Source organism: Poeciliopsis prolifica, unplaced genomic scaffold (assembly GCF_027474105.1).
Source record: "Poeciliopsis prolifica strain line A6 unplaced genomic scaffold, Auburn_PproV2 SCAFFOLD029, whole genome shotgun sequence".
In the NCBI taxonomy this organism is placed as follows: domain Eukaryota; kingdom Metazoa; phylum Chordata; class Actinopteri; order Cyprinodontiformes; family Poeciliidae; genus Poeciliopsis; species Poeciliopsis prolifica.
This window is the reverse complement of record NW_026562404.1, coordinates 4,468,537-4,583,806: the sequence shown is the minus strand read 5'-3', so window position 1 is coordinate 4,583,806 and position 115,270 is coordinate 4,468,537. Positions and strand designations below refer to the sequence as shown.

Here is a 115,270-nt window from a genome sequence, read left to right as displayed (position 1 = left end):
ATTACCCACAGTGAGACGGGTTCCTTACCTGGGCTGAGAGGCCACGCAGAGAAGAAGAAGCCAATTCAAAAAGCAACATAAAATCCAAATTAAAGTTTGCAAGGAAATTTTTTTTGTTTTGTTTTGTAATCCGCTGTTATATTTGTGGAGAAAAGTAGGGAGAACACCTTCTCATCTGTGAATCATCGTGGCGGCGTCATGTTGTTTGGTTGCAGGAGCGAATGAATCACTTTACAAAACATCTGGAATCACAACAAAAGGACAACGTGTTGAAATACCGAAGCAGCTTCTCAACAGACGTTGGTCAGGATGTTAACGCTTTAGAAAAAATATCTATATATAGCCTTCATTAAATCCCCAAATTAATGACAAAGTGGTTAAAGATTACAAGCTGTGCTGGTTGCTCATTAAATCTGCCGTGTCATCAACCTATAGATAAAAACTGATGATCCTTAGTTTCGACTGCCATGTTAATGGGATGATAAAATCTTCCTTTTATCATCTCAGACATCTGTCTGTGGTTCTCGAGGTGTGTCTTGGTTTACAGGAATCCATGCGTAAATGTTTGAAATGTTGATGAATACTTGTAACTCTGCGTCATGATGGATTTGAAAGAAAAAAAAATCCAAGAGTAGTAAAAAACACATTAAAAAGCATTACGTTTAGCTTTAGGATCGCCGTAGATACCCAGTGAAAAGACAATTCTCGAAAAAAGTAAAGAGCTCAGAATGCAAGGAAACCAAAAATTAAATGATTAATATCAGAGAATTAAAAGCAAAACCTCAAGTGTCCTTTCTATACAGTGTATGTAAATAAACGGTTTTAGTTGTTTGTACTGTTTCCTCGCTTGGATTTTATGTTTATAGCTTGAAAAGCAAACACTGGGAAAAAAAAAAAAAAACTTTAGCAGCAATCAGAAGTCACGTGTCTATTATGTTTAATCCGTAAACCTGTAAAGCAGCTTCTGCACTGACACGAACTATTAACTCTGTTGCTTTGAAAACCACAGAACACCCTGAGAGATCCCTGCAAGGACGTCACAAAGTAAGTAAGTGAAGCGTATATATTATATTAAGTTTTACAAATTACAACCAACAACAACAACAAAAAAAAAACATATTTTGTTATGGGAAGTTAAAACACTGAAAATAAAATGAAGATGAATACATTTAAAAAGTAAAAACACAATTCAGCCCTCTGTGTAGAGAGCTAGACATTAGGGTGATTGTTTTTATTTTTATTTATTTATTATTTTTAGAGTTGCCTGCATCATTTCCTTTGAGAAAATAGTTGCTGGTTGACTGAAAATTGTTTGATACCTTTGCACTAAAAGCCTGTTAATAAAAGAACATAAAAAGAAAACTTTATTCACATTTAAAAAGATTCAGCAAAGTCAATGCAAGTAATCAGGCACTTTTCTAAATCCGGGGTTTTAAAAGATCCTCCTTCAGTCTTAAAAATGAATCTGTGGCACTGACAACCTCTGACCGGATGATATGAGATTACAGGAGGAGATATGAAGCTCTAAAAAGGTCAGAGACGTACAAAGAAACCAAAAACACACAGCGGCTTTAAAGTAAGGACAGAAAATTTACAGTGGATTGTAAAATGTAATGGCAGCCGGTTGATGAGAAAGATTAAAGCTTTTTTTTTTTTTCAGTATGTCTCCAGGAAGGGAATGTGTAAAACTATCATATGAGGTCTAGTACAGAATCTTATTGTACCCTGACGGCCTTCTAGACTTAGACATGACAAAAACACTAGTCACCACCAAAAGGTGTGAGCCAAACTATTTTAATGTCTAGTTGTAAACACTGGACATATCACAATAAACGATGATACGATCTATAGTTTCAGTTGCAGACATTGGATCGCCCCTGTTTCACATTGTCCTGTCAAAATGTTTTGCAATTGCTGCTGTGTGATAGGATTCATTATATTTTTTAAACATCCTCAAATTTGACGTAAGAGTTTCCAGTCTATTCATAAACTGCAGCTTACGGTTCACATCATTAGTATTAATTACTTAAAAAGCTTAAGCTGAACAGTTCATACCATTATTTTTCAAGTGATTGTTTCTGGCTGATACAATGTTAAAACGATAAACTTGTTTTCCTGGGATGCAGTAAGTTTGATTTTAATATTGGTCTATTGTATCATGTAGCATTTTGGTGGTGTTGGTGCGCTCTGTGGATGAAGCTGGTATGGTCTGTGTTGCTCGGTGGAAGAGCGGATGTACTGTGCATGGAAGCTATAGTGCTGCGTTTGATTCCTCACCCAGGGGCTTTTAGTGCTTGTCATCTCCTTCCCAAGCTAAAGGATATAGCATGGGAAAAGCTACATTCACAGAATATATGTCCTGTGAATTGTTTTATAACCATGCAAATAGGACATTTCATTTTAATCTGCAGGTTGCATGATAATTCTGTGCTATCACTCAGAAATGTCCACTGTAACAAACAAATGGGTAAAGCTGACCATTCGGTCACCTTACGCTCTTTTCTTTTCACAGAGCACAGTACATCTCAGTGGTTTAGTTATCACGCTGAATAAATGAAATAACTCTTATGTATGCAACTGTATTCAGACCTCATGCCAACAAAGAGACGTAAACGGTCGAACAGAGTAGACAAGTTTCAACTTGTGCCATTAGCGTGAGGTGGCAGGTTGAATCACACTGGATTAAAAACGAATACATAGAAAAGTCATCAAACAAGTACACTGAAAACATATTTTCTCTGACTTTATTCTTGTAGTGTGAAAACTTTACTCACAGCTTGTCCAGAAGTGGGCAGTATTGTTTGATGAATGATCCAAGCTGCTCTTTGCCAGAAGGCATCTGACTTTAAGTCAGGACTCTGCAGTGAAAGCCAAGGGCTTGAGGGGCTTTGTGAGGAGAGGCTTTAAATACCTTTGAGACAGGTCTTTACATTTTCACCTTTCCTCTGTAACACAAAACTAGGTGTTTCCATTTTATTTATCCAGGTTTTCAGGGCTTTTCTCAAGAGGAGAGGAATGCATGTGTGCAGAGAGACCATGTAAAAACCACAAGGAAAAGTCTAAGCTGGGATTTGAAACTAAGATTTTCGCTTGAGGTAACACTGCCACAGAGGACATATTTTCCTCCATGAACACCTTCCATGAAAGTTAATATTTTCTAGTCTCTCTCTGAACAGATCCCGCTGCAGGTCAGGTGAACTTACCTGCTTGTCAGACTTTTCTATACCTTGAAGTAGCTGAGATCAAACTGGTTTGACCAACAAGACTCTTCCCAGACACTTAAAATGCAACAGTTTTCTTTTTGAAGGCCTTAGACAACTCTTTATACTCTCACCCTGGTGTTTAGTATCACTCCAACAGTCAGCAACACATCAAACTAAATTTGTGAAGCTAAAAGAGGGAAAGATCTCCTTATGGGATCTGTGTATCATCATTTTAAATGAGAATGAATGTGACGTCCTAATTTATTCCTAACGGTGTGGTGCCCTGAAACTTTTGTATCAGCCCTGCACTCAGTTTTTCTGGCTCAAATCTACTCAGCAGCCCCAGAGTCCAACACGGAGAAGCAGCATTCAGTTTTTGTGATCCACTAATCTGGAACAAACTTCCACCTGCAAAACAGGAGAAACACTGAGCTCCTTCAAATCAAGGCTAAAAACTCACCTGTTTAGAGCTGCGTTTGATTCATTATAAACAGATCATTGATTAATTCATAATCGGTTACTGTATTGTGGTTTTCATGCTTTAAAACCCTTTGAACTGCCTTGTTCCTGAAATATGCTACACAAATAAACTTGGCTTGCCGTCATAATAACATGCCTGATCCAGTGTATCTCATTTGCTGTGTTTCAAAATCCAAGCGTGGTCATAATTTGAAATGCCCTGCCACAATAAAGGAAGTGACACATAAGTGGGAGGAGGGGGGATAAATGAGATGGGTTTGTTTCTTTTTAAGGTGAAAAGGCAAAGAGGAAAGCAGACAAACCTGTAACACAAAGACTCTTCACTTCCCTCTGTGACCCTGCAGCCTGCTCATTGTGTGACTTTGTCCTGCTGTTTCTGGCATTGACAGCATCAAGGCGTATAAAGTACAGACAGCTGTGGTCGATTGGTCCTGTGTAAGTGAGGGACACTTTACAGGATGTTGGAGGATAAAGTGCTGGATAAGGGAAAATCGAGAACACCTTCCTCTTGTTCCTGCCTGTCTGGATGTCAGCCTACGAGTACAAGACACGGCAAACAAAACAAAAAGCTTTATGGAATAATAAAGTAAAAAAAAAAAAAAAACATCAGGGAAATTAATAATTTTTTGATGCGTGTGGTTGAGCTTTCCATTCGGTTATAAAAGGTCCGTAATGTGAACAACAAATACATAATGTCAAATAAGAAATAAAAACATCAGTATGCAGTTGAAATAAACTGCTACACATATGCTCCTGAAGCGATGTCCCACGTTAACTGTCAGAAAAACCCGAAATGTCAAAAATAACTACAAAAATAACTGTCAGTCATTTAACTAAGAAATGGAAAATAATTTAGATTTTGGACTACTTATTTTGAAATATTGGGCATCATACAGAACGAAAACGTGTTTGCTTTTAGAGTTTTCAGTGTTTGTTCTTTGCTACTTTTTAAGACAATCACATTTGATTAATTTATTTCCCAAATGCCAGTCCCCTTTGGATCTCTATAAATATGTGAAGGGTCACATTTGCTCTTTTGAAGTTGATCTCCAATACTGAAAGAGGGATGGGGGGGACAACTCTGGCTTGGATTAAACGAGTTGGGCAGACATAAGACTCCACAGAAATCAGAGATTCAAAAATAAAAATCTGACACGAGATTACAAAAATCTCCCCGAGCCCCAGAGAGAAGGAGAGAAAAGTGCAGGATTTTTGCACAATTCATTGGGAAAGCTGTAATCTATCCACCCGTGTGACCGTGTGGGGAGATATGATCTTGTGTGAAATCCATTGATCATTCTTCCTGCTGAAGGAGGTGGGACGTTTTCCTCATTTCTCGATGCTTACAAACAACTAAGCAAAAACAATCCGTGCAGTCCCGTAGCGTCCAGCAGTCGGTCTGGACATGAATGCGCGGTGGGAGCGTCCCTGCGTGGGCGGCGATGAGGAAACGAGGCAACGTGTCTGCACCGGGAGTCTGACACCTTCCTAATCTCGACTCCCACCAACTGTGCCGCAAAAAGTAGGTATGCACTGTATGCAACGCTGCACTAGAGGGGGCGCAAAAACGATGTGGGTAATTTTATTTTCTAGTCAGCATTTTATGTACTTAACCGCTGCTTGTGTATGAAATGACCAGCGGCCCTTCGAGAACTCGCTGAGGCGTTTCTTTTCTTTTTTTTCTTTTAAGTTTGAATTGTAGTAATGAACTCGACAACAGGGAGCTAAAGATGGACGACAGAAAAAACTCCGGCGCACAAAACAGAAAAGGAGGAGGGATAAAAGATGTTGGAGTCGAAGAAAAGCTTTTCAGCGTGGTTGAAAGACAGAAAGTAAGAAATGTCAGTGTCTCAACAAGAGTGGTAAATCTTCCGGTTAGCTTAAGCTAGCCCAAAATGGCCGTTGGTTATTGTTGTCTCCGCTCCGTGTTGAACCAATACGGGACGCGATTTATTCCTGTACAAATAAATACGGAATAAAACATATTTATTCGATTGTGATTGGTGTGTCTGATAGAGAGACATCTCTATTTTTATAGTGAAAACACAGTCTCTGTAACTTGCTCCCCCACTTGTTGATCCACCATGGTCTTGCTGTATCCCTTCTTTAATTAACGCATGTGGTCCGGTGTTGTGACGTCAGGTGTTGTGACGTTTACCTCGCAGTGACCCAGATTCAGCACTGGAACCCAGTCTGGATGGAGCTCATCCATTTCATACGTTGGTTTGCCTTGAGGAGGACACATCAGAACACACATCAGTATTCATACTGTACATTTGATAATACTATTAAAATAGTTTACTTCACAATAATGGAAAGACCTCGATGTCCACTGAAAACTCAAGACTATGCAAAATAAATATATAAGCCCAACCTAAACAAGGTTGACCCACTTAAATGAACTCAACATAACTTAATATGAGTACACCCGGACAAAATCATAGCAAAACATTATGACACAACAACAAAGCTAATTTAGATACTCACCATGTTTGGAGCAAACTTGAAGATATCTTGGGATGTTGGAGAACATAATATCAGGATATCTCACCGCTGATACCCAGGACATTTGTCTCCTTTTCGTTAGCTCCGACAGCTTAGCTCCGTTAGCTTAGCCCCCTCGCGTTGTTTACAGGCAGAAACAAACGGACTTTAGTAAAACTAAAGTCCGTTTTCCATCTTTTTACCGTTTCGGTCATGTGATCAGACATTACATCCAATGACGCAGCACGTTTGAACCATTGCTCGACAGCTGGAGACTCGACAGCTGGAGTCTCAACAGCTGGAGTCTCAACAGCTGGAGTCTCAGCAGCTGGAGTCTCAACAGCTGGAGACTAAACAGCTGAAATCTCGACAACTGGAGACTCATCAGCTGGAGGCTCACTAGTTGGAGACTCAACAGCTGTTGACTCAAGTTGGATATGAGTCTTACCATCTCTGTCCACTCCAACAGTCTGAGTGTTCACTAGTTCGGCCTACTCCATCACAAATTTGTCGATAAAAGCCAGGTATCGGCCAGCTCCAAACAGCAACACCTGATGGCTCAACAGCTGGAGACTCAACAGATGGAGACTCAACAGCTGGAGGCTCAACATCTGATGGTTCAACAGCTGGAGACGCCACAGCTGGAGACTCGCTAGCTGGAAACTAAACAGCTGAAGGCTCGAAAGCTGGAGACTCAACCGCTGGAGACTCAATAGCGGAAGGCTCAACAGCTGGAGACTCAACAGCTGGAGACTAATCAGCTGGAGACTGAACAGCTGAAATCTCGACAGGTGGAGACTCATCAGCTGGAGGCTCACTAGCTGGAGACTCAACAGCTGATGACTCAACACCTGTAGACTAATAAGCAGTGCATCTGAAGGTTTTAGTGACATCACTAAAACCCTTTTTTATCAGTTTCTGGACGAACCTGATGACAGATGGAATTTTGTGTACTGAATTCCAACCTCACCTTGAGCCACTCTGTAGTCTCCTCATCATCTGAGGGAGGGGTTACCATCAATATCATGTGCTTTACAAAAAGCATGCTTAATACCTCCATGCACTCCTCTTCGATTGTCTCGTCAATGCCCATAGCCCAGACAAAGTTCCTGTGAAACATTATTCTGAAATCTGGCTTTCAAGTCACTGTACGTGAACTTCTGGTTCTCTATCCAGTCGAAAACCACATTCGAGAAAACATTTGTAAGATATTTCAAGAGATATTTGGTCTTCTCATAGTCCACTGTCAAATCGTCCCAGTCTTCATCCGGGATTTGATGGTAATATTCCTCAATTGCAGTAAGTACAAAATCGTCCGCAAAGACTTGGAGATTTCCTCTTGTTGAATCGATTGGAGACATTTTGCTGAACGCAGATCCTCTTCTTGAACTGATTTGGAATGAGGTAGAATTTTACCGACAGAAGTTATATAGTGTTATACAATAAAGCCCTGGTGACATCACAAACTATGACGCATCAGCACAAGAATACATGCAGAGCTATGACATCGGCCTGCAAGTGTCCTGACGATCTGTCTTATCTGACCACTTATTTTTCAGTAACGAGTAATCTAATGCCTTACTATTCCAAATCCAGGTGTAGTGGCGCAAAAACTGGGTATGCACTGTAATCAACGCATAGGGGCGCTGCACTCGAGGGGGCGCAAAAACAGTGTGGGGAATGTTTTTCCTAGTCACCATTTTGTGTACGTAACACAACTTTCACACACATCTCAAAACAAGTGCAATAATAATGACCAAAACAAAACGCCGGAAATATTAAGGTCAGCTAAATTGTCATTGCAGGACCTAAATAGGACTCACCCCCAATTCCCTAAACTCCACTAACTATGGTCACCCAATAGATACTACACCGTCCTTAGAAGCAAAACCTCTGGCAAAAAATACAGATGGCTAAACAATCACAGTCACTTTTAATAGGGGCATTAAAAAACGTGTCAGTGATATTCAGTGGTGCACAGTGGGATCTGGTGACATGTTTGCATCCACCTCAAAAATATGTAGTTGCGCCCCTGCCCATCAGCAATGCCAGTTAAAATCAGGGCCAGATGAGAATATGTGTTCACTTAGTGAGGACTTGTGCTCTACCTTCCCTGCCTCCGGAAGGATAATTAAAATGGTTGTGGCAAAAATATTTTGAACACCAAATCTTTATATTATAACTTTTCAGTGCAGAGTTAAAGTACAGATCAGAAATGTTCACGATCATGAAACTTTTTGCAACACTGAGGCATTACAAAGAACTAGAGTAGCGACTTTATTGTACCCGAGAGGCAATGTGGTTTTACAGACAGCAAAGAACAATTTGCAGGTAAACTTTCACTGCTCAATAAGAAGAAACACATTGACAATGAAAATTAGTCCGCAACTTTTTATTTAGAGCCTTAAGAGATGAGATCTGTGACGCTCAACCAAACTCATATCTAAGCAACATTTGAATCTTAGTTTGACTTCTATGGGTCTCAACAGGTTGTTTACTGAGAAAAACAGTTATTCATTGCTATTTACTAGTCATTTTTGATAGTGCAGCTTAAACACACACACACACACACACACACACGAAAAAAAACAAAATTGCTCTTAAAACATTTCCGTTTTTATGTTTATGGTTCCCCCCAGTATTAAGATGGGATTTACGCCCTTGCATCTGCATAACAATATGATGAAACAACAATGCAATAATTCGTTCATCAAAACTCCTTTCATCTTATTTTTAGTAGGCTGCATCTTTTAGTGTTTCCTTTGAAACTCTGAGGTTAGTCACTTGCTTCAGATATAATTTCCATAAATTTTTTTACAAAACATCTCTACTATTATTTTATGGATTCTTGGTGTTCTGCTGTGTCATGTCCAAAGTCAAAGGGCTGAGATAATCCACCATTGTAGACACCATCAGGGCATCCAACTGCATCTCTGTGAGCTTGTTCCCCCCCACCCCCCAGAGGGCCTGGACTGTGTTAAAGGTGACAAAAAAAATTACCAACGATGACCTTACCCTGCTGCCAACTTGGAAAAGGTCCATCCTTTGCTTCGTCGTCTTTGTGTTAGGCAAACTGCAGTCTCTGCGCTATGCTCTGTGTGACCTTCTCGCAGAGGTGGGATTTATTTAAAAAAATAAAAGGTACTCATAGGACTGCTTAGCATGTGGAACTGCTTAGCATGTGGAAATGCTAAACTATTTCACTTGAGTTTGTACTTTGATGAGATCATCCAAGGAGGTGCTGAAAACAATCCCGTTTTCTTTGGGGTTTTTTTTCTCTATTTTGTTCTGTCCAACTGGACAAAAAACATTTATATGGTAGCGAACATGTGATCACATCACATCATTTGAAGCAAAAAATCACAGGAAAAAATAGTCATGGCAATACGCTTAAGATGCGAAAGACTCTTTTCTTCACCTGTCATCACATGTTTCTTGCATGTTTCCTTGTCCATTTCAACCTAATTACTTTAATATAAGAACCTGAATAATACAGTGGAGAATTGTTTCTGTATTTTCTGAAAATATTTGTCCTCATCACCCAGATCTTCTGATGTAAATTTGAAACATTTTAACTACATAACTTCATAAAATATGCTGCGTTTGAAGTGCTGCTCAGAGACACTTGCAGTCACTTCAGTGGTTTCCAGGTCTGTTTACCTCCTCCCGCCGCCGCTTGTTCTCTCTGCTTCAAGCAGAGATCACATTCTGTACCTGCATGTCTGAGCCTATCAAGGGCTGAACACACTCCACGAAAGGGCTTGGCAGCAGTCAGGTGTCATCTCCTTCTGCTCAAAAATCAAAAGGCAGCTTCCCCAGTGTCTTAAAATATCCCCTCATCCATAATGCACCAGCAGCATCTCTGCCCACAGAGGCGCTTCATTTGGGACAGCCTGACAGACATCTGCACTCAATGCTTGGTTGCAGCTCCTAAAGCTCCTGTCTCTCTCTTTCTCTCCTTCTCTGTCTCCCTCTTTCTCTCGCTCTGCTTTTCTCCTGCTCAGTGCAAAGCAGAGTGAAGTTTAACTTTCCAAACTTCCTTCGTTCATTCATATTTTATTCGCCTCTTCTGCTCACGCTGAATTTGAGGGGGTGCCTTATCTGTCTTGCTCTCCTTTATTTTTCTTTCTCTACTCTGCATCTCTGTTTCCCGCAACATCTCAAATGAATTATGGATCTCGGTCTTGCTGGAGAGTTTCTCATCTCACAAAAAGTATTGGTTTTTGTGAAGTCACAACAGATGTTGGTTATCGGCATTTTAAATTTAACTTCGCCACGCATTACCTAAACCTCACATTGACAGTCTGTGGAATTAGAAGAAAAAAAATCAGTGCACACAAATTGCTAAATTTCTTACCATGTCATCATGCTGGAAGGCGAAAGGAAAAGTTCAAATGAGTCAAAAAGAACCACCATAATTAACGGAGTGGATTCACATTTGAACGTCTCATGATTGTAATGCACTGTGCTGTTGTCAATCAGGACAGAGTCGTGAATGAACTCATGACACATCGTCACTGGACATCCCCATTGGATGGAAAATGGAGTTTACAGCAAGTAGGGGAGTGGAGGAGAAGGGTGGGGAGGATGATGCACTGAGCAGAGAGCGCCTCAATGACGTAGCAAGAGACTCAGAGCTGAGAGTGGTGGAGGAAAGGAAAGGGGGGGGATGTAAAGACAGAGAGAGGGATAGAATGCTCACCAGCACGCTACAGTACACTTCATTGTTACCCAAGAGAGAGCGCACACCATGACTGACTAGCGGAGGGAGCAGAGAGACGGGGAGAGTGCTCTCCTACCTCCATCTGAGTAAGTACTTCTATCTCCTCAGAATCTGATCCGGTAACTGCTGAGACACCTACCAAAGCCGGAGAATACACCCACACTTGCTTTCTTGAAGGATGCCTGATTAGACGTTTGTGAATTAGAAATCTGTCACACCTTAAACTCTACTTTTAAAAATCCAGCCTCAAAGTTTGAGAGATTTCAAAGAAAGCGATGCATGGCATAATTGTGATGTAATTCGACCAAATGTGATGCACATCCAAATCCCTTGCCCTCGGCACTGACATTTCCATAGAAAGTGTGAGTTGCACTAAAGCAGAAAAGGGCATTTGGAGAGCAGTTGTGTGGCACGGGAGCAGCAGTGGGAAGCTGTGGGGGCACTGGCTCGTGTTTTCTCCGGCAGTGGAGGGAAGGAGTGCATTTGGAAACGTTAGGCTTCCTGTGCGAGGTCAATTAAATACTGCATGAGACAGAGCACTAAAAGCCTGTCCCGTGAGGAGCAAAGTGCTCTGTGTATGTGTGTGTGTTGGTACATAAGTGTGCAAGCTTTGATTAAATTTGATGAACCAGCAATGTTGAGATGACCAAACAGCTCAATTCCAGCAAAGAAAAAAAAAAGGGTTTTATACATATGTATAAAACATATGTGTTATAAAATAAGATAAATAACTCTTGTACCTCTGCAATCAAGCTGCAGTTTTACCCATTTCCAGTAACATCATTACTCAGAAAATGTGAGTGCACAGAAAATGTTTAAGGTCCACCGATAAGAGCTGGAATGGTTGAATATGTAGGGCGTTCATTGCATATTAATAAGGCTGACATTCCCACAGTCAGCTCAGCCCACGAGTCAAGACGCAGCAATTAGGCCTGACTCAAACCCAGAGCCCAAATCAGGTCAGCTCCGAACAAACATGTGTGATTTAATTAAGCGTTTGACTGCAATCCTGCGCTGCAGGTAGACAGACTCTATGTGGGTTAGCTTCAAGCTCTGCTTTGAAGCAGCGTGGTGGAGTCAGGTTGAGGGATCCCCCGAGGAGTAGAAGAGGCTACGAATGTGCAGTGTAGCCAACAAGGCGGCGTTTGACAGTGCATTGAAGAAGAAAGATTCCTGACCAGATTTTCTTCATCCTGCTCTACTTCCTCCATCACATCCAAGCTTCTCTGCCCCAGCCTGTCTGAGATGAGAAACATCTCTCTACTGTCATACCCTTCTATAGTAGTGCTTTGGTGACCAGCTACCTATTTAACAGGTTCAAAGTATGTACTTATACACATTTATAAATTAGTCACAACTCGGAAGTAAAATGGCTGCAGGGAGAGTGTATTGTGAAGTTACATTACAGCAGGAGGAGGGTGGAGCTGCTGAGGACAGTGTGGAGTATCAATCTGGGTGGCTCTGGTATTGATCCGCTCTGCCCTACTCTGGTTGCACTCTTCCCTGTGAGGCTCTGAAACATGCACCTCTGTCAGAGATGCTGCCTCAGCTCCTGCTGCTGCATGCAAGCTAGATTTTTTTCTTGTGTTTTTTTCGCAAGTTCACATGTGTGAGAAGCAGTCCTCTGATGTAGAGAAAGAAGGAACTAAAAGTATTTTGTTTTTTGGCAGGGACGTGTCATTTGAAATGTTCTTTTTCACTGTATCCTATGTTCTGTATTTTTTGTTTGTGGTAATGGTTTTCGGTGGAAGAGGAAAGCAAACGATTACTCTCATATGTCCATCAAATCATGTAATGTTTTTTTGTTTGTTTTTTACAAAATTCTCGGTTCGTCAGTGCTTTTTTGATTTAAAATGCTAAGTTTTTTTTTAATGTGTGTTTAGGCGTTTTATATTGGAGAAAGTTTTTAGCTGTCAGTGTTTTGATCTGACAATGCACAACCAGAAATGATTGAGGGGAAATTAACTCTCAAGTGTTTGTTGTTACTGCCTTGCTGTAAATCCAAGGATCTGAAATTGCTTCCAGACAACACATTTTCTTGGCTCTGAATTGATTGTGAAAGGAGGAGTCGAATGCTTGGAGAAATATGTACTCATGGAGATTTACACGCCTCTCTGCTATGTCATTTTGTTACATCGACACATAGCAGAAAATGATCTCTAGATTTCTACATTTTTTTCTGATCTTCTGACTTGAAGACCGGTTTAGTGAAGAAGAACCTGAGTTTAAATATGAAAACACATGTTTTCTCTGGTTCAATAGTTTATTTGTTTATGCATTAGTTTTCCCATTCTATGTTTCACCTTTGTGACAAAAGTGGTCACTTCTTTACTGTCAATTGGTTCAATTGGTCTCATTCTACTCCAGAATTGTTTCACTTTGTAAAAGTTGGATCATTCTTAGTTTTAGTCTGTAATATGTCAGGTGGTCATTTTAGACCACATTTGCTTAAAATTGAGACCAAAAATGACTGGACGATGTACAGAGTTTAAAAGTTCATAAAATAGCAAAATCCAGTGTACTATTTTGCCTCTCCTGGACTTAATCATTAATTTTGGTTTCTGGGATCCACTGATCTGGATTAATAATAAGTAACAAAACAAAGAGACTTCTAATACAGGTAATATATGACATATTTTACATACTGGCCGCTCACAGTCCTTGGAAGAGGCACTTGCATAGAAGCATAATCAATTCTTACTGTGCAAACAAAAAATTAACATATTTGGGTCTCACATGAGTTTAAAGAAGTTTGAACCTTTGTGCAAACTGTGAAATCATCAGAAGTTGAAGTATGTCACCGTCAAACACATACAAGCAAAAGAAAACACATGTTTTGTAATGATATCCATGAGATACTGTTTTTTCTAAAAAACGTTCGCCTTGCTCACTGTGCCTATTTCAAACGGGGAACCTGAGAGAGTCGGCATAAATGTTTCGGGGTTTGTCTGTTCTCACTGAGTTCACACTCAATCCGGATTCAGAATGAAGCCGGATTGTCTCCAAGTAAGAGAAACTCTGCTTTCTCCTACTTGGAGGCATTCATGAAAACTCAGTGAACTTTGACAATCCTTAGCCATCTTATCCCCACTGCCAGCCCCTAGTCTGTGGTGGTAGGAGGAGTGTAAGTAAAACAGAGGAGAGCTATATTTAGAATCACCGAACAGCAAAGACAAAACACACAAAAAAGGGAAAAAGTCTCCTGCAAATCTGTCATCCTCTGTTCTAATAAATTAGCTGTAGCAATGCCACTATTTTCACTCACTGCAAATAGCTGAAAATACTTGGAATAATTAGCACCAGAAAGGTAGATATATAAATAAAAATAAAAAATCACTAGTGTTTCAAATCTGTGTTGCTCCACTTTCTGTTTTTCCTTTGTATTCATTCTATTTTTGCCTCCGTTGGCCACTGCCTGCTGCCTTGTGCATACTGATACACTAATGATGAAAATATATCCACCATATCATCTCTGATCCAGAGGGATCTGGGAGTCGTTGCAATAATAATGTGCTGCTGCTGCGTGTGTGTGTGTGTGTGTGTGTGTGTGTGTGTGTGTGTGTGTGTGTGTGTGTGTGTGTGTGTGTGTGTGTGTGTGTGTGTGTGTGTGTGTGTGTGAGTGAGTGCTTTCCTCTCGCTTCCCTTTAATTTTGAAAAGCCACGCAGAAATATATCGCCCTGAGATGTTTTCTACTAAAAGCCTTGCTAGAGTGCACTTAATTCATAAGTAGTCAAAGTTGAATGAGGGTTAGGCCCTGTGCAGGAGAGTATTTTTTCCAGCATGGACCCCAAAGCGGAGGGTCTCTCAGTGCCTGAGGCGACCAGACGAGCATGCAGCCTGGGCCAAGCAGCCTGGAACTTTAAGGCAGTTTTCCATAATGGATACCTCTCTGCTGTCTTATTACGACTGCTGATGGACTCAACATGGCTGTCTGCTGACTCACCACCACATTTCTGATTTGTAGACTTACGCATCACCTTGTTGTCAGTAGGATGTTGCATGGCAGGCACAGAGCTTGCTCCCCATGAGTCCCTGTGCGTATCCTCAACCATGTCATTAAACCTAGCTTATTTTATTTTCCATCTTGTAAAAATGAATCACTAACCTTGAACTGGAGCCACAGTTTATTTCTGAAGCATTTTGTAGCTCTGCTTCCTGTCGAACATTGGTAAAGATTTAAAAAGATACTAGAGCTTAACACTGTTGCATGTAAATGATCTTTAGATGGTTTTAGTGGATAACACTGAGTACACATTGATTGATTGGGAATAATTTTGCAAGAATAGCCCAGTTGATCTTGCTGAGAAGGGTTTTGTGTTAGCCAAAGCAGATGAAAGTCAGGTTCCTCAAGAATCCATCTGGGACCAATTTTTATCCAATAACTATATTTGAAAAAAAAAATTCATTTCAACTCATTACATGTGGACGATGCAAAATTTCTCTAAATTAATGAAGACTAAAATCATTGATTGGACTCAATGAGACTAAAAATTACAAATCAGGGAAAACGCCTATAAGTGTCATGTGTACTCATACCAAAACATATGACCTTTAACTTTATTACTGGTTGTCATGTTCTGTGGGTAAGTTATTATGTCACAGATCTCAGTGAAAGATCATTTTGAAAAATCAATCAGGCAGCTGCAGCTCATCCAAAACACGACTGCCTGCATCGTCACCCAAACCTGGAAAATGGATGAAGTTAGTTCAGTCATTCAGCCACTTTTCAGTGGTGAAAAATAAATCTTGCTTTTGGTTTATAAAGCAGTGACTTTCCTCGTCTAAAAACCTTTCAGAGCTCCTCGTCAGGTCTGAACCATGTAGGACCTTTAGGTCTTTAAATACGATTTCACTCAGTGTTCTCAAAACTAAAACTAAACAAGGATATGATTTAGTTTCTATGCACTAAAACTCTGGAACAAACTCCTTGAAAACCTGAGGAATGCAGAAACAGTTGGTTCCATTAAATCAGGCTGGAAAACATGTCTTTCTCATTATATTGAGCTTTACTCTTCTACTTTACTTTTGTGGTATTTTCTATTTTTGAGGTAGTTTCATGGTTTTTCCCACACAAAATATTTTGAAGTACCTCATATTTCAATGGTACAATGCAGACACAAGCCTGCCTTTTCTTCATGCAAGTACTTAGCAGGTCTTGACCTTCTGGTGTAGAAGTGATTCAACTCCATATGGACCTTAAGGGTTATGGCGCGTTTGTAAAATCGAAAAAAAATGACGGAGCAGCTTGTGCAATAGAAATATGAGGAGACTTTATTTTTCTGACATGTCCAGGATGTAGAGATTTCCAACAGTGTGCACGGGTGTACACTAAACAGTGCTGCAGTCAGAGCATCAATTTTCTATGGGAAGTGAGTATTGAGGCAGCGCAGCAATGGCTGTGAAGCACTTATCCTGAGCGCGCCTCCCTCCCTCTGCCTCCCTCCCTCACTGTGCTCCCCTCACTGTAACCACGGCCGGAGGGGAGGAGGTTTCCGCTGTTTTTCTGTGCCATGGGGAGAGGAGAGCACTGGCAGCAGAATCATGTCTGCCTCCGACTCGAGTGCTACAGGACTGATCAACAAGGTACGCTCCTAACGCTGCCTCCGTTTTTGTAGAGGAAAACCTCCCTGCATGCAAACTCAGTTTTTTTCATCCACGAGTCGTCTAAATGGCTGCTCAGAGACATTCAGGGGACTTCACCGTTGTTTCGACAGAAGTGTGCACGGGTCCAGTCACTTTGCCTGCATCTCCCCCCTTGTGTCTCTCTTTCACCTCCCTCCTTATCTTCACCCAATGTTGACATGCTGCACCGAACACGTGAGATTGGTTTAATCATGCTTACTGTGTTCCGCTTGAAATGTGGCATTTCACTGCGATTGCGACTCGCTGGGCGGCCCATCTGTTGAACATCATCAATTTGGATCAATAGTTTGTTTTAAAAGTCCATCGCTCAGCTAGGAATGTGTTTTGAGTCGACAGAGAGCAGTGAGGTTCCTATCCTACTGACGATCATTACATCTGGACTCAAAGAGATTACAGGCACAAAATCGTACATACCATTGTTATACAGCTTGCTGATATCCTGGAACATTTACAACCTCCGTCGGATAGATACGTGTCTGGCTGTCTGTATTTATTTATTTATCTGTTTATTTATTTCATATAATATTTTCAGTTATTTGTTTATTTATACTGTTTTGTTTTTGAACACTCATTGGTTGTCCCAAAGGGCATAAAGCCAAGTTTTACAATGCTTATGTTAAGTTTTAGTAGTTTGTGTGTCCGTAACCTTATTTTTTCTTTTCTACCTTTTTTTTTTCTGTGTGTGTGTGTGTACTATTTTAATGTATTGCCATTATAATTATTCTACATTTACTGTGGTTATTCAAGACCGTACCAGCCATATTGCTTTGCTAATTTTTATCTTCTTTAAATGCCAGTATTGTAATTTTTCAGCTTGTGTTTTAATTTACTATCTGTAGCTTTTTTTTCACTCTTAAAAAAAAAAGCTCCAGTTTCTGTCAGTGTTTCAGCTCAGCCTGTACCTGTGGCTTTTCATGTGTTTCATAAAACTAGGATAGATACTCAAAAACAGCAAAGTGTCATTGCATATATTCTACTTACATGTCTGACCACCATTTCTACTTGTTGCATTACAAAGTCTTTGTAAAACTCGTCAAACACAAACTCAGCCATTGTTGTGAAAATAAACATGCATTTCTGTCTACCTTCCTTGTTAGTGATATGAATGTGCTTCCCTCTGCTGGTGGAGATCTGTAACTGCTGCAGCGTCATCATCTCGTGTTTTAGTTGATGGGGCTTCCAGCATGTGAGGGCTTTCTCATCATGAGTATGTTTTCTCAAAACCTCTAACAGCTCAGGAAGTAACATAGCTGTGGACTGAATAATTAATATATTCCCAAAACCTTTGTACCGAAGCGTCAGAGTATATGTTAAATTTTGTGTAAAACTTTTAATAGTCTATAAATGGTGTTCATTTATGCTGAAGGACTGTATGGACTGTACGCTGAAGCTTTGAATACCTAATGTGATGTGTGATGTTGCTTTTACATGTCATTTTAAAGCCTATTTGCTGCAGAAACAGACTGTATTATGTGTCCCTGCATTTGAATTTCACTTTGTCACTTTGAAGACCAAAAGTGATTAAACCAGCTCACTAGAAAGTTGGATGCATTGTTGACGCATTGTTTGCACATAAACACAACAATGTTAATGAGTTGCTCTTGCTTTGTTTACATGTGAATACTTGATGGGTATTTCTCAGCCACACAACACATGCACAATGTGTTTTTGATACACTTGGCTTTCCATACTCTATGCACATGAAGGCAGGATCATTAGCATAACCAGATTCATTGTGTGCTGTTTGCACATTTCAAGCATAATCAACACAAAACTGTAAACGCTGCCTGTTTTTGGAACCAATGAAATTTTGAAAGTTTTTAAAAAATTTTTATGATATACTCAAAATTTTATCCTGCATTGTTTTAGAAGTACTTCAGTCAAAAATTAAATTATTCTAAAACCTTTAACACATTTTTATCTACGTTTTCAGTAACCATGGGTACAGCAGTCCTAAATGAATAAATAATCATAAACATCAAAGCCAAAGAAAGAAAATAGTAATTAGATTTTGAGGCAAAACTCACCTGAAAGCTATGAGTTTTAACTAAATCAATCATTTCTGATGAAAGTGGTCAAACCTTCAAGGAGAACTATGTTGGAAATCCTTTTATTGGCTACAAACAGAAAGGTCAAGGTGAAGCATTTTAGATTTACTGATGCATAATTTTTAATGCACGGTAAAAACGATGCAGGATGAGGTGACTTCCTTCAGCTCTTCAGGATTAGAAACATGCCAAAAATTACAAGGCAGAACGTTTTTATCTTGAATAAAGTCCATTTTTCCTCTTCTAATGGACTCGGTGCCATCTACAAATGGCTTTCATATATAAATAATTCCCACGTCCTTTGCTTTATATTTTTGCTCAACCTGTTTTGGGTGACTTGGCAATATCAAAGAGCTGCAGCCGAACAGGAGGAGGGAAGAGGCGCAACGTGAGCCAGACATGAGGAAAAGGGTCAAATAAACCTTTTAAGATACTTTATTTGGCTTTTTTTTTATGAGGTCGCTCACTTCTAAATATGATGAGGGTGTGAGAGGATGAGAACGGTGAGGTTTTTGTTTTCATTTTTAATCAATATAAAGGGACAGATCTCAGGATCTCTCCAGGACTTTCCATTGTCTTTTATTTTTTTCTTGCTAAGGTTATTTATTGGCTCACAAAGAATTTATGTACTGAAACCATTTTTATTAAAAACAGTAAAATTATAAAATGCCAAATAGTGTTGTTTACACTCAACCTTTTTGGGCGCAGACTGGATTTCTTCCAACACGTGTTGAAGCAAATAGATAGAGAAGGTTATGCCTGTTGTTAGTGTTGCGGTTCTCATGAACATCATGTTCCCCTGGGAAGGGCTGCTTTGGAAAGCTACCAGAAAGGACAAGCAGAGGCAGGGACAGGTATACGACGGGACAGGCATGGAGGACACGGATTATCTGTGTGAAGCGGTATATTTGTTATTTGTCTTTTATCCCAGTAAAATTCTAAGCAATTCCTGCCAGATGTTATTTTGAAATGGGTCATTTCTTACTTAAGGTCACCTCTGAGAGCTTTTATTTTTGAACATTCTCTTTCTCCCTGTCCTTTCGCCTGTCTGAAGGGTTCAGCCGATTCCTACGCTAGTCGACCCTCTGATTCCGACCTGTCCCTGGAGGAAGACCAGGAGGCGTCTCGGCGTGAAGCCGAGCGCCAGGCTCAGCTGCAGCTGGAAAGAGCCAAGGTAAGAGGCTCAAATTTATGTTAATCTCTTAAAAATCAGTAGCACGAGAACTCTACTTTGATGTAAAGTCTTCTACGTCCTAAAGGATTGCTGGAAACGGCTTTATATATTTTTTCTCAACAGTCCAAGCCGGTAGCATTTGCAGTGAAAACCAATGTGAGTTACTGTGGGGCCCTTGATGAAGATTGTCCAGTCCAAGGTGCTGCTATCAACTTTGAAACCAAAGACTTTCTGCACATAAAAGAGGTAGAATATGTTAAAACTCCACATGACAATAATCCACAGTAAATCAATCTATAGACATAATATTAAGCAACTGTGCAATTTCCTTTCCTGCAGAAATATAACAATGACTGGTGGATTGGTCGGCTAGTGAAAGAAGGGGCAGACATTACATTTATCCCAAGCCCAGTGAAACTGGAGGCCATGAGGATAAAACAAGAACAAAAAGCAGCTGCCAGGTCAAAACACGCACGGCCCTCATGGATTTGTTTGCTGCCACTCTGTATTTCTGAGTTTCTCTGTCCTGATTTTCACCAGCTTCCTCTGCAGTACACACTGAAAACTTTTAAAAGCTATAAATAGCTCTTGCTCACGTGTTGAGCTTTATTTGGAGCTCTCCAAATTGCCTCCTGAGGGGGTTCATCACGCATAATAAAGTTTTGCATTATGTCGCTCTGCAGGAAAGGAGGGAACGCATCATCGGGAGGCTGGAGGTCCACCCCTCCATCTGCAGGTGAGGGGGACTGGAAGAGCTGGGTTTTGTTTCTTGTCTGCTGGAACTTGGTCATCCACACAGGTCAGATTTATATATGCAGTAGTGAAAAGGCATTTTAAAATAGTGCCAAAGAACGGAAACAACATTTGGAAACAAGATGGTTTTATCATTTATTTCAATAATTGTATGTAAAGAGGAGTGAGGGATATGCATGGACCCTAATGTTTCTACCTGGATGTAAAATCCATCCATCCGTCTGTCCATCCAGTCAGTTGAGAATTTGAGTGTTGAAAAATGCATAAAAACCCTTTGACTCAACTCTGTACTGGGTATTTTATTTACTTACAGCTTTGTATCCTTTGCTTTTTTTTCCTCATAAATCATGTTTAATGTTAATTGTATTTGTATATGTGTTAAAGCCAAACAGAAGCAGAAACAGGTATGTTTTTCTTTTTCCTTCCTTGTCTCTTTGTATTTTTTTTTTTTTTACTTTGCACTTCATACTCTGGCAGTGAGTGCACAGCCATCCAATTTTTAACAAATTATTTCCTGCAGTGTGTTTCCATTCACTTCAGCGTTTCTGTGCTCTTCCGTCCTCCACCCCCTGCCTGCGTTTGTGACCTCTGCAGACGGAACATGTTCCTCCCTATGACGTGGTTCCCTCCATGAGGCCCGTGGTGCTGGTGGGCCCTTCACTGAAAGGCTATGAAGTGAGTTGATTGCCCACTGAGTTATCTGCTTTCATTGTGCAGAAGCTGTTACGGAGAAATAGGGCAGACATCTTGAGACTTCAAAACTACGACGTCAATGACTCCCTGTTGGGAGGTTTTTACAACGCCGACTTTACAGTTCACATTATTCCCTTCATTACAAAATACTTTATTCAGCTTAAAACAAAACAAAAATATGCAGACATTTGTAACTTTGCATCTCATAAATGTTCCATTTAGATAGGAGGTGAAGCAGCCTGTAGCATTGTGATAAACACTTATGGGATCAACCTGTAAGGTTTTGCTGTCACAAACCTGGAAACAATTTTTGGAAATAATTGATCTGACTGCAGATATAAGTGAGGTTAAGGACTCCATCTCTCAGAGCTCAAGTTTTTGAGTTCTTGAAGTTGTCAACTACGAAACCACTTATTGCCACTTGCCATAAAAGAACAAATCCCTCAATTAACTTACAGGTCGTTTGAGAGTGACTCTTTTCTTGCACCATTATCGACCTAAAGAATGACACAGACAATCTGCACAATTTGAGTAGCATGTTCTGTTGTCTTTCCTATTTTGTAGAGTAGTTTACAGAAATTGGCCTCTGTAATCATTTTCCCCAGGCAAATAGAAAATTGTGGATTACTATTTAAAAGTTCTCTAGACACTGTGATCAAGCTAGAAAAGATTTATAATTTATGTTAAATTTAAATAAGAGGCATTGTTTGGGGTACTAAAAAATAAATACTCTTCTATGTAAATGAATGCAAAGGTTCATAAATTGTCTGCAGAACACCAATGTAACTGTAACCCTAGAAATGTACCAGACACGTCCAATTGTGATGTCGCTCAGTCTTTTGGAATGTTGCTTCAGTCAAAAATGGACTGGATTTTCAGATCCAGTGGGATTTTTATATATTTTCTTTGGTTATTTTTCCAGGATTATCCCATGAACAGCGGTACTAAACATTGCAGTCACATTCTTCACAGACTGCTGCCTCTTGGATCAGCTAAACCAATATGTCTCCTCATAAATCCTAACTCAGTTCATATTAGAAAATTGCATCACAGTCGCACTGTGTATTAAACCTCCGAAAACACATCGCGGTCTCTCCTCTGAGTCCTTCAGCATGGAATGAGTCTGTGTTTCAGTATGTTGAAATGCAAGGCGAGTGGTGTGTTTCTAAGCCTCTGTGTTTTCTCTCCGCTGTGATCTCGCACACTGCATGCCAAGCCGTCTGCGTTTGTATGCATGTGTGTGAAATATTTATGCGTTGCAGTGGTGCGATGTGCTTCGGAGATGCTCTGGTGGTGAACACCAGCTTGCCTCCCTTTCCCTGTTGTTCTCATTCTCTCTGCTTTGTCTCACTTGTACATATTGCATGCTGCCACTCCTTGACGCTCTTCCACATTAACTCCTCTCTGAACCCCCTCTTGTGGTCACTTCATTTCTCTGCGTCAGAGTGGAAGAGCAATGTCATTTAAAAGCCGTTTTCTCCAACTGCTGGAAATTAGACAGTGCGAACATAATGATGCCGCCTTAGAAAAATTCAGAATGAAGTCACGTTGAAACATTTTTTGTTTTAGAACTAGAGTTTTAGGGTTGTCCCTCCTTTAGTTGAAGTGTTCATTAATTATCTGTGGCATATCAATGCTAAAGCTTTGAGTGAAACTCATTGCTCAAGTGAACTTACTTTCTAGTAAGTACAATCAAATCTGTTCATTTAGGCTATTTGTATCTCATTATGTTTTTCAAACATGTATTGTAGTAACATTATTTAGTTGTATAAAATGCAGATAAATACATTTAGCTCCTGCTTAATTATTTATTGTTAACGTTAGTTTACCATGGTAATTAATTACATAAACTTTCAACTAAAACACATTTTAGTTGGGGAGATGTTTTTGGTTTTGGGTTAATTGTGATTTTTTTTCTTCTTCTAATTGCCATTGAGAACAGCCCCAGAGCCTCAAATGGTCCATTTCTCACAACTTCAGAAAATAATCGCATTAATTGACAATTGTTATTTTTTTCTTGAGCAGGCCTACTAGCCTAAAAATGAAAAGACAAAATCAAGGAATATACTTATGGTCCAGTGAAAACAATATTTGTACCAGGGTCTAATGATTTGGAACTTGACTGTGATGAGAAAGAGAACAAAGCCTTACAAACCAGATGAAGATATGATCAATTGCGTCTCCATTGTGTTATTATAGCAATTGTTTTCTGACTTCTTTGCACTTTGTTTCACTTAGGTGACTGACATGATGCAGAAAGCCTTGTTTGACTTCCTAAAGCACAGATTTGTCGACAGGTGAGCGCGGCTGTCTCTGCTGCACAAACACTGTGTCTGGGTTCATTGTGGTGTTCTGCCTATCACGTTTCATGGTGGGTAGGATACAGCATGATGGGGAATTATTTTTAGCTCCTTCAGAGTACAGTTTCACTCCTTTGAAATGGAACAGTGGTAGATAAGATGTGATAAGACACTCCTTCCTCAGGATCACTATTACACGGGTGACCGCTGATCTGTCCCTGGCAAAGCGCTCGGTGCTGAACAAGAAGGCCATAATGGAGAGATCCAACACTCGCTCTAGCCTGGGTAAATAACGAGAAAAGCTGCCTTCAATCTTTTGGTGGTGAATGAAGATCAATAAGCGCTAAGAATAGATACCTCCACTGACTCTTGAGTTAAAAATAGATTCCAGTAAATGTTGTTGTTTTTTTTGTTGTGTTTTTTTCTGGTTTGCTCTCAGCTGAAGTCCAGAGTGAGATCGAGAGGATCTTTGAGTTGGCAAAGTCTCTTCAGCTGGTCGTCCTGGACGCAGACACCATCAACCATCCAGCCCAGCTCCTCAAGACTTCTCTGGCTCCCATCATCGTCTATGTTAAAGTTTCATCACCCAAAGTACAGTAAAGCCCGTGTTCTGTTTTGAGAAAGGATCAATCAAAACAGGTTTATATTAAAAGGCGAACCAGTCTGTTTTAATATGGAAGCTGCTTTGATTCTATCAGGTCAAATAGTTCAGGCTTTCATTTCCAGTATTACATTAAATGAGTTTTGTTTGTTTCTTTTACCATATCTGTTAATATAGACTTCAGTCGTTCAATATTTTCCATAAAAAAATGTTTTCCTGAAGAAATCTTGTACTGTTTTACTTTTACTCGGTTTTAGACAGCTTATCAATATGTGGGGGTTCGCTCACACCACAGCTCTGCAAGCAAAATATTTCTGGATTTTCAGGCTAAATGTCAAGAGAAGGAGGAAATAAATTAAAGAAATTGTTTTAGTGAGACTAATGTTTCTTTAAAAAAAAACAATCATTGTCTTTGATTCATCCTACAGGTTCTTCAGAGGCTGATAAAGTCTCGAGGGAAGTCCCAAAGCAAGCACCTCAACGTCCAGATGATGGCCGGGGACAAGCTGGCTCAGTGTCCTCCTGTACGTCCCTCTGTTTTAATTTCAATCTAAGTCCATCTGTTTTTATTTAAAAAGGTACAGCACACATTAATAAGCAAACAGCAAAATGTACGTGAGCAATCCGACAGATTAGCTTCCGTCACTAGATCCAGCGTCTGATGAGAGAAAAGACACAGAAAGTTCTGATTGGAAAACAAAAGCTGAAGAGAGTTTTGAAAGTGTTTTTTGTGCTTTTGGTCCTTCAGGAGATGTTTGACGTAATCCTGGATGAGAATCAGCTGGAAGAAGCCTGCGACCACCTCGCAGAGTACCTGGAAATTTACTGGCGAGCCACACATCTCCCTTGTTCTGCCCCAGTTAATCCCTTACAGGACCAAAATATGGTCACCCCACCTTCAGCCAACTCCAGTCAGCAGGTGCAAACAAACACACAGCCAACTAAAATGTTAAACTTATATCAAGGTTCCATTAATTAGCTTCACCTTCTCTCCTTTTTTTCCCAAAACAGTTTTCAGAGACTCAAGAGTTGATAGAATGATCCCAGCCTCGGATGCAGGTGAGCAGAAAATAATGTTTACGTTTGTTTGAATGTTTTTCGTTTTTGTTTTATGAGTTAAAACTTCATTCATACCCCAAAAAATTTTTTTAGACAGGATTGTGTGGAGTTGCAATCAGAAATCTGATAGCTGGTCAAGATGGCAGCTGTGATTAAAAAATAGAAAATAAGATTGTGGAGGATGTCTCCAGGTGTTGCATAAAAGAGCATGTTGTCTCTGACGGCACAGAAAACAGGGGACATATTGGATCCGAGAAAGGCTGCGGTGTTTCAAGAGGAAGGAAGTTGTTGTGTCTTGTTTTTGTAATGGGTACAGGTGTGGAACAGAAAAAGATGCTAGAAATTCATGCTCTGTGTCCAGATTGTTGAACATCTGTCTTCATGGGGGAAAGAAAAGTGATTTCACTATAAATGTCCAAAATTCAGAATAAAGTTTTAAGCTGCACAAAAACTGTCAGGCTACAAATTTATGACAGATGCAAAGTAACAGTTTAATTGAAATAAAACTTTCTGTTATTGTGTTTGTGGGAGACCAAAACGCAAGCCAGGATCCAGGAGACAAATAATGAAATAAGTTTTAATAGTTTCAAAACAACTTACAAAAATGCAGAGGTAAACACACGAGGAGCCAGAGGGACAGAAACTACAAACATTGTCTCACTAAAATAACTAAGAACAGATTGACTTAAAGACAGAATGGGGGTTGATTTGATTAAAACAAAGAATAACTAAAGTCAAACATAGGCAACAAATAATCAAAAATGTAAACCCAGAAAAATCCCAAAAAACCCTGGATCCTGACACTTTAGACAGGACTGGTTTTAAGATGGCAGAAAACTGCTTTGCAACTGGATCCCTATGATTTCTTATCGCAGTCGCGATCTTTATTCGCTGCATGTAAGGTACTAAATATTGATTGGTTCTCCACAAAATCCTACTTCAAAAGATTCGTCAGCAAGTAATTTGTTTTCCTCCTCAGAAATTCCTAAGGACAAATGACAGAAGTCATCCCATCAAAGCTAGAAGAGAAATTCAAGAATTTCTCTAAACACATTGGTGTGTGTTTCCTTCTCTGCAGCAGCAGCCTGTGCTGTCGGCTGGGGTCAGAACAGCCAAGACATGGAGAACAGGGACCACCAGGGGGCAGCAGCGTTCCTCCTCTCATCAAAGCCAGCCATCGCCTTCTCCACATGTGAAGCAGAGAGAAGAGCTGGGTCCATGCAAAGGGTGAAAGAGCAGAAGTGCGGTGAGCTGGGATAGGAGGAGAAATATTCCACATAGGGAGGAAGATGCACCCAACTGCAGCCTCACTGCTGCCCCAGGGGCCAGACATCCCTGCTCCCAACGTCAACTGATAACTCAGGGCCGCTTTCTGCCGCTGCAAAAGCACTGGTTTACAGAAACCGGGGAAACAGCGCAGTCACTGTTCAACTCCTTACCACCAAACCCTCCCATGTCGTACATTCTCCAATCCAAACAGTTAAAAAAAAAAAACAAGAAAAAAAGATCCCTATTATCCATGAAAGATGAGCCAGCTTGTGAGTGTCTGTAGCTGTCTGAAGCACATAAAGGCTGATTCATCTCTCACACATCTAAGGGGCTGAGTTATGTTAGTCCATGATACCGGTGGCACAGAAAAGCTGCGAGCACATCACCAGGTTTCCAGTGCAGGGCTCTTAAGGTTTAATGTCTGATTCACCTTGCTTCCTTTCGGGTGCAAGGAGTGACAAAAAATCTATTATGTATGTCTTCCGTGTCCGCAGCTTTAAGTGAGCTGCCGTTTTAAATGTTTAACTAAAATCCTTCCTTAAAAGTACGTTTGCTCCTGTCAGAGTCATTGCAGTATCACTTTTGCATGGAGACACATGGAAAAAATAGCGATTTTGTCTTCCTTTATCCTCTTACTTTCCACTCCTGGTTTATGCAATATTCTTCTTTCTGTCTGCTCTTGTACTAAGACAGTTTATACAACTATCTGTTACTCATATATTTGCTCTCAGTATACCAAAAGCATATCTCTACATGTAGCTTTTATGCAAATAATGTATAACAAACACTGATAGCACACATTTTCTACGTCTTTGCCGCTGCTGGCGAATGTGAGTTAAATCTGTTGTGTTGGTTGAGGAAAGAGTCCTTACGGTAAAATGTGCAGACAGTTGAAGTCCAACCCGAGGATTGTAACTTTTTTCTGTAACTAATAAAACCAGATAGAAATCAGTCACATTTAGTTTAAAATCCAAAATAAAATTATTCACTCATCTTAGTCACATTGTTCGTCCCCAAAAGTAAAGATGTTTGTGTAACAATGATAGTCACAAAATACTTATAGATATGTTATTTATTAAATGGCGTAACGATGCATGGGAAGCTGTAACCAGTCGTGGTACTGGATGCAATTTGGCTCAACCCCCCCGGAGTAGCGTCTGTCATTTCTGATTTCCACTGGCCGAAGCCCGACATGTTACCAACACATTTATTCATATTTATTAAGTATTTTAGCTCATTTTATTCACAGAATTATATTGTTACATCATTGATTAAGTTTGTATATTTCTTATATTTCAGCAAGAACTAAGCCTAAGCCATAAGTCCAAAAGAGAGATACACAGAATCAAGTTCTTGGAAATGTAACCACTACTGATGAAGTAGCGGAAAGGAATTATCTTATTTTTTTATAAAGCTCATGCAGTTTTGTCTTAATTAAGTAGGAATAAAATCAAATCTGATTGTGACAAGACATTTATAGGATCTAGGAATGAACGGTGAAGATCAATGTTGTCAATGTCGATTCAAAAGTCAATATTTTCAGTCAGGACGGTTTTGTCCCTGATACCAATCTGAGTCTTTGAGGAAGAACCTGCAGCTGATACCTACTGAGCTCCAAACTTTGTTCATGTCTTCATTCTTCAGTTGACGGCAACAGACTCTTTGACGCAACTTGTGTGTTTTTAGTTCAGCTTTGCACTTTTGAAGACTTAAAACACACAGCTACAGTCTTCATCAAACTCATTCTGCTGCTGGCGATATTTTTATTCACACCAACTTCATTGAAGAGCATTGCTGTCGTCCTCACTGCTTTGTCAAATGCTTGCCACATTACCAAGCATTTTGGCTCATGGGTCATCAAAGTCGTTCTGTGGCTCAGACACATGAGGCAAAACTGCTTGCAACGCAGGTGTATTCCTCAAACACAAGATCCATATGACTGAATAAAAATGCATCAGACTCCAAGTCTAGACCAGTTTAGAGTCAGCATGGTGTTTACTAAAGACAAATAATTTGTCTGAAACTTACTTCTTAGTATCAGTTCTGTGAATTACTATTAAGCCAGAAGACTATCTGTCCTTAGAAATCCCCATCAAAGAGAGAAGTTTCAGCTCTGCAGAGCGGACCGCACTGCAGACAAGAAAGTCTTATGTCTTCACCATTAATGACCACAATGTTTGTTTTTACTTAAATTCTGACCCTCCTCTGAAATAATGTGAGAACATTTAACTATGGCTTAAGACATAAAATAAAACAAAATCTCCAAGATTTTATTGTACCTTAATCTTCAATCATTTTAAAATTAAACTCTCAAAGAAATAACACTTTAATACTCACCCACATGGCACTTGTATGTTAACATAAATAAATAATCTTGAAATATTATTGATTATCCTCTTATTCAAGCAAGTCCAATAACTGTGACTGAAAAACGACAAACTCTAAACTCACCCAGTGACGTCTTACTTTTGTACACGTGAGATTTTAAAGTTCCTGAAGGGAGACTTTTGTTCATTTTTCACATGTTTATGTAAAATAAACAGGGTAGATCTCAAACAGTTTGGTGACAACTGAAGATGTTCAGCTGAATCTCAGTCTGAAACTGCAAGCCATGCAGTGGGACAGTCTGTCTCTAATTTGCCTCGTTTGTTTGTTTGACACCTTACGGTTCTTAACTTCCATCTCAATACAACTGCTTCGAAATTATTAGAAAATAACTCATGTAAATAACCTATTGTATGTGCATGGCATATTGTACTCCTGTTGCGTCAGAAGGGCTGTAAGGATCATCCTCACATGGGCAAATCGACATGACCCACATAACCACTTACATATATGCATTATGAAAGATAAGCTGTAAATACTGTAAATGATTAGTATTAAATTCCATGCAAACGTTGCTAACTCTGACTAGCAAAAAGTCTTTTGCTCTTTGTTTTGTTTTGTTTTTCACAGCATACAGCTCAGAAAGCATTCTGTTTTTAACATGATGCACTTTTTATCCAGGACCAGAGATGTCCTCCACTGAGACTGACATACACTTCTAATAGATCGGGTTGGAGCTTACTACCGTCCGCCTGACAAAACACCAAGAGCACAGGACCTTCTTAGAAAAAAAACCTTAGATAAACCAGATCCTCGTTTGTTTGTTTTTGTTTGTCTGTTTTTGGTTTTTTTATTTGAGTTGTATTGCAGAATGATTCTATTGTAACTAAACTATTTTTTTTTCCATATCCAAAGCACAACGTTTTTATTACTATTACTTATTTCACTGACCTAAATTCTGGATGCAATACAAAGTTTAGTATTGATAAGATACAAGCTGAGACTATCAAGATATCTCCTCGGTTGGGGCGGGGTATAATTGCACTAATATTGTTTATATGGTTGCTTTTTGTCTCTTTTTGTTTTGATGCAATAAATGCACTCAACGTATGCCGTATTTACCTCCAGCTGTGACTCCAACAACGCTGCTGGTCTCAGACAACTAGGACTGACATTGTCTGATGATGAAATGTGCTTGGTGTGTATCTGTAAACGCCACGCGAGAACGAGGTGGTAAATAAAAAAAAAAACGTTCTAATGACATTCTTTCTTGCTGTGCATTTATTTAAAGAGATTCACATGTCCACCGGCAGAGGGCGCGCATGTGCAGTGGTAAACCTAGACTCTTGTCCTGATGTAACATGGTTTTAAATGTCGATGGGAGTCTGAGGCCGTGGGTCTCAACAGGAAAAAGATGGCGGCTCCCTCAGGTTGGGGCTTAAGTCTTCGCCTCAAAGTACGTTAACATAAATAAAAACCTTCTTCGGTATTCTGCTCATGAGTGATGTTGAGGTGGAGTGAGATATAAAACAAACATAAAAAAACCATCAAAGCTTTTCATTTTTTAGTCTGTCATGAGACATCAGGACTGAAAGAGATTCTGGATTCAGTCAGCAGAAGTCAATATCCCTAAACGTCTTTATTTCCACTGAAAATGTTTTGAGGCGTATAAATGAGGCAGATTGGAAAGCTCACGGCAAGTTCTGAATTTCAAATCTTGAGTTGTGTTTTTCTGGAGCTTCTGCTTTCTGACTGCACCGGGTTTTCTCATTTATGAAAAAAAAAAAAAAAAAAGCCTGTTAGGTTAATTGGAGATTTCAGAACTGACCTTGCAGTGTTGTGTGTCTCCATGAAGGACCTGCAATCTGGCCAGGTCAATCTGGTAGGTGTCACTTTATACCTGATCATTATTCACAGCCACCTGCCTCTCTGCCCCCATCAGAGGGGATTGGGAGATCCCACATGCATTTATGCCGCAGTAAGTAAACAAGGGTCAGAAAGAGTTCAGTGGTTGCACTTCTTTTCATCTCCAACTTTCTCTAAGCAGTTAATAAAAAATTAAAGAATCAAATGTTTGCTACAATGAATAGACCACCCGTCACGTTTTTTTTGATAAAAATTACTTAAATTACGATTTGATGTACAGTTATTTCAGTGTGTCACAAAATCTGAGAGGCAAACAAGAAACGCTTAAGCTTTTCTTTCTCTTCTTGGTGTGAAGAAGAGAAGTTGTTTAAATAAAACCAGAAAATAAGGAGCTCAGGTGTGGGTACCGATGGCAATGATTTGCTGCATCATCCACAGTGTCCCACAGTCTGAGGATCAACAACAGGAAAGGAAACAGGTTTTAGCACTGGAGGTCTGAAGAAGGGGGGCTGTTTGCAAGCAAAAGCAAATTGCTTCTTCCCACTGGGACAAAACGCCAATAATTATCACCGACATCAGCATGTAAATGATCTGGTGGACCATCAGACATCAGGGGAGGGCAGCAAGTTGATTTTATCTTTAAGTCTATCTCATTGTTTCAACACAATTAAAACCGGGTGTCGAACTACATCTCCGGTGCTCATGTGTGAAAACGTTTGATCACCACTGACTGATATCAAAGGATGGGCCTCACCCCACCCAGTGCTTTTTGACCCAGTGGCTCCCCAGTGATGACAGTCACCATCTCAGTTCATAGGGTGTCAGAGGTCAACAGGACACACCGGAACTACTTCCAACCATTTTTAAAACTACGTGGGATTATTTTAAATCCAATAATCAACTGATTTTCATTGATACTTCCCAAAATACAGAGCTGTTGCAGAGGGAATGTTTTTGCTTTTAATAAGACTATCTTGAGGTGAAGAGGAAATTAAACCAATTTTTCTTGTGCTGATTGGTAATGGATTCAGCCATTAAGACATTTAAACTGATCAATTCGGAAAGGGTCAAGTGACAGATTACGGTTTTGCCTGCATATGATCATTTCCCTAATGTTTCTTAAAATGCATTGTTTTTAAAGGGGACAATTAGTTCATCATAAAGTTTATCGAAACAATTTTTACCTGATATTATTCCCAGGATAGCATTCAATTCAAATTAAATACATATTACAGTATGAAAAGGAAGGTATTTTTGTCAAAACAGTTCAAATTAAAAAAAATATGTCACTTGGTGACGATTAAATTATATGTGAAAGAGAGTGGTGGGTATTTTTGAAATAAAGCTCTGTTGAATCATTACATGCATCTTGGCGCCTTCACTTATAAATCCAGATTAGTTGGTCTGGGAAAGATTTGGGTAAATATTAAAGCACATTTTTGCCTCTTTGTGTTATGATCTATGCGTATTTGAACTTTGGGTACAGTCTTATTTTTTGTTGTTGTTTGTTTTGATAATTTCCTTGTCGTTTATTCCTTTGTGTGTTTAGTTGATTCTCATCTGTTATTTGAGTCTAGTTTCTTTAGATAAGCAGCTTCTGTTGTGTTTCTATTGGTTTCAGGAACTCCCTCGTACCTCAGGGTCCATCATGCATTTCTTCTCTCCCTTCAGCCTGTTTGCTGCGGGTGTTTCGCATTTTCCTGATTGCTCCTTGAGACGGACGGTGAACGTCTGTTTTGGACGATCAAATCATTATTGCGCACTGCGTTCACATTTACAATTATATTTGAGTAGCTTTAAAAATGGGTTTTAATTACTGAAATTCAATACGATCCCAAATTCATTTTTACAGTGTACGAAGAATGGCTAATAGAGCTCTGTGATGAAATTCCAGAAGAAAGAATTTTCCAGAAGAAAATTCTTAATACATAAAAAAACAACAACAACAACAACAAAAAACGAATAAATAAATAGATTGATGATCCCTGACTGAATAATGTGCGTGTTTGTATTCCCCCTCGTGTTACGTCTGAGCGCGGTGAAACTCGAGCTCCTATTGGCTGCTGCTCGCCCGTATAAAGAGCCGCAGTGGCAAATTCAATCAGATCAACTGCGGGCATCCTCCAACAGACACACAGAAACCGGGACTCTTTATCTCACTGGGACTGGTTCTGAGCTGTTCTGTTGCTTTTTTTTTTTTCTACTTCTATTTTTTTAATTATTATTTTATTTTTGTCTGCGGCATTTTTTTTTTATTTCTCCCTCCACTCCCCCTCCACCCCTCCTGGAGAAAACTCTGTAGCGTGTTCGTCATCATGAAGGAAAGGAGAAATACGCAACCGCTGGTGGTGAGATGTAAACTGGTTCTTGTGGGAGACGTTCAATGCGGAAAAACGGCGATGTTGCAAGTACTGGCGAAGGACTGCTACCCTGAGGTATGCAACGTGACCCATAACTGTTTTTTAAAAAACATGACTGGGAGATTCGTCCGCAAGAAGATACTTTATGATTTAGTGAAACATAAAAGTGTTGCGAAATATGAACGAAAAGCAGAAAAACGAGAGGGAGGCAATGAAACCGAGTGCGCGGTTGCATGCGCATTTACTGGGATTTGGCTACTTTGGTTTGTTTGGTGCTCACTGGCTTATTATACACTTTGCACAGGCTTTATATTGTAATCCGAATGGAGATTACAGTGCTTCTTCTTATGAAGCACTGTATACTCATAAAAAGAGTATATATATATATATATATATATATATATATATATATATATATATATATATATATATATATATATATATATAATCTATCCAGTTGGACCTTAGCGACTGATCAAAGCAAAGGAAATGTTTTGTTGTCGTTTTCCTCGATCCCTTCTCATGTTAGTTGCACTAAATGAACTTCCACTGCGTGTGACTGAATGACTGACACCTTCCTGCTAATTGCATCCTGTTGCTCATCACTCCCCCATGCAGACCTACGTGCCCACGGTGTTTGAAAACTACACAGCCTGCCTGGAGCTGGAGGAGCAGCGGGTGGAGCTGAGTCTGTGGGACACCTCAGGTAACTGATCGCCTTCTCCCATGCGCACTGAGACCGTGAGCTCTGCCTGCAGCGCGGAGGGATGCGCAACAGCGCGCCGCGTTCAACGAGCTCCTTTGGCAGACAATACCTGGACAGACGTTTGCAGCGAGGAGGAAGGTTAACAAGTGTCCTTATCAGAGTTGAACGCTGCCAGATGCAGTTCCTCGCTTAATTGAATACGCCTGAATAAAATCTAGTGAAGGCACTTGAAGACATATTTGTCTAATTATTCTGATGACAGAACAGCTGTAAGTTGGACACAACATTTCTGGTCGGCCTTTACGAAATAGTGGCAAGGAGATGCAGCGAGTTGGGAGAGGAAGACAGAGCTCTGGTCTGACACGCGTGCTCAGTGCTGTGTGTGGCAAAATACTGCACATCATCCTGAATACACTATACTCGTACCGAGGTTGCTTTTGTTTCACTATGGTGAGAATGGAAGATGGGGTTAGATTGGGCAATCTGTTTTTATTCCTCTTCTGCTAACAAATAGCCTTTTTTGTTTTTGCAAAACTTGAAATTTTTCTTGTTTTCCTTTCTTTTTTTTGTTCATTAAATCCCACCTTAAACTTGCAGAAGGTTATTGGAGCACTCGTCTCCCCACTTTGCTGTATGTTTTACTTTGTATTTTTGCGGAAGCACCAAAGTACAGGAACTTTTAACCTGGAAGGAAGCATTACTTGAAGCTAGTCAGCCAGAGCTAATGATCATTGCTTAATAAGAGAGCTTTCAGCTGAATATACCCACGAAGACTTGCTGCAGCAACGTGTTAATACTGGAGATGCTGAACATGAGCCAAAATTTTAAGATTTCTATTTAGGAAAAAAAAATCCTGAAAACTATATGAAATCTTTATTCCAAACTGTGACCATTCACTGGTTTGTGTTGCAGTGTCACACAATTCCAAGAAATACATTGAAGCCCTGATGTTTTTGTTTGTATAATGAAGAAATGTAGGGAAAAAAGTGAAGGGGGGCCTGAATACTTTTGCCATGCTTCTTGCGTTGCCTTGGCGTGAAAGGACACCGGATGCCTCATTGACCTCTTATTCTTTGTGGCTTGGTAAAGGAGCGACACATTTGCAAATACTTTTCATGTACAAAATGGAAAAACCACTTATTATTCCGGTTCACTTGCTTTCTATGGAGACTTTGGGCATCATGTGTTTGCTTACACCACAGGCTTGAAAAGAGGGTCAATGTGTCTTTGTAGATATCCCTGGAGTTGTGTTGACCTGAATCCTGCCAGCATGGGTCTGCGGCACCTGTTAGAGTCAGACTCCCCCTTCTGCTCACCGCTCTGCACTTTCTCTGCTCGGTGCTCGTCGCTCACATCGCCAGAGTTACTGGGTCCGCATGACGGAGCAAATCCCGCGGCTGCAAGTGTGTTTACGTGCGTCTTCGCTTGTCATGTGCATCGGCGGAGGACGAATCCTTTACATAACGGACCCACATGCACGAGCTGCTGTTTTCACTCTCTCGCAGAGTAAACAGAAAATAAATGGATAAAAATGTAATTGGTCTGGAGCAATCTAATTCCTGCCCCAGACCAAATGCCATCTTTTAATCCCAGACTGTGGACCTTTGGTCTGGCCAGCGGGAGTGGGCCTGCTGCCCGGGGATGATGTGGCTGCAGAGTGGTTTCCTATTGAGCAGAAAGGTTTTCTAGAGCAGACAGGAGGGAGTGGAGAAAATGTGGTGACCTGCATTTTCCCTCCATATGCTGCTCGGGTCACCCACTCAAACAGCAACATCCAGGGGATTAAGACTCTGAATAGGACCAGTGGACATAACTGACCCAAACATACATAAACACATCCACCGTCCAGAATTGCAAAGCAGGGTTTCATACTCTCAAAGCTTTTATAGTTGTCAGATAGTACTATCTATAGGTTTTTAAAAATCCTGAATCAATTTAAAGCAAAACTTTTTTTCAGTCTCAGACTTGTCAAATTAGGACTAAAGAGGTTCTGTGATGCACTGTTTTCTGTCTTTTAATTTTCTGAATTTTTTTTTTTCTGCAGTACTATTTTTATATGTTTTGGTGGCTATCATCTGAACCTGACTGGTTCAAAAACAAAATGTCTGGTTGTCTTGAACCAGAAAAAGCTGTGAAATTGCTCTTTTTTTAATTTTGGAGATTGTATTGATCTTTGAGTTTCTCGGTCATTAAATCATAAATGTACATATTGAAGTCTAAAATGTTTAACTCGGTTTGCAATAAAATAAACAGACAAATTGCGTAAATAAAATATTAATAAATGTGAAACTTTAGATTTTAGAGAATACGGTCGAGTCTGAAAACTCAAAAAGTTTTCCATAGGGTGCCATCTTTTTTTCCCAATTATCCAAACCTGCACATTCCAGGATAGAATCCCATCAATACCTTTAACAAATGAACACAATGTAACCTTGACAAGACATGTCCATCTCCAGGTCATCTGGTATGATGGATGGATGATAATCTAAAACAAATCCTTTGCCTCTGTACACTGAGATCAGAACGTCAGTCACTTCTGACTCCTGACGATAAATGACAGGCTAAAGCAATATGCGTTAGTTTCTGTGTTGATTTTTTAAATTTTTTATTTTTTACTGTAATATCCTCTGACTGCGTGGAGTTGTGCTGCTGTGGCCCGTCCACAGTGAGAGCGTCTCCTCATTATCCCAGCTCCCCCTCATCGATTAGACCCACCTCATCACCGGCTCCACCCGGCAGGCAGCTCCTTCCCTCAGCTCCGCCATGGATTTACAGGCTAAAATCAATCCTCCGGTTTTAATCAGGCTGATCTGATCGGACGTTCAGGGTGGAGAGAGGAGGAGGGGAAAGCAAACTGTGTCCACTGGCCGTAACTCATGAATACTTAATAATGAATCTCATTATTGTTGGTGTTTGGAACCATTTTATTTCAGGATCAGTGATCTTGCTGATTAGGGCTTTGAGTTTGGGAGAATTTAGTGTAATCTAATTGCTTACTGTATTGTGTACAATTGAGATTGATGCCATCGATTTAGCTACTATTATTTCCAGTTTAACTCAAAATGAGAGCACATATTATTGTCTGAACAGAACATTTCACAGTTCACTGCTCAGCTTGTGGTGTCATATCTTCTTTAGAGGTTCACTCATCTGTTCAGTGTCATCTGATTGTCAGAATCCCAGATGTTCACAATTCCCATCTCTTTTTGGATGATCCTGAGGTGTTCCCAGGCCAGAGGGGATAATATAATCCTTTTGGTTTGTTCTGAGTCTCCTTTAAATGGGATGAGCCTGGGAAATCTCCTAAGGGCGGACACCCAGCAGCATCCTGATCAGAGGCCCGGTCCATCTGCTGCTTCCCAATCCACCTTAAACTCGATGTAAAGATTGTGCCGGCCATTAAAGGTGGGTGTGACCCCCGCCACAGTCCATGTAAAACCTTATTGTGAAAAAAGACCCAGCGTTCCCAATCAAGACATCCCCCTCTCTTTAGAAACATCTCAGTTTATTTAGAGAACATAAAATGGCTGCTTTTTATTTATTTTTTCAAATAACTGAATAAAAATTACTTTGCATTTTAGTAATACTTAATATTGCCATATTGCAGTACGACATTTTGTTTTAGCTTCTGTCTTCAGCCTGATTATTGTGAAGACGATTCCTCTCATTGGTCAGTTTAAATTAGTATGTTAGGAAAAAAGTCAACTCAACAGTTTTCTATTGCTTCATTTGGAAATGCATCAGATGCTGAAAATGGCTACTTTACTACTGTCAGTAACAACCTGCCCTCTTACAAGTTTTGTGATCAGCGCAACCTGGTTTCACTTTGATGTAGTGAATGTGTTCACTCACCTGAAAAAGGGTTTCTTTTTTAAAAATGTTAGAGCTGCCTCATCCCCTAAGAGTGATCTGACTGTTCTCCTGATTTCTCTGTGCTTCTCTTGCTCTTCTCGTCACCTTGAAGCAGCTCATGTAATTCTTCTGTGACTCAGGCTATGTCAAAAAATATCCAGAGTTGTGTAAGTCTCAGAAAGTTTAGATAAAAAAAAAACATAACTGTGTGAATTGCAGCTAAAGGAGATGTAGTACAATTGCAGGTCTGGAGGGGGCTATGATGCATATGTTAAAAATATCAACATTTAAAAGAAGAAAGTCTGCAGTAAAGCTAAACAGTGCTAGACTAAATCATAGACATAACAAAGATATTTATTTTATGTTGTAACCTTGACCTTTGCTCTCAGTTATAACCTCTTTGATAGTTGATTTTCAGTTAAAATCACAGTCAGGACAAAAGAGGTTCTGAGGCTCACGGTGTTGGTTGGGATACAGTGTGATGATTAAGAAACTAAAGTATCAAAAAAAGTGGGACAGTCTTCATTATTTCCCTCATTCCAACAGTAAACCCAGTTTAAGGATTTTTTCATAATCCAGAATGAGTTGAGTTTTGACAGTATTTCAGGAACTAAATAACAGAAATCCTGGCAAATGCAAAACTGTAAAATAACAGTCTGAGGCAGCTTTGCGTGTTTCTTCTTTCGACTGTAAACTGTCTGTATTTATCAGCTGAAGGAGCGCCACAGCTTCAGTCGGCCGACTGTGGGTGATGGAGCTGGGGCCTGGAGCAGCACTTAAACCTTCCCCCACCCAAAAAAACACAAAAAAACCCCCCCAATCTGAGTCATCCCTTCCCTCGATCATTAGTCTGTCTGACCTGTGCATCCTGATAGCGAGGAGTGCTAATGATGGAAATGGACTCCGTCGCTCACTTGATTGAACGCACAAACTCTCTCTCAGTCACTCATGCACACAGAGCAGACGAGGTACTCCCTTCCCCCACCTGTGCGCTCCGACAATCATCTTCGCAGCCCGTAAAGCTCACCATCCCATCTCCGCCTCTCTCTCCTCCGTAGGTTTTGAGCCCTGGGCGCTGCACCATTAAACACATGCGAAGTGGATCTCGGCAACAAGACTTGCAATCTTTTCTTCATCTGCCATCCCCCAGTTAGTCAGCTTCACTCCGCATGTTTCATGCCTCAGAAACTCTCCATCTGTCGTTAAGAAAGGAGTGGAGAGGAAACGTTTGGCCTTGCTTATCGCTGCATGGGCATCGATCCGACGGTCCAAATCATCTCTCGGTTTGTAGCAGCAGAGATCTAAAATGGGGAGGTTGGAACATCCTACTTAATCTTTTATCTCTCTCTCCCTCTATGCTGGCAGGATAACGTATTTGTCAGCTTCAGATGCAAGGGCTCTCTGGGGCCCCTGTGGTGCAGCCCTCTATTGATTGCTGCATTTAGATCAGGGGTTGTTTAATGCAGAATCACATCCTGTTTCCTGGCTGTGAGCTAACCTCTTACTGGAGGAGGAGATCTTTAGAGCACCCTGTCGACTCTCCTGCATGACAGATAAGAAACACTGAAACACATCCCCATCCTCCGTGGCTGATTGTTCTGATTTAAATGTGTGCTGATTTAAAAGACATTGAATGCAAACTTTCTCTCAGACCATTTGTGACTCTTGGTTTAAGTGGATATTGTTGATGCTTGTATTTTTGTTGAAATGCAGTCACAGCAACTTTTTGTCCCAGGCTGAGTGTTTAATCTTTGTTACAGTCATGACTATACGGGTTTAGATTGGCAGCATTTTTTGTATATCCCTACAACAGAAGCAATAATATCCTCTTAGGGTGGATGCTCCCTCCTCTGTGTTGGCTCACATGGGAGCTTCCTGCTGCCTTTCACTCCAGGTGCCTCCAGAAATTTCTACATGAAACTAACATGTTCCTCATGTCGACACAAACAGAATCCATCAAATGGCAAAAAGCCTGATGTCAATTGTGAAGCATGACGGTGGAAGTGTCATGGTTTTAGCATATTTTCCTGCAGCAGAACTTGGTCACCTCATAATCCTATGAAATATGCCATGTATCAAAAAGAGCTTTTTCTTCAACTAGAACGCACTTTTATGTTTTGTGTAATCACTAAAACAAGGCTTTTTACATATAGACAAACTACTTTCTTTACCTGAGGTTGTAAAAAAAAAAAAAAAAAACGCTTTGAGATTTATGTGTAAGCATTTCTTTTGCCTAAACAATGTAAATAGCAAAGCCTCAAATGACAGCAATGAGAGCACGTTAATTTCTTAAAGCACAGAACCAGAATCGGAATGAAACGAGCGTGTCCTTTTGTTCTTTTCAAACCGTGTTCACATTCTTCTTCAGGACAGGGATTTCATCACAGCTTGTCATTATTCCTCTCACAGCACCCAGCAGCTGGCAAATTCACTTCCAACCTTTGATAATGCGAAGGATCATTAAATATTCATGAAAGTGCTTCATTCATGTTTGTATGTGCTTTTGTACGTTTTCTTCCGATGTTCCTCCGCAGAAAACAATCAGGATAGTTGTGTAATATCTAATGAGTGATTACACGGGCTTCTTCCCTTATCTGCGGCTATAAAAGGAGCTCCGAATCCCCGTTGGGATCCGTGCGGAGACTGAAGTAAACATTTTAATCCCCCCTGAGCAGAACTCTTGTTCTGTTTCATCAGATAGCAGATTGGGCTCACCTCTGGATGGAGCCAAAATTAGATAGTGAGTCTGTGTGTAATCAGGTGTCTTTTTTTATTTTTTTTATGTATAAATATACTGGATGTGTGTCTCAGTCTCTATTGCAGAGAAGGAATGTCCCCAACAGTAGGTGGGTGGGTTGGTTTTTCTGGTCTGAAGTGATTGACTGGCAGCAAGGGCAAGCCTTTATGGAGAGGTGGGAGGAGGAGGAAGAGGAGGAGGAAGAGGAAGATGAGGAGGAGGAAGAGGAGGAATGGCTGATGTAGACGGTGGATTCCGAGGTTGTTGCTGTGGAAACAGAGGGACTAGAGGTACTGCTGCCGAGCATAGGATTTTTTATTTTTTATTTATTTTTTTGTGGAGTTGGGGGGTGGATTACTTAAGGATTCTGAGCATGAGTGGGAGCGTCTGCCTGCCCCAGACCCCACCGTTCCACTTGCATAATCTAGAGCAAGGGAAGATCAATGAGGATTTGGTGACCGATTGTCATCTTCTCCTGCGTCTGAAATGCCAGCAGAGGCAAAGAAAACAGCATCTTCAAGAACAGGAAAGAGAGGCTAATCAAGAAGAAGCCATTGTGGTTGCATATAAATCCTCCTGCTGCATGCTTATATTTTTATTTAGTTTTTTTTTTTTTTGCTATAGAAAAATTACTACTGGATGTTGGTCAGATTTTCCTTTTGTTTCATCACGGTTTTAATGTTTCATAACTAATGAAAGTCAAATAGTTACTTAGGGATTCAGGATCTAAAAAATGAAACTAAGGTACAATATGAAATAAAACATCAGGTATTGTCATGTGACTGTTTAATATCTAAATACTTAGGTCATGTGACACTGGACATCTAAAGAGAAGTATGTCTCTTTAGAAATAGCTTATTCTTGCTTTTAACCACATTAATAGTATTTTGCCTCTCTGCCCTCTAAGGTTCTCCGTACTACGACAATGTGAGACCCCTGTGCTACAGTGACTCTGACGCAGTCTTGTTGTGTTTTGACATCAGCCGCCCAGACACAATGGACAGCAGTCTCAAAAAGGTAATGTCTTATTTTAATTATCATCTTCTATTAAATGCTGTCAAAAAGAGAGCTTAACAATTATACCTTTGTGTCCACAGTGGAAAAGTGAAATCCTGGACTTCTGTCCAAGCACTCGGATCTTGCTGATCGGTTGTAAGATAGACCTCCGCACCGACGTGTGCACACTCATGGAGCTGTCCAACCTAAAACAGACTCCAATTACCTACGAGCAGGTGAGAACCCCAAGAAGCTTATTTGTCAGTAAGGCTAAACTAACACTGGCAGGAGCAGGTGAGCTTTTCTTGTGAAAGAAATTAAAATAAGTTTCAGAGATGCACCAAGACTTGTCTGTTGACCAGAACCAAACGATTTTCAACCTGATCAGTCCCGACAGGTCAGGAGCTCGTAATTAAGATCTTGCTTTAGGTCAGAGAAAGCCCCAAATGTAAACACTACCAGTTTATATCAGATCTGTTTGGTATAGGAGCTGCGACTATGGAGGAAAAATGAAAAAGTGAATCTCTGAGGGAAAATGTTGGATTTAAAATCCAAAATTTAAATTGTTTAGAAACCTCAGAGGTGAGGATATATATATATATATATATATATATATATATATATTTAATAGGAAATATACTCAGGTTCTGCCGTTTTAGCAATGCTAGCTGCTTTTAATGTGCTGATCACATTGATCACTAATACAAGATGCAAAAACTAAAATTAAAGTGTCGACTCTGTCATAACTTTGCCCGTTTTAAAATATGAACCCTGCTTTACAGCAGATGCTCTCTTAAACACACAGCTCGTAATTTTAAATCCGAAGAAATATTGACACAAAAGACCAAAGCTTTAGCAAAAAATAGATTGGAAATCCGATTGACGCATCTCTAATCAATACATGCGGTTATTTTATATTTTCTTATTCACACAGTAATTTGTTTCAAGTTAAAATGTTATGGTTGTTTTCGTTTGTTTTGGCAAAGCAACTTAAGTGACCTCATTCAGACGCATGTATCTCAAAAGAGATAAACTAGTTCTATGTTTTAAATGAAACCTTTGCTGCTTGCATTCTCTCGCAAATACAGTATTTCTCCCACCAGATCAATTGTTAACATTTCGTATGTAAAGGGAGCGAGCTCTAAGCTGGCAGCTGACTCATGACTTGTCCTGTCACAAAGTATTTTATAAACACAATCGTAAAGCTCTGGGTATCAGTGACGAGCCGTAACAGTTGTTATCATCCACCTAGTTATACATTTGTTAAAATGATCCCAGTGAGGAGGGATTTGTTTGGAAAAACAAAACAACTTTTTATGTCTTTCATTTTGAAAGCAATTAGTTTTATGTCTGCAGTTTCCAGTAAGAGGTGGAACAATGTTAATTCCATCTCAAGGAAACATAATTATGAGTGGGAAATGGTTTTCAGAATAAACTAACCAGTTTGTTAGAACATGCTTTCATTTTGAGGCCTTTTTTTTAGAGGTTTCTTAAGCTTTTAGGCTGTTGCTTTACTACACAGTGTCGTGAAAAAAGTATTTGTCCTCTCTAATTTAAAATGTGGTACTTAAATTTCAAACACGTTTTAAAATGAAGCCGTTTCATTTTGTCCTCTCTAGAGTAATTGGTCTCTCTAATTTGAAATGTTAACTTGTACTTAAACTTAAATATCAAATATCAAACACATTTTCAAATGAAAGACTCCAAGAGTAAATGCTAAATGCAGTTTTCAAAGCAACCTGATAAACTAGAAAAGTTCTTGTGCTGCCATCAACTTGTAAGTAGATTATTTTGCCTCACTCTTCTTTGAAGAAATGTTTCAGTTTAGTCATATTTGAGGGGTTTTGAGCATGAATGGCCACCCCAGACCATCTCAGTCACATTTAAGTCCCTACTTTGACTAGGCCACTCCTAAACCTCAGTGGTTTTTGTTTGCCTGTTTGTTTTTGTACCCTGTCTGAGGTGGATGTGGCTCATTCTCCTACTGGATAACCTACATGTTCTCAAGCTTAAAGTAACTGATAGTCAGACATTCTGTTGACAAGTCAGACGAGTTTCTGACTCGTTCTATCAATCACAGCAAGTAATCCACACCAACACACTACCACTGCCATATTTGACTGTCAGTTCGATTCCTGAAACGCTGAGTTAGTTTCACAGCAGATGTCGGCCTACACTGTCCAAAACTTGTCACTTTTGTCTTGGGTGTGATGAGACATTCATCAATTGATCTGAACTATGCAAAACAAAAACAAAAAGTTTTGTCACAGTTGATTTGGTTTTTAACGAGAGGGCGATTTACTTTAGACATGAGGTTCGGGTTGTTTTCTTTTCTCTTTGAAAACTGCATGTTGTGTTTATTCACTGGTTAGAAAACACACATTTTTGACATATTAAAGTGTGACAGCAAAGCAAAAAAAAAAAGAATAAACTTTTTAGATGGAAATACTTTTCCACTGCACTGTATGCAGGGAGGTGGGGCGTGGGGAGAATTTTCCATCTTGTATTTTGGTGCAAGTTGCTAATTCAGTATATTTCCTGACATCATTTTCTACAGGGCTCTGCTATGGCCAAACAGCTTGGTGCTGAAGCTTATCTAGAGTGCTCAGCCTTCACCTCGGAGAAAAGCATTCACAGCGTATTTCGTACCGCAGCGATGGCCTGCATCAACAAGCTGCAGCCCCTCCCAAAGTCCAGCCCCACCCGCCGCCTCTCCAAAAGACTCCTCCACCTGCCCAGCAAGTCGGACCTGCTCTCCTCCTCCTTCAAGAAGGAAAAGACCAAGAGCTGCTCTGTGATGTGAAGGAAGGCAGGAGGGGCTCCAGGTCCTCGTAGACGACTCCCAGCCCCAGCCTCTTTGGTCTCGGGGAAGGGGGGTGGGCATGATGGTTTTATCAGGGCTCTCCTGCTGAATCCTTCCCTCACCCCCCCGAAAACCAAACAAACCCTCAGAAGAGGCGGACACTCAGCTGTCCGCTCTCTCCTGAACCTTCGAGCGCACATCCATAATAAAATTTTTTTTTATTATTATTAGTATTATTTCGCTTTTGAGACAAAACTTAAAACGGTAAAGGGTTGGGTCCATTGAACTTTCTTTATTTTCCCACCTAAAAACAAACTCTCCATCTGTCTGATTTTTATGCATCTACAGGCACATCTTGATTTAATCCGATATGGAAGTGTGCGATTTTCAAACTTGTTGCGTAAATGCCTCTCAGAAAAACCGAATAGATATTTTTCTAAGTACTTGAACAAATCTAGCATGAAACTGTTGGGGAATTAGCAAAAATCCCTCCCTAAGTGTGGTGTGTGAGGTGTCCCCTGTTTCACCCTTTTCTGGTGAAAGAACATTATGTAGAGGGAGAACAGAGACAGAATCCACAGACCTGTCATCACTGGTGTCAGTGGCGATATGAGCGGCAGAAGGCAGTGCTGCCGTGCGTTCAGAGTCTAGCTTTCATCCACCTGGATGGGCCGGAGAGCCATGGCTGCGTGGCTACGAACGACTCTGTTCCACCAGCTTCCAGTTGAGCAAGTAGCAAAGGCTGGCGAGGTTCTGTATTTGTAAAAAATAGCAGCGGATGTAAGGCCAGGAAAAAAATTTGTGGAGGCTTGAAATGGGCTCCATTCACTGCAGGAGCCCCTACTTCTACTAATGCATCAGAAATAGAAAGGCAAAGAGGCTTTTGTTGAAATCGGCATCATAAACATGCAAGCTTCAACCCGTGTGGGTCTGATTTACAAGGCTTCACTGCTTCAAGGGTTCAAGGCAGATTTTAAAATGTAAGATCTCTGCCATTGTGGTCAGACTGACAATTAATGCTAAAAATATGCTTTGTTTAATCAAATATTCTTCAGAAAAGAGTTGTAGCATTGCAATGATAGTTTTTTTTTTTTTTTTTACCATTTGCAGTTTGAAAAATAATGCCTTTAATGTTCCTGGAAAGTCAGTGAGATTTACCAATACTGTAAAATGCCTGTGAATTTGCATTGACCTAATGTAGCACTCCACCAAATGCAACTCTATTCTTCCAAGACAAATTATAGCTTACGTTTTGCGGACACTTGAATCTCTTGACCTTCAACAAGCGTTGCTCACTGCTGGCGAGAACGACGACGGAGCAAAAATCAAACGCTTTTCGTCATCGGCTTAAATCTTTGGCTTCATGGTTATGTGTCTGTCCTGCGCTTCTGACCGTAAAGCAATAACGATTGAAGTGCTCATGATACAAGGTGTGGCAATAAAAGATGCAGCTTCGTGATTACCGTTGTGCTCTAAGCGGTCGGTAGACAGACATCATTGATTGGAACCATTTCTGCTGTACAAACCGGCTGCTGAGCTCGTGTCTGTCCGTTCTTCTGTGCAGTCGCTGGTTTTTGGAAGAACCGGTGACGAAAACAAATAAGGGGGGGGAAAAAGGAAGAAGCGAACATGCTTCTGTTAGCTGAAAATGTACCTTAGTTTAAATGGTTCTTTTGATGGAACTGCAGCGACTTGCAAAAGTATTCATATCGCCAAACCTTTTTTCGTATTCAGTGCAAAGTTCTTTGACCAGTTCCAATCTGGCTCTATGTGCAAGGTTACTGTCCTGCTTGAGGATGAACCTGTTCCCTGATCTCAGATCTTTCACCTCTGTGCTGAATGCTGCTGCCTCCTCTCTGTTTCACCATGGAGATGATGTGTTCATGGTGATGTGCAGCGTTGGTTTAGTTAGCCACAGATAATGGTTCAATTAGCATCCTGTTTTACCAGAGTATGTTCCTCTCCACGTTTGCTAAAAGAGTAATTTACATCCAAATCAATATGAATGGAGCAGGTTTCATCTGTAGCTCTGCTGACGTTCATGTCTTGGTTGCAGTTCTTGGTTATTCTGCTCTAAATTCAGATGGTGGGTTAAATAACGCTGGCACAGTTTTAAATCTTGACATGTTTTATAACCAAACTTTACTTTAAATTTTATGTTTGCTAGCAAATCCATGAGGTCTTCACAGAACGGCTGGATTTATTCTGGGATTAAATTGGTTACAATGGGACTTTTTTTTTTTTTTTTTGACAATTAGATTATTTCTGATAGTTGTTGTTTAAACTGGATGTTAGAGTAAATTACATTCAACCCATCTGCAGATGACCTTCTTCAGATTTTAAAATAAAAATGATCCTTTCATCCTTTCCGCTCCACTTCACAATATTGCGCTACTCGGCGTTGGTCTATCATATGAAATACTGTATTTGTCAAAATGGGAAAAAAAAGGATGTATGGCTAAAAAATGCTTTTGCAAGGCTCTATAACTGTTTCTTGGGTAAGTTGGCAATTACACACTTTTCAAATTAGAGATTAACTTCAAAAGTGAACAATTTTTAATTAAGGGCTAGTGTGTCAAAGATAAAAATATATATATATATAACCTAAAGTAGGACTGAGGAGAACAAGTAATCAAACTGCACAGGCTGGCCCTGTCCAAAGAAAGCTATTTTTCCATTCTTCTTTTATGTGTATTTTTCACTATTTAACGCATGATGTGAGTTCTCGTTATCTTGGAAATATCTTCCAGACATGTTGTGTCTTAACGGTGCTGTGGATTTTCCCCTTGGGCTTAGAAGAGCTTGACGCCGTCGTTTCCACAAAGGCTTCCAATATTCAAGGCCTGGCTGCAGTTCAGACTTCAGCTCTCTGTCATGTAGACGGATCATTTCAGTCAATAGGCAGACACATCTACTACTATACCATTATTTAACAGTTAGCTTTCAAATAAAAGAAAAAAGAAATTAAGTATCGGCTGACATTTTGTGCCTGATGCAAAGCCTTTCTATGATGGGTTGTTCAGGCAGCTCGGTGACCATGTCAGTTATTACGCAGCCTTTGTGTCGTAGTCAATGTGTGGTACAAATGGTGCAATCAAACTTCTACGCATGTCCTATTATATGGTTATATATACTGTCTTGTTTTATAGTTATGAAATTATTGTTCCTGATGTTGGTATTTATTTGGTGGCTATTTTTGCTCTTTATTTTCAGTGACATGTACATTTGTTTAAAATCTGTTTTTGAAATCCTTCCTTTTTTGTTATTTTTGTTTGCGTTTATCGCTGTGTTAAATAAAGCTTGTCCTGGAACATGTTTGCTTTTTTTTTTTTTTTTTATATAAATTCAAGTAAATTAAATTCCCTGCAGTGAGGCAACTGCTTGTCTTTATCACTCTTAGGCTTTATAAATAATCAAACATGTGAGAGGACCTTGTCTGATTTTAAAGCAAATTTAAATGAGCATGCATGAGGGGATTAGTGTCACTTTCCATCACATCAACCGTGATATTGGATCATAGCTGCTGTTCAAGGAGCTTTAATCACAGATTCATGATTGACCTTTTTCTTTTTTCATAACACTAGATGGGAGTAAAAAGTACTTTTGACTGTTTAGACAGATCCGTATTTTAAAGGACTGCATCTGCCTTCAAACGCTTCACGTCCGCCATGCTGAAGATGTGTAATAAGACTGGCCGGTTGCCACGTGAATACAGCTGTGGTGCCAGCAGGCCAACCAGCACATGTATATGCTCACTGCAGTGAGATGGTGCAGGGAGGTGACCGTCTCACCTCCCTGCACCATCAGCAAAAGAGATCGGTCTCTTTCGCTGTTTTCAATCCAACCGGTTTTCTGCAAATGCACACATTTCAACATGTCCAAAATGACCTTTTAACCCACCCAAAGGTCTGTTTCTGACTCAAAACATTCACATAGCAGTGATGCATAACAGAATCTTGTTGGCTCGGTAGTTAGTTGCCCAATAACTGAGCATGAATATGTAGATATTCAATTAATAAAGCAAAAAATCTCACTTTTAATTTCCTAAACATTCACGTTTGAGTTTTATTAAGATTTTAGATTAATCCTCAAAAATAAGACTTGCCTATTGTGCAGACTGTTTTTAGTTTTAGTTAAGATTTTTTTTTTTAATTAAAGGGATGAGAATTCATAATTTGTCCATGTGACCAAAATATTTCCTTTGTGAAAGAAAATAAAAACGATATTAGTAATTAGTAAAAATGCAGAAGTGCATCTCGTAGCATCTCCAAAGTAAAGAAAATGTTGACAATCATGACATATTATTTGCAGAATAATATTTCTGAGGTCTCTTCCTCGTTTACAACCAAGCCCTTGGAAAATGTTGGTTTAAAAATAAAATATATTCTATGGACTCATATTCCACATTCAAGTAATCGTAATTTTCAGTACATTTTGAAAACAACCTTTAAGCCATTTTTAAACATACATGAAGCCCACATTTATGTACAAACATGTTTTCTAATCTGACGGTATGTTCTGATCTTAGGTGTTTTTGTTAAATGTGAGCAGAAAATTCCCACACTTATCTAAAATAAAAGCTGGGTAAATAGTTGCCGGATGGACGAAGGTATGTGTTAATCTTCATAAATCAGAGAAATGGCGGTAGAAAAATAATTACACACAGAAACCTGGACATATTTACAGACGGAGCATTAACTAAAACTTTAGAATAGCTGACAAATATTTTCTCTTTCATCTAGACAAAGTGAGCAGGAAGCGAGGTTTAGAAAGGTCTCCAGAGCTTAGCGTTGGGGAAATGTAGAACTATTTCTGTAGATGTTGACATTGTTGACATCCACGCATGCATACGCAAACAGTGGCCACGAGGACACACAATTGGGCCACATACGCTACTTGCCTTTGTAAATTAGGTCAACATCTGGACTGGCGCTGAGAGTGTAGTTACCCACTCAGCTGCAGTTTGTACCTGGAGGGCTCGGCTGAGGAAAAGTGGTGTCAGGACATAGTTCAGTCTTCATGAAGTACCTCTCCTACCGCTGTGTTATCACTTCGCCATCCACAACCACCTTGAAGTCAAAAAGTCAGGATTTGTGGGGATGTGCAGCACACTGGGTTAATCCCAACTCCACTCTGTTTCATTTTATCAGATAACAAATCCACAACTGTAGCGTTCATTCCCAAATCTGGATATTTAAGTAAAGTTTCAAAAAAGTACTATAAAGAAAAAGAAGAAAAGATGCAGAAACAGGCCGACACAATATACATCCAACAGAATCAGCAGCTTCACACTAAGATGGAACAGTTGCGCTGCAGGTTTGGGCTGCAAAAAGGTCGTCAAAAAGGAATAACACAGGACTGACAGCTTGCAGTGCGGCTGTGTGACGATCATGTTCTGGGTCTCCAAATGTTGCTCAGCTGTAACCTGTCACTCTAGATTTTCTGTTTGTACACATAGAAATAAAAAATAAAAAAAAAACTGTTAACGGCACAAAAACACAATCTGCACACATTCTCCACGCACAGCCATCTGCGCAGTTATGTGCTAATCTTTGATTACTGATGAGGTGTGATGAGGTGTCAGATCTTGCAGCAAGCGCCCCGTCTGTGTCTCTCTCTCTGTTGCTTACAGACACACCAACACCAGATCATCTGCCTCTGCCGCAGTGCAGGGAAATGGACAGAATAACCAAACACATCAACTTCCTTCTCAACATGCTTACTTACAATTTAACAGAATATGATCCTTTATAGCATTAAAACAAATTATCTTTATTGTTCACGTAGCAATTTAAAAACTCTATGATGTTTTAACTTTGGTTCTTGTAGAGTTCTGTGTCAAATTGCTCACTGCTTTCACTCAAACTGAAAGATCATCATGAATGTTAAAGTAAAAGTAATCTCTTCCCTATATGCAATAGGGCCGGAAGGGTCTCAGCTTTCCAAGTTCTCCAAAGCAGCCAGGAGGGTCCAGCCTGGCCGAGGGGGGTCTGCCTCATGTTCCAGAGTTATGCGAGGGCGGCCAGAGCCAAGGAGTTGTCCACCTCATCTTCTCAAATACTCTAAAAGAGGCCAGGGAGGTTTGCCTCAGGTTCCAGCCGTGAGCAGCGTATTTAATTATTAGATTAGCTGGATTCCAGCTTTATGCATCTCTTCCATCTACTGTTATACCTGCTTTTTCTGTGCAGGGTCACAAAGGACTGGTCCCTATCTCCAGAGGTCAACTCCATACATCATAGATGAGGGCAGGAACTGTAGACCAACTGCTGAATTAATCAGACAGGTGCAGCGCTAGCAGGCGCCACAGTGATGCTCCTCAGTTTTGGCTCCATTCTCCACCAAATACCGCACTCCTGTTTTCATTTGGGATTTCTTCTTCAACAATCGTCCTCAAATGTATCTCCAAGGTCAAACTGTGCAATGCTCAGAGCATTTCAAACTATGAAGTTCATGACGATGCAATGAGAAAAGCTGAAGGCGCATGACTCACTTGGGTTGTTCTGGTTGTTAGATTAACCCTCTCAGGGTCAAATTATTTGAAAAGACTGTTTAAGTTGTTGCAAATCTGCAACCCCTTCCTGTAGGGGGTTAAAGCACCGAAATGCATTAATTACCTGGGAAAACTAAATCGTATATAAAGAAACACCTGACACTGACTGTCAGGCATAATGGTGGGGGGATGATGATGTGGACTGGGTTCATTTCCATTCAATCAACCGTAAACTGTCGCGTAACACCACAGTGGCATGGGACACAAACAAAATGAAAAAAACAAAACAGAAAATAATTGAAACAAAAAAAATAATTATGAGAATTTCCAAAACTGTTTTAAAGTTAAATTAATGTTTTATATGAGAATTTTCAGTGAGAAGTAGAAATTAATATTCCAATGTCCATTAAGTTCAAATAACATTTCTGAGTAATAAATGTTTTGTTTTTTTGCCATCAACTCATGTCGCGAAACACACACACACACGTACACGCGCACACACACACACACACACACACACGCACGCACGCACGCACACACACACACACACACACACGCACACACACACACACACACACACGCACGCACACACCCCCACACACACACACACACACGCACACACACGCACACACACACACACACACACACACTGTGGATCTGGCTACAGGCCACATCCAGCATGTGTCCGCACAAGCCAAAATAACATGAGAGATCCCATGCAGTGGTTGGAAGCGCCATCCCCTCAGCGGCACCAGAGCTCGGTTCAACTCTGTGTCTTTCATCCTGATTAAAATGCCAGATTAGGTCAGCCGCAGCAGACTGAGTGCACAGCAGTAATAATTACCCTGTAATTGCACCACAATGTGTCTGCCGTGTTTTACCGCCGCATTTCTACTTTGTTTTCCAGGGTCAGCTGCAAAAGTACAACCTTAAGTACAAATTTGGCAGAAAGTTTCATTGCATAACTTAAAGAGAGTAGCCATTAACAGGAATGACCATTCCTCAAAAAAGGGAGCGGGTCCACGAGAGAGTGGTGTGTGTGCATTTTGTGAGAGTCCATGTGTTACCCTAAAGTTCCCTGCAGCTATCAGAGGAATATCAGAGCAAGCGAAGGATGGGAGGCGGACAAAAGAACGCCGAGCCTTTCCTCCAAGCTGCACTATGCACATTTTTATCTCCGCCACTTCTCTTAAGGGAACATCCATGGCTACAGGCAAAACTATGTGCTTTCAGTGGTCCAAGAGAGACTTATGTATATGTGCAGCTTATTCTGGGACTAAAGAGCCCTCCCACTAAGCTTTAATTCCTCTGCTCTTACTTGAAAGGGTGCCATAGAGGCGGGTAGGGCAAAAAGATGGATGAGGAGTTCCTGAGGTCTGGGAGAGACACAGAGCACATAAATCTGAAAACTTCTTCACCGGCTCACTGTCTCCCCTGAATTTTACTAAGATCTGACTAGAAAACATGAAGAGAGAACTGATGTGTTCATTTCCTTCTGCACCTTTAAGGAAACTAAAGTGTTGCAGAAACACGTTGAATCTGAGGGATAATACTGGCCTGAGTAATGAGGCTGACTGTTAATGACCAAGTGAGCTGAAAAATTTCCAAGAATACTAGCTTGAGATAGGACACCCTCACATGTGCAGGCTCTGAGGGGAGAAATGGAGCATGCAAGTGCAGATTGCATAAGTCATGCACTGGAGGAAAGTATTTATTGTCTGGCAGTATCTGCAGGATGTTGGAGGAATCCCAGATGCAGTGAAGAGAAGATGACCAAAGGATTTCTGAGACAAATAGCTGTCCTTTAAGACCTTTCGAAGACGTAAACAACAGCAATTTTATGTCTCAGACCAGAAACACAATTAGGAGGTTAGTCTTATGGACAAATTAGAGCATCATTCTTACATTCTGGAGACATTTTCATAAACAGTAAAGATGAAGGACCCAAGTGCAGAAAAGAGGCAGGCAGCACTAGCGAGTGTGCCTATGATATTTTTAGTTGAAACTAAAAACATGGTTCTCCCAGCTGAGAAGAAGCCATTATTCCAAAAGAAGCAAAAAAAAAAAAAAAAAAGAAATTCAGATTAAAATGTGAAAATGAAGAGAACAATATCCCTTTTAGTATAAAACTCCAAAAAGAAATGATAAATAATGTGATATTTTTGCTTGATTAGCAGTCTCTAAGTCACGCAGCAGTTTGAATTGTCAAGGATACTTTGGTACCTGGTGGCCAGCAACCATACACAGTTTGATGACGGATAGAGCCATTACAGGAGAAAACGTCATAAAACTCATTTCAACTGCTATTTAAGCCAGCTATAAAAGTGATGATCAGTTCAATTAAAATGTAATTCAGTTTATTTATACAGCGCAAGCTGACAGCAAATAACATCTTACAAGACTTTACAAGAGCAACAGACCGAATTTAATAAAGACAGAGCAAGCATGCATTAACAACAACACAGCAGGTGAGTTTGTATGAGATCTCTTGTTGCGAGAGACGGAGGTGGACGGAATATTTCAAACATGCCACAGAACTCATTGTTCTCCGCTGCCTTACTCTGACCTTCCCTCCTCCATTAGTTTCTGTTTTTGATGAGAACGCCTGCCTTGAAAATAAAGGAACGCGGCCTAATGAATGTGTTTTCTGCATGGCGGAAAGCAGTGTGTTACTACGCAACACATCAGCTGCAAAGATATTCCTGTAGCGAATTTTCATCTGCCATCTGCCTGCTTCCCCCCTCTCTCTCTGAAAATCTATGTGCTTCGTCTTCTCCTCTGTCTCTTCTTCTTCCCCCTCCATTTGGCTCACATATTCCTGAGCTTTTGATTCTGAGCAGTTGGGAAATGGTGCTGCTTTTCAGGAAAAGTAAATATGTGTTCTCTCCTAGTTTGCCGTCCTTCCTGCCTTGATATGTTGACTGTAAAAGGCTCAGCGTCGTCTCTGTGGCAGGAATCAGTCTCCCGCTCTTCAAACACCGACTCTATCGCAATCCCTTCTAATTCGTGACATGGTCTGCATTGTCAGAAAGAACAACTAGGAGGTGACAATGTTTTCATCTCGTTTGACTACAGTGCTGTGTTTTCATTTCATTTTGCTATGTTTAGGTTAAATTAAGAGCCTAAGCATCTTCTAAGCACCGGTATTGTCCTTGTGAGAGTTGCACAGTTTCAGAAAAGGCCTCAGTGTGTGTCAGGAGGTGAGAGAGGGGCAGGGTTGTGTGTGTGCTTCGTGTCCTATATCTGCAACAAACTTAATTTTACTCCTTCCCCCTGTGCTCTACTAAATCCAGTATGTATCAATATGCGTGTTATGACTCATCTTGATTTATGCAGCGTACTGTACAGCAGAGCCTACAACAGTCACAACTCTTTCTATATTTATCTGACGTGATTAAGCTTTCTGTTTTGCGGTCATGATTCACCGTCTGCACTGCTGTGTAAGCTGTTTGTTGCTATAAGGTGCAGCTGTTTTCATTTGCTAATCATCAGATCCCCCACTGAGACCCTCTGGAAGTGTGACAAGCACACGTCCTCGAACCACAAGGGAGGTAAAGCGCCTCCCTTTTGCTTACCATAAGGGTTTCTTTTTATTTCATCTCTTCAACCTTAACTTTCAGCGTATTTTAAAATCCCTGCTCACTGCCTGATTGTCTGTGAGGTATTTGCAAAGACCCAGCATGGTGGTGTAAGAGGGTTACAGTATATCCTGTTTTGTTAGATAACCCCACTGCATGGCCCATGGTTATTTGGCCAAGAACTGAGGCGGCAGAAGCAGCCCACACTTTGGCATCTCAACACAAAATAAGCAGTTGTGTGAACACAAAGCATTCCTTGAGCAGGTCTATATTTAGCGTTTCTGTTCAATTTGTGGATCCTGAGCAGCTTGTGCACAGGATTGTGCTTAAGCCTACATCACGATGTTACAATCTGGCGGCTTAATTAAAATAAACAAACAGGTTAACAATAATTCTCTTAATCCCTCAACACCATCCCACAAATGTGATGAAATCCTTGCTCAGATGCTGCTGCCATCCATATTTAGAGTTTGTCTCAATTGGCCGTGCAATTCATTCATTTAAGCAGTGAAAGGCTAAACAGGCATCCGCAATGAATGACTGGCACACACTTCTAAAATCCTGTCCAACATTCATGATGTACAGGAATAGTTTTATGTTAAAATGGATCTTTAAAAAGGACAAACAATTTACAGAGAGTGTAACATTCATAGACCGACAAGTTCATTCACTTCCAGAAACCAATCATGAAAATATTTGTAAAGGAGACAACAAATGAGGTGGTACGTGATGGCTTTCTTCAATGAGTTTCAGAACATAAAGAAAAATTAAAACTCCTCAATATGTGCATCCCACTAAGTGGAAAACCAGAAGCAAAACAGATCAAACGTCCGTCAAAATCTAAACAATAACTTTGTGTATTTTACTAAACCCGTGTTTAGTAAAATACACATTGTTTTATTACCAATGGAGGAAATGTGATGGATGCAGTCTCTTAACAGAGGCACATGTCAGCAAGCTTCTACGAGCTTCTTTCATCAACAAAGCCCATTTATTGTCCCCCGATGTGCTACAGACAGCTGTTGTTGTGGTTGTTGAAAAGAAAGGCCTCGGTGAAGAAGACTCCTGTTTGTAAAACGGCATAAAAGGTCATGCTAGTTGTCATGGCAGCCGAAGCTAATTGCTCTAACGCGACGGTCTCTGACAATGGACGGCCATGGACGAGCTGCAGACAGGAAGGACAACAAAATGTTACCCGGCAAAGCCTGCAGCTGATATCATTAATCTCGTTGCATACTACAGAAGAGCAGGTTTTGCATGATGTTAGAAGAAAAGCACATTTTTACAGAAAATTATTATTGGAGTTGTGGTTTTGATGTCATGCAGGAACTGCGGTTTTTGCTCATGAGCATCAACTTAAGTGCATGACTTCAATCTGCAACAGCCTGGCCCAAAAACCTTGATGCATAGAGTCTCTGCTGCTGCTGGGTGCTGTCAGGAAAGCAAGTCAGTAAATCTGCCAGCGTTACTAAGAAAAGCTGAGGGTCTGTTAGGCTAAATCAGGCAGGCAAAAAAACCACGTAACCCCGGCAGTGAATCAGAGAGCAGAACGCTAGACTCATCCTTGGCCGCCACACACAAACACAGACTTGCACGTTCATGTATTGCGTCTCCGTACACAGTGCGTGCACAGGCGCAGGGAGACAAAAAGTGGCAGAAGCGCAAGCAAGCACCCACACACCCATCTTCACTTTGCTGTTCTTAAGCAAACAGCCTGAGGCTCAGAGGATGAGCATGTCAGTGGTGTGGGCTGACATTCTGTCACACAAAGAGAGCGGATGGAGACACATGCCTCTTCAGCAACCCCCTGTGCGTTTCGGCTTACACGCCAGCACCGCCTCGTGTCTCATCACTTCATCTTTGTGGTGCACACATAGACATTTTTTGGATTCCTCAAACCATTTATATATATTTTTTCTGTCAACTCTGACATTACAGGGGGAGAAAGAAAAGCTGGGTGAAGATATGACACCTTTAAAGCCATGCAGAAGTAGGTTACGTCTGCTGGAGCTGATTCTCATTACAGAAAAGAGGAAATAAAAAGTAAAAAGCGTACGATTCGCAGGTAGTTTGTCTGTAGTTGGGCACCTTTAGCATGATGAGTAGGCAGACGAGAAAAGAGGGAGGGAGGAAAGTGGTGTGCCAGGGCTCTCCCTCCTCACAGCCAAAAACCCTCTAATTAAGGAGCACGGAACAGAGAGTGCGAGAACAACAGCTCTGCATCGTCACATAATGATTTTCTTATCAACCGCAGCACAGAAAACGTGGCGTGCCTCTCATCTGATGGATGTACGCGTGCATCTCTGTGCTTCCAGGGAGCGTCTCAGGAGACGTCTAGTCGCACCAAGAAGCATGCAAGAGTCTCAGTGCTATTTTTTACTGCTCTGCAGCAGCAGGATGCTGCAGAAAAAAACAGCAGAGAGCAACAATCGATGAAAAGCAACTAAAGCATCAGAGGACGAAGCTGCCACCCATATTAACACATATGCCGAGAGCTCATGTGATTATTAACATTTAGAGGGAGGTTTTTCATGGGAAGTTACATTGCTGGATGTTTGAAACCTTACCGCTCTGCAAAATATTAATTATGTGCATATTTATGGAGCTTGTTGTCATTCTTTGCCCTCTCATCCAGATGGACCAGATGGCATGAAGGCGACGGAAAGTACCTGTCCATAGGGGCACAAAATTATTTTAATTTTCTGAGGAATCCTCTGCACTAATTTCCTTCAATATGGCGTCAGGTTATGTTGCTGGGATTTTTCTGTGATGGACCAACACAATGTTTTGCATAACTGCAAAAATGAGTTGTGGTTTTAGATTTTTCAACAAATTACAAATTACCCTCCCCTCTACTGGACCACCCCTAAATCAGTGGTGTCCACACTTTTTACTCACCAGCCACAGAAAAATAAAATATAGTTTTAAAGTTAAACAATTATTTTAACTTTAAAGGTAAAGTTAAAATTGGTACCAACTTATTTCTACCTTCGTGCAAAATCTAACTTTTGCATAAAGTTAGATTCAGTTAAAGTTAGAATCAATTAAAACTTGATTGTTACTCCGAAAACAAAAAGGGATCTTGCCTCATCTTAAAAATCGATACAATTCCTGAATTTTTTTATGACAATTTATTTTTCTTTTCTTAGCCTGAAAAAAGTAATTGTTTAGGCTTATTATAAAGAAGTGCAGTTATTCTTTGTAAACACTTCTTAGATTTAGCCAAACCTGCGTGGGTGGTATGCTTTTGAGTTGTTCTGTTTAATGTCAATATTATGAAAGTAAGCAAAAGTAGTTGATAAAATATCTTGGCGTTGTGACATTTTCCATTCTAAGATTCTAAGGTTGCAAATAAAACCCAGTGAAGTCTCCCAGTTGGTAAATAGAGTCCATTTCAACAGAGTATGAACTCGTTTCTGAAGGCCTTAGATGTTGCTTAGAGAACATTAGTGAACAAACATCATTCTGAAGATCAATGAACACAGCAGAAATGCGAGGGTTTATCGTCATTATGGTCTTTATTTATTCAAGTGTAAGTCACAGAGATTAAAACATTCTCCTTACAAAGAGACTAACTCGCAAACGCTTTAAAGCAGAAAAACAAAATACAATATTAAAAAAACACATAATATGTGTCAATAATATGCAACATAAGCTGCTGTGTGGACCTTTGAAGCAAGGTGTAATTTTATAATACAATCCAATGCTTTGAACATCTGAAAGAGCCTTGTTCCATCCAGTATCTGGTCATGAAAAGATGATTAAGAGGCCCTTGGTAACTCTGGAGGACCTGCAGATCCACCGCTCAGGAGGGAAAATTTGTTTTTAATGTTACATAATGTTACATTTTAATGTTCTCCACATATCTGGTTGTTAAGGCAGCAAAACAGTTGAAAAAACGTCCGAAAAAAATCCCTTCTGCAGTTTTTCACAAACATAGGGGATACAGAATACATTTGGAAGATGTTGCTCTGCAGAAAGGAGCTTACGTGCAGAAGACTATATGGAGGAAAATCCGAGACAAAATTTCACACTAATATAATCATCCGATAAAATAAAAAGCAAAACAAGAAAAATCAACCTTTCTCAATTTGAATTCCTGGCAAAAACAAAATGCATTTTTGCTTTAACCCCAGAGAATATCATGTCAGGGAGACGTCCTCGTATAGTAACAAACCAGACAAATTCACATGAAGTATTTCATGTGTAAATGTAGGTTAGATTCAAAGAAGCGAAAGTAATTTCAGACATGCTTCTACTTTGAGCTACTTTCGCTAGATTCTGCTTTATATCACACACAATCCTGCCTCACTATTCGCGTTTAGGTTTTTGGATTATTATTATTAAGTTGCATCATGAGGCGATCTTTCTACTTTAGAGAACCAAAATGCTGCAGAACTCTTTAAAACGCAAACAATTCAAATCAACCTCTTGTTGTTTTTGTTTTTTATTTGCTGAATGGACGGATGAGGACATGTGGATGAATTTTACTGATGAAAGAGGGGCAACACAGGGTGGGGTGGCAGATGGGTCCTACTCTGATTAGAGGTTAGCAGATGCCCTGAGATCCTACAGGCCACAGAAATGCCCCGCAGACACTGACGTCAGAGTGGAAAACAGGCCACTATCTGACTCTGTTCCATCACGTGTGCACGCTTTCAAACTAAATAAAAGTTAAATGTGCTTCCTGACTATTTTTGGACCAAATCCAAATTTGAACGTTTTTTTTCTTTTTTTTTTTACATTTTGTCACATTACAGACACAAACTAGAGTGAGGGAGGAGAGCATCATGAATGATGGGTTGAAAAAATGCCGAATAAAATCTTCAAAGTGCGGTGTGCATTTTCATTCGGCTGGATTCATTCTGATATCCCTAAATAAAAGCAAACAAAATCCGAAGTCACTTCAGAAAGCATTTACGCAATAGTAAATGTGTAAACTTACAGTTGTGAATAGCAAATTTATGGAACAATAGTTTACACAATAGTTGTGTAAATTAACCTTCTATATCAATCCAGCTGACTTGAAGGCCTCAGAGGTTTCAATACTATTCTATCCAAATTTGTTTTTGTGGGGGGAAAAAATGTTCTAAACTTTCAATCATTGTCCTTCCACTTCAGGATTATGTGCTAGTTTGCACTGGTCTATTCCATATAAACGTGCAAAGTGAAAAATCTTCTCAGTATGCCATGCACTGTAATGCAAGACCAAAACATTCGGAGCGAGTTTTAAATAGGATATATTTGGTCCAGCATTGATTTGGTCGGTCTTCACACAGTTAACAAAGAACAACTTCCCTTTCAGCTTTTCAGCCATCACCACACAGCAGTACACATTCCTCCACAATATGACATCATATTTTAGTGAAAGACAAAGCAACCTCCTCTCTAACTGTTGCAGTGAAAACTGACCCAAACGCATTATGTCGGAAACTTTGAGGGGAGAGAGAAAGCTGGGAACAGAAATTTAACAGTCCTTTAACTAGGGGAGCAGCGCCATCTAGTGTACAAGCAAGGTGATGTCAGGGACTAAAAAACATATTTCACTCATTGTTCTTAAGGCACAAACTTATCTGATATTGCATAAGGCACAAAATCAGTTAAGGTGTATTACTGCAAAAATAAAAAACACAAACTTCTGGTTTTGTGTTTTTTAAGTAGGATTTTTTTAATCCTACTTAAAAAAAAAACAAAAAAAAAAAAACAATGTAATTTACTTTATAGTCATTAGCCAGGCACAGTCATTTTTAGTAATTTTTGGTACACCTCTTTAAAAATAAAATGTAAATTTAAATAAATATATTTTATGGGAAATGTTATGTTCAAATATAATTTCACCAAAAACGTTTTCATGCTTTCACACTTTTTTTGAAGAAGAAAACTGGAAAAGAATAAAAATTACTAAATATTTTAAGCCTTTTCAATAAACAGGTCTGATTGTCAACAAAATAATTTACAGGATAATTTATCTGACTCTGCCATACATCCTAGAAAACAATCACTTTTCATTCATACTCTGTTTCCATCCAGTGCAAATAAATTGCTACAAACATAGCAGTCTCTAATTTTTTTTAGCATCCCCGGTGAAAAAAAAAAGAAATGTGTAAAAGTTCTTTAAATAAACTAATCTTTAATCTCAGCCACAAAAAAAAAATCAACCTTCACCTAAAAATGATGTTCAACACGTAAGAGTATTTTTGCTTTTTTGAATGACAATTTTACTTTTTTGTATTGTTCAAAATCTAACCCACATTTTTCTGTTGGAGTTATAAATAAATAGGTAAATAAACACAGGTCCATTTCTCCTAGTCAATGGATACAGGCCATTCCACCAAGGCGTACGTTCCAGGAAAGCCGCTTTTCCACAACATCCTGAGTGACGCTTGAAACACTTAGAACTCAATGAGGTAAACAGGATGTTTTTCAATGTGTGATCAGAATAAGGTGACAAAAGATTAACTTAGTTTTTCTACTTTCCACACTTTTTTACAAAGACTGCAAAAACTGTGAATGTTGCTGTATACACAAATAAAATCAATACCAAACTCATCTTGCTTATTGGCTTAAAGTCAATCAGCTACATAACAGGAATAAAGCAGAAAGTCTTTGGAAAAGCTAAACGTCTCCCTCGATTTAGCCCAGGTCATACGCAAAAAAAAAAAAAAAAACACATCTTCAAGTATCTGTGGCGAACATTACTGTTGAAAAGTGCAGATTTGCAACTGGGAACTTTATTGAGAGCAGGACTAAGTCTGTCTAAAAATTGTTTTTGAACAATCAGTCATCCTCTGTTACACCTTTAAGACGAAGCTCCTCTTGAACCCTGAACAGGTACGCTGGATCCGGATAACCAAAACTGTAAAAGAAAGAGATGAGCAAAGGAAGAGATCTCATTGGTTTTGTGAGTTCCAGGGCTGCTGCAAAACCATCCAACAGTTAATGCAACATAAATAATCTGAACTTTATTGTTTTATTCTTTAGCAGCCAGTGTTGCCCATAAAACAGCCCAAATAACTATGACCTGATGTATCTGGAAAACCCGGCTTTCTTGTTGAGGAGGACAAGCATTGGGATTAATAAAGTATTTTTTCACAAACTTAACTGCTTTACTTTTTATCATGGAAGTTAATCTGGTCTTAAACGATTTTATTGAAAAATACATCATGTTCATGCAAAGCATCGAGAGTTGGTTTTCATAAGAATGAAGATGTAAAGAGCTTCTTAACTACGTAAACAAAGTACGAACATTTTGATCCCTGATGCACTTGAGGCTCTTTGAGATAAATCACTCTGCCATGGTGGGAAAAGCGTTGAACAGCTGCTGGACTGGTTGGGCAAAGTTCCTCTTACAGGACGTTTTGTTGCTTTTTATTATTCATAGAAGTTCAAAAGTAAGTCCACCACTTCGCACAAGAAGCAGGCCTACATATATTAGCATAACGCAGGTCTCATGGAAGAGTTTGCTATTTTTCCTGTAAAATGTCAAGTTGCTTTTAATGTTTTCCTTGAATAATTAGAAATACACGTGCCAAAACCTCACACCTGCTTGCTGCCGTCCCTGAGCTAGCTCTGCAGTGGTGAAAACCCGATTCCTTAGCTGCTCACTCTTTCTGAAACGAACTGGCTGGACTTTCACGGCGCTTCATCACAACAGCTGAATGTCTGACCTTGAAGTTGTTGTGGTTTATTTATTTCCAAAAGGACATTGCATGTCACATAATAAATATATAGAGGCTAGTTTTAGTCCCTCCAAGTACAATCGACATGAATACAACATATTACCGTGGAACGCAGACATGTTTCTTCCAAAAAATATGTACTATTATTATTATTGTCATAAATAAAAAACACTTTTTAATCTAAAAGTTACACAGCTAAAAAGAATAAAAAGCAATATAGCACAAAGGCTTACTACAATGCAAATAATACAATAATCACATAATCAGTGCCTGCATATTTGATTATCTAAGAGCCATACTTTTAAGTTAGTTTAACTTTAAAAGTCTCATACATTCGTACGCTCTCGGGAATTTTATTCCGGCCATAAGAAGCTTTCACTGAAAATGTCAGAACTATGTCTAATGCACCAAATGCAGAAAATAACTGTTCAAGGCCTCTGCTATTCCATCATCAGGCCTTGTGCCTGGTGATTCTAGAAATCGTGTAAATCTAACTAGCAGCAGTATCCTTAATTATGAAGCAGTTTTGATGAAAAGCCATAATGACAGCAAGCGTTTCAGTTCAGGTAATAATGTCACGTCAAGCAATCTGGTGCCAATGTGATAAACATCAACTGGAACTAAGATTGGGGTGGTGCGCAAACAGACCGTGCAAAGCTTGATACACAACTATAGAAATACGTTTGAAAAAATAGGCAGCAACATAAATAAATAAGCAGTTAGATAAAAATAGACCTTGAAGTGGGACCAAGCTTGCTAAGCAAAGCAGAACATGAGGGTTTATGAGAGTTGGAGGCCCAAGAGATCTATAATTTAAGACTCAAGTTGATTTGAGTGTTTTTAACCTTCTGTCGACAGAAAATAACAGCACAGCAAGATAGGTATTTTCAGGCCTTCATCTATGTTTTAGAAACAAGTCTTGTCTTTTTTAAGAAGCTCTTTGCCACTACTTTGTTGTTGTTTATTGACTCTGTTAAATGCTGGATTATCAATTGTCCATTGGCCAAAAAGACTCTTATGAAGAGTCTAAGAACAGTCTTTATGACACTTCTGCAAAAAGGAAGCTTTCAGACTTTGGAAATAGATTTTCATATCAAGAGACAGTTCTATTTATACAGATTTGCAGATTTTTTTTTCTTTCTTTTTTTAAATTTAATGCAATTCTCATATGATCATTTCATAATGGGATTGTTTCAGATGTCATTCACAAAATGGATCACCTACCTCTCTGGACCGCCATTTATGCTGGTCTTGTGGTGAATGTCGTTCCAGGTAATGACATTGTTGAGGCCTGTGGTGGCCGACCGTCCGACGGTAAAAGTAAGTCTTCGGTCGAATGCTTTCCTGAGCAGCTTCAAGACCTTCTGACCCTCTGCACAATCTGGCAGGTAGGCAGTACGAGAGGTGCTGCTGTACCTCACGCCAGGATTTGGGTGCTCAGCCTGGAATAAAGACAAAAAATCTTTTTAGCAGAGCACCAAAACGTTTCATCATAAAAATACAAAAAAAAATAAACATTTATTTTGCATATCTATAAGTTTCTGAGCCCTGATTGTCTTGATGTTCTCTCCAATTAAATTAATTAGTGACTAGCATTATTGGGGCCTGTCAAAGCAGAGCATTGAAATGCCTTGCAATTGTGAACAATAACAATAATTGTTGTTCATTTGTTGCTAAGAGATGAGTGCGTTTTCTTGTAACTACAAGCCACGAAGTAAACATCTGATTTTTACTTTTGCAAAATTTACCAACTATAAATTTCCTCTGTCTAAGCAGATAAGTAGTATTTCAGAAGAGATTATATTTTATAAACAATATTACTTGTCATTAATTTGGTGTTAAGAGATTAGCGGGGGGGTTTTCTAGTAACAAACTGCCACGAAGTATAAATCAGATTTAAACTTTTGTGTTGAATTTTTGTTTCATAATCTATTTACCAACAATGACAAAAACAATTATCACATTTCTGAAAAATTCATCAACTGCACAATTCTTGCTAAGTGCAGTTACTATTTATAATAAATAGTATTTCAAAAGATCAGAAGGAATCTTATGTTTTTTGAACAATAACAATATTTGTTGTTAATCACTGCCTTGCATCTTGGTGCAGAGTTGATGTGCTGGTACCTTTCACATTGTCCAGTTTCAGGTTCCATGTCTGGTGCAGTCGACTGAGTCATCTGCCTAAATAGTCCTGAGCAAATGTAGCCACATTGATCCCAGTTTCTCCTGGTGTGCTGCCAGAGTGCTTGAAGTTCATCTATGTTTCACAGTGTACAGCACTGGCCTTTACATGAGGAATACTTGAATCGTTCCTCTTGCTAACAGCTTTAATATGCAGAAAGTTGAGCAATTCGGCTCCAGAGTTTCCTGTTTTGCATTGATTAATATTACCTGGCTGGAAAATGCTTGAAACAAGCTCAAGAGCTCAAAACATGACCTGGTAAAGGTAAATGCTCAGTCTGCATGAATACAGGTACTTTGAGAAAAAACTGCTTTTTCCACAGTCTTGTTATCATGTTGACGTCCTCTGTTGCCGTGTATAAAGCACATGCTTTATGGGTTGCCATAACACATTATGCACATCAGTAAACAATACATTTGACATGGTTGCTCTCCAACTTTATCCCAAAGGTATACAGTTGTAAAATGGTTTCAACAACTAATGGTGCGTCCACTTATTTATCAGCTTTCACTGTCAATTATTAATCGCTGTGTGGATGTTAAATCAAGCAGAAAGGACGGTTCTTCTCATATCATTACGTCCGCACTGTTTTCAACAACGTAATGACGTCAATCCGAAGCGTTTACTCGGATGCCTTAAAAGGAACTTCCCCACTGTGATTAGAGAAGGAAACACAGCGCCCCCTGTTGATAACTTATGTTCCAAACAATTACCAACAGAGCAGCAGCTGCAGCAGCGTGAGGAAGTTGCCAGACTCACCCCTTGTATCCCCCCTGGGAAGCTGTACTGGATGACGATCGAGCCGCAGTTCTCGAAGCCCGGCAGCTTCACAAAGCTGCGGGTCACCGTCATCGTGCCCGGCGGCTGGGTCCCCGTGTACACTCCGTGGAAAGTGTTGCATATCGGACATGCGGGCTTCAGTCTGAAAACTGAGTCGATGCACTCCGAGCAGAAAGAGTGCCGACACTTGAGCGTTTTCCTCCGCTGAATCCCCTCCAGGCAGATGGCGCAGTCTCCCGTGCTGTCGGCGCGCTTGCTGCTGTTGTTTGCCGGGTTTTCCATGGTTTCCACTGAGAGTCAGACATTCAGCAGCTTCCTCTCCGGGTCTGACTCCTTGGGGGTGGGATACTTCTGAGCTGTGACGAAGGGAAAAGGGCGTCTAGTTCAAGTCTACTGGATGACAAGCCGCCCTCGTGCCAGGAAGTGGTAAGCAACTCATCTCTGATTGGTTGCATGTCGTTTTTTTATTATTATTATTTCTCCCGCCCATGTTATGTTTTAACAGTTGCAATGAAAGGTAAAGTAACGCCTGCTTTCTGTTGACATTTAAATCGTTCGCTTTGTACTTCAGATTTACACTTTTGTAAATCAGCAGAATGAAGCTGGTGCTTTTGACATCAGCTTCATTGTGCGTTTGCTTTTACTTCTGTTTTTGTAACCTGAATAAACTACATTCTTTTAACAAGGTTTCATTCTTAAAGAATATGCATGTGAAAAGCTGAGCTCTTTAACAAGTAACTACTTCCCTCCACTTTATGAACTTCATCCTACCAACAGGACAGCACTTAGGTGTTATTATTGACCTGTTAAAACATCACCCCATTTCATTCAAAGTCGCCTGATAGTTCAAATGTAATACCATGTTCTCTAATATAAGATACTCTGATTCTTTGGAAAACAAACGGGCCCACAGCATCACAGATTCCCCGCTATCTTTAGCTATTTGCATCATCATTAACACTGTGTGGGGGAGATTCTGGTCCACACATTCATCCCGTCTTCTGCACCAGATCTGATCAAAGTGTTTCTTGCAGACATGCTCAACCTTCATCCAGTTAAGCAATAACTCTAGACCTGAAAAACAGAAAGTCAGAAATTAATAATTAAAGGTCAATAGACACTGAAAAAAAAAAGAAAAAAGAAAAAGAGAGTATGACTTTGCCATAAAGTTTTCCTTAATTTTACCATTTGTTACCAAGGGCTATGATTAATGTTTACTAAAGATGCAAAAATCATAACTGAATCTACAAGTCACTTCAAAACACCCTTGCTGGATACTTTTAATAAAACCTTCTTCCCCACCTGGTTCAAGTCAGTGAATCTCCAACATATGAATGCTTCTAAGACCTTGAAGATGTTGCCAAACTAATGTCCAAATGTTTTAAAACGTCTGCCAGTTAGTAGGAACTTTAAATATTGTGCTGAAATCTGACATGTGAACCTGCCTTTTTATTTGACAGAATATGTTTAAACCTTGAATGTGAAACCACTTCTAGTCATGAGAAGTTTATATTAAAGAAATAAAAGTATCCAGCAAGGGTGTTTTATTATGTTATTTTGTTGGAAGACTTCCCGGAATAATTTTGCATTTTCTATGCCTCAACTTCTTGAGGATAGAGCACTAACAATGTTGGTCATAAAACACTAAATATTTTGTGTGTAAAACTACTAATTTACATGCAAGATATGAAAATATCTCAGAAACCTGTGGTCATAGAAACCTGAAAAAATGTGTAATGATACCTCTGTGACTTTAATGTTGAAAGTAATAACCTCCGCCGCCATATTTGCCATCATCAGTTACTTGGGACTCGGCAGCATAAAACATACATACCTTTTATTCAGGACCCTCATTGAACATCGTGGACAAACCCAAACAGAACTTTTATTCAAGTATTAAAATGTGGCCACATCATTCTGAATACCAACAAAGTACAAATCAACACAATTATAAAAGCGGAACAGATTTTTGTTTGACTTAACATTCGATTTGCAAAATATGGAATCCAGCCATCCACGTCTTCTTTTTTCCCTTCTTCAGGTTCAGTATGCATAGAAAGGTGTGCACAGTAGCTTTGATTAACTACAATCCTGTGTCCCAAAAATGTATCGATTGGTCCCTTAACTAAAATACAAAGGGGGCAAGAACATAACAAAAGCATTTGATGAGCCATTATGACTATTTAAATCAGGAATTATTTTCAACCAAAACCAAAAAAGCTGCTGTATTTGCAAAGCACATTCACACTGAAAGACTGGGATCTATTTCTAAAATGAATGTTTTTGGACAGAAGGGGGGGTGATATTTTTTGGACCAGATTAGGTTTTACATTTAATCCTGTGGAGTATTTGTCTTCATAGACACTGGAGGTTTCTATTCAAACAACACTGCAAAAGCACTCAAAATCCTCAACATTCACCAAAGTCGTCATGGCTGATTATTTAATCAAAAATGAATATAAGGAAGGCACAAGAAAATGAGATCAGTGACCCGCCTCTAATCAAATCAATCACTAAACTCTCCTATTGTTGGTTACACATTGATAGATTTACAGCAGTTAGCGCATTTCGAATAAAACGATTCAATAGGCAAATTTCCTAGTCTGAAAGGAACTGAAGCATAGATATTTAAAGAGATTTTGTGCCTCTGATTTGGTTCAAGTGATCTATATGCCCTTCAAAGTTGACATCGTCATAAATCTGCTAATTCGGACCAGTGTGTTCCTATCAAAGTGAGGTAATGGGCCGAACCCCTGGGAGACATCTTGGAAAGAACAGGAGTGACAACTGGAAAAAACACAGTGGGAACTTCCAACACTTGCTGAAAGGTGCTGCCATGAGACATCATTAAACATTCCTCCTATTTTAAAAATCAAAGTACATCCCGAGATAAAGGTCACGCGTAGCATTTTCTAAGCAGCTGACGTGAACGTGTTGCCAGCTAATAGCTAATGGCTGCATAAACCTGTTTGCTTTGAGCATCCAGAGGACGCAGATTTCCATTACTTCTACTTCACCAAAACAAAAATAATAGTTACCAAAGTGCCTGTGAGTGCTTAAGATTGCAATAACATCAGAACTGTAAATTGTTGCTAAAAGCAGTGCTCTTCTGCTGTAAGAACCAAGTACAATCATTACAACAGATACTTAATAACAATCAAAACGTGTTCAACAAACATTTCAGTGAGACACAACCAAACATGTGCTTTTAAGACTTAAGAGTACTCCCAAAGGAGGGAAATGAACATTAATAGAATGTAACTTAAATGATCTAACATCTTGGAACATTTATTCTGACAAGCTCCTAAATAAGTGCATCATAAATTAGGCCTGGTGTTAGCAGTGAGGGTTTGAGGATTTGCACTGCATTTAAGAGTATCCTCTTCCACGTGTAGCACTGAATCACTTGAACGCTCGAGAAAAATAACCAAAGTAGAACAGCAGTGGAGGAGATACGGATTCTTCTGCAGCAATAGACGTGTGTCTGATGAGGTGATTTTCTTTTTGTTCCGTTTTGTGGTTTTAATCTTCAGCTAACTTTTAGGCATCAGGCAGTCTCAGAGCAAATCCTGCAGCTTGGTCCACAGTGAGGACATGTCCAAGGAAAAGTCCAACAAAGTCCTGGAGGTCTCATGTGGTCAGTTCATGGTGATGCCTTTTTCTCTGAGCTCCTCTGTCACGCGCACCAAGTATGTGGGGTCTGGGTAGCCAAAGCTGCAAAAAGAAAGGAAAAGTGGCTAAAGTTTCTTTGTTTGCTCAACTGGCAACAAAAAGTACCATGAAACTGCATTTTAATCTGTCCATGTCCACCGAAGCCTTTCTTTATAGACTGAACTCCCTTGCTAAGGATTCTCCAAAACCCAGACAACCGATACGTACCAGGGTGGCCCGCCGAATATGGATGTCTTGTGGTGAATGTCATTCCAGGTGATGACATTTTGCAGGCCCGTAGTCATGGAGGTTCCAATGGTGAAGATAAGGCGCTGTTCGAAGGCTCGACGCAGCAGGCCCAGCACGCGGTTCCCTTCTGGGCTGTCAGGGAGGTAGGCCACGCGATCTGTTCCTGGGTATCGAACGCCAGGGTTTGGGTGATCGAGCTGTGGGTGAAATGAACCAGAAACTGTGTGAAACTGCACCATCAGTCCGGGGTGTTTTCCCTTCACATCCTCGTGTATCGTTTAAAAAATGCCAACGAAGCAGCAAGCGTCAAATAAAAGCTGAACATTTGTTATGGAATAAGTCATTTTATGAATCGAATGCAAAACAATCCATCTTTTAAACGGTCAGGCCTTAAAGAGACGGTCACCGGAGTAAAATGTTTGAAATCATCTTAAGTCACCATTTTAATCAAAGGTCTACCCGTGAGCTGTAAGCCTCAATGATGAGCTTAAAGGGATCAACATGAAATAGCGAACGCCCTGGTGTGGCAAAAGTATTCATACCCTTTGAACTAAATTTATGCATTTAGGTGTTGGTGATTCACTAAACATTCTGTACTGCTATCGGGATTTAGTTATGTATTAAATAGGTGATTTCTGCTCAACAAACATGTGCTTCACAGATCTTTATTTAGATTAGGGATCTTCAAATGCAGGCCTCAAGGGTCAGTGTCCTGCAACCTTCAGACGCGTCTCTGCTTCAACACCCCTGACTCGGATAATGAGGCCATTAGTAGGGCTGTGGAAAACTTGAATCGCTGAATCACTGTGAGGAGGTGATTCAGCCCTTTGATTCAGGTGAGTTGGAACAGAGACGCATCACAAAGTTACAGAAAACTAGCCCCTGAAGCCTACATTTGAAGAATGTAATTTGGACAAATCAGAATAAAAGGAGGATAAACCACTTTCCTTTGGTTTATCACATACATTTCTAACAGCATAGTCTGATGTTTGTTGTATCAAAGTGCAAAAAATGTGAAAGTAATTTTGAGTGCCATAATAGCCAGAAGATGAAAGGAGAGAAGAAATGAGTGAGAGGTAACGCTACGATACAAAATAAAGTCAGCAGCAGTAGCAATTCAAACACTGCATTTGCAAGCCGTTTGATCTATCAATGTCAATCTGAGAACTGATCGGCAGAATGATGATAAAAGTACATGTGATGTGCATAAGTGCTTCTTAAAGTGAAACTCATAGTCAGGGGATTAACACAAAATTAAGATGTGCAAGTGGCTGATTACTTTGTTGTCACTTTCCAAGCCTATTCAAAATCTCATTTGTAGTTTTAAGTTAATTCACTTAACCATAAATGTTACACAACATGGGGGTTTTACACTTCCTCAGTGGTGATTCACAAGGCGAGGATCACGGTGAGCGTCAGTCACATTTACATGTCGACGTAAAACTTCAGATATTATCTCGAAAGGGAAAGCTTAAAACCTGTTTGACTTCCTGTAAATGAAAAGCAGATTTTTGAGTGTGGGAACAATGCTGTCTAGGTCATTAGATGCTATCTGGCTTTAGATCAATTATGTGAGAAGAAACTGACGTAAAGGGAAAAACGCGGTGTTTAGTTTCTGACAGTGTTTCATGGTCATGTCAGAGAAAATGAAACGAACGGAGCACAAATACAACTTTGTTTTTGTTTTAAACAAAAATAAAATGTACGGAAAATTAATTTTCAGCAGCACTGTAGACAATGTTAAGGCTGTAAGTGCAAATTTTTTTGCGTTTGCAATCTTCAGTCATTTCAGCTCTTTCTATTCATAAGGTGATACAATAAGACTGAGGACTGTAACTTTGAATTACTGATTCTCTGCCTAATGTTTGAAGATACTAGACTTAGATCTAACTCAACAGAACATTAATGCATGGTATCCTGCCAAGATGAGCTCTTTTGAATTTTGTCACATTGCAACCACAAAGTCTATATTGTTGGGATTTTAAATGCTAGACAAAAACCAAAAATAAAATGCATAATTGTGAAGAGAATGAAAAGAATGAGTCTTATTTTGCTCTATTTTTTACAGATAAAAAAAAATCTGAAAAGTGTGGAGTGCATAGATATTCAGCCTAATTTCATACACCTAAAAAAATGGGGAAAAAATAACTAGACAAGAGAGGAAGGTTGTGTGTTAGGCTTTTGATTAAGTTGCATTGCTCAGAGTCTATGTCCGCACCTGACGGTACTTACTGTCTGTACTCCAGGAGGGAAGCTGTAGATGATGCAGATACATCCGTAGCCCTCATGGCCAGGAAGCTCCATATCAGGGTCCCGCTCCACCATCATTGAACCATTGGCAGGCTGGTTCCCAACCAGCTGGCCATAAACCAGTCTGCACACGGGGCAAGCTTGCTTGACCTTAAAGGCTCGCTCCAGGCATGAGCGGCAGAACGAATGGCCGCATTTCTCCAGGGTGGTCCTCTCCACTATGTCCCCCATGCAAATTGAGCAAATGCCACTGTCCTCGGCCTCACTGCGGGAACCAATGCCAGAGTCCATGTCTTTCCTCAGAGAGGCCTCGTGGAGCATGGCACACACCTCCTCATCAGCAGGTTTCCTGAACCTCTGCTGCTGTCTCTGGGAGCGCCGCGGCAGGGAAGGTGGAGCCTGGAGGTTCCCTTCTCCATTCTGCTCCAGGACCCCCACGCAAGGCAGCAGAGCCCTCTTCCTCTTGGGTCCTCCCTCCTGTTTGCTCATCTCTTTGCGGGCACATCGGCATAAGTCAATGAAGGCTTTTCGCGTCTCGCTAGAGATCGGTCCATCCATCACCCCGGATCTGGTGCTCCTCGGGCCTTCCACCGGCTGGAGCCGCACAGCACAGCAGCCCCCCCTCTCTCCTCGCCTGATTATGCCGGCGCTCATCCCCTGCTTGTGCTGGAAGTCAATGAGCCAGGGCCGCCCAGCTGCAGCCAGGTAATCCCAAACTGCCTGAGAAACTAGCACCTCATCACTGCCCTGGCCAGCACGCACACTCATCTCATCAGAGGAAACTGCACAGAGGAGCACATAAAAGTCATTACGGCTTATAAAACTTATTCACTTGACCTCAGCCGGTTTAAGGGATAAATGAAGTAAGCTGCTTCTTAAGGTGAACGTTCTACAACGAGGAATGTTGCTGAAACACAGGGGCTGCTACAAGTTATTTAACTGGTATCTATTCTAATCACTTAAGAGACAAAACATTGATTCCAGACTTTTTTGTTGAACATTTGTGACAAAAAAAATTTGTGTTAGCATTTTTGAAGCTTTTAGTTTACAAGCTTTCACCAGCTGAATATAAACTACACCTGAATTTCCGCTCATATTATGCAATAAACATCTTTTCAAGCCTCTATTCCTGATGTATAGATCTTCTATTAAATCTATACATCAGTTAAAAGTTATTTTATCCAACTATTGCACAACTATGGCCCCTGTGCCAATCGAAGCACTTTATATCTGTATAATTACGTCAATGTGAAAAGATGTTCAGTATTAACATTTTAAGACGTACTCCTTAAATTCAGAGACAGCGATTTAATAATCCTTTCAACAGTTTGTTGATGGGTAGTTTTATCAATACATTCTGCCTCAACAGGCTCTCTGATCCATGATCTTGACATGTGGCAAAATGAAAACGAGCTACAAAACTACATGAACTACAAAATCTTCAATAATAGTAAACACAAGAAATGCTATTAGAATAAATATCTATTTTTGCACTCTAGTTAAATCTTAACCAGGTAATCAGCCAGTGGATCTTAAAACCGGTTATGCAATGGTGGCAACATGCAAAACTAATATAAGAGAAATTCATGGGCATCCCAGAATACCTACTGCATGAACAAGAGTGAGACGTAAACACCCACACTGCCCATCATTCTTTGATTACAAAATATATGCGCTCACATCAGTCACACTGCACAGTCTTTTAAAAGCACAATTATACGTTAGCCTTTATAATAGCGCTTTTAGAGGTTTGCATTGAGCACGTGGAAGCCAATGCCTCAACTGTACACTGAGCTTGAACTTTCTGTGCTACCACTGTGACGGGTACGTAAAACAACCTACTTCAAATGAAATTACAAATGATACTTAGCCTGGCGGGGCGGGGGTCAGTAAAACCTAATTACAGTCCTATAAACTGTTTCCAAGCCTCAATTTCTGTTAATTATGTTTGTTTTGCGTACAGCTGGTGAAAACACTATTAAGATTAAAATATTGCAACGCGCCAATACAAAAGTTCAATACAGAAATGTTGGCTAAATGAAAAGCATCATCACTAGCTCCTTAAATGTTCAAAAGACAGTTTTAATCTGACAAACAAGCCTAATTTCTAATTTGTTTAGTAATGATAAATCTGCAAGTAGGTTACAAAATTGAATTCTGCTTGGGGCCCCATTCAACTTTGGGCCCTGCTCACAGTCATTTGCACTTTAAACTGATAGATGTATTAGGGGGATTACTTTAGCTTTAGCTCAAATACCGCTCCAAGAGTTTTCTGGCCTTTTTGCATTCATATCTGCTTAATCTGCTGACACTGGGAGGGAAACAAGTGCGAAACTCGGGGACATTTGTCTGCGGCTCATCGAAGTGGTGACAGTCTAAATGCCTGAAGAACAAGTGTTTGCTTCGGGGGAACATAAAGGCTGATGGCAACACATGAGCTGATGCTGGGATGTTCAGACTCTAAACAAATGGAACTAAAGCCTGCGACAGAGGACAGGAAGAAAAACAAACCCCTGAAAGCATGCACTGACAGAGAATCATCCGAAGAGGACAGACCCATGATCGGCCCAACAATCCTACCTTGTGATCCCATAAATTCCTCCAAGTGCGAATAAAGCGTCCTGTTGAACAGAAGTAGAGAAAAAAACTGAAGGTCTGGAACACACACACATATATATCTGTATATATATATAGACAGCTGGCAGCGGGGAATTCTGCGATGTGGCAACATAACACAACATGAATCACTAAAGCGCTTTCTTCTCTGCACACCTCACCCCTCTGAGTAGTTCTCCACTGCCTGTCAGGGAGCTGTGAGGCTGGATTAAAGAGCTCTGAGCTCCATCTGCGGAAGGAAACGGAGAGGAAGAGAGAGAGAGAAAAAAGAGAGAGAGAGAGAGAGATGGTCGTTATTTCTCACTGCAGCTTATCGGCGGAGGACGGTGAAGATCCTGCTGTTGTCAAGCCATGATATCCCAATGTTTTCCCGGATTAAGATACAAAAAAAAAAAAAAAATAGAAAACCCACTTGAATCCAACACCTCCTTCCTGTCGTTTTCGGCCTCGTCTGCGCTCCTTACGTCCTTGCAGGCGTCAACACAAAGTAGGAAAACATTCACCGACGCTGTCCGTTTATCAGCCTCGGCCACGTTGAGCCGCGAGCCTGCGCTGTCCTCTCAGATAATTTACTCTGCCTTTTTTTTCTTTTCTTTTTTTTTTTTTTTTTTTCTTTTACTCCAACCTGTTTTCATCCAGTCGTTGTCGCGTCATTTTTGTCAGCTGCGCGGCGCAAAATAGACTTTCCTTCACGGAACGAGGAGGAGGAGGAGGAATGAAGAGAGGGAGGAGGAGGAGGAGGGAGAAGGATACAAAACAAAACCAGGAAGTTCGTCATTGGTGTGACATTATTGGTCAGTAAACGGTGGTTTAAACCGTCTATGTGGTTCTATGTTGCCTTTATTACCACTCTAAGGGAATACCCACTCCAATACCGGAATTACCTTCATCCGTTTTTATCTATTGACATCATAACAGAAATATTAAATGCGGTGGAAATGGACTGAGTGGAGCCAAACTGAGGCACAATATCTAGTTTATTCCTCATCCAAATTTACTAAAGTGAGAGTCAAGAAATATTTCTTAAGGCTATTTCTATGATTTCTTAAGGCTATGAAGTCAGAACAGACAAAAAAATATATAGTTGTATGCAAATAAAATTGAATAAAATTAATACAACTAAACGTGATCACAGGATGTCAAATGTAGGCAGAGAAACATATTTTTCAACAAGAAACCAACACTGACATGTGTAAGTGTTAAAGAGGCATTATTAAAATCATTTTATTTTATTTTATTTGCTTTACCAATATACCTACTGAAGTGTTATATCTAATCAAAAAACATCCCTGGAGTGTTGATTTGATTCTTTCATGTTTGTTTGAGCTTGGTGGTCTACAAAGTCCTGAAGAATGAATTACGGTACAGAAATTGAGCCAGGCCTTCTTGTCCAACAACAGTGTCTGACCACACGAATGTGCTTCTGGAAAAACATTAAACAACATGACATTAAACCCTATTGATCATTCATTCAAAGTCACATGTGTTGGAAGGCAGAGCAACGTGAGGCCAGTTGATGTTGATGATTTGTCTTTTGTAACAGCTTCCATGTATTTGAGATTGGAAGGGCTCCACGTCTTCACACTGATCTTTAGCTCCTTCCCCACATTCCCTGTCAAATTCAAGTCCGTGCCACTAAAAAGTGACAATATTAATGCAATCTATGTTGTATTAGAGTTTTGAGAAATAGCAGTTGTAATCTACATTAATCTACATTTTTTTTACTTGCTAAATTAGATTAGTTGTTGGTTTGTCAGCAATTTTTATTTTTCGCAGAGGAATACCAAGGACACTATTTGAGTTCACACTGAAATTTTATTCTTCTCTGTTAAACTGTTAAGTTGTTACCCCCACAACCCGACCCTGGATAAGCAGAAGAAAATGGATGGATGGATGGATGGATGGATGGATGGATGGATGGATGGATGGATGGATGGATGGATGGATGGATGGATGGATGGATGGATGGATGGATGGATGGATGGATGGATGGATGGATGGATGGATGGATGGATGGATGGATGGATGGATGGATGGATGGATGGATGGATGGATGGATGGATGGATGGATGGATGGATGGATGGATGTTAAACTGTTCTCCATATACATTTAAACCCTTTAAAAGTTCAGTTGTTATAACTGGCTATTTTTTTAAAAACATTTCTAGTCCATTAATAGATCACCAGAATATGAACAATTGTTCAATTTTCTTCAATCTTCTCACAGAAACCAATTCAATGACTCACTTTGTCCTCTGTGGATATTTTGTTAAATTTAAATATATGAAATATGATCACGTATTGTCATAAAACCCCCCTGGCTGCATGCATTGTCTGCTAGATTGTTCCATTATTCACTGGAAATGGAGCAGCTATTGAATTTGTGCCTGGCTTTATTGCAGTCCTTCCTCTCTGTTGGACAGAAAATTCTGTAAAGAGTTTTTAGTCAGGAAGCATTACATGTTCCTTGGATAGGCTGGGAGAAAATAGGCGATATCAGAAACTGCTTTTGCAAACCTTTTTGCAACGTGTGACTCAACAATTGACCCCAAAAAAAGCAGTTCGTTTGAAGTACTACAGGAGCCCCTCTCATGCTGTTTGCATTGCACAAAGATTTCTGCAGACATCAAGTGCTTTGCTGTGGGAGATTAAGCCACTTTTGTTTGTTTGTATGCATGGCACCCAAGCCAAAGCCAGATTTGCAAAAATGTACTTTTCAAGTTCTACAAATGGCATAATTATAGTCAGAGGGGTATGTAATGTTCACTCATATGGACCACACAAAAGAAAAGGCAATTAGGTGTCAAGATCACAACAATACAATCACATTACGGCTTACTGTCCTGCAACAAGACTGGTAGAAACGACTTAGCACCACAGTGAGCAATAGTTAATCCCCCCTATAATTACAGAGCTACTGCAGAAAGCCCCTGGAGGCAAATTAGATTTAACTGATGCACTTCTTTTCTTCAGTAATGGCTAATTTAAAGGATTAGTTGGGTGCAAATGCACATATTTTATTGTATGGATAAAGTATGTTTGGTTTTCGGGGAGATACTAGTAATTTTAACGTTTTTCATTATGAATTCCATCAAGTTTTGTCTCATCGTGAAGCAATATTTTAATGATGCTGACCCAGCAGCAACTCAAATTTCAAGTAAGTAAATAATTACAGTTCTACTGCGTTCTCTGCCATCTTTAACGTTTCTGAAGTTTCTCTCAATGACGTCCGAACTGCTTTACCGATAAAAGTGAATTTGACCAGTGAGTGGGATGCTTGAAAAGAAAGACGCAGAAAAAACAAGATGCAACATAGAAAAAGAATCAACAAATATCAAATGGCTGTGGTAAAATGCAATATTGCAATAGGAATTTTTCACAAGGTCAAAATTATTCTGAACAATTCATCTAACAATTTATCTAACAATTCTTAGATAAATAATTAGAAATGTATCAAACATAAATAATAAAATGTTGTATAATTTTAATTTTTATGCCTTGCGGGTATTTAACTAAATGTGCAGTTGTTTTAGTTGTGCATAATGTTTTACATGTTTTGGCTTCCAGGCTACTGAGTGTTTTTATTGAACAAAATTGCTTTAGTTTTGAAGATGTTCAAGAACTGCATTCAGTCTCTTTGGGATCCAGCTGTTGTTTAGAAAACTGGGCTGTTATGTCTCAGTTTGCTCCAGAAATATATAAAACTGAATATTGTATCCAATAAAATATGTACTCAAGCTTTACAAATGTGTTCATTTCAGCCTCTGGATAATTCACTTTCAGAAGGTTGTGTAGTTTCATTATAAGTTAAGTAAAAGGTATTCATAGAGCACATTTGAGCATCACCGCTTTACACCATGAAAACATAGCCGATTGTGAAGCGGTAAACATTACATTTTGTCAAATGCCATCATCAACATCATCGACCAAATATGTTGATCAATGTTTCACTTACTCAAACGCAGTTCTGAACAGGTGGGTTTTTTAGTCTTGATTTGAAGAAATTTAGTGTTTCAGCATTTTTACAGTTGTCTGCAAGTTTATTTTAGAAAATAAATGCTGCTTCCCTGTGTTTGGTTCTACTTCTGGGGAAGCAGAGTACACTAGAACCAGAAGAGCTGATTGGACTGGAAGGTTATGCGTTTTTATTGTTTTATAATTGATTCTTGCCTGCAGTAGGATTGGAGATACAAACTCCTGTGCATGGTCGCTGGTGAATATTTTTTTTATATACACAGTCATGTTCAAAAAATTATAATATTAGAAAACTCATTTATTTCGGTAACTTAACTGAGTAAATGAAGTGCTACTCAGATCAATTACACACTAATGTAGGATTTGATTTTTCGAAATTATCCCGTGGACGTTTGAATTGATCATGAATTACTTGTGGCTAAACAGCAGTGGGCGCTGTTGCGTCGCACACTGTTTCTAGAATTATCTCACAGCGCGTGCCCACGCTTCCAAGCAGGCGGGTAACGTCTTCTCGAGATATCGCGACAACTCCGCGATACTTTAAGGGACTTCAACGTTTCGGTTGAAAACCTCAGAGTTTAGGTTTAGGCTTCAGTCATCACATTTGCCCGGATTTTTATTATATAACACCGCTAGATAGCCCGTAGTCAGACGAACAAGTTCACCTGATATACTGTAAAGACGTAAGTCTTGTTTATGTGTCTACTAGTATTCGCTTGTTGCCAATAATCGCTTAGTCTTTGAAGTGCTGTAATGCGGATCAACTAGCTAACATTAGCTCATTGAGCTAGCACACGAGTTAGCATTAGCTGTGCAGTTAACATTTATTGTTACAGTACTAAAAACCAACACAAATCGCTAAACCTACGTACCCTTATGGCTCAACATAACCTATTCCAACTAGCCCAAAACTTTTAATTGTAGCTTACGCTGTATGCGCCCCTTATATCAGTTATGTTAACATTAGCTGGAAAGCTAAAGTCATCTAACAGTACTAGGTTAAAGTTAGAAGCGAGGAGAAATGCTGTCATGGTGTGAAGGTTTCACTTTGAATTAAAGTAACACATGTCCTTGTTCAAAACCAGTAAGTGTAATCCAGAACAAATATTTGACATTCAATAAAACACAGATTACAAATATTCTTTGGTTACAATTCCTGTATAAAACCGAAAGTACTCGGTCTTGCCCTGTTAAATGGTGTATGATTGTATGATATTTTCTCTGTGTAATAAAATGTAACATAACTCAGATGGCTTCACCCTGCACTCGTGACCCAGCAGATCAAAACTAACCACTTAGGTAGACAGTAAATGCAAAAAGGAAATATGTTGTCGTTAATTCCTTCTTTCTGTTCATCAATAGCATGGCCCATTTGCCACAGCATGGCCCATTTCCCACCCTAAGTGCCACAGCTAAATGGTATGACAGACGAGACTTTGTTTTTGTAGAGTTCTGCGTGGAAGACAGTAAAGATGTACATGTCCAGTTGGACAAGTCAAAATTTGAGTTTAGGTAAGTTGTGTTTAAAGTGCACTAGATTGTAAGTCTTCTTGTATTTGCTTAAAAATGTGATGTGTTTGGTGAAATCCAGTCATCTGTGTGGACCAAATTGAAAGAAAACTGGGTGTACTGCATGGTGACCTCCCTTTCTGTTGTTTTACAGTTGTGTCAGCGGAAAAGACAAATACAACAATGAAATTGAGCTTTTTGGGGAAATTGATCCCAAAGTAAGATTAACATCTGCAGAACTAGTTAAAGTTTTAGGTTGAGTTTTACTTCTCGAGGGCTGTTAATAAATTGATAATCTGTCATTTACAGCAATCGAAACACAGCCGCACAGACAGGTCTGTGCAGTGTTGTTTACGAAAAGCAGAAGTTGGGAAATCATGGCCACGACTTACCAAAGAAAAAGCAAAGGTATCTCAAAATTTCATTCATTTTTTCTTGTTTATTGTCATACAAACATCTTCACGCTCCTGTTTAAAAGTACTTTTCATAAACTTAAAAAAGAAAAGTGATTATCTTTTGGAAATAAACTCTGCTGTCTTTAGGTGTTTAGATCATGACATCTTGTACAGATGTGGAAGAAATCTGATGCTTCTCAATTAAATTGGAGTGAGATGGTCAAATAATGGAGCTTTATTACTTTTTAAATGTTGTATTAAATAAATTGCGTGATCTTTTAAGGTCTTACTTTTGTTGTACAGTATGTAAGCCCTGCACATACAAAGTTATTCATTCATTTAATGAATCTGAATTTAAGAATTTGACAATATGCTGTTTACATGCAGGTAAATAGTATTTTTTGGTTGTATAACTCTGTTCCATCCCATAGTTTAAATGGTTGAGTGTGGATTTCAACAACTGGAAAGACTGGGAAGATGACTCGGATGAGGACATGTCAAGTTTTGACAACTTCTCAGAGGTAATTGAGTGAAAGACTGTCAGCACTTATTTGTTTATTCAAAGATCCCCTTTACCATAGCAGAGACTAATGGGGTCCGCAACAAAAATTACAATTAAATCTTCTTTCACAGACATCACAATAAAGACATAATGGTATTCCTTAAGACATAAACTCAAATAGATTAAACACAAAAGTCAAATCAACTCAAACAGTTATAAGGTCTTACAAACATTACGAAAAGGCATGCTGATTTATGTATGCCATTTTTTTCCTTTTTCTTCAGATGATGAACAACATGGGTGGAGATGATTTACCCGATTTAGATGGTGCAGAATATGGTGCAGAAGAAGTGAGTTATTTTTATTATTTTCTGATGATTTTCTTGAATTTTACCAGGTGAAATCCGAGTTCCCATAATTTTGTTTTTGTGTTTCAGCATGATTCTGCAGACAGCGATGATGAAAGTAAGTATGACTTTTAAAAAAAGTTGTGGTTTGTTCTTTGTGAGAACACAGGAATATCATTCTTTATATGTAGAACATAGTAGTATATCTTTGAAAGGTTCACATATGTCACAAGTTCAGTTAAAGTGAAACTCGTATAATGTCATCACCATGGGAGAGAAACATTTCAAGTTTGTTACTGTTGATGAATATGCCTTGCAGCCAACTAAAAGCTAAAAATTCAGTTTCTTAGGAAATGTAAATGGTACATAAAACTAATTTAAAAGGAATTCAAACACAGGAATGTGAGAGGAGTTTGCTGGTTCATCAAACACTCTGACACCGTTGCCTTCAAACTATAACATTATGGACAGATGGAAAGTCCTGTTGAAAAATTAAATCAGGATTTCCATGAAGCTCATCAGCAGAGGGAAAAATTTAGCGCTCTAAAATCTCCTGGTAACAGTTGCTGGTGCTACTTTATCAGTTTTTCACTCAACCATTATTCCTCTAACACACAGGACTCTGAACAGCAGTGACCTCTTAAGACTTGGCCACCTTGAGATGATGGCAATGTCTATCTTCTGGACAAGTGTGCAATGAGCCACCTTCTTTTCAATCCTTTTCATTTGTGTAATTTAAGAAAAATAATGTGATTATTAGCTGTAAACCACAATCGCAATTAACAGAAAAACATGCTTGAAATACACAATTCGTCTAGAAAGTGTTCACAGCTCTTTACTGTACTCGTCCAGCAAACCTGTTCACACAAAGGCCCCATTGTGATAGTGTGCAAGAAAGCTTTTTATTTATTTCATATTTATTAACAGTAGAAAACCAAAACCAAGAAACTACTTTTACATAAGTATATACAGCCTTGTCATGAAGCTTAAATTGGAGCTGTTTCCACCGATCATTCTTGAGATGTTTCTACAACTTAAATGGAGTCCACCTGTGATAAGTTCAGTTAATTGTTAAACACGCCTGTGAGTTCCCATAGTTGACAGAGTAAGTCAGAGGTCAAACATAAAATGACAGGAACTGTTTGGAGACTTCTGGGAGAGGATCGTCTTGAGGCACAAATGTGGGGAAGGAAACAGAAAAACTTTTGCTGATTAGAAGCTCCAATTGAGAAGTCATTTGCAAATGGGGGATGACTGGTGTCAGACATGTCCATGTGAAAGTCATACTTACGAAAGCCTCTCCTTCATAAGGCTCCTGGCAGAATGTCTGCAGATTGCCAAACATCACTTGGAACGACTCAAACCATGAAAAATAAGATTCTCTGATCTGTTGAGACAAAAAGTTAACTCTTTGGGAAATAGATTAATTTAAAACAGAATAAGGCTGTGACATACCAAAATGTAGGAAGAAATGAAGCACTATGAATGAACACTTTGTGGATGTGCCGCATACTAAATCAAGTGTCTTTTGTTGTATTTTAATTACTGATTTTAGATATTTTCAACCTGTTTCTGCATTTGTCGTCGTCGTGAATGTTCCCGTCATTGGAATTTTTGTCTCTTGCAGAGATGCCAGACCTCGAGTAGGCAAACATGGCTGCCACCTCACTAGAGATCAAAACACGTTGTGAGTCTGAAGAACGAAATTAGGCAATGAGTTGGCAGCCACATTGAAGATGAACCTCTCTCTATATCCCGTTTCCAAAGTGAAATCCCTGCAGAAAGCAACGGGGAGTGACTGTTGGATACAGACATGCACAGGCATCCATAACAACATACAGTGCTGTGCTTTGCTGTTTTGTTCTGCATGGACGATTCTGTTCAAATGAAAATGTTGTTGTTCCCTGGCTTAAATGACTATTGGGATGTGCTGATGTCTTATACCCTGTTTCTCTTCTGTTTTGTTGTTTGTTTTTTTTTCTTGTCAGGTTATGTAAACACATTGTGATTTTTAATGACAAAAAAGAAACTGAAAATGCCTATTTTCCAAGAAGAACATTTTCTAATGACAGACTTCCCCCTCTTTAATGTTTGTATTGTAAATTGCACTTATGTTTAATTTAAGTGGCAAGAGTTCTGCTTTAAATTGGTTTTCCAGTGTCTTTGGTCATATGCAAATATTTAACAGTAATTTCACTTTTTTTTTAATATGTCGCAGCATTTAAAATAAACATGCTTACAACTACAGATTTGTGTTAAAAATATGGCGGTTGAGTTTACGATCTTATGTGTTCACTCCTTGGAAAGGCATTGTTTTCTTTATGCAATCCATTAAAGAGATCTTTCATTGTTGCAAATAAAACAGATAAGTGTTTTTTTTTTTTACATCTTATGAATTGAGAAGATTATGCATTTTTCTAAAAGTTGAGTACAAGTTACGCACAACATGAACAACAAATACGCTTTGAGTGCACGTTTGATTCTGGGTGTTAAATGTGTTCATTGTAGGAAGTGGGAATGTAAGAAAGATTTCTAATGAACTTTCTTGAACCATTGACCACTGGTCATAAACGGGGCAATAATTATTACCCTATTTGGTATTTTTCAAAATCCATCCAGAGTCGAGATGCTCTATGTTATCCAAATGATTGGATCACTCACTACACTCTGGCAGTCGCATCCTGTTTTTACTACAAATATGGTTCCTGTACCAGGGTGGACCTATAATACAACCTGCAACTTCAATAAAATTGTGTTAACAATAAATCACTGCACGTTTGTTTGTTTATAATGAAATTTGCATATGCCTGAGTGAAGAACATGCATGTGCCCACTCTAATATTGACCTCAAGCATTTTATTGCAAATATTCACAAACTAATTCCTTGTGAATGTTTGACCACAGAAATAAGTACAAGCATTCATTTCTTAGTTGGTTTTATAAAAAAAAAGAAAAACTGAGACAGTCATGTTGAGATGTGAGAAGAGACCAGGATGTTAAGCAGAGTTAAAAACATGTTTAATTGAGTTAATTTAGTCAAATTCAGACATTTAAATAACCAACTTTATTCATTCTTTGATAAAAAAAAATGTCCCTGTTGATACTCCCAATTATTTCCAGTTTCACTCATCTGACAAAATCTGTCTCCAGATGAAGAGGAATGGATTGGGGTTTGTATATAACCCAGGAACTAAATGGCAAGTTTGCATGTGACTGTGCTGCCTTATAAGGACCTCTATCCTGTTCTGCATCCTTTTACTTGGAGCTACTGGTAGGGACTTCACATCTTTACTTTCACACAGACTAAAAAAGGGAAATGCCCAGTTCCATTCCTCTTTTCTGAATATTTGAGGTGTAAATTAGTTGCGGTTCAGTTTTGCTCTCTGTCAATTTTCAAACTGTGACCTTCGATTTCAGACTTCCCTCACCATCAGGGAAATACAACTAGTTAGCTTTTATACATTGTTTGATGCTCATCAAATCTAGTGTAAAGCCCACTGCAGACCTTCAAACACACACAAAATTGCGTCCACAATTATGCGAGCAAAGGGCTTCTCAAAGGCATGGTAATTGAATTATGTCGTCTAAAATTTCTTCTTCTCCGGCAAGTCTTTGCTACTGTACAGTTTTTATAGGGTTTGTCTCCCCCAGTGTGAGATGTTTAGGGGCTGCAGGTTATGTGTGCGTCAGCAGTCTGGACCAAGAGAACAGAAAAACACAATGCAAGCATCTTTTCCAACACCCTCCAAACAAAACTACAGGCTTAAATGTACAAAAGCTGGCTTAGGGAGATGTGGGGAGGCGGAGGACAAAACTTCCCAACCTGTTAACCACTGAACTTTTTGAAATGATCGTTGTTTTGTTTAGATATTTATTTAATTTCCCCCAAATCAAGACAGCTGTCAAAATCAAAAGGACCAAATTCTTTTTGCTGTTTGGCGAAAATCTGCCAGTTGAATTAGTAAACATGTTTCACACCACTGATAAAAATCTGGAACATAATACAGATCATAAGTGAAACAAGTACTAAGTTAGCCACTCACAAGTGCAGGGAAGGGAACTTGCAGATCGGAATCTGACCGCAAGACAAACAGACCATAGAAACCAGCAGAAACTGTTACTGCTAGCGTTTTGTTTCCGTGCGTGAAAGGCACAAAAAGCAGTAAGGTCAGCATAAACCTTTCAGAGAGCAGCGGCCGTCCCTGTAGCTGTCCTGGTCAGCATGACGCTCCAGTGCAGAAGCTCAATACCACGACTGCTCTCCCCTCTTCCTCTGTGGCCGTGGATTTTCCACCGCTTTATCCGACCTGAGCCTACAAACCAATCTACAGCACACAATGCATAACTCTGTCTAATCAGTTCTGCTACAGAACTGCTTTTTTTTATTATTCAGAGCATAAGGCTGGGAAATTACTGGAGCCTTATGGATTCCAGCATTGATTAGAGTTCATCTGAGTTCTGCTTTAAAAATAAGGCCATAAACCTGAGGAAGATCAGTTGTTTCTATACTGTATGTGCGATTGTCTGGCATTCTAACACGTTTAGCATGTAAGAGGAAAATAAGGCCAGAAAGAAGTTTTTTTAATGTGACAGCAATCACCTTAAACAGTCATCTGTTCTCAACAGACTCAACAACCAAGCGCATTCTGGAAAAAAAAAAAAAATTGTAAAATGAAACACGGCAGCTGCGAAGCAGGGAGGTGGAAGTGTCATGGTTTGGGGAGGCGCTGCTGCTCCAGGAACTGGTCAGCTCACTGACACGAGCTGACCACATTACCAACGCTGCTGGAGGAAAACGAGAGACTATTAAAGCTGAAGCAGAACAGAAACTTGTGGCGATAATCTAAAATATAACGGTGAATATACTAAGTACTGGCCGAGAAATAATACATGGAAAGTTCTGGACAAAGTCAGAAGTGCTGAAATGTGTGCGTCCAAACCGAGAGAGCATGCAGCACTTATAGACCTGGTTACAAGACCTCTTTTTCTCTTCATATTTTTATTAGTAACTCAGAATAAAAAACGAGTTATTAAGATAGCAATAACTACAGATAAGTTACCAAATTAATTTTTATTTGTAAGTACAAAACCAAACGAAATTAGTTATTGTTACGGTGTTTGAAGTTTTACTCGGGTGTTATTCATTCTTAGATTTATTAACTTTTTTCCAACCTTGTAATTACGTGAAATCGAATGGGAAAATGCGAAATCGAAAGTCATTCAATTTGTGACGCTGGAGTGGAAAGAAATACATTTTTTCTATAGAAAAGCGCTTTACTGCCATCATGGTTTCCACCAGGCTGTTTAGACTTTTTTTTCATCATAAGGTAATCCCCAATAAATAAAAAAATCATGTTTGGCGAAGACATACTGTTGCTCTTCCCAAAAGATTTTTATTACTGAGTGTTAATTTTTAATCTTCAATCATTATTTTAAAATCATCTCTCAGAGCAACTAAAGCCAGGAGTGTTTCTGGAGAGGACAGCTCCCCTCAGCCTCCATGTGTCAAACTGTGTGTCCAAAGGACCAACTAGCAAAAGAAGGGTTAAGTGACCTGGTTTTGATTAGTGACATTGTCCGCTGACCCCTCCCCGTGGCTCGGTGAGTCTGTCATGGCGTTGGTGGGTTATAAAAAGGCCTCTGAGGTCCCCCGCTCTGATAAAGAGGCTTAATGTCTGCAGGACATGCTTAACGTTTGTCTATCCATGTTACTCTTCTAACAACCAGCGAGGGTTGGCATATAGATGCACAGAGACTGGCTTACTGCTCCACCCAGGAGCTCTTTATGACACAAATCTGATATAAGAAGGAATTTGTGCTTTTTACTCACAGCTGCATGCTGAGGCCTTTATGTGTTGTTACATTTAGCTTTAGAGAGACAGCTTCTGTTTGAGTGCTTTCTGGTCTGTGTTTTATTTTATTTTTTTGACATTTTCTCCTTTAGGTTGATTAGTTAGTCCTCAGGTGTTTAGAAGCTGCTTTTTGACTTTGTGCGATCATGTGGGAGTTCAGGTCTATGTCTTTCTGGCGAGCGGTCTTGGCAGAGTTCTATGGCACCATGTTCTTTATATTCTTTGGGCTGGGAGCGGCCCTCCGCTGGACCACAGGCCCCCACAATGTTCTTCATGTTGCCTTTTGCTTCGGACTGGCGGCTGCCACCTTCATCCAGTCCATCGGTCACATCAGCGGGGGACACATCAACCCAGCTGTCACCTTCGCTTACCTGATCGGATCCCAGATGTCCATGTTACGGGCTTTCTTCTACATCGTGGCCCAGTGTCTCGGAGCGCTGGCCGGTGCTGCTGTGCTGTACGGAGTCACACCCAACAACATGAGGGGGAACTTGGCACTGAATACGGTAAGGTGACCAGAGAGGTCAAGTGGGAATGATATTTTTTTACTTCCCCACTGTATTGAAGAAAGACGGGACCACGCAATCTGCAGATTGAAAATAACCTGTCATATGTCCCAAATATAGAACGCCTTCTCTACGTTTTCAATTTTCTCCTTGTCATATTTCTAAACGGTCTCTTACAGCTGCAGCCAGGAATCAGCCTTGGCATGGCCACCACGATCGAGATCTTCCTCACCCTCCAGCTCGTCGTCTGCGTCTTTGCAGTGACAGACGAGAGGCGCAACGGACGCCTGGGCTCTGCTGCTCTTGCCATCGGCTTCTCTGTGCTCATTGGGCATCTGTTTGGGGTAAGTAGCTCGGACGGCAAGTTTTCAACATTATCATTTAGGTTCATAAAAGAGCAAACTCTAGCCTTTTCATGTATGAATTAGGTTTATTTACATGCACAAAAACAAAGCTTAGATAAACTAAGACAGACATGTTTTGGGTTTAAACTTGCTGGATCAGTAGCATTGTAACATGGAAAACCTCAAACTTCCTCAGCGCTGTAGCTACTTCCAGATCTTCATTAACATGCAACTGAGATGGATGATTTCTGTCGTCGAAGGCAGATGTCCTGCAGTGCTTTAGAAACAGTCCAGCTACAGGTCGCTCACCTCAATCAAAAAGCATCAAAATTCATTCATACATCTACAAGATTGAAGATTAAAGCCATCAATTCATTTTACCAACACAAATCCTCTGACTGAAAGTAATATTAAGGTTTTCGACCGATGACTTAAGTACGTCTTAGGTACAAATTAGGGTAATGGCAAGGAGAGCTTTCATCCTCATAGAGTTGGACCTGCATCATGGATGTGGTTGAATGAAAACACCTCAAATCTAAATGTGCCAGGGCTATGAAAATGTTTGGCTTTGACTCTGTTTCCTCAGCCTAACACAAATTTTGCAGGAGCCTGCTAATCTCCAAAATGATTTGACTGAGGAGGTTCAGGCAGAGCCACATCTAAAACATGCAGGACGATGGCCCGTCCTTCCCTGGATGGTGTTTATGATCGCTGTTGCTCGGACCGTCTTCCTCTCACATAAATTTTAGCTCCTCATAGGTATTTTTTTTCGCAAACTTTAATTGTAATAGATTACCTGTGTTATTTAAGTTTCTTAAATGAAACAGTCAAAATCATGGCAAACGTTTCAGGCACAATATACCCGGTGTTACTTAATTTTTACTTTGAAGGACATCCTTCTAACACCCTTTCAACATACAATCAATACATCAAGACTATAAATGAACAAGATTGACAAGCATGTTAGATTAAGTGACCACCACGTGTTAAATGAGCAGATAAGGAGCAACGATGCTGAACCACTTTATCTGCCTGTTGCTTAGATGTACTACACAGGAGCGGGAATGAATCCAGCAAGGTCCTTCGCCCCTGCTGTCCTTGTCAGGAACTTTGTTAACCACTGGGTAAGATGTATAAATACATTTGCTCTACAAAGAAATCCAAACCAAATTGTTGTGGTATTTCTACATCAGCTATGCCGGTTTTCATCCTGTCCAGGTGTACTGGGTGGGACCCATGATCGGCGGTGCCATGGGCGCTCTGCTCTATGACTTCCTGCTGTTCCCACGCATGCGTGGTCTCTCCGAGAGGCTGGCCACGCTGAAGGGCACCCGGCCCCCCGAGGCCGAGGCCCAGCAGGAGACCAGGGGAGAGTCCATTGAGCTTAAGACACAGGCCCTATAAATCTGGAGATTTGCTTTCTGACACCCCCAACCTCTCTCACACCCCTTCTACCTGTAGCGCCACACTCTGCACCCTTGGTTCCTGGTCCATCCGCAGCTTACACACTGTTTTTGCACGCATGCCTCCTCCCGTTCCTCAACAATTGCAAAGAGTGATCAAAAGCCCCCCTTGTCATCCTTGTCATCCTCACTACAGGACCTATAGAAAGGGCATGCACTGCCCCGATTACCTTACTTAATCTCACCTACATCCATTCTTCTCCTGTTCCCAAAGTTGGAGGCTTGGAGGAGGACTTGCCGCTAAAGGAAGCACCGATGCCCTGTAGCAGGGTGAATCAATTACTCCTTGCAGACCAGACAGCTATAACTGCCAGGGATAGTGATGCTGTTTCCATCTTTGCTTCCCTTTCTGTTTATTTTCCCTGCCTTTCATTTCGCTAGGAGTGAAGCTACAGTAGGACAAAGGACCTCCGCCTGCATTTCCAATTTTGATTGAGCGTGATCTCGCTCAGTGTTTTGTTTCACGAACTTTGGCCAAGATATGTATTGGTATTGTTTTTGCCTTTTCTTTCTTTTAGCTGTGCGTGTGTGTATATGCAAGCCTGTGTGACAAGAGTGATGGTGAGAAAGACAAATTGCCTGCCTGTCTGTGTGAATGTGTATGCTTGTTTTACGAGATATTTTCCCTGAAATGTCATAGCTAAAATTGTTTGTATAATGAGTTATATAATGCCACATTAAGTTAAAGATGTGTCACCATTTTTTTTTTTTGCCCTAAATGGAAAAGTATAATTTACTGTAAAACTCCAAGAAATTTGCATGTTTAGGGTAATTGTATCTTTCTCCTAAGGGGATAAATCTGGATTTCAATCATGGCTTAAAGCCCCTTTCAAACACTTGAGCATTTGTGTCTCATGTAGTAAAGCCCCTATATAATACTATTTATTTTTAAAATAAAGATCCACAATTAAAATATGTATTTTTTCCTCAAGGGAGATTTTTTTAAGTGCCAAGATTAAATTTGATTATTTTACCCAGAACCGTAGCACATTACTTTATAAGTACATAACTTGTTCGCAACATTTGGATCGTATGCAGTAATTACGTTTGTTTATGCTTTCTTTGACTTTCTGACAAAAGTTTGTACCCAGAGCTTTAGAGCAGAGCTGACCAAAGACGTATTTGCGTTATTACATTTTATTTATTTAGTCCTACCAAGGAAAAACAAGGAGAGCAAACCCGGCTCACTGTCCTGAAGATCAGATGCTTTTTGTTTTATTCCATAGGCATTGTGCTACTTTGCCTAAATTATACATCAGAGAACTTAAATTTTGTGTTAATAAAGGCAGAATCCATGAGGTGGGACAGGTTGAAAGGCTCAATACTGTTAAATTCGAAATGTTACAGAATGCATCTTGATTTTCACAGTCTTCAAGAAGAAGATTGAAGTTTGAAATTGTATTTGTTCCCTTCTTCACTCACCCTTCTTCCTGTCTTTGGGATGTGGCTCAGAGAGAAGTTAACATTTTACTAGTTTTGCTAGAACATTTCCTGAACCAAGCTTTGTAAACCGATTTTCTTTCTGTTTCCTTTACATAACACCTTCACTTAATTTCCTTTTTTTACTCCCAGAGTGATTTCCATGGCTGTGGTTGAGTAGAATTTAAATTTTCAAAAACAATTTAAAATTAGATTGTTTTCTAATGGAAACGTTATGATGTACAGTCTAAGATTTTTTTTCTTAAAAAAAAAGGCAATTGAAAATGAACGAAAAGTGGATTGATAGAAAGTATAAAATGCTCGCTATCCATGTTATCACAGATTAAACAGATCCTGCTATGTACAAACATTCAACTGGTCATCCACTGTGGTAACAGGCATAGTTTGGGGCATAATTTGCTTTACATGTCAAAAAAAAAAAAAAAATCAGTTTGCAATTTCTGTTTTTGTTTGTGTTCTTATTGAGTTTATTTGGAGTGTATACAATCAATTACAAGACAAAACATTTGCATAGGGAAAATCTTAGACATATTGAAGAATAAGATCAATTAACGTTTCTGGTCCCGGCTCTATTTACGAGAACAAAACCCAGAAGTTATTTCTGACTCATCTATGTGCTGCTGCTTCTTGCAAGGAAACTGCAGTGTTTTTGAAATTCTGAAGTAATACATGTGTAGATGAATGCATTTGTAAATAAATTCACCCAATTATTTTGGCAGTTTTAATTTTATGGAAGTTGAAATCTTATACAAATGGCATCACAACAATCAAGGACTTATACCAAAACATGAAAAATGCATGTGACAAGGAACATTCAAAATATTGGCATGTAAAAGAGATAGATGGCTTAAAGTGGGAGCGATGTTAAAAACTGAGTTAATTCAGCTTCCACAGAATTGATTTGCATAAGGCTTAAATTAGAAAAAGAGTAACTACAAAAATTATATATATTTTTTACAATATGTTTTTAAAAGGATTTTCAGTACTCTTCAAAGGAGGTTTGTTTTAAGCAGTTACAGGTAGTTAATATATTTCTTAATAAGCAGATTTGTTTTTCCAGAAGGCTGAAGCTACCAGACAATCTGACTGGAGTGTAAGAAAGGGGTTTATGCCAGGTTAAAATTATTCCAGCTCCCACAAATGTTCCTTTAAAAACCTGTAAACAGAAACTATTTTTGCAGTAAACGAGCAAAACCTTTCCAGCCAGAGCAACAATCTGATACAGTCGAAAAATACAATATACTATAATTATAGCAATTAAAATTTTGTAGTTATAGCAATTCAAATTAACACGATCGTTATCTTTAATGCTGCCTTTAACCACAATTTTTCATAATCTCTTCATTCTGCTTAACCATCCATCAGCTTCTTTGGAAATAATCACCTAATGCAAACATGTTGATAAGCCAAATCTGCCATCAGCGTCTCGCATTTTCAAAATATGAGTCGTTTTGAGAAGGCAGAGCTCTCGTACGAGCGGTTAACTTCAGTCTTGGGGGGAAAAACGCATCTGTAAAACGGATTTGCTGACAGTTATCAACTGTAGTCAGGACAGGAACAACATGCTGTAGAGTTTCAGCTGAATTTTGAAAAAAATTGCTCACTATCCCTTTACTTGTAGTTGGAAGTTTTGCTACATTTTGTTCTATCTTATAAGCTAATAAAGTATTTAAATCACACAACTTTTCAAACAAAATATAAGTGAAGCAGATCAATTTGCAGTTATGTATTTACAAGCAAGAGAAGGACAAGCGATTTCAGGATTTGTAATGTCATCACGGGCCTAACATGCTAACCCTCATATTGGTTAGTCCCTGTGTCTTTCTGACATACTGATGATTTATTTCATGTTTACTATTGGGTTTTAACGTGAGATAAATATGCGAATGTCCTGTAACAGTGTTTGCTAAAGCTGTTTGAAAATACTGTTTCATATATAAAAATAGTAGAACAAAATTTCGCTGATAGATATAGCTAAAGTCTTGCTAGCCAACTTTCCTGCATCTGCCATCTGTCACCATGGTACAGTACTGCAGTCCGCAGTAATGAAACAAAAAGAAAAGGGTTATTGTTTATTATTGTTTTCTTTTGTGAGTGAACCCAGGTCAAACAAAGAACACTAACTATCAGGCTATTCAGCATAAATATTGTGTCATATTATATGGTTAAATGTTCAACACGCAGTAAGTGAAGTGTTTAGGTAAGGACAGATTATACAACTGAGAAAATACAATGTCATTGACACCAACCCAACATCTAAAAAAATAGCAGGACTACCAAAACATAACACCCAATAAGTTGAAGTAGATGACAACTCACTTATTTATCTTAAATCAAACCAAACAAGAAGATGAGTGAGGACTTAACAAATGTACATATCATGTACATCTGTGTTTTTCAAAGAAGTGCACCATTCAGCATAAAAACACACATGACAAGAAAACCCCTTTAATCTGGATGAGTTTCCATTTTAAAGTATTCAAAGTGAACTGGTCATGTTGTGCTGCTGTGGCAGAGATAAATACTGGAAAGGAAAAGTGTGGCTCACATAATGTTGAATTTGAATTAAATAACTAAAGCAACAGCACCAGTAAAAAGCATCCAGGAAGATTTTAGCAATTTTTGTTTAGCATCTTTAGTATTCAATGTCCATACAAGTTCCTTTTCTTTACCTATTGGGCTTATCTGGCCCATCAGTGGGAGTCCATAAGCTAGCATCACATTTTTGGGTGCTAATGAAGGAATCCATGTTACCCACATATTACACCGGTTAAAATTAGGATAGACATTAAAACTGTTGCCATAAGCAAATTACGTTCTTACCTTGCTTTTAAATTGGGATTGGAAGATACATCCAGTGCCTTAACAAGACCGAGATTAGACAAGATTTGCAAACACTGTTTCAAAATAATCTATGCCAAGTGTAAAATAATCTAGTTCAACATTGGTTAATAAAGTATTTTAGAATGAAAAAAAAAGATCAAATGTTGTGCAGCGTTAAAACAGTGAAATGGCCTGAATTCAAGTTTTTGAATCACAGGTTGCCAAATGCTCCACTCACTATGTGAAAACCCAGCAGAGCTCAGAAGCAAATGCTAATCTTGTCTTCAAAAGCAGCAAGCAATTAGTATGTTGTAATATTTGCACAGGGCTAAATCCTTATAATTTAAATCTTGAGCTACACAAAAATGCAGTCCAGAAAAATTAAAAAAGCCGTTTGTCTATCACTTTTAAGTTTGATTTCTTGAATAATATTTATTTAATATTAAAATTTCAAATTTTTGGACTAAAATGCTTAAATTAGTTTACTCCTCAACATTTAGGAAATCTGTAGCCCTTGACAAAATCGTTCTGTAGTGCTAAAAATCCTGCTGCTGGACACTTTAAAGTGATGCTGCGCCGATACTGAACTCATAGTTATTTCTTCTGAATACGTATGGCTGCTGTCATATTCAATTGAGAAGTGTGGCCATTTGAAAATGGCCTGAAAGGCCCTGAAAAGGCTGATTCTAGCCCTAAAAAGTTTCTATTTACAGTCAAATCAAACTGTAGATCCCAATGAAGAAAACAGCACAATCACTTGAGTCATAAAAGACGAGTCAGTCCAGTCTTGACTTTGCATCTGCCTTGGTCTCTACTTTCAAGTAGAGTTCTTAGTAAAATCATTGAAATAAAAGTCGTATTCCATGCCCTCTGTGGGACTAGAAGATAAAAATGGCACATAATTAGTGTTTTGCACAGTCCAATACAACTTTTACCATTAAACAACATGCCACTACAGGATATTTAAATAAATGACAAGGCTTTAAAATCCAGTCTTCATTTGTCTTTGTCATTTAAAAATGATATTGTCAGCACCAAACTGACCATGCCTTAATGCCTTGAAGGATTTTTATAACTTTTTTAAATACTTTACATATTTTTTTAAAACATATAAATAATTTTTTGTATTTTTTAAAGTGAATTTTATTATCTATGCCTACTACAAACATCAATTAGTGTACTGTAAAAAGCACAGTACTGCTATGTTAGCGGTAAGGCTACTTCACAAATTTATTAAAGGCTTAAAGGTTGCGAAATTGTCAACAACAGCAGTGATGTCAAGTAAACAGAACAACATGAAGGTTTCACTTACACAGGCTCGCATTGTGCGTCCCTGCAAATGAGGAAGAAATTTAAATGCATAGTCAATAGAAGTGAAACAAAACTAGCAGAGTCCAACATTAAAATGTATTAATTGTTTACTAAATTAAATTTATTAAGTGTTGTCCAGCATTAAAATTATAAACTGGCAAAAGAAAAACCTAAACACGCTTTGTTTGACCAGATCTACTGTAACTTTGAGAAGGTAACACTGAAACACACACACACCACATTCTGTGGTGTGTGTGTTTTTCGCTGAAAATGCAAAAAAAGCAACAAAAAAAAAAAATCAACATCAATCACACCACAACTTTACAGACCTTTTGAAGTCACTCTGAGCAACCACTCAAACAGCCAACATAAAACTTAAACTCCTGTTGAGTGACTTCAATATTTAAAATGTCTGATTTTTGTTTTATTTAGGAGGTAATATTAGACAGAGATAAAAAAATTGAAATAAGACTTACATGGAGAGGCCATTCAAGTCTGGTAATGGATCTCTGTAGATGTTAAACCAAGGAAAACATACAGTTAGTGGATTAAGAAATGGTATATCATTAACAAAGAACCAGATGCACAAATAATTTTGTTCTGACATAAAACTCCATAAAAATGTGCTTGACTTTATATGCCGATGGATATCTGTGCTACAGTCCTGAGCTATAGTTCTACTCATCTCGTATCCATCCTAGTTAAGAAACTATAAAACTACACCCTGCATTAACATTGTAAACTTAGCACAACTTTTCCTTTTTCAGTGTCTTAGCTGGTCGTTTAGCTTAGTACATGTGGTTTGAGTTGTGTTGGTGAAACAGGAGCGGCATCAGGTTACAGTCTGTGTTTACAAGCAAACAGTATATACAGCTGAATACATCTATTTATGATCTATATGAACATATCCTAGCAGGGTCTCCAGTGGTCTTTAGGCAGGTAATTAGATTTATAATTCATCACAGGGCAACACAGAGACACACTGGACAAACAGGAATGCATGCACACACTCATACTTCAGGATAATTTAGAGAGACCAATTAACAGTCATGATTTGGGACAGTGGGAGGAAGCCTGAGTACCCAAAACATGTGTGTTTTGCCCACACACACACATGTGTGTGTGGGCAAAACGTAGAAACATGCAAGCTTCATGCAGAACCCGTGATATTCTTGCTGCAAAGCAAGTGTTGACAACTGTGCCACAAAAATATTATCATTATTATTAAAACTTACCACAGATACCTGAAAATATCCTAAAATATATATATACAGTTAATCCTCAGCAGACTGTAATCCAATAAGCTGAGGAATCATTTCACTATCACTGAACACTGCAGCATCCAGAAAGGAATAGGGTGCAAAGAGCAAATCGTAAGTGCAATTCTAAGAAGGCTTGAATAAAAACTAAGAGAACGTTCTGGATTGTAGAAACAGAAATCAAATTTGAATTTCCACACAAAAAAGTGACCACAGTTTAACAACTGTCTGTGTGAACAGACTGAGAAGCTGGCACATTAAAAAGACTCTTACAATGAGAAGGTGTCTTCGACATTCAGCACGCTCAGTTCACTGTACATACAGAAACAGACACACATAACGAACAAGATCATTTTAGCCTTTGTAATGACGTTCTTGATGAACAAACATATAAAAAGTTGTAGAAAAGTTAAGATACAGAATTATTAAAACCAAGACATATTGAAAAACAGCATGTGACAGTGAATTATGGATATTTAATACCTTAAATGGAGTAGCTTGTTAACAAATAAGCATAATTCCTCCTGGGGATCAATAAGTATATTCTATTCTATTCTTCTAAGTTAGAAAACTAATGAAAATGAGAAAATACACTGTGTAAAATGTATTTTTTGTAAATCAGCTCAAATTAAACAGTTTATATAGATTAATTCCCCACATACTGATGTTTTAAAGCTTTTATTTCTGTTAATAGTGAGGCTTTCTTGCTTAAAGCTAATGAAAACATGACAATCAAGATGAAAACATTAATCAGACCAATAAAAAAAACATTCTCAATGCAGAAATGTGGGTCTAATGAGCACTATGTTTAATATCTGCCTGAAAGTTATTTTCAAAGTGTACTTGTAGTCTGTCAAGCAATCCTCATTGGAACCCATGTTCAAATTTATTGAATATGACTGTAAATATTATTTTGAGATTAAGTTTATTCCTATAGAATGGTGCTAACATTAACACAACAACCAGGACTTTTACGTTAGCTGCGACATTTATGTTTGTGGAAATTATTTGCAAGCTGTTTGAGGATGTTGAAGATGTTTCATCCTTTTGCGATCAACGCTCTGCACAAGGCAACTGGCCCCAGTGTGTCACATGACCAGTTTCCTATATGGTTCCAAGAATCAAGGGGCGGCACAACTTACCCAGTGACATGACTTCCATCAATCTCTGGTACCCTGCAAACAGATAGACTTTGATACATTTGGCGCAACATAATACATTTTATTTTGTGCCACATTAATGATTTTTTTTTTAACATTTAATTTAATTAGTTGATACATTTCTAATGTTCATCACTTCTCTACACACTGATCCTGCCCATGCATGCGTGCATACTCTAATGAGATATTTTACATCTCTATTCAATAATGAAAGATGAACTGGTTTGAAGCATTTTTGCACATTGTAAGACATGCGGCCATCACTGTATACAGGCTTAAAAAAATTCAGAAATTTAAAGTTTCAGAAAACTCAAAAATAGCCGAACACTGAGCTCCTTTAAATCAAAGCTAAAACCCTACCTGTTTAAGAGTTGCTTGTGATTAAAAACAGCTGGAACACTGATTGATATATTTGGGACGGTTATTCTTGATGATTTTGATTGACAGTATTCAACATCAAATTCAACAAAATAAAATGTTTGTTGCTTGTCTAATGGTTGGTTGCTGTGTTGTGTTTTGATCATGTAAAGCACTTTGAATAGTGTGATGATGAAATAAAACTTTAGCTTATTCACTGGGGAAACAGAACTTGATTTACAGAAGTCTTCTGAGAAGTTGTTTTCGTTCGTCTGAAACTGCTGGTCAGTAGCTGCAGAGAAGCTGGGAAAAAATGCTCTACCTTTGATAAGCTGATGGGAATTTCCATGATTGCCTTACTGGTGAATATTAAAGCAATCCACTTTATCTTTTCTTTACTCTCCTGGACTAGCCAGGGAGTCTCATTTTGTTTTGATTGAATACAATAATAGCCAAAATGCATTTTGATTCGTTCTTGATTGACTCAATGTTTCACCTTCAAACAGGATTTATTAATCTCCATAACAACTGCCTTCTGCCTTTGCTGAAATGTGCTAATAAAAGAAAAATCTTGACTTCACTTACGTGCCAACTTTAGTCTGCAGACTTACGGGAATGTAGCCCGAATTGGTGGGCTGTTGTTCTGTTTCAATCAAGAGAAAAGCAAGTCTCTCTTGGTGACTCCACAACCAATCAGTTTAAATTAGCATGCAACTGTTTTTGGTCACTTTGTACAGCCTTACCTGTGTAGAACTTTTTGAAAGCATCATGTTTGGCCACATTTGGATAGAGGTACATGATCTCATTAATGTCTCGAATGCGGTCACCGAGGCAGCGTATCTCAAGATCTTTCCTAGTGAAAGGCTGAATGTTCTGAATCATCGGTATCCCATCTGGAGGAAAAAAATATTGGATATGTCAATGAAAATGTTTAAGTATTCAGATTTAGGGGCCATTGATGAGTTCCAGTGAACTCATCATCATTAGGCCGGCCTGAAAAACGATGAACACTCTGGACTCAGAAGTTTTTAAAGCTATTTTGACCCAGCTGAGGATAGCTAACTTGATTTCTGGCTGTTGGTGAATCAACCAATAGTTTAGACATAGCTCAATGGTTTTAGTATGTTTTCTTTAAAAGGTGACAGCTTCAGAGACAACCTATAGAGCCTGACACATTAGAAGGACAAGTCCCTGCTTCAATAATCCAGCAAAAATTATGGCTTTTCAAAAAAAAAAAATTTGCACGCATAAACATGCAACGTCAACAGACATTTCCAATATAGTTTGGATGTTACGGTATATTGATATTACAGTATTTAGTCTTGTTATTCAAGACTAAATAGTGATCTAATTGTATATTTTTTCTTTTGAAATTACGATTTGTCAGTAAACTGTTTAATCAAATGAAACACATGGTTCAAAATAAATGTAATTAAAGCTGTCAAGCCAACACTTACTCTCATGAGATACATAAGCGATGGTGATGCCTCCGATTTCTGAGTCACTGAAGCGAAGGAGGAAAGTCCCACTGGGAGACTCTTTGAGAATCAGGTGGACATGTTGCTTTCCAATGAAACCAAAAATCAGCCTAGAAGAGCAAACAGTGGTCATCGTGACTGAATATCACGGGGTTCCTTCACAATTGACTGAATGACAATAAGCATCTTCTCACCCGTCACTCCAATAGGGCTTCAGGTGTTTCTTGGTTAGATCCATTGCTCCCTCAAACCACTGCCAGAAAGTGAAATTTCGACCCACGAGGACCTCCTGTTAAGGTTAAAGACAGCATTTAGACCTGTACGCCAGCTGATGTCTGTGGAAAAAAAAAGTTACACACCACTGCTTACTTTATTAAACTGGCACCACGTAACCACAGAATCACTTAAGTCACTCGCATATTCAGGCTGGTCGAAGATCTTCTGAGCTAAGAAGTGCTTGTTGTAGGGGTTCAGGTTGTGATTTGTCCCGACCTCTGAGCAAAATTTAATATTCAGAGTTTCAATCATCATCTTCCAAGTCACACGGTCCGGGACGACAAAGGGTACTCGGTCCTGAAGACAGAAACAGAAAATAATGGATGATATGACATGATATGGCAAGAGTATGTAGACGTTCTGGAGGCTGCTGCCCCTTTGAGCAGAAAGCCACAGCAGAAGTGATTTCTAATACGGGGGATGTGAGCAGATGCACAAGGCGGCATCTCATCTTGAAATGCGATGGTAGTACACATAATTTCCTAAATGTTTGATTACGGGTTACATTTTTAATTGTTTTTTCTACAATATTTATTTTGCATTCGTATTGTATACTCATAGCTTCATGGTATATAAAGCTTTGGGCTTCATATACCATGAATGGGAATGGAAGTTTGAAGTATTATTCTGGTTTGTTTCATGATTTTCAAATTAAAAATTAAAAAGATTTTTGAATCAGACTCAAAGGATTCCGAGGTGATTTAAAAACGTGGCGCAACAAAACAGGTTAGAACTACGATGCTATAGTTCGCTATAAATTTTATTGAACTAGAATATCTCCCAACAGAGTTTATTGATCACACTGCAAAGAATGTATTTTAATTTTTTATGGATGATCACATAAAAAGAGTTACAAACTAGATTAAATAGTAGACATTACAGGTTATTCATAGAGATGAAAAACATGCACAAAAATGGAATTTAATACTTTCAATATTTGGTTCCTGATCGTCTCCCTGAGTAACTAATTATCATTCATGTGTGGGTTGTTCCCTGAGACAAGATGCTTTAGTTTTGTACAACTTGTGATGAACATTCAGAGTGACTATTTTGATGGACTAGAAGAATTGAGATTTACAAACATGAAGGAATAATGGAAACCCAGTAACAACTTGACACCTACTGGCTCAGCAAACGCACAATCCCAGATGATGGTGGCCACTGCGTTGATGTCCTGACTGCCGTGAACAATGACGACCACAGGCTGAGAGTTTATCTGTAACAACAGATAATAGATGAAACATGCTTACAAAGTCGTAATGTTTATGGCAGTAACATTTATGGCATTTAGTGTGTATAGTTTTTTATTTCAGTGATCGTTTATATCTTAACTGTCATGAAGACACAGGTGTCCTAATGGACTCTTTAGTTAACATTTTCAGTGTGACACTGAAGGTAGAAACAGTTGAAGTTCTGGATTTGCACAACTTTATTATGACATTAACTCTCATCCTAAATGTGGCCGTTTAAAAATTTGAACTCCTCTTTTTTTTATTATTGAGTTCCAGTAAATTAAAAAAGTTGCATATTCAATATTGGATTGAATATGTGCTCAATCAACATATACGTACATGTATCTTGAATGGAGTCTCATGACCTGTGATGAAAATTTCTGCAAGAAACATCAGCGCAAACTTCTCCTCTGTCACAGATTCGGCTCCCTTTCGGTCTGCTCGCTTTATTTTTTTAATGGACTGTTGAAGAAAAAAGATCAAAACATTTACGGCGGAAAATCTGACAAATACGCGAGACGCTGATTGAGGAATGTCAAATACCATGTGTCTGAAGTTGGCGTTTGTGGTCTTTGTGGCTGTGTTTCTGTCCAGGATTGCTGTGTGGTTAATGAGTTCTCCAACATTGTCACTGCGTATAACAGATTTCAGGTTATTCCCTCCCAAATGATTAACCATTTCAAAATGAAACTGGAGAGCTAAACTTTAATTAGACCTTCTATTTTTTTTTTTCATTTAATTTCAAATAGTTTGAATGAATTGAAATATTTAAATGAAGAAAATGAGATGGCTCATTAGAGAGAAGAGAAATAATTGAAAAAAATAAAGACCTAGTGCGGCTTTGTATGATACTCACCACAATGCAAGGTTCACGTTTCTGGCTTGGAGTTCATTGATAATTTGTGCCTTCATCGTCACAGGCTGCCCAGACACCAATGATTCCCCCAGCAGATATCTGACAACCGCTGAGAACTTTGACTGAGTTTTAATGACCTGAGGGGGTTGTTTTTCCACAACAAAAGAGCTGAAAGACAGAAATGTATTCAATGACAAAAATAAATAAATAAACATGTCTTCTTTACAAAGTGTATTGAGCTAAAAAATGTGTGGAGGAGAGAAAGATGCCATATGCACTTTACAGATCATTGATTTATTGATTCAGTAGGTTTATAAGAATGTTTTATCGTTGTTTTATTGAATCTGTTGTTAATTTTTATTAACCGGCATAGGTTACTGACACTGAAAAATAAAAAATGCATTCAACACACTGTCACTGTCAGTCTGCAGCAAACTTGCCAATGGTTCGCGAAACAATATTTCAAAACAAAAACAGACCACTCAAAGATTGTAGAGTTAGGGATTAGGTTTAGGGGGTGCTGAGCTGAATACTTTATCCTATATCACATAATATGAGAGTTTGACAGGTTTGTACCTTTGAATCAGTTCCTGAAGAAGACCTGTCAGTTTTTCTCCAATTTCCTTTGGAAGGTCAGGGATCAGCAGCCACTCCTGTCTAAGGTTGCTGTTCACTGCAAACAGCTGTTCGGACCTAACAAATAGGATGAAGATAGAATAACATTTTTTTTTAAATCCCAATCTCAAAAAGGGTCATGGCAATGTGTGAGATATTCATCCATCCAGCTCAGGTCTCCAGTCTCGCATCAACACAAAGACAATCACAAACTCCAGTCAGTCTGCTTTTGGACCAAAAACATTCACTTTTCTAAAAGTGTTTAGAGGTTTCAAAATGCCTTTTTAGAAACCGGGAACTATACATGGGATTATTGAGCTAGAATCTGATATTTTCACGTAATGTCATGCTTTTCACTTGGATAAGAGAAAGAGTCAGCAAAGCACAAAGGGACAAGTAGAAAAGGCAACATCTCACCAGTTCTGCAGATGGCTGAGGTCATCATTGAAAGGATATCCTATAACGGATTTGTGCTGCTCCCACTGCCATACATTCATCTTTATGATGAAATTATCCTGACACTGTTTCAGCTTGGTCAGAGTTTCTGTGAACATCCCCAAACATTCCTGCAAACAACCAAATGAATATATTGACACTAACACCCAAAATCCAAACACTGCTCAGTCATGGAATGGACATCAGACTAGACAAATAGCAGCAGAAAAGTATATTTGTACATGGATGGATGAATATATCAGCAGCAAGTAGCATATAACTGTGACGTGGAAGGCAGGCAGTGTTTAAGCATACAAAATCCATCTATTCTTCGAAGGTTTGTTAAAGAACATTACGAAACAAACAGCATCATGAAGACCAAGAAACACAGCAGATACATTTGTGGAGAAGGGTTGTGTTGTAAAACAAATATCCAAAACTTTGAACATCTACCAGAGCACAGATCAGTTTGTCACCTGAAAATGGAAAGAGTGCATCCTGTAAACCGACACTAAGACGAAACAGCAATAATTTGAGATTATCCACAGTTTAGCTGGGAAAATCTGCCAAGAACCTTTATTCGTGTTTTTAATTAATCTGGTCTTTATTGCGGCAAGAAGAAAGCCACTTTTAAAGAGAGCCATATGAATACGTCATTTTGCCTGTTTCCATAGCAAGCGTTTATGAATTGGTGTGAGTATACAAGTATCAAGTACAGTATGTGTTTTAGAAATGAGAACCTTTGCATGGAAAGTGGCGTATAAATTTGATTTATTCATTAAATTGAAAGGAACACTGGATTATAATTTAGAGTGTAATCATCACTGAGTTACACAAAAAGGTGACAGTATTCAATGAACCAAAGATCTGTCGTACTTCCTTGCAAATCCAGGGCTCTTTACTGTAAAACCCTTCCCTATAACAAGATCGCTGTAGCTGTCTCCACCAGATAGCTACATCTTCTCTGTGTGTTCTGTTAATTTATGAAGATGTGCATAACAGAAGGACAGAAAGCATAAAGATGGTCAAACGATGTTAAACTAAATAGCATTATGTTAATGACTCAAAGGACCGTTAATATTGTCTCACCCGGATTAGACTGCTTTGATTTATCTTGAGCTGCTGGATTTTCTTCGAGAGCATCTGCAGTTCTCTGAGTGAATGTTCTGATGGAGTCTTTGCATGAACGCCTGTGGATGCAAACAATTAGCATGAGCATGTGAGACACACTGAACACACAATACCGCTGCATTTCCGACAAATACATTTCAGTGCCCTTTATGTAGGCATCAAGAAAACATTTCTTGGATAAAAATAAAAGCAAGACCCTGAGCACTTCTGCTGTTTTTGTTTTTTTTGTGTTAACGTTATTGACTGAAATGTGACAAAATGTTGGCTCTCTGGATTCAGAGGGCCAACATGTGCCTTTGTGTGCAAAGGCACACAAATATAACAGTTATTATATGTGGGTTATAATGCTTGATATGTTTCATGAATTTGCTAATTACACTTTTTATGTAGATATAATCAGAATATCAAAGTGATTCATGCAACGTTTTTGAGAGAACTGCTGAAAATACGAAAGCCCAGTGCTTCGGTGCATTATACACCAACAGACAGCTGAAAAGCAACTGGTACTCACCTTGCAAAGCTTCATAGTTTACCATCTCCCAGTTGACATCCTCTTTACAGCTGTGGATTTTTTTTCTGCGGTCCTGGAGCTGAAACACTGAATTCTTCATGAAACTCAAATCCTCAAAGTCAGGAGTCTTCCCTTCTGCCCGTTTATGGGCGAGCCTCTAACACAGAACATTGTTATTTTAACTTGCAAAGCACTGGAGAGCATCAAAAGTACTGTATTTTTTGGACTATAAGCCCCTACTTTTTTCCTACAGTTTAAACCATGTGACTTATAGCCCGGTGCGCTTTTCTGTGGATTTTTCTTCAACTGCCAGGGGGCTCTTTAGCAGGAAGTGAATCATTGGAAGTCAAAATTGGAAATCAACCAACAAAACGTTAATTTTTATTTAGAACAAGCATGTTTGAATGTTTGAAATTTCTTCAAACTCATATGATGCAGCTTTTAAGTTGAGGGCTATCGATCTGGCAGTACAGGAGGAAAATGGAGCCGCTCCACGTAAACTCAGTGTGAACAAAACCATAATTTGGCTTTGAGGACGGAGGGCTGCGTCCTTAATAAGTCAAGCAGATTTGCGTCCTTATGGAAAACCGAGAGTGGCGGAAATCACCAACGGCTAATAGACCGGTGTGGTTTATATTTGAACGTTTCCATTTTTTTTTTTCAATTGTAGCTGCAGCTTATAGTATGGTGCGCTATATAGTCCGGAAAATACGGTAACTTGGAAGTCAATTTCTTTGACAAATAACAGGCAGCTTATGGTGATTTGATTAATAACTGAAAACATACACTGCTTAGCCAAAGAAAAGGAGAAACTACTAAAATTAGATTGAGAACTGTTCAAATAATTATTAAAAACTGTAAGGAAAGTGGGGGATATCTTGCGTCATGTTAAGGATCGTCACATCTATTCTAAATAAGAAATATAAAAGGTCTTTTACCTCCACGAGTATCATCTTCTCCTGTCTGAGAATGTTTCTGATCTTAACAGCAAACTCCATGGCTGGCCGAGTCATCTGTAAATGAGACTCTGATTTTCAATGTGGCACGTCAGGAAAAAACATTTCGGCATGTTCTACAAAAACATTTCAACACTTTGCTGAAATGTCTAGTTCAACTCTTCCGTATGAAAATCACATGACGACATTTTTCTTATCACTGTTCATATTTGTTTCACTTTTTTGTTTTGTTTTATTAACAGAAAGAATTTGATTATCCACCCACCAGGTTCTTCGTTATCTGCACCAGCTTCATCCTTTCCACTATATTCTGCTGCTCAGCAACCGACTCTAAAAGGAGGACAGCGTCGCTCAGTAAAGCCTGTGCAAATGGCTCTTTGTCCGACTGGTCTGGGTTGAAGCCTTCCCTGTGAGGACGCAACCACACACGTACAGATAGAAAATGTAAGCACACACCAATGGATCCATTATTGCACAGGCAACAAGCAAACTGCAGTACAGCTCCTTGTAAAAGCATTCCTACCCTTACAACTGTTTCACATTTTGTCAACCATGAATTTCATTGTGTTTTGTTCTTTAGATATTGTGATAGCCTACATCAACAAAATGTGGTGCATAACGATGAAGTGAAAATCAGCTAGCACCAAAGAAGCTAATCGTCTCGCTCTAGATTTTCAAACTCAAGTTTTTTAGATTTTTTGCCGTATTTCCCCATTGCCATAGTAAATGCCCTTTTTAAAATTAACAGGACTTTACTATAATTTCTGTAACTACTTGCCATGTCTATTAGTTAATGTAGAAGGTCATGTCTTTTTCTATTTGCTGTCGTACCACTCTCTTCCTATGCTCAGATTATGGCGCTCAGTGAGAATTTCAGGAGCTGGATTACTGTTTTTCAGAATTGCTGTATTTTTTTTAAGCTTCTCCATAACTTTAGCCCTGAGCTGTATGGGTCTATACTTGGTCTTCATTGATATTCTCTGAAGAAACTTCTGAAGCTTTCAGAAAAAAGATGCGCTTAGGTTAAAATAAACAAATATATTGAAGTTTTGTGGTTGTTAAATGTGGGAAAGTTCAAGAGGTTGTACTTTTGCAAGATATTGAACATGCTGTATGTCCTGCTATGAGCATGCATCTCTGCATCACTGTCTTACCAATCTTTTTCTTCCATCCATTGACAAAGATAATGCCGGATTTCGATCGGGAAGGTGTCTGGCGGATAGAGCGCGTTGATTCGCTCATCGTCCATGTTAGTCAGGACATAACTCATCTCCAACCACTGAGCCATAATTTGGCAGTTCTGGAAAACAGAATGTAACAAAATTAAGTGTTATAAGTTCAGTCACCTCTTAAATGTTAATAACATATAAGTGTGCGATTAGATGGTGCACTTGCAACAAAAAGTTAGTTTTAAGACAGTGGAAAATCTACATGGAGTGGCCTGTCTGCAGAAATTACCCCAAGAGCACAACAATTCATCCAGGAAGCCAAAGAAGAACCCAGAACAACATCCAAAGCATTACAGCCTTCATTTGCCTACATTAAGCTCAGAGTTACTTATTGTTGGTCTTTCAATAATAAATAACACACTGGGGGAAAAAAGCACAAAGATTCAATTCACATTTCCTAAAAAAATAAATAAATAAAACGTGTTGATGGGCGCCAAAATGTTTGGGAAAATTAGCTGTGGACAGACAAAAGTGGAACATTTTTACAATTAAACTAATTTAGTGTGTATTTTGTTCATTTCTTTGGTTGTGAATTTGTATTTATCCTAGACTGACATCTAAATAATATGATGCTCATTCCAGTGCAGATATAGTCACTGATGTTGACAATCTGTTGCTGACAACATGTCAGTGCAGAACATCCTGTAAGCTTTATCAGCTTTGAACAAAGAGGGGTGAACTGCTCTGTCACCTCTTTGCTTTAAGGCATCCTATTAATGACTGTGAAGAGGTTTTATTTGTATTAAATGATGTTCCTTTATGTGTCATATAAATGTAATGTTTTTTGAATCACAGTCAAGGTGTTTTTCTGTGCAGCTGGAAACGGTGTACAAACTAATGTAACATGATGTGTCTACTGAAGTAAGTTTCCCAGGGTTGCTGAACTTCCCCAGTTATTTGGGAACTCGCTGTTTTTCCCGTGACCTTCCCTGCATGGAGATAGAGTGTTTAGTTTTCACATCCCGTAAACATTACAGTGAATGAGCATACAAGGTTTTGTATGTTTTCCTTTGTTTCTTTTGTTTGGTCTTCGAAGATTGAGTCTCCGCCTCGGTAGTAAAGAGAGATGAATAAAGTAACTATGCAACTCTGGGTTCCTCAGAGCGGATCCTAATTTGTGCCTAATGCAGTGTATTTCTTCCTCTCCGTCTGCAGATGTATTAAAGATTGTTTTTGCTCCCTGACTTTTGTCTGGACCTCAGTCTCTGAATTGTGCACTTCACATGACCATTTATGATAACACAAAGTGAAGTCATCATTCATTCTGATTGTTAATAATATCCTATTAAAAATCCCTTTCTATTTTTAAGGTAAACATGCTCCATTCTGAATAATTATTAAAACTCCTATTCTTAAAATTCTAGGATTCAAAGGTAGGAGTAAAGCCTATGAAGTAAAGCTGTCAAGCTCTCAGCTTGTGTTGAGTTAGAGTGCATGAATAAGCACCATGTCATTCTTTTCAACTTAGAAAGTTGTGAGAGTCTAAGTCATCTGTATTACTCAGTTTGCATATTTCTGGTTAGGCTTAAGGAAGAAATCATCATACATCAAGTGCCTTTGCAAGCAACAACATCATAGAAATATGACTGGCGTGCATTGATTTCAGCCGCTGGCAAATAACTGCAATCTGACACCAGTAGATAACACCCAGTGCAACAAATCACATTGGAAACCACCTAATTTTTAAATGAACCTGTGGGTGACTTCAACGTCTCATGAAACCAAGAAACACAGCAGGTATACGTCAAGTACAAAGACAATATTTAATACTTTAGAATTTGCCATAAGCACCTCAGAATGACATCTGGAAAACTTGGTGGTGGCATCAACATGCTGTGGGGATGCTTTTCTTCAACAAGTACATTCAACCTGAGTTCAAGGGAAGGCGAATGGATAAAGGCAGAAAGATACTGGTGTAAGTTCACCTTCAAGCAAGATAACCACAAAAAATACAGCCAAAGCTGGAACATTTGCTGAAATGAACCAAAGTCCAGACCTAAATATAATTGAGCATCAGTGACAAGACTTGAAGAGTATCCAATCTGTTTTGCATTGAATGGAAAAAGATTTGTTCCATGATAGATGACAAACCTGTGATTTGGTATTGACTCAGCACTCAGTGATTACAAATCAATGATGCACTTTTCATATTTCATATCATCACCTTCTTAAAATGATGGCTCTTATGTAGTTTTTTTAGCCAAAAACAATTTTCTTTTTTGCCTAAGTCATCTTTTGGCAAAGAGAGGTGCTAATTTTTTTTTTTTTTCAAAAATAACTTTAGCAAAAATATTCTTTATTTCGGCCATTATTTCAAGAAATTGACTAATGAATTAGTGTCATGTATAAAACATTTTTTTACGTTTTCAGGAACGCTGTTGCTCTTTCAAGGTTTTCTGCTTGGATTAACTTTATCCACTCGGTTTCACACGTCAAAGTGATGTGAGTTAGTGACTGTGAAAAACAAACAAGAAATAAACAAGATCAATTTCCTTCTGACTATATCAAACAAGATTAGTTATTTTCAGTTAAACAAAGCTTGGTATTGTGACGTAAGCTGGTGTCTAAAGTGCAAAGCGTAAGTGATGTTATAATGCAAGTTTAAACCAGAGCAGAAACTGTAAGTTGCTTGGTCGTTTAGAATTTGGTTGAGTTATGACACGTAATAAAAAGCACTGGCTGCTTTCTTTATCTGCAACTCCTCTGACAGTTTTCACATGTAGACGATAATTCAATAACATGGCATTACCTTCTCATAAAAGACAATAAGACAACTAACTGAAGGGGGATGACAGTATTTCCACCTACAATATAACATTATCCTGTTGGTTGCACAATTAACTACTTATAGAACTGCAGGATATCCGTAGACGTGTAAGAATTTTTTTCCACATACAATGGGAAAATCTGGCTATTAAGATACATCAAGTTAGATTGATTATGCATGATGATAAGTTTCATCATAGGTTTTTCTGTGTTGAACTCAGAATGAAGATCATGCCAAGCTTCCCATCAGTAATGCCCTGATTACTGAGAAGGAAACCCATTAGAGGAAGAGAGCGGAAGTTGGAGCTACTTTGCCGGAATGCAGTTCGAGTTGTTGTGCAACAATAAGTCGGTCTGGCTGAGAGCAGCTGATCAACAGGACAATGCATGCCAAATAGTTCTCAGTTTTACTGCTCATTAACAACTGCCTCATAACACATGTCAATTTACTGTTGAATGAAAGCCACTAAAATTTCAAAAGCAGAAGAATGTTTATTTGAATTGATACAAAATCTCTCTATGTATTTTATAAGAACATAACCTCTTCTGTGTTAACAAGTACAACTTAACAAATTACAAATCCACAACATTTTAGTATAGTTCTCTGTGTGATACATACTTTTAAGGTAGGCCACTACCATACTGCACTCTCAATACAGAAACATAACATCAGGTTCAAAGTTAGGGCTGATCTCACAGAGAGTAGAAATAACACAGGCTGGAATGTAGACCTTTTACTTTCTCCTTGTGTTTTAACTGGACCAACTCCAAATCAAATCCTGATGTCATGGTTTTGTTTTTTGTTTGTTTTTTTTCCACCTACTAAAATGCTTGATTGTTCTTTGTCACTGGGGTGGATAGGTCTGGCAGACAAACCCAGAGAATCAACACAACTAAAACAATGTGTCCTCAATTTAATTTATAGATTAAAGCAAATATTTTGAGTATTTAACTAACATTTTGCAGATTGAACAAAACAAGTATTTCTGTTCATGGTGTTTTTGACAAGTCTTCACTAAAGAGTTATATTTTTTGTGATAAATTATATGTTTCGTGATGTGCTAACAAAAAATTTGTTTCACAAGGTAATTGGTATTAATTGCACAACATTGTGCAATGTGTATTTGTTTTCAAGAGCTGAACAGGCGTCTCTGAGCACTTTTATAAATGAATGTTCATTCCTTAAAGTTTCAGGATGCTTTTGACAATTACAAATTTGACATTTGTAATTTCAAATTTAAAATAGTTAAACATTCATAAACTATTTCATGGAAACCATTAAAATTAGTAACATTGTCCTGTCAATTACTAAAATGCACATACTCTACAGGTCTTAATCACAATCTGGAATAAGACGTCAAAGCATTACATCCCACCTACCCGACTGTTACGACATAGGATCATGTTCACATCTTAAGTGTGTTGAGACATGAGGCTTTTCTCAATTTTCAAGGTAACTGGTTGACCTCATCATTATAATTCTCCAAAAACTGTCATAAGCAGAAGAACACCTACTTCTACAATGTTCTTGCACTTTCAATCATAGGATTCCACTTTCGAATGTGAATACGCTGATGAAATATCACAGCTTACAATGAAGACAAAATGACACATTGTCATCAAAACTTCAAACATCATCTTATGAGATTCACAACTACCTCATGCAGGTTCACCACGCAGTATTGAAATTTCCTCTGTTCAGGTGCTTTTGACAAGGCTTCACTAAAGACAAGTCCTTATGACAAATTGCTTTGTTTTGTGATGCTGACACAATACAGCTAATATTAATTACACACGGTTGTGCAAACACTTTACAATCCTGAATGTTGTTTTCAAGTGTTGAACAGAGATGTAAGTTTGGCAGAGGACTGAAGTTTCATAGCAGAGCTTTGGGTAAATAAATGGCGCTTTGTGAGAGCAAGCGTTTAGGCACTCTGGATGGTTGCCTCCGGAGATTCAAAAAGTTATCAAAAATGCATAAGTCACTCAAAGCAACTCTCTGGGTATATTTTTAATTAGGGAATTACATTGGTAGGAAATTAATGTCCCATCAGGCTCAATAAAGTATTTTCACAGAGGAGTTCTGATTTTGATGGTTTACTGAATAAGGCTGTAGCATAATAGTGAAGCGTTTTAAATACTTTTCAGGTGCACCATATTTCCCACAAAGCCGGTGAGTTGTGAAAGCTTGCTGGTTACACTGAAAACAGAGGTGCAGAGAAAAAAGAAGGGCGGCATATGAATTACTCACTTTGACGACAGATTAAAGTGACACATGAGACATAAAGATACTGTTGTTTTAAGATATTTTTCCACGGAAAAAAAAAATTCTGTCCTATCTTGTTCTCACAGTGCTGATTGATGTCTCCATGAGCGTCTGCGTTTTTCAACAGACTCACAGCTGTTGCCTTAGCACACCTCAGTACACCAGGTATATATATTTTCAAATGCATTGGGAATGAATGAGGTTCTTATGGAATTAACTGCTGAAAAAACTAAATAGCAAAGGTACGATGCCAACTACACCGTCATCTGTTGGACTTTGAACATCAGCATGAATTAGATTATGACTAACTCATAGCTGTACGGCGTAGAGCTGGAGGAGAATCTGGACACCTCAGCATTTTCACCAATAAGACTTTGAATTACAGCAATAGCATTGCAGAAAGTTACTGTTGTATTATAGCTGTAACTTTTAAAAATGTTAGTCTACTCTGTACCAGTGTACTGTTTTAGGATATGTTTCAAACCTGTATTTTGTCAAATTCAGGTAAAGCATGTTGATGAATGAAAAACATATTTCACCTCGTATGTCACACTGACGGGCATAATGCCAAATTACTGTTTGACCATCATTACGTGATATGGGATATTTGATATTGTTGAATTATTTTTCAATTTTATTTTATGTTTTGTAGTCTTTATTGCGCTTCTTGTTCCAATTGTTGATCTTTTATGTTGGTTTTTAACTGCACAGCGACCTTGAGTGTCATGAAAGTTCTTTTAAAATAAACTTAGAAATATTATTATTCTGTAAGAACGGGTCAACTCAGCCCATTTTAAAACAGCATGAGTAAACAAAAGCAAATGTGTAGATTTTGTGAGCTGTTCTTTCTCTTATTTATTGTTGTGTTTATAGATACTAAATAAAGTGTATTTATACTAAAAAAAACATAAAACTGAACCAGAAGAATGTGTTCTCAGAAACATATGGCTTTCTCCACAAAGGTGTCAAACATGTTTGACATATCAAAGCAGCTTTGCATACATAAACTAAAAGGGTGAAACAAACATTAAAATGGCCTCTGTTGCTTTGCAGAATTTTTATTATCGCTTTAAATGTATAAAGCGTTGTCTGTACATGGACTAAAAATAGGTTTGTACATGAAAAGTGTTGCTCCTAAAACTGCCCAAACAGGTTTTTGCTTCTCATAAAAGTTCTGCCAAGAAAAAATTGTTCACTATTCGATTAAAAAAAAAAAAAAAAACATCCTACATGATTTTCAATAGCAACAACAATATCAGACATGTTTTTCTTCCTCCTGGATTATACTTTAGGTCAAACGCACATGCATTTATACAAGATGGACATGAATGTGACACCAGTTTGGGGTTTTTAGTAATTTATCAGATTTTATTGTTGTTGTATTTTTTCAGTATTCAGTTACATAAAGCTTCAGCTATTCCTGAAAGTTACATTTTGGATGCTTGGGACATCATTTATTCAGCAGGTTGTACACAGTTTTTCAATATTTTGTTTTAGAAATAATTTTCACATTGAAATCCAGAGTTTTGTAAACGTGAAAATAATTAGGTTGATTCTGTTTTGGGGACTGCTCTGGTATGAGGAATCTTCATCAAATCCTTTTCATCAGACTGTTATTCAACAACAGTGTCTTTAGTCAGAGGCTTCCTCAGAGCCGCTGCAACTCTACTATGAAAGATCCTTCAAGACCACAGCCATCAGAATCAGAACTAGATAATATGTCACAACACAATTTAATTTCCACTTCCAGTTAAATCATTTTTAACTGAATAGTTTTGTGACATCTCGGCTGAGGCTGTTCTTTAAACTGTCTCATGTCTCTGAAACAGGAGATTAAATAATAATTCATTGTGGGAGACTGATGAACAAATGGATAAATATGAATGAAGACTGCTTGCTCTAACTTGTGATTATAAAACTGTAGAGGTTCTGAAGTGTGTTGAGGCAACACCTTAAACACACTGCTTCACTGGGTATAATGCCATGGCAAAATCTCAAATTGGCCAAGATATGAAGAATTTGGACGCAAGTTTTCGTCGGCCTTGGGGCCTAAAGCTGCCATGTTTTAACAATCACAGGCAAGTATAAACAACGAGGCAATTTCAGACATCATATAATTCAGAAAGTAAAAAAGGAGTCGTGTACCAGAGATGAATGTGGGACAAAGACATTTTTAAAACACATCCTGTGGTCCAATTACAAAGTAAAAGTGTTTGATCATGATGGCCATTTTTACATATGGTAAGAAAAAGGGAAGCTTGTAAGAACACCCTCTCAACTACAACATATGCCAAGCACCCACTCTCACAGCATGGTGCTGCGGGAGTGGATGAGGGTTTCGATACAGGAGGAGCTGGTGCAAGTCACAAAATAGCAAAATAACAATCTGTGGGTATATTGACGCAACATCTGCAGACATAAGTGAGGAAGTTACAATTTGGTTGCAAATGGGTAGTAGCCCAAACCAGTGGACTGAAGGAAAGAAAGTGAATGGATTGGCCATCACAAAATGTACAGGCCAATCTGAAAGTACATCTGAATGTATGAAGCATCGCACAAGAACAGTCCATCCTCTCTCTTACATGTTGCTGCACACTCCTAGTTAGCTGGCTGAAAGCAGTCTGCTTTCCATTCAGATGCACCTCACTTACAAGTATGAGAAACTGAGCTATTTTATTGGACTAAATGACAAAGGTTGCTTTAATCAGCACAACAAGCACCCAACATGTTTTCATTCAACATTTTTATTCACACTTTCTGTTCATAAATATGAAATGAATGATCTAATAGATAATTAGATCCGTATTACAAATGGGTATTATGGTTCTAATTACCCATTGTGTAATATTTTTATGCATATAATTATGTTGTATACATAATTATACATTTTGTATAATGTTGTATAATGACAACATTGTACAACATTGTTGTACAACAATTTATCCCAGAAGCTTTACCTTCTAAGATAAATAAAGCAAAAAAAAATCTTTTTTAAAATACCATTTACATAGGCCTACATAGAGGCTTCTGTTAGATAAACGGGACTTAAAATGATAGCAGATGAAGATAATGTCAACAAACTTCTTTGGTTGTAAAACCATCGCTTGAACGTGCTTCCTGAATTAAAACATCAGCAGAGCCAACAGTGACAATCCAGATCAGTCAAAATGTGTGATTTTATAAGATTTGAAAGAGAAAACCAGAGACTTCCGTCTTCCTCTTCGCTGCAGTGCAGAGTAGGAACAGCTGTGTGTGTGTGCGTGTGTGTGTGTGTGTAGGGGGTTGGGGGGGCAGCAGATTCTTCCACGACTGTGAGACATTTTGGTGGCTCAGTGAGAGCCGCTAATGTCCACTATCGTGTTTACGTGGCTTTGCAGCTTGACTTGGTTTCATTGTGCAAACACTGCATTTCGAGCTGGCGGCTGCCTTGTTTCATAACTCCACATATTTAGAGTAGCTGCGCTCTGGGTGAGCGGCTGTTTACTCAGGATTACAATAGACCTGCTGTGGTAGGATGTGAAGCGCATAAGCAGCGAATCAAGTTAATGTCAGTGTTAAAAGCTGCATAAACACCGTGAGGCTGTGGAGCAGCAGAACGTGACGCCACCAGGAGCAAGGCACGGGTGGAAAGTGAAGTGAATTAGTCACAGCGACTTATTTGTGAAAAGACAAGACTTGTTTACGTTTAAAGGGAGGGAAGTCGATTAGATGCGAAGGATATAAAGAGGCTTTTCCCGCTGACACGTTTTTTTTCAGGTTCTTGTTGCAACAAGTGGTTGTTTTTGTCACCACAACATGGCAGAGGCGCAGGCAGCACACGGACATAACGAGGCCCCGCGTCCTAACGCACTAAACAAACACAACGCCTCCTCCCCACGTTTCAGCTTACCTTTTGTAAAAGCTTAGGTGTAGAAACGGTTTTCGTCGTCGCCTTTTCCTTCTCCTACACTCCGACCATCCTCCTTTTCTAGGACTTCTGCATCAAGAACTCTCTTCAAGCTCCGACGTCGTTTCTTCTAAAAGCTGCTTTTTTTGTTGGTTTGCTTTTCTTCTTCTTCTTCTTTCCTTATTTCTTGTGGAGAAAGTTTAACTTCGAGGACAGGGCTGAGAACTTCCAGCAGCGCAGAAAGGCAGCCGAGGTTCACTTCCCTGTTGCGCACAATGTGCCATTGAGCGGGGCCGCGCGCGTTATTTCCTGCTCTCACGTTCAAAGCAAGCCCTCACTTGAACGTCTTGTCCTGACAAACATCCCAGCCGCCGTCAAGCGACGTGGCGAGCCCGTCAAGAGTCACTGAGATCTGACACCTTTTACTTTATAACGGTCTCCGCCCTGTCCCCTCTTTTATACAACAAACCTGACCTCTAACTTAATGAGTCCTTTAAAAAAAAAAAAAAAAAAAACACGGTGAACGGGACGCTGGAGCGCGGTGGGGATTATACAAATGTCCCCGTTGAAACAGAAACTGTTTAAAGAGGGTTTGGTTGGTCGACTTCCACAGAACTGCTCGTAGGCGGAGTAGCGTTGAGTCATTGCGCCGCTCGCCGTTCAACTTCCAGTAAAGGAAATGATACCATATCTGAAGAGGACAGAGCCGGAGAGTTGTTTTTTTTGTTGTTTTTTTTCCCAAATGTAGCCACTGCAGGTCCAAAACGTCTCCTGCCTCGAAAGTGCCAACATGTTACCAATACAAGTAAATCTCCTTTAATTAGTATGTCGTCAAA

The 115,270-nt window shown here is 39.1% G+C and overlaps 7 protein-coding genes across 9 annotated transcripts; 4 read left to right on the top strand and 3 right to left on the bottom strand.

Annotated features, from left to right (window-relative positions):
* Nucleotides 1-19,904: 19,904 nt before the first annotated feature.
* cacnb3b (calcium channel, voltage-dependent, beta 3b) lies at nucleotides 19,905-30,019 on the top strand. The gene is made up of 12 exons (XM_055049760.1): nucleotides 19,905-20,002; nucleotides 20,096-20,217; nucleotides 20,440-20,492; nucleotides 20,894-20,913; nucleotides 21,104-21,184; nucleotides 23,441-23,499; nucleotides 23,687-23,787; nucleotides 23,942-24,093; nucleotides 24,532-24,627; nucleotides 24,852-25,022; nucleotides 25,115-25,162; nucleotides 26,244-30,019. The coding sequence occupies exons 2-11, from the start codon at nucleotides 20,183-20,185 to the stop codon at nucleotides 25,142-25,144; spliced, it is 798 nt and encodes a 265-aa protein (XP_054905735.1). The 5' UTR covers nucleotides 19,905-20,002; nucleotides 20,096-20,182; the 3' UTR covers nucleotides 25,145-25,162; nucleotides 26,244-30,019.
* Nucleotides 30,020-32,744: 2,725 nt separating this feature from the next.
* Nucleotides 32,745-47,387, top strand: rnd1b (Rho family GTPase 1b). The gene is made up of 5 exons (XM_055049857.1): nucleotides 32,745-33,057; nucleotides 33,601-33,688; nucleotides 41,185-41,294; nucleotides 41,375-41,509; nucleotides 43,831-47,387. The coding sequence occupies exons 1-5, from the start codon at nucleotides 32,938-32,940 to the stop codon at nucleotides 44,074-44,076; spliced, it is 699 nt and encodes a 232-aa protein (XP_054905832.1). The 5' UTR covers nucleotides 32,745-32,937; the 3' UTR covers nucleotides 44,077-47,387.
* Nucleotides 47,388-57,649: 10,262 nt separating this feature from the next.
* LOC129372428 (probable E3 ubiquitin-protein ligase DTX3) lies at nucleotides 57,650-65,284 on the bottom strand. The gene is made up of 3 exons (XM_055049746.1): nucleotides 64,768-65,284; nucleotides 63,048-63,265; nucleotides 57,650-61,000 (listed from the first exon to the last, which is right to left on the bottom strand). The coding sequence occupies exons 1-3, from the start codon at nucleotides 65,068-65,070 to the stop codon at nucleotides 60,922-60,924; spliced, it is 600 nt and encodes a 199-aa protein (XP_054905721.1). The 5' UTR covers nucleotides 65,071-65,284; the 3' UTR covers nucleotides 57,650-60,921.
* A 1,369-nt stretch (nucleotides 65,285-66,653) lies between these two features.
* dtx3 (deltex E3 ubiquitin ligase 3) lies at nucleotides 66,654-74,258 on the bottom strand. 2 transcript variants are annotated; one of them, XM_055049744.1, is made up of 6 exons: nucleotides 73,967-74,258; nucleotides 73,716-73,783; nucleotides 73,519-73,559; nucleotides 70,921-71,720; nucleotides 68,668-68,885; nucleotides 66,654-68,502 (listed from the first exon to the last, which is right to left on the bottom strand). In XM_055049744.1, exons 3-6 carry the CDS (start codon nucleotides 73,529-73,531, stop codon nucleotides 68,427-68,429), a joined length of 1,107 nt encoding a protein of 368 aa, XP_054905719.1. In that variant the 5' UTR covers nucleotides 73,532-73,559; nucleotides 73,716-73,783; nucleotides 73,967-74,258; the 3' UTR covers nucleotides 66,654-68,426. The 2 variants fall into 2 exon arrangements, with proteins under 2 accessions (XP_054905719.1, XP_054905720.1); XM_055049745.1 differs by having other exon boundaries at nucleotides 73,711-73,783; nucleotides 73,967-74,100.
* A 3,791-nt stretch (nucleotides 74,259-78,049) lies between these two features.
* Nucleotides 78,050-83,036, top strand: ptges3a (prostaglandin E synthase 3a (cytosolic)). The gene is made up of 8 exons (XM_055049908.1): nucleotides 78,050-78,212; nucleotides 78,892-79,041; nucleotides 79,193-79,256; nucleotides 79,348-79,446; nucleotides 79,865-79,954; nucleotides 80,220-80,285; nucleotides 80,373-80,400; nucleotides 81,910-83,036. Exons 2-8 carry the CDS (start codon nucleotides 78,893-78,895, stop codon nucleotides 81,927-81,929), a joined length of 516 nt encoding a protein of 171 aa, XP_054905883.1. The 5' UTR covers nucleotides 78,050-78,212; nucleotide 78,892; the 3' UTR covers nucleotides 81,930-83,036.
* A 2,925-nt stretch (nucleotides 83,037-85,961) lies between these two features.
* On the top strand, nucleotides 85,962-90,597 carry mipa (major intrinsic protein of lens fiber a). Its single transcript, XM_055049474.1, has 4 exons — nucleotides 85,962-86,640; nucleotides 86,820-86,984; nucleotides 88,028-88,108; nucleotides 88,203-90,597. Exons 1-4 carry the CDS (start codon nucleotides 86,281-86,283, stop codon nucleotides 88,386-88,388), a joined length of 792 nt encoding a protein of 263 aa, XP_054905449.1. The 5' UTR covers nucleotides 85,962-86,280; the 3' UTR covers nucleotides 88,389-90,597.
* A 1,971-nt stretch (nucleotides 90,598-92,568) lies between these two features.
* On the bottom strand, nucleotides 92,569-115,044 carry stat6 (signal transducer and activator of transcription 6, interleukin-4 induced). Of its 2 annotated transcripts, XM_055049472.1 has the most exons (22): nucleotides 114,438-115,044; nucleotides 105,442-105,587; nucleotides 104,553-104,694; nucleotides 104,270-104,344; nucleotides 103,332-103,488; nucleotides 102,779-102,879; nucleotides 101,672-101,820; nucleotides 101,216-101,332; nucleotides 100,640-100,807; nucleotides 100,327-100,414; nucleotides 100,123-100,245; nucleotides 99,675-99,767; nucleotides 98,645-98,848; nucleotides 98,470-98,564; nucleotides 98,255-98,385; nucleotides 97,541-97,690; nucleotides 97,383-97,440; nucleotides 96,423-96,455; nucleotides 95,554-95,592; nucleotides 94,498-94,530; nucleotides 94,023-94,043; nucleotides 92,569-93,588 (listed from the first exon to the last, which is right to left on the bottom strand). In XM_055049472.1, exons 2-22 carry the CDS (start codon nucleotides 105,573-105,575, stop codon nucleotides 93,528-93,530), a joined length of 2,172 nt encoding a protein of 723 aa, XP_054905447.1. In that variant the 5' UTR covers nucleotides 105,576-105,587; nucleotides 114,438-115,044; the 3' UTR covers nucleotides 92,569-93,527. The 2 variants fall into 2 exon arrangements, with proteins under 2 accessions (XP_054905447.1, XP_054905448.1); XM_055049473.1 differs by lacking the exon at nucleotides 95,554-95,592.
* Between the last annotated feature and the right edge of the window lie 226 nt (nucleotides 115,045-115,270).

Excerpts from the sequence above, each read along its gene's own strand:
- rnd1b (XM_055049857.1), top strand. The coding sequence starts at position 32,938 with ATGAAGGAAAGGAGAAATACGCAACCGCTGGTGGTGAGATGTAAACTG. Across the intron at positions 41,295-41,374 it reads TGGACAGCAGTCTCAAAAAG|TGGAAAAGTGAAATCCTGGA; the intron begins GTAATGTCTTAT and ends TTGTGTCCACAG. Across the intron at positions 41,510-43,830 it reads CTCCAATTACCTACGAGCAG|GGCTCTGCTATGGCCAAACA; the intron begins GTGAGAACCCCA and ends CATTTTCTACAG.
- ptges3a (XM_055049908.1), top strand. The coding sequence starts at position 78,893 with ATGGCCCATTTGCCACAGCATGGCCCATTTCCCACCCTAAGTGCCACA. Across the intron at positions 79,042-79,192 it reads AAGTCAAAATTTGAGTTTAG|TTGTGTCAGCGGAAAAGACA; the intron begins GTAAGTTGTGTT and ends GTTGTTTTACAG. Across the intron at positions 80,286-80,372 it reads CAGAATATGGTGCAGAAGAA|CATGATTCTGCAGACAGCGA; the intron begins GTGAGTTATTTT and ends TTTGTGTTTCAG.
- cacnb3b (XM_055049760.1), top strand. The coding sequence starts at position 20,183 with ATGAGGATAAAACAAGAACAAAAAGCAGCTGCCAG. Across the intron at positions 23,788-23,941 it reads CAACACTCGCTCTAGCCTGG|CTGAAGTCCAGAGTGAGATC; the intron begins GTAAATAACGAG and ends GTTTGCTCTCAG. Across the intron at positions 24,628-24,851 it reads AGCTGGCTCAGTGTCCTCCT|GAGATGTTTGACGTAATCCT; the intron begins GTACGTCCCTCT and ends TTGGTCCTTCAG.
- mipa (XM_055049474.1), top strand. The coding sequence starts at position 86,281 with ATGTGGGAGTTCAGGTCTATGTCTTTCTGGCGAGCGGTCTTGGCAGAG. Across the intron at positions 86,985-88,027 it reads TCATTGGGCATCTGTTTGGG|ATGTACTACACAGGAGCGGG; the intron begins GTAAGTAGCTCG and ends CCTGTTGCTTAG. Across the intron at positions 88,109-88,202 it reads GGAACTTTGTTAACCACTGG|GTGTACTGGGTGGGACCCAT; the intron begins GTAAGATGTATA and ends CATCCTGTCCAG.
- dtx3 (XM_055049744.1), bottom strand. Across the intron at positions 68,886-70,920 it reads TCCCTCCTGGAGTACAGACA|CTCGATCACCCAAACCCTGG; the intron begins GTAAGTACCGTC and ends TTTCACCCACAG. Across the intron at positions 68,503-68,667 it reads ATATTCGGCGGGCCACCCTG|CTTTGGCTACCCAGACCCCA; the intron begins GTACGTATCGGT and ends TTCTTTTTGCAG.
- stat6 (XM_055049472.1), bottom strand. The coding sequence starts at position 105,575 with ATGGCTCAGTGGTTGGAGATGAGTTATGTCCTGACTAACATGGACGAT. Across the intron at positions 101,333-101,671 it reads CTCAGCCATCTGCAGAACTG|GTCCGAACAGCTGTTTGCAG; the intron begins GTGAGATGTTGC and ends CCTATTTGTTAG. Across the intron at positions 96,456-97,382 it reads CTGCAGACTAAAGTTGGCAC|GGTACCAGAGATTGATGGAA; the intron begins GTAAGTGAAGTC and ends ATCTGTTTGCAG.
- LOC129372428 (XM_055049746.1), bottom strand. The coding sequence starts at position 65,070 with ATGGAAAACCCGGCAAACAACAGCAGCAAGCGCGCCGACAGCACGGGA. Across the intron at positions 63,266-64,767 it reads TCCCAGGGGGGATACAAGGG|GCTGAGCACCCAAATCCTGG; the intron begins GTGAGTCTGGCA and ends TCTTTATTCCAG. Across the intron at positions 61,001-63,047 it reads ATAAATGGCGGTCCAGAGAG|TTTTGGTTATCCGGATCCAG; the intron begins GTAGGTGATCCA and ends TTTCTTTTACAG.